General features: G+C 43.2%; 1 protein-coding gene across 2 annotated transcripts; it reads left to right on the forward strand.

The window, feature by feature from the left end:
• The first annotated feature begins 30,227 nt into the window (after positions 1-30,227).
• Positions 30,228-96,160, forward strand: PGBD5 (piggyBac transposable element derived 5). Of its 2 annotated transcripts, none has more exons than XM_057407017.1 (7): positions 30,228-30,964; positions 62,792-63,219; positions 71,705-71,839; positions 82,227-82,407; positions 87,974-88,219; positions 93,648-93,753; positions 95,218-96,160. In XM_057407017.1, the coding sequence occupies exons 1-7, from the start codon at positions 30,286-30,288 to the stop codon at positions 95,411-95,413; spliced, it is 1,971 nt and encodes a 656-aa protein (XP_057263000.1). In that variant the 5' UTR covers positions 30,228-30,285; the 3' UTR covers positions 95,414-96,160. The 2 variants fall into 2 exon arrangements, with proteins under 2 accessions (XP_057263000.1, XP_057263001.1); XM_057407018.1 differs by having other exon boundaries at positions 30,238-30,964; positions 88,022-88,219.
• Positions 96,161-113,339: the final 17,179 nt, after the last annotated feature.

The raw sequence follows: 113,339 nt of genomic DNA on the forward strand, positions 1-113,339 counted from the left end.
GACACCTACAGCCATGAATCTCAGCAGTTGTCTTCGCTGCCTTTGTCTAAATCAGCATATCAATTTGGACAAGTAGTGTGGTTTAAAGAGAATTCCATGACTATCTCCACTTATGATCAGTTTGTTTTGTTCACCGAGCGGCATCCATGCACAGGAAGTGGATTTGCTTCAGAGAAATCTAAGTGAGAAACTCTGCTCCAGCTGTGAACCAAATGCCCTCCCATCCTTACTGGGAAACATAAAGATCTGAAACAGTTACTGATTCATGGGACAGGTTTGAACCACAAACACAATAGGATCATCGAGTCCAAGAGTCCATTGAGTAAAGGCTGGTTGAAAACTGAGTTTCCAGTGAAAAAAAAAATAATTCAGTAATAAGACATACTTTCCGTTGAAGGTGCTGTATTTCTAAGCAAAACTTTTGTCTGGAAGATCTTTGTCCCCAACTCTCCATTTTAGTAAAAAGACCTTCAAAAACATCCTTGGCGTCTTCTGTACTTTTACACCAGCACATTTGCTAACCAGCTTTCATTGGGAACTTGATGGCTGAAGTGAAGACACCCCTCTGGCAATACCCTTTCATTGCCACCCGTTGCCCATTCATTCACGCTTTCTGGGCAAAAAAGGAAAACAGCAGCTATGTGTTTGGGTAGGTGTGGGTGAGTTAGTGGAGTAGGTAGAAATTGAGAGAGACAACTGACAGAGGGAAGAAGGATGTTTGAAATGATAGGCAAACAAGGGACTACTCAAAGGGGAAAAAATAAGCATGAGTTTAAGTGTTTGAAAAAAAAAAAAAGGGGCAGAGAAAAGCAAAAATGCTAGACCTAAGAGAGAAAAGGGGAAAAGGATGTGCAGACAGAAGGAAAAAAATCAATGTGCAGACAGAATGAAGGAATAAAACTGTAGGGGAAAAATAATAAAAGGGATTAAATCTTAGAAGAACAGTATTAAAGAACCCTCAGTATTTTAATGATGAGAAAGCAATTTGGTTTTATGCCCATTCATTAGTGAATGAAGTTGGTTGTGGTGCCAGTTGGTTTCTGAGGGCTTACAACTTGTCCTCATTTTTCATTGCACTTTTTCTTTTGTCTCAGCCACAGTTTCATTTCATGAGCACAGCTGTAAGTCTCTTTTCTCTTACTGGAGTTCTAGGAACCATGACCTGCCATGTCACCAGCATCTCACTGGGCATGCACAGAAAGCCACAGGTTCCGTTGAAAGCAAGACAGACAGCAACTGTCGTTAGTCAGCTTCCTTGGCACCCACACACGTTCCTCAGCATAAAACCCAGACTGGTCAGGGCCCAGAGACTGGTTCTCAAATGTCGTTACTGCAATCCGGGGCTTCAGAAATTATTCATTTGGGGGATTGTTTGTTCTTGCAGTCTGACCCTTCAAGGTGGGTGCTTTCTTTAGCATTTTAAAATTCTGGGTAAAGCATCATTTTTAACTGAAAGTTATGGGCATTTTATGATGAATTTCAGTTGAACTCCATTTAGACACTTGATTACTCTGTTGTTCATAGAGCTCACTCAGAGGAGATGTCTTTCTAAAGCCGCAGGATGTTGTGCAGAAGGACAACAGGCGCAGCAGCTCTGAAATATTGTTTTGCCATAAGGAATAAACATACAGTTTTAACCAAAGAAATGAGAAGCCTCTCAACTTTTCAACTGTACAGAGCATTCCCAGAGCTCCCTAAAAGAAATGGTGAGCTTTATTTTTACTCTGCACATGGCACAGTGCTGCCTTTCAGCCCTCCTGTTTATCTGAAAACAAGATACCCTGTAACTAATTAGTCTATCTGAAAACTCCTCAATTCCTCATGCACTATAAAACATCAAAATCTGTGATAAAATAATTGAATAAAAGTGCAATAGTTTCGTTGTTCATGAATGCTCCAGTAAGGAACTTCATGAAGAGTATTTTTGCTAACAACAAGAAAAATAGTAATAAATAATAATGATTGCAAAAATGAAGGTATTTTGCATTTCTACAAAGGAATAATTTCTCTACAAATCTGCTTCCAAAAGTGATATTCTTCCAATCCAGGCACATGCACTTACTATGTTACGTATATATCCAATTAAATCTAGGCAGCAATGCTCCAATTTCAGTTATCTTATATTTTTAATAAAACGTACAAGGATAAAATCCACCCTTCAACAGCATGAAGATCTTTCAGAGCAGGCTTATTAATCCTTATTCCTGCCTATGAGCACTTAGTCACACAAGGAATCCTGCTTACATGAATGAGAGAATAGTGTGGAACTTCTGCACCTCCACAGACAATTGCGCATAACTGGGAAGAAATCTTATCAATGCTGTCTTTGTCTCTTCTCTAACCACAGCGGACGGCTGACCAAGACATTTGGAAGTCACATACCCAGATTTCTAAATAATGTCTGAAATTAAGACTTTAAAGTTGCCTTCTATTGTTTTTGATCCAATTTTGGGGTGTACATAGTAAACAAGCCTGTTAATTTATCCCTTGTGCTTATTCCAGCTACTAACATAAAATGCATTCTGCTTATCAATAATGAAATGCTTTCCCTTGCGTTAGTGGGAAACTGCCATGTAGTATCAGATTTGCATGGTATAATCCTGAGTCTGTATTTTCCCTCTGACTTTGAGCTCCTCAGAGTTCCCTTAATGACTCAAATGGTCAATATAGTTTGTAGGTTCTGTGCTCCTTCATTTAAATTTATTATTGTGATTGATATTATTGTTTTTGTCATTATTATTACATACTGTGTTTCCATCTTCAGTGTGTTCCCCCGTTGAGAAGAACAATGGATGTGGCAGGTATAACAGAAAATTTCCAGTCCTTGCTTATATAATTATTTACATATCTGTTCACCCTAGTCCCCTTGGGTTTCTTAGATTCAGGGAAGGTAAATACTCAGTCGTTACATACAGTGCTAAAAACAACAGTAAAAACAGCAGTAACATCAAAATGCTTTGATTATTCTTATCATGTAATAGATCTTACAATTTGATAGCTTTTCAGTTAAGTCTAATGCTGTTCAAAACTAACTGCCAATTTCTTTTTAGATAGTAACTGTGTAGGTATTGCACTGGGGATTTTGATTCTCGAGAAATTTATATACCTGCCTTTTCCTTTATTGATTTGCCTCTGGCATTTCAAGTACTTATCTCAGCAGAATTATTGATGCAAGCCAAGTCTACCACAACAAACATATGCAAAGCTACACACCCACACAGCACTTTATGCCTGGCATCGTACAGGAATCACAAATGCTCTTTTACCTATTTATGCCAATCACCTGAATTTTTTTTGTCAATCTGAAGTCTATCATAAGTTTGCCTTTCATCAGGTAACTCTAACAACCTCTCCATTGCTGCAACAACAGCTAAACAAGCCCATTGGTGCTCAGACTCACTTTGAGTAGGCGCTTGTGCTCAGGTGGAGATGTGAGTGGTGTAAGTCTCAAAGAAGACTTTTCTGATAGCAGTTCTTCTACATGAGTCAGATTCCACATAGGCCTTGAGAACATAGATTGAAAGCCATCCATCTAACTTGATTCTGCACAGCTTCTCTACTTTTCCAGCCCACGATTATACGATGTTTTGAAACATCCCTGGAAAAGGAAATCAGTGAGTTTGCCTTCTCATTTGACTAGCCCATTACCTGTGTTCAAACCTGGGGACCTTTCACAATCTGAATTTTGTTGCTCAAAGACACCTTAATTTTGTCTTCAGAAAAAAAAAAAACAAACACTTGCAAAGGGAGTGAAGAAGCACTTCTCCTTCAGTGAACACTCTTCTCTCTGTGCTACTTTCTTGTTTCCTTCACAGTGACTTTTCCTCTTCTGGGGGACAGCCAGCATTTAACACTGAGCATTACCATAACATTTTCTAAAAGCACTTTCCAGGATTGAAGAGACAGCTGCTGGATTCCTCACAGGCCTGCTTGGTAGCCTTGCAACAAGCTAAAAAAAAAATTAATGTAGAGTAATGAGAGAAATTTGCAAACTGACATAATTCCCTACGTTAATAAATATTTCAATGCAGCCCACTAATGCTGTGATTTTCTAAGAATACCCAGAACCTTTCATTAATGACCTCTGCTAATGCCTTTTACTGTCTAGAGTCATTCCTCTCAGTCACACTAATAGCAATATGATAGACAGGCCAGTAATGGCATTCTGGGGGCTGCAGCACCAGCAGCCCAGCCAGGGCCTTGCACTCGGGAAAATGGGCTGGAGGAAGATGTGTCATTCCCCTAGTGATTGCCAAGGGGTTGTCATCAGCTAGGGATGCCTCTGCTGGGGGTGGTCAGTGCAGAAGTGATGCCCATGGGACAACAGGGATGATCCAACAAAGGGGAAAGGCAGGGCAGCCCATGAGCAGATCTGAATTAGGGGAGAGGCTGAGCATGCCCATGGCCTTTTCAGCAACAGGGAAACAGTGGATGAAAGTTTTAAAAGCCCCTTGCTCCTCACCTCAGTTGCTGCACACAGGAATATCATCCAACATTTTAAACTAGTATTTACATTTTGTGTTAGTATTTCTGCAGCTACATCTCCTAAGAGTACAAGGAAGTGGGAGCAAATGTTATATCTATGTAACATAGGTAAAAAACCCATCCAGATTCTTGTAATTATTACTCATTTATAATTTCAGCCTCCATATGCAGGTAAGTATTCTGAATTCTTGTCATGGAAAATTTCTCATGCATTTTTCTGGTACCTGTTGAAAATGTAGGTATGCTCCTACCCACATGGAGGCCACAGAGGGGTGGAAACTGTCATTGTCTGACTCTGGGGAGGTAAACATTGCTGCTCTGTTGGATGCTTGGGGGCACATTCATGTGGAGCAGATAGGGAGAAAAAGCACCCTGAATAGGTCCATGCCTGTCATTGAGGCTGGTAGAGTGCCCTTTGGTAAGGCCTTTGTCCTATTTTCAGCTGGGATAAAGTTAATTTTCTTCCCAGCAGCTGCTGCGGTGCTGTCTTTTGGCTTTAGTCTGAGAACAATGCTGATAACACACCAGTGTTTTAGTTGTTGCTAAGTAATGCTTACTCCGGTCAAGAGCAAGAACAGTTTCCCATGCTCTGTCACTGAGGGGGGGCACAAGGATCCAGGGAGCAGAGACAGGACATCTGACCTGAACTAACCAAAGGGATATTCCATACCATGGACCATCATGCTCAGTATATAAACTGGGGGGAGCTGGCTGGAAGCCACCGATAGCTGCTCAGAGACAGTGGCAAGCAACTGTGTTGTGCATAAATGTTGTTTGTTGGGCTGTTTTTACTTTTATCTGTCTGTTATTTCCATTTTTACTATCAGTATGAGAATTCATATTAGTATTATAATACATTGTTCTTTAATTATTAAAGTGTTCTTATCTCAACCCAAGGTTTTATCTTTTTTTTCAGTTCTGTGAAAGGGCTGTGGAGGGGCAGGGGTGAGTTAGCAGCTATATGGTACTTAGTTGACAACTGGGGTTAAACCATGACAGCCTTTTACTCTTTAGGTGCTCACTCTGCTGCTGGCACAGGACTCACTGCTGGACTCAGCCTTCTCTGTGCGCCTGGAAACACAACTCACCAGCACTGCTTTCGGAAGTGCCTTGTCCAGTTTTCAATAAAAAACTTACCATGGGAGACTTTGAGACCACCACTGACACCAGGAGTAACAGCTCCACCAACAAACACACATACTGACAGCCATTCCCCAAACTTGGTGTCCTGGGTTCAGCAGTAGCAGTCATGTTTCTCCTCCTTGGTAGCTGGTGCAGTGCAGTGTTTTGACTTTCGGCTGGGGAACAGAGCTGATAGAGATGTTTTGGTTTGGCCAAGGACTTTGTGAGCCTCATGCTCTGCCAGGGAGGAGGGGAAGCCGGGAGGAAGCAGAGACAGGACACCTGACCCAAACTGACCAAAGAGGTATTCCATACCACAGCACGTCATGCCCAGGATGTAACTGGGAGTTAGCCGGAAGGGCTGGGAGACTGCAGGGTTGGAGGAGGTATCGGTCGGAGCTTGGTCGGGCTTGGGGGGCGAGTTATCGGTCAGCTGGTGCTGAGGTGTTGTATTCTCTTCCCTTGTTATTTCCTTTATCATTATTATCATTGGTGGTAGCAGTAGTGATTTGTGTTATACCTTAGTTACTAAACTGTTCTTATCTCAACCCGTGGGAGTTGCATTCTTTTGATTCTCCTCTCCGTCCCTCCGAGAGCAGGGGGAGGGCAAGAAAGGGGGGGAAGTGAGCGAACGAATTACCTGACTGGGTTTAAACCACGACACTTGGGGGGAGCCTCCCCCAAGAGGGGTTCTGAGATAGATTGCATGCTGTATTGCCCATGCATTAGAGGAGGGTGCTGGTTTTTTAGTGTGCTTGAGCTGGTCCCAAGCGTAAGTCATAATATGGAGCAACAGTGATCCTCTGAATCCTAACTTGCAGCAGCAATGTCTAAGCTGCCCATGGGTACTGGACACAAGCATGACACTGCTCCTAACATTTTCCATCACTATCTCTGTCATACAGGAAATTATCGACAAACAGCTCAAATTTATGCAACACAAATGCACCTGGTGTGCACTTCATGCTGTAATGCCATTCATCCATTCACCGTATCAGTGTCTTTTCAAACAGATGCCAAACAGTTGATACAGGGGTGTTCTTTCAAAGAGACTTCTGGTGCGAACATCCTTTCTTGGTTTTCCAAATGAAAAACAGATCTATAGCTCAGCAAGATCAGTTTCCTCCCCCAACTTTCAGTCCTCAAAATAGCTTAGAAGCAAAGAATTTGACAGAACTAGTAAACTGAGGTTTTTTCCTCCATGTTCTCCTTAAAAATGCAGAGTTAAGAGATGAGCTGAAGGAACAAAGTTATGCAATACAACAGGTGCTTCTGACAGAGATGTCAGATATGCCCAACATCAAACTGAGGTGAAATCAGCATTGCCTCTGTGTTGCATCTTGTAGAGAGAAAAAGATTTCTAATCTTAAAGTGGCTGAAAGGACATATTTTTTCCTTACTCTATCCTGAACACTTCTTGTGCTTTAACACATATTTTGGGTATAGCAGCAGACTACAGTAAATGGTAAGGAACATTAAGGGTGAGCAGTCAGAAATGCAGAGGTCACTCCCGTTGCTAGCATGTGATTCGAAACAGTGAGCCACATCTGTGGCTGATAAAATTAATCTAACTGTAACTCAAAGACAACACTGGTTCATTTGCTTACAGGTTATGGCCAACACACTTTCCCACACATTCTTGAGCAATGGACTGGGGAGTATCACAGATGATCACTTCCATTGTGGCTATATAGTATGCAACAATTGTACCTCTCAGAGACATCAAAAAAAAAGTCAATACAAGAAAAGTTTGGGTTAGTGAGTTTCAAATGTTCCACTTTCAAATATATAATCTGTAACACACACCCCTGCCCCAAAAGTGCTAAATTAATTTTCTTCTTGATTTTGAGATCAAAAATATTAATGGTTGTTTTTCTTTAAGTACACCTTTGATGAAGATTGTTTTACTTTGCAGCAGCCTTAATCTGGAGTTTTTATAAAACCTTAAGCTATAGTAGACCCTCCACTGGATGAACTCTTAAATGTTTCATATATGTCCAGAAACTAACCTTGGCACTTACCCAAGGAACAGAGAAAACATGCTGCTTTTCCAGTTTTATAAACAAAGAGCGGATCCTGGATGTGACAGAGTCAGTGGAAGAACCAGCTCCTCTTGTGACTCCTGACCGCTAACTCCCCTTCAGAGACTGGGTTCCTCACCATATGTCTTCCTTCATGCTGCTGTGAACCCATAGGCATTTTGCATCAGAAGAGGGAATAACCTTCAAATCTAGCATTTCACAGAGCATCGTGCATGATCAGCCCAAATTTGGATCAACCTAAAACCACAAACAGCTCTTCACAAATAGGGATTGATCCACTGAAAACAACTGGTCTTTTTGAAAAGCTGATCTAATTCCCCTCCAAGTAGATTTAGTGCTTTAGCTCTTGAAAGAGATATTTGGACTCAACCAAATACAAAAAAATAAGGTTTTTTCTATCCACTGCTGAGCAATTCATGCCTCTAATTTCTAAACTGATTTCTCTTGAATTACATAAGCTGAAGTACTCAGATAGCCAAAGAAATCCTGTCTAAGCTTAAAAACAAAAAGTCAAATTGGCCTTAGACTGAGAAATCAGATTTCAAATCCCCCTAAAATTAATTGATCAAAATTGTGCTTGATTAAATTAAATAATAAGAACAGTTTTCTAACATATAGCAGATTTTTTTTACCATAAAAAAATGTTCAAAAGTGTTTTTAAAAAGTTTCGACATAACTGATTTTCTCATTTCAGCACATTTCCATTGTGTTTAGAGGGTTTCCCTATGTTGAAACAGAATCCAGGTTTTGAGTAAGATAATTGTGAAAATCCAGCAGAAATATTTCCAGTTTTGAAACAAAAAAATGACATTAAGCTTCTTTCTTTTTTTCTTTTCTCCCCCTGCCCCTATCTCAGGATTTCACCTTTAGTTCTATAGAAAAATGTGTTTTTTTGTATTTCCTTGGTTTTCCTAAGAAAAGTCTGGGTGAATATACCTACATCTAGTTCATAATTTAGCCAGAAACAATAGTTTCACAACACTAATATATTCATTTGCACCTTTTCTTTTTCCAAAAGAACACGATTAAGTTGTGAAAGAAACTAATGTCTTAAAGTTCAGCACCATAAGGAAATTACAGATGGCGAATCAAGCCCATGAGAGACTCTCTAATAGAAGAGAATGGGCCTGTAGCTTAGAAACACAATAAAGGTCTAAAAATTCCAGTGTGAATTCTATAGGTTGTTCGCAACCCTTCAGCAAAAATTAGCACCAGGGAAATTTCTGCAGTTGAAAGCTTCAAGACCAGACTCAAGTTCTATTATTAAATATTAGCATCTGCAGTCACACTGTATAATATTTGAAAAAGACCTCTCACTTAGTAAACATGACCCATTAATGACATGTTAGTTTTTATGCTGATGCACATCTTTATCTTGGCAATTACAATATCAGTTCGCGCCATTTCTGTTCCAAGGCAGCATCAGGTCACTTCCACCCCCTCATGAACACTGGCACATTAAACCCCCCCAAGTACTGGTTCATCTGTCTTCTAGAAGCCAAAGGTGGCCTGGAGTGTGCTCTTCCATGGTTGTTTATTGGTTTAGCATCTCCTGGTTCTGAGAAAGCTAGCTTTAAAATACAGTCACATATATGATAGGCGTATGTCACAGTCACATATGTATGTTCCTGCTATGGCCCTCGAGGCAGTATTCATTTCTCTTGGCTTGGGAACTAATTTTAGTCACAACTGAGCAACTCCACTAGCATCACAGATGTAAGAAAGGCATAACCAAGACTGAATTAATCTCCATTTGCCATTGCCCTTTTCACCCTGGCACCTCATGCTTCTATATTTCCTGTTGCACGTATATTTATGTGTTTCTGTTCTCAGTATCTTTAACAAACAAGGCTTGCATTCAACTGTTTGACTTGTTAGAAACAGCCAGATGGCAAAGAGGTGCAACACAAGACAATTCCTGGACCAGCATATTCCTGAACCACCTTGCTCCAGTCCCAGTATCCTGTTAAACATACTGATCAGTGAGCTGCTACCAGGGTTTCACTATGATTGGATATGATCCTTCTATGGTGGCCTTGTGCCAAGCCTTGGTTTGCTTTCCTGAGAATATAGGTATTTCCCCACCTCCCTGCACTGTCCTCAGCAAGACAGATGATCAATGCCTGCACACTGACAATGCAGTGACAAAATGGCCTCTCGACTCCCTCACTTTCCTTTCTATAATTTGCTACTGTCCTTGTCTGTTTAACAATGCATTTTATAGTGGAAGCTGATTCATTTGAGCTTAATAGCACAGCCAAGCTGCTTTCTGGCATTATCCCAGCATAATCACTATAATTCCTTCTGCTTTCAATATAGGTCAAGTTATGCCCAATTCAATAAAATATCATTTTTAAATAAGCATCATTCATCTTAGGGTGCATTATTCTGTTTCATTTTGGTACTTGTTCGTTATAATTTTTGTTTGCTTTTCCAGATTTTCCTTGCTCTTTAATTCTCTAATCACACAATGGATTATGAAAAAGCTGAATTCCTGTTAAATAAAGTGACCATATACAGCAATTTCTTTGCATTCAATTTCCATTCTTTCAAGCTTCAGCACTCATGCTCTCTTGGAGAAAAGAAATTAGTTCTGATTTCAGTTAAAGGCGTAGAAAAGAAGAGGAAAGAAAGGGTTTAGTTGTAGTCAAATCTGAAATTGAATAGAAGTAATTTTAAAAATAACTGGACTAACTGAGGTTTGGGAGGTCCAGTGACTGGGAATCTGACATTTTCTTGTGTGATGTATGGCATCTCTTGGATGGAAAACATCACCTATGCTGGAGAAAGAGAGGAAGACAGATGTAGGTTATATGTATGAAGCAATACTGACAGCTTTTGTTACTGTAAGTGGGTTCATGCCTAAAAGGGGCCTCTCTGACACAGAGTCTCCATAGCAGATGAGCATCCTAAATGATTCTAATGGCTTACATTCAGAGGAAGCAGTTTTTCAGAAAGTTCCCAACACCCACTGAAAGGATGCATAACAATAGGCCTGAACTTCAGTTTCTTTTGGCAGGTAATACAAAGCCGCAAAGAGAGGCTGCATTTTGTATCAAATTGAAATTCAATTAAAACAATACAAACTTAAATTCAGAGTTTAGATTAATTTAAATGCGATAGACTTTATTCTGATTCTACTGAAACACTTCAGTAATGTTGAAACAAAATATAAATATAGTTATTACATGTACTGATAGATACAATGTTCTACGTAGCATTTTAATATGAGTGAAAATTAAGTGAATGAGAACAGTGCAATCTGAATGAAATTATCAAAACAAGACAAAATTAAGCTATGAATGACTGTTCCCTATTGAATATGTGAAAGAAGTTGGCATACTTTTGTGATTTTTTTCAGTGGGAAATAACATTTTTAGGGGAAATGAGTATATGAGTGTTTTCCAGCTAGGTGCGTTTCCAGCAGACATTTTTAAGTAACACTCTGCTCGCTGTCTGATGGAGTGTGAGTTTAGTTTAAACTATGAGTTTAGCTTATACCATGAGTTTAGCTTATACCATGCAAACAAATGAATACTGAAAACCATCCCCAGTAATTATTATGTATTATTTATTCTTGTATGCCTGGTGCTCTTGCAGTTCCATAGACCCAGCAGGAGTGGGGCTTTTCCAGGAGAGCATCTGGAAGATTTTGATATACAACAACCTTCCTACTCTTTCCAATAAAACAGAGTGGAGGTGTTCCTCCTTCTTACGTTCTGCAGAGCAATAACAGCACATCCTGCCTGTTTTAAATGTCTCAAGCCAAATTGCCATTGATAAGCATGTGAAAGAAGAACAAAAATAAACACATCACATGCAGTCTGCAGCTAAACCTTCACTCTCTTGAGAAGGCTGGATACACTGCAGCTGTGGGACCAAGGGGACCTGAGTGGCACCAAACCCACCACAAACACAGTTGAAGAACATAGATTAGGCATGAGGTTTTATATCTGTATATGCGTATATAGGACATCAGTATTATGTTTGGTGAAAGCAGACTGATAGCAGATGGGAGAATATTCTCAGCAGGGCACTTGCTCCATAATTAGCTCTTTTACCTGCCTCTCATCCTAGGCACCATCTCTGGTTAGGTAGACCCTCAGTGAGTAGGGAGTATGCATGCATGCTGTCCTCTTCCTTCTCCCTTTATAAGCCAAGGCGGTTCACCAATGTATTATATGAAAAGAACAGCGCCCTTCTCTGAGCCCCAGCAATATCTAGGGCATTAGAAAGCGCTGTCAAGCACAATCACTCTCCTGAGCCACCCCTTCTTCTTGCCTTTGTGTCTCTGTATCTGGAGAACAACTCAGCCTGTCTGCACAGATAGCAAGCCTGAGGACTGGAGCTCTTCCTCCCTTTCTCACCACCCTCACACAATCCTTGCCCACCTGTTCTCCACTTCTATCAATGACTAAGGAGGAAGGGAATGGGGTGGCAGTGAGAGAACAAGAAGTGGGGACAGAGCAAAGAAGTCATGCAAAGAAATGGGAGTGGATATTTCTGAGCATTAATGATTTGACCCAGCTCCTGCAGGAGTATCCTCATGCTATTCTATCTGTATTTACGGGTATTTCTGACAGTTACAAAAGGAAATAAAGGGTAGATGATGATGTAAGACAAGTGTGGGGCTTAAAATTCCTGTATTTCTTTTCAAAGAGCAAGGAGAGTATGCTTTATCCTTGGGATAGCGTATGCAAAATCTCTGGGAGCTGATCTGTTTTGGACTGAAGATGGTGTTGTAAATGCAGGTGGTTGTCTCAGCTCAGCCATCTGTTTGAATCTCTCAGATTCTCTCAGACAGAGACAGTTCTGGCCATTTTTCCTGTAAGACTTAGCAGGTTAAGAAGGTGCAGTCAATTTCCAGAAGGGATCACCTCTTCCTTTCTGGGAAGGGCAAGGAGACTAAGGTAGGACAAGTACTGCATTATGCAGCTGTCTCTGTGCTTGATCCTGTCCCTCTGTGAGCACACAGACACCTGGACAAAGAGTCTGTAGCTTTCCCTTTGAGTTGCAGACCTTGTCCTTTTGGCTTTGTGGTTGGGCAGCAAGCTGCCAGCATCACCGGGCTGGTGCTGGACATGAAGGCAGCCTGGAAGCCTTCAGCACCCCTTCTCCAGGACACCAGATGAGAAAGGACCTTTTAGGTTTAGGTCACAGATTATTTACCCCAGTTTAATTCCATTTACTTCAATGAACTAACATCCATACTTTTCTGATCTGTGAAGTAAATCGCTATTGAAGTCCATGCGTGAAGTCAGAGCTGTCAGTCTGCCAGATGAATTTAATATATCTCTTGTCTGATCTGACACTTTTTCCTAGGTTGGTCTAGAAAAGAGTTTTGTCACACTGAAGAGCAATTCAAGATGATGTGATTTCTTATACTGGTTAAGGAATGATTCAAATAGCAAGTGAAGTGGAAACAGAGTTCTCTTAAGGAAAAGAGAGCCTTGAACTTCAGACATTCTCTAGCTTTTTATTTTATACACTCGAATTCATGGAGGCCCAAGAGATTTCCTAATTTCTCCTGAGTCTCTGCTTGGGTAGTGGAGCTTTTTTAAGTGGCAACAGCTTCTGGTTCTGGGCGCAAAATCTGACCCCTGGCACTGGAGGAGATGGGGACAGATTTTCTTTGGTGGTTCACTGCCATTCATAATAACATGCTTGTGATTAGTGCTTTAAGGTAACAAAACGTTTATCTATGACATCAGTTAAACATGGAGGCTAGCCTGGCTTCCAGATCAAACTCATCCAGCATAGGCAGATACACATATTGGCCTGAACCCCCTCCTCTGGCAGGGTGACAGGGCGCTCTGAATGGGAAACAACCAACCAGGCTTGCTGGGTGCTTTAGCCTGTACCCAGTATCTCTTTGGGTGTTCTGGGTGGCCTCAGCACTATCCAAGCTGAGCATGCGCCAGCCTAGTCCATGTGTCCTGTGTGGAGCTCTGCTGAGGAGAAGCTCCTAGACATGGCCAGCCACACTCAGACATGTGGACTTGGTGCACTGGCGCAGTGCTAGTGTTTATCAATGCATAGGGACAACAAGATCCACTGAGTTGTCTTTGTTGTTCTCACCAGAGGGAAACAGGGAAAATTGTAAGGCATAACAGGTTTTCCTTTTCTAGTATTTTCTGTCTCTGGTGCCCAGGGGACACCACCTGAGGACTGTAGAGCTACTCATTACCCGTGTGTGAGACCTCTAGCAAAGTAGTGGAACAAGTCAGACACTTTCCAAACCCTGGGGAAACCTGCTGTAATTCTGCATCCTTCCCGGATAACAGTGTGGTGTTTGTTTTTGTCTGGAAGAAGCTGTCTCTTTCCACTCTGACCTGTTTATATAGAGGGACAGAATTAACCAGTTTCCAAAGATTCTTTTACTACCTGGATTTCTTCACTGCTGGCATCTTTTCCCCATTGAAGCCTGCTTTTGATATGCTTTTTCAGTATGGTAATGAGTACATTCATCACAATTCCCAGATGTTTTTTGTTCTAATTCACTGCTTTGACTGCTTTAGAAATTGCTACATTACGCTAAACAATTCATTTCAAGCAAGGATGAATGAAAAAAAAACACATTTCTTTCCATAAAACTGTCAATTTCTCTTCGGACTTTCCACATTTCTTTTTCCTTATACTTCAGAGTAACAAAGAGTAACTAACTGAAGCCAAATCAATTAGTCAGTTAAGAATAATAAATGAGGAAAAATCAGATTTATAACTAAACAGGGAGAAACTGTCTGGTCTCCATCCTGTTCCTAACTTTTTTACTAATCAGGAGAAAACCAGGCTAATTTAGATATTTAGAGATTTATGGGTTCAACAGAGGGGTATAAAAATCACTTTGACTGATGGTCATCTCCTTGCAACGGACTGAAACGATTAAACTATTGAGATAATATAAAGCTAACATGTGTGCAGCATAATCCCCTATGTGCAATGAAGAGTAATAGTGCTTGGAGCACATGAATTTTCACATGAAATATCCTAAGACAGAACTGCTGGAAGCCTCTTAAGGCAATAATGGCTATAAATTCATATGTAATTCATTATCAGAGCCAATATATTACATGTAAAGAACCTTGCTGCCACTAAATGTGTGGGAAATAGTGACTAAAATAATTATTTTTATTCACTCATTTCATCTTTTCATGATCTAAAAAAATAACAGAAATGGAACTTGTGAGTAGTCTTCTAGTTCTTCATTTATTGTTATGCACTATGTGCTTACTACAAGTGCAGAGCAATAATCAAGATGATGCTGTTTATCCTACCAGCTGCTGACATTCACCTCTTGCTTCCCCATCTTCCTAGACTGCACCTGGGCCCCTCTGACAAGTGGTCCCTGGTGCGGTTGTGTGCTGAATAGCCACATAATTTCTCCTCTCATTTTTCTATCTCCTGTCTCTGCTGAAATGCTATCATTTTCACAATTGCAGCATCTTTGATTATTTTCTGTCCCTATCAGGAATTACACTAAATTCTGTCCCTATCAGGAATTACACTAAATTCTGTCCTTATCAGGAATTACACTAAATCAATTACACATTGATAAAGTCTCCTTCATCGAAATGTGAAAAGAGAGATTGGATGGTCCACATATCAGTCAACTCTTACTTCTCACATTGCAACTTGCTTCTCTATAGCATCCTCTCATCCAGCTACCTGTTCTTTCTGGAGATGGGCTGACAGGGAAAAAGAAGTCTGTATCATTAACCATATCAGCTTATGAATCCTTTTTTCCTTTTTGACATTTTTGTCTCTATTTTTACATTAAAGCAGTCTGGTTCTGAAGTTCTGCATTTCATTATGTTCTAATCTGCACGATTATTCATGAAAGAGAAATAGTTGGTTTTTTTTTTCTGTGTAACTCCTGAAAACATGAAACCCATAAAAAAGGAAAATAGAAGGCTAAAAACTAGCTAGAAAGGAGTAGGAAATAGAATGGAAAACATCAGTAAGTCATTACTAAAGTCTGCAATGCACTCATGCCTTGAAAACTTTATGCAGTTTTGATTAATTAATGTTTAAAAGGATATGATAAAAGCACAAAATGTACAAAAAAAAGTATAAAATAATGTAAAAATAAAATATGAATTTAAAACATGAACACCACGGGAAAATGAATGAGGAATAATTATTGACTGTTCCTCACAATGCAAGAACTGAGGGACATCAAATGAAATGATCAGGTGGCAGGTTAAAAGGAGATATTTCACAAGCTGTTCTTAAATTGTGGCATTCATTGCCACAGCATGTGCTGAAGGGTGTTGAGAAGGCTGGAAGTACAAGTCTGCTTAAAAAGCAACTAGAAAAATGATTGGAAATAAAGCCTACCAGAACCATGAGACAGATAGATGTAGTTACATCAGTCTCCCAAAGTTCCTAAGCAGAAGAGCGCAAAGCTGCGGGTTAACCATGGTAGCACGACAAGATTGTCCTGCTAGGCTTTTCCTCTATGCTTTTGCTACTAGTGCTTCACAGAGGGAGTATGTAGGCAGGAGAGACCTTCGATCTGCTGCAACATTGCCATTCTTATTTTCTTTCCTTCCCTCTTCTTGGGACCCTCTGTCTTTTGGTCTTCCCCTCCAGCAGGTCACCTTTCCTACTGTAAACACTTCCACATCCTCCACCTCTTTTACAGGAATTCCTGGGTATTGAGTCATCCTGGAAATGCATCGTGATTAGCTTTATACCTTTAGTGTATGTGTCACAATATCAACTGATTTTGGAAAGTGACACTTTTTTTTTTTTAACATTTGCAGATTGCTGAGAATGCCTTCAGGGATGATGAAATGTCACTGTATCTTCCAGCTTTGTAATATCACGCACACATCTCAGACTTTCTTGTGGTAGCAGAGATCAACAGGAAAACAGAAATAGGAGAAAGAATGAAGAGATGGATGGGTGCACTCTGCATTCAGCATTGGTCCAGGAAGTGAATTTTTCTTCTGAGTTAATGCAGAAAAATTTAAGACGGTGTTGGAGATATGTGAAATCCAGCCCAGCAGAGCCTTCATGGAAAGGAAGCTCCAGGTTCATGCCAGAGAGGGATGCTTGCAACGGGGGGCCCACAAGTGTGGCTCATCTCCTTGTCTTGTGACAGGATATTCATGTGGCATCTGAGCATGGCATCTAGCACTCTCTGTCAAGCAACCTGACACATCATACCCATCACCCATTGGTAGCACTGTTCTCTTTATTAATGTGGTGTGCATACACCCAGTCACTTGGAGCTGGCTGTCACTGCTGGAACAACTTGTTCAGCCAGCAGCCAGCTCTCCGCTGCGTCTGAAGAGCCTTTCTGAAAGAACATGGCAGAGCCTCTGTGATGGAAAAAGCAGCACAGATGAGGTGGGTCTTGTCAGGTCACACAGGATCCGGGCTGTGAGCCTGGTGAGCCTGCATTTCTGTGCTGATCCCCATGCTGTGCACGAAGTGGAGGAGGAGAAAAACTGCAAACTCAATCACTGTCAAATAGGAGCTTCCTGAGCATGATCAGCATACATCTTATTGCCAGATAAGTCTAATAAGGCTGAATATTATTGAATCAGACAGTTACAGCCCAAGATGATCTGGCCTAACCTATTGATTAATCTCACTCAATACCTGGAGCAAATGCATATCCTCATGAACTAGCAACCATTCACTGACATGGCAATGATAAATATAGACTGTTTATGTGATGAAGGGGTAGCCAGACTTCCTTTAAAAAATGAGTACATTTTCATCAATTACATAAATGTGCTCTTACTCCTGAAGAAGTGCAGATAGACGGTCAGCTATTTCCTCAGTATCCTTTACTTGTTATTTTCTCTCAGTGGAATCAATGTCTCTTTACTTGAACCACCAAACAAAAGGTGCCCAGTACTGAACAGATCTGTTTAACAAGCTTTGCAAGATAAATCTTGCGGAATATTTATTTGGATATACATTTCAGACAGTTAAATGCTCAGGTTTTACTTTTAACTTTCAATATGTTTTTGTGTATTTTAAGATCAAGGAGATTTATGGGATTTGAGCTCACTGAACTAGGAGAAAAGGGACAACGTTACAGCCAACAGCTGATGATTTGACCTCTACTCATCTTTGTAGAGACTCTGCTTGGAAAAAAAAAGAAATTAAACAAAGCTGACTAAAAAGTATAAATCCAGTTACATTTATCATACAGTACATTTAAGGCTGCAAAATAATTGAACACTCAAAAATAACCCTAAAAAGAGTCCTTGGAAAGTAATTGTATCAAATTATTAATCTACACTAAATAAATTGGCTTGACTTGTACTGCAGCTGCCTGCAGCAAATGTCTATTTTACTAAGAAGTATAAGACTCCAGAGAAATGTAATTTACATACCAATCTTTAAGTACTGCTGAGAATAATTGTCTTTGGGAGGGGGGTACAATTCCGGCACTATGTTCCTGAGGTACCTCCTTGCTAGTAGGTGTTGAAACTGCTGAAGATGTCCAGGATGCAAAAGCACAGTAAAGAATTTTTTTTCTTAATATCTAATCTAAATCTCCCCTCTGTCAATTTAAAAAGTTCCTCTTCAGCTCTCCCGTAGGCCCTCTTTAGGTACTGGAAGGCACATCACTAAGTTAACAGCATAGCCATGACATTTCTTTGTGACTCAGTGGCTATCCAGTCCATATCTGTGAGAAGGGTAAGCTATTATTCAGTCCAGCTTGTGAAGGAAGGCGGTGTCTACAGAGCAGTGTGATTTCCCCTGTTTAACGGGTAAGGAAGGAACTGTAGTCAGAAGGGAATGTTCCCTCTGTAATTGTGACAATCCACTAATAAGGATGACCATGCAACCTTTTTTTAAGAGTAGTGACTATATAAAAACCCAATCAACCAAACAAAACAAAAAAACACCCCCCCCCAAAAAAAAACAAACCCACACAACCCCCCCGCCAAACCCTAAAACCCAACTAAAAACCCCAAACAACCCAAACAAGATCTTTTTATGTCAGTTAAATCAGCTAAAGGTAATATACTGATTCCTCATTGCTTTCCAAATAGATCTCAGCCAGTGATATTAAGCTGTAATTTTTCTGTATTTTGAGCATGGAGGGAAAGAGAATTTGAAGGAAAGCAAAACAAAAGCACCCCCAAAATACCACAAAAAAAAATCCAGTAAGCCACTGTGGGAAAAGACTTTTAAAATCAGAAGTTCAAGCAGGGGAACCTTACAAGGAAGAGAAAGCCCATGAACATATGCTCAGTTAAATCAGTGACAAAAGCCCTATTGGTCCTGATAAGAGGGGTGAGCCAAATGTGATCAGGGAGATTGATTCAGTGCTTTGAGTAAGCAAAAAAGTAGGGAACCAGTGTGTCCTAATCCTATAGACTGTGAAGATGGCTCTTGTCTGTGACTGCAGGCTTCCCAGAGGAGCAAGCAATAGTTGCATGAAGTGGGGATGATAAAGAAAGATACAGCTGTTGTGTAAATCAGGAGAGAAATGTCATATTTCCCTATATTATTTGTGGAATCTCCTCCTGGGACATAAAGAGCTTTGAAAAGGCAGGTGACCCAAGTGAAGAAAAGTAGGCACTGAAGTGAACAAATGAATGGTTTGACAGCAAGCAGCTGGCATATTTTGCATAATATCTATTTCAAACTTCGATAACTAAACTGGCGTTCAGAAGGGTTTCTTTTCTTTTTCCTCCTTTTTTTTACTAGACTCTCTGTGCTACAGAGCAACTTTGAAGGATTCATAATTAAATATCTGACAAACATTAATGTCCCTCCAGAATTTAGTGAAGACCCAGTGCTTTTGCCCACTGTGGTTTCTCATTTACTTCATGGAATTAAGCAGACTAACACATGACACATGAAGCACCGCCAGGTTTACTGCAGTAGCTGAATTTCCATGAATATTCTGCTGCTTTCAGCATAGATAGTTTTGCCAAATAAAAATCTCAGCAAAGTAGTGCTCACCTACCAGGATTTTTTATTATTTTTATTTTTTTTAGAGCATGAAAAAAATTGTGTTTTCTTTGTCCATTTTTTGAGAAAGCAAACAAAAGAGAAGGCTTGCTGTCAGAGAAGGTGCCTGTTCACATCCAGGATGGTGCCTGTTCACATCCAGGCTGGTGCCTGATCCTCATAGAGTTGTGGTAGCTGGTCAATGCTCAGACTGAAATACAATGGTGTTACTCCAAACAAACTATAACTTGATTGTCTGAGCAGTGACAGAATCAGTATGAAGATTGAAGTGATCCATACAACAGTCTCTGATGACTTAAGAGTAAACCCCAAGCAAAGCCGCTAGGAAGTGTTCCAAGGTCTGAGGGCAGGACTGCTCTGCCATGAAGTCCCAGTGGGCACAACTATGGAACAATGCACTGCAATAAACTGAGATACAACAAGAAATAATGGCTTTAAAACTCATATACTGGATTTAAACCATAGGCTGGTATTGTCAGGAAGAAGACAATGCAATAGCTGGGCTTTGCTGGAACTCTTCACAATGGTGATTCATTCAGTAATCCACCATGTAACAATCATAAGGCGTACATAAGAAAATGCTGCTCCAGCTTGAGTTACCTGCAGCTGGCAACCAGCATTGCTTTAATATCTCTCAGACAACATAATCTCCCTGCAAAAGAGGCTCAAAGTAGGATTCCATGACATAAGAATGTTTTCATATGTTTTCTTAAGATAGCAGGAGCATGCTTTTTAAAGAAAATTATAAGTTTCTCTTAAAATGCAACCAACCCAACACAACAAGGTCACCAAACTGTGAAAAAGCAAGGGAGTTTGTTAGGGCATGCCCAACTGAATGGAAGTAACATTACTTAAATAAGTTATACAAATTATCTAAGCTACACAAAAGCAACAAAAACCAAAGGGAGAACATAAAGCTGACATAAGAGCTGCTTTGTGTTATTTTTTAGTTTTTGTACAATTATTTTCAGCATCACGTACAGGCAACTTCTAAAAACACATTTCCATTAATAGTTTGCTCCATCTTGCATTTCCTCAAAGTCTGAATTTTATCTTGCTGCTCTTTGGAAATGTTCCTCTTTCAAATCCTGACAGCATATTTGGAGAAAAACTGGAGTGCAAATAAACCATTTCTGACAGAGGACCACAAACATCTTTCCAGATGTCTTTTAAATATCCCGTTTCTAACATTACAAGCAATTTAGATACTACAGATTCTGAAATTGGTAGCTTCCAGTGGTGCATCTCAGAATAGAAACTCAGAGTGTGCCGAGCCAGCAGTCACTGATATGCCCTGAAAGGACCACTTGATGGGCTGAATTCTGAGAGCTGGAAAGTGTTTGAATGTTTCATTCACTGCTGCAGATGTTCAGTTACCCTTAAGAGCAAAGCCCACGTATTTTTTTGATGGTTGAACTTTTGACCTTTGCTTGGAAAAAGAAATAATCTCCTATGGGATAGCAGATATCAAGCAGAAGATATTTCTGAGATTAACAATTATTTTTGTTAATGAAAATAATCTCTCTGCCTTTCTTCTTCCCATCCCCTCACACATTTTCAATATTGCTCCCTTTTATAATCAGATTTTGACTCCTGAAAGACTTTCTTTTTGCAGGAACTAATTGAGAACTGGTCTTTCTTGTGTTTGTATTGGTTGAATGGCATGGGTAAAGTACCTGAATTTAATGGTGACTAACAGCCATCTGCCATACTCCATGACTAACATTTCATTTTTTGCGGGAAGATGTGATTCTGTTTTATATCCTTAAGCAATTCAAATCACACTACACAGAAGACATTTTGTCTTTTCAGCATCCATTTTTTTTTTTTTTTTTTTTTCCTCTGGAGAGAAGTTGAATCCCCTAAAGAATGTGATCAAGAGGGTTGCTTTTGGCCAAAACATAATCGAATCTGTTTTGGTGGCTGATGAAATGCAATAACGTTAGTCTCAGCTTACTTTCCTAACCTGTACTGCTTTGCAAAGATTATGCATTTCAACAGGATTATAATTGTCTGAGAAGTTACTAGCATAAAAAACGAGGTAATCTCTTATGAGAAAGTTTAGCATTGATTGCTGATGGATTGCAGTCTACTTAGATAACACTAATCAGTGCATCTTGGCAACTGCCAAGTGGGATACTGTGTGGCTTCAAAGGGATTTTTAGAAAAAAATGCTAAAAAAAAAAAAGAATTCATTTCAGCATAGAAAAGGAAAGTAGTGGTAGACGACAAGGATAAATACCTCAAGGAACTGCTTTGGGGCATTGTAGCTCTTCTACCCACTTATGGGCTATGCTTTCTGTCTCCAAGAAAAGGTATCCATAATGATAGTGTACCTTTGGAGCTGCTCTTCAATAGCATCTTATTTTATGATACTATTATTCTAAAGATTAACGGTTTATTAATAATATTCATAATGTCATTATTAGTTAATAATTAATTACTAAATATTTATTATCAATTATTAATGTTTGTAATACATTATTAAATTATCATGTAGAGCAAACAGGGTTGTAGATGGTAGAAATACAGGTATGTTTGAATGTGTTATTTGCCTAACTCCTTATGGAGTGAACATCATCTCACAGGCCTGTCAGTTGTAGGTCTTGGGGAGCAATGTTCCTATTACTAGCTTTGGGCATCATGCACTGCAAACTTAATGATCCAGTAGTGTGTTTTAATAGAATTAACTAGCTAACCAAAAAGCCACCAGATGACACCACACTCCTAATACCCATGACTTCCTAGGTTCCACTGCCATGTTGATCAAAAGCTGAACATGATTTACACTGTGGGGGACACAGGGCATTGGCTTAATAACTGCAGCCTTTAACAGCGATCCCATGAGCCTCTGCCTTACAGAATCAGGTCTTATCGTGAAGTGTGTGCTTGGGGTCAACCCTTCAAAAAGTGCATTTCAAAACTGCATGGTTTTCAATGGAAAAATAAGTGTAGCATTACAGCACACTGATTTTTAAGAGACAGCACTGCTCTGCGCTTCTGGCCTACTGGCTACAGATTCTGCTCCACTAGAGAGCAAGTCAGGGCTTTTGCAGACTGTTGCAGCATACTTTATGGACCATCCATAAATTATTCATGAAACAGCTAATTTTCCATGCATGCATGAGCAGCACACCTCATCCTTCCTTTAGGAGGTTAGGTGAGATTTGTTCATAATACAGCTTTGGCTAAAAATGTACCATGCATACACAAAACGTGTTTTTCAAAGGCTTTTAAGCCACGCAAATAAAAAGTGTTCACCACAGAAACAATCAAATTTCTCTGCTAAATTTTAAATTTCAGCCCACACCTGTTTCAATGTTAGAAGTGTCAAAAATCATCTCTCCCTTTTATATCACGAGATAAACATATTTGTTTCTTTTCTGTCACTTCAAAACAGCAACTTGATTTTTTCCTTGAACTTTGAGTTAACATCATATTTAGGCAACGTAAAAATATCAATCCAAGAATTAGATGGTTCAAACGCTATGAAGAAGTTGAAAATCACAAACCAAAAGACACAAGAAAAGTGTTGCCAACATCCCATATGCTGTATGGAGCAAGTATATTACACAGGAGAGTACAGCGGCAACTCAAGCCCTACAGAGCTGCTTTTCTCTGTGCCATGCAGCCAGGCACACAACAGAAACCTTTAGTGCAGAGCATATGCTCTCACCTTTAGTGAGAGCTATATAACATGACTGGTTGTGGTTGTATAGATTTCTTCCCTGTGAAGTAAGGACATCACACAGTGATGTGCTGAGAAATACATGGATCTGCAATCTTTCCCAGGAACAGGACAGATGCCCTCTGCCTCTTCTCAGAAACCTGGGAGGAAGCTGTACACTGGCTCCAAGTCATTGCTGTTTTCAGTCTTGATGAAACCTTTTTCTCAGGTTTTCCTCTTCACATGGTGCAATGCAATATTGAAAGAGAACTGGAGCCTGCTGACATCACACTGGGGGAACAAATTGACTCTGACTCTACAAGAGTCCTTTTAGGAGGGCATTGAGATAGAAGACAGTTTGAAATTCAAATTCCGGGCTGCACTCACAGAACAGGGCATTAGAAAAGAATAATTTTGTAACTTGATTAAATATTATTCCATCTTGCTGTATTTGTGCTGTGAAAGGACCAGGCACACACCAAAGCTTAGGTTTACAAACTCTGTGAAATAGGTAAGTGAGGAAGCTTAGACAGGAGACAGAAATGTCAATATTCTGGTGGATCTGGGCCAAGCTTTGACAGTGTAAATACTGCACAAAGATGGCAGAAGACCCTTCCTCAAAGAGCGTGATGTCTAACAATGAAGAGTAAGTTACCGAGAAGTGACATACAGAACTTCTTATCCTACTGCATTTAAAACCTCACCATTCTACATGTAGGCTTAGCAGGCCTGCTCAAACTAGCCTACAATCCTTTTCTTATAGCATGTGTGTCTTCAGCAAGAGATTACCATCTCGTGAAACACGTGGGAGAGCAGTGCAAGAAAAACCCTGATACATTTCTAGCTCTGAACATTAAAGCGAAGTAGTTAGAGAAGGAGAGTTAGAGACTTATGATTTGCCACCTTTTAGTGGTTCAGTTTCACAGCTTTCAGGCAGCCTGCAGTCAATCTATGGGAGCTACAGAAGCACCAAAGCAGGAAAATGCAAAATTGAAGTGGTCTTCCTCAGCAGCATAACTGAGAAATAAGACAAGAACCCAATCCCCTGCCCAACAGAGACCACACTGATCCAGGCAATGGAATTACAATACTTCTGGCTGCAGTGGAAGCAGGGTGTCGTGGTTTAAACCCAGTCAGGTAATTCGTTCGCTCACTTCCCCCCCTTTCTTGCCCTCCCCCTGCTCTCGGAGGGACGGAGAGGAGAATCAAAAGAATGCAACTCCCACGGGTTGAGATAAGAACAGTTTAGTAACTAAGGTATAACACAAATCACTACTGCTACCACCAATGATAATAATGATAAAGGAAATAACAAGGGAACAGAATACAACACCTCACCACCCACTGACCGATAACTCGCCCCCCAAGCCCGACCAAGCTCCGACCGATACCTCCTCCAACCCTGCAGTCTCCCAGCCCTTCCGGCTAACTCCCAGTTACATCCTGGGTATGACGTGCTGTGGTATGGAATAGCTCTTTGGTCAGTTTGGGTCAGGTGTCCTGTCTCTGCTTCCTCCCGGCTTCCCCTCCTCCCTGGCAGAGCATGAGACTCACAAAGTCCTTGGCCAAACCAAAACATCTCTATCAGCTCTGTTCCCGAGCCGAAAGTCAAAACACTGCACTGCACCAGCTACCAAGGAGGAGAAACATGACTGCTACTGCTGAACCCAGGACATTATCCACCCCTTATTCCATACCATTCACGTCATGCTCAGATCCCACATTTTCAATATACCATCACTCTTATCTCGGTGCACTCTTATCTTAGTGCATGGACCAGTCCCTATAAAGCTGCTGCGTCCATCTGGTCCATGTCAGGCTCCATCTCTTGTAACAGTCTTCCAGAGCAGGAGAGACTGTGTGCAGTGTTCACACTCGTGAACAACCTGGGCAATAGTGTCCATTGTTAAGTCCACCCTTCGATCATGAGTCCATCTCTGTGTTGCATCTCTGCTCTGATGGCCTGAAGTGCCATGGGCCCACCAGGCTTAAAATAATTCACTGTCCCCTTAAGCAGTTTCTGCAGCTTGTTGCTGGGGACTCCATACAGCTGCCTTCCATCTCCGACGCTTCCAAAGCACTGGAGGGGCCCAGTGGACTAGATACTTGCCCATACTGTCCCACACACCCTGCCACTCCTGACTGTTCAGCCTTGGGGAAAACCTCTTGGTCCCCCTATATTGTTGTCTAACCCCAGACAAGACCCAAACCTGACTCTGCTTAACTTTTGAGATCAGACAAAATGGTTGTGGGTAGAACACAGCCTGTGTGTGTGCCAACATGCTGATCCCCATCACAATCAGCAGGCAGGTCCCAAGGATACCCAAAGGCCATTCAAAACCTTCAGAACTCTCACACGATGCTGCTGTACTTGTCACTGGGGCTGGTGTAGCTGCTGTGCTTGCCGGCTCTCCCACCGCCAGCTTCTCTTTTCCTGAGTCCAGCTCTTCCTCCTCTGTCGCGGAGCTGGGCTCCTCCGCGGGGCTCGGCTCCTCCGCGGGGCTCGGCTCTTCCGCGGGGCTCGGCTCCTCCGCCGCCTTCTCCCTCTGCTCGGCAGCCGCTTCCTTCTGCTCCTCGACCGCCCGGACCTCCTCCACCCGCAGCCGTCCCCTCGCGGCCTCCGGCCCTGCTCCCGCCGCCGCTTGGTCCCCGGGGCCGCTCTCCCGGGCCGCTTCAGCAGTCGCCGGCTCCCGGGGCCGCTCCCCCTCGGCTCCCCGCAGCCTCACGAAGATGGAGAGTAGGGCGAGGGCCAGGACGGTGAAGAGCAGCCGGACGGCCAGGTACAAGTGCACGGCCACGTCCGTCCCGCCCTGCTGCTGGAGCCCGCCCGTATTACAAGCCATTGCCATAAAGCACAGTGAAACGAGAACCTTAGCCCAGGCCCCACACTTGATAAACACTATCACAGCAAATACCGGCTCTAAGTAAGTTACAACATTCTGAAGCTGTGAGATCAACAAGAACAACTCTGATACCAAATAAATCAGCATTGTGACGAATTACTATTAATCCAGTCAGATCTGTCGTTATCTCAACCCCTCGTGCCTCACGTTGGGCGCCAAAAAGAACTGTCGTGGTTTAAACCCAGTCAGGTAATTCGTTCGCTCACTTCCCCCCCTTTCTTGCCCTCCCCCTGCTCTCGGAGGGACGGAGAGGAGAATCAAAAGAATGCAACTCCCACGGGTTGAGATAAGAACAGTTTAGTAACTAAGGTATAACACAAATCACTACTGCTACCACCAATGATAATAATGATAAAGGAAATAACAAGGGAACAGAATACAACACCTCACCACCCACTGACCGATAACTCGCCCCCCAAGCCCGACCAAGCTCCGACCGATACCTCCTCCAACCCTGCAGTCTCCCAGCCCTTCCGGCTAACTCCCAGTTACATCCTGGGCATGACGTGCTGTGGTATGGAATAGCTCTTTGGTCAGTTTGGGTCAGGTGTCCTGTCTCTGCTTCCTCCTGGCTTCCCCTCCTCCCTGGCAGAGCATGAGGCTCACAAAGTCCTTGGCCAAACCAAAACATCTCTATCAGCTCTGTTCCCGAGCCGAAAGTCAAAACACTGCACTGCACCAGCTACCAAGGAGGAGAAACATGACTGCTACTGCTGAACCCAGGACACAGGGCAAAGTTTGAAACTCTGCAAAGAGAATACAAGGCACCATCTGACTTATCTATGATGTGATCCAACATGCGCCTTCCCCAGAATGCTTTATCAGTTACTTGAAAGATTATTCAAGAAATTGACCAGTGACAGTTGGCCTTTGAGGCTGCAAGGGAAGCACTAAACACTTTAACACCCTCTCGCACAGGATGAGAGGTTCAGGCCTGCCATAGTCTTAACCTTGAAGGTTGGAGAGTCAGAAGGAGAGCACAAAAGGCACCTTTGCTATTGCAATAAACCCAAAAAACTTCAGGGAAACAAAACCCAAACATTTTCTCTGTAGGCAAATTAAAAGTAGATCCACAGGTTGCCATGGATACAGAAGTCCATTTACTTTAGTAGTCCTTTCTAGCAGCTAAACACAAGTATAAGTGATTAAGGAGAAAACACAGCTATGTTTGTAATGTTCCATTAAGTTTATATAATTAGTTATTTCAACTGCAAAACACCCCTGGTGACCTTTTTCTCGACTTTTCAGAAAAACCCAGTGGGCTGATGAGACCATTTTTAGAACCACCTGTCCTTCCTCTGCCTCTCCACAGTCATTTGGGATCAAATGACTACTAGAATGGCAATTTTCACAATTCAGAACCATTCTTTGGAGTTATGGTAATCCAACTGGTGTTTATATGCCTGGTCTGAGAGGAATACATCAACAGCTACATCTTAGATCATAAGGCAAACCAAAACCTTAGGCACACAACTCTAGGAGGAGCCTTTATAGTCCTGTCTCAGAAAACTGAAAGTTCCATCAACTCAAGGTGCACATGCATGTACTCCATCTTTATCATGTTGGGGTGGTAAATGCAACTGTCAGTCCTCCCTGAGCTCTTGTGTCCAGCATTCTCTTTAAAAAGGAAAGCTCAGGTTCTGACGTCTGGCATGCTGCCAGGAGGGAAGGTCCTGGCAGTATTCCTCATTCAGCTGTGATGGGAGCCTGTTTTTGGAGTGAAGCATGGTGTGAGTTGGGAGAAATTGCCTTTGCTGCAACCAGCAGCTAGAGAAGGATGGATGGGTTTCTTCAGCCTCTGGACTGTTTCCACTAATACTTTTACTGGGAGCCCATTCTGATAAACCTCTTACTAACATCCTGGACTTCAGAGCAGTCCTTCCCACTGTCGTGTTTTACTGAAAAACAGCAAACTTCTTAAAGACATTTGAGTGTCCATTTACAATTTCATGGAATCTGGATGAGGTGATTTCTACATCACCTGGATGGGCACTTCCATCCATCCACCAATCTAAAGTTTATTTCAATGTCTCTAGTATAAAGAACCTGTTGACACCTTAAAACTGGATTTTTTTCCATCTTAAAAACCATTGTGTGAAAGGTCATCACAGGGAATCACTATCTTTTGTTTCAGGGGAACTGCATATAAATCAGAGGGCATTTGTGAAGAGTAATCTGGTTTTCTACATGCCAACCCAGCAAACCAGATTATGAGGTTCAAGCTGGCTGCTTATCATTAACAGCAATGAAAATTCTGCAAGAGATATGGTGGCATGGATTAAAAGGATAGCTTTGCCTACAAAGGTATGATTTCTGATGAGCAGTGAGATGAAACAAACCTAATGTGACACCCGAGTTACAGGATAAGTTGGCAGAGCTCACAGTAAAAAGTAATTAAAAAATCCATTTGTATATAAACTTAGTATTTTTTTTAAAATACTCAATAAGACACTTCTGTGTCTACTTTTCAAAGTAGAAGTATAGCTTAAATCTCACCCCTGAAAATATACTAGGCTTTCCTGTTTGCTAAAGGGTGCACAGGAGATGGATTCTTTTCTCTGGATTTGGCCGTGTGCCCTACATAGAACTTGAAAGTTTTAATGAAGTTATTGCAATTTAAAAATATCTGAATAGAACATAAGATTGGTCTTTTAAATACCTACACAGCCCAGCTTTCTTCATATTCCAGGTTGTGCTAGAGTCCTTGAGAATCATCAGAAGGACACAGATCTCGTTGTTTTAAAGACAGAAACATTTGGTATTACAAAATTTGTAAAATCTGTAGCAATAACAGATCTTCAGATCAACCTATACTGAAAGTCTGCATCAAAAAATGTAAGTACTATTCCTCCCCCACTTGCATACAACCAATCCACAGGATCCGATTACTGTTTATTTTGAAAGTGCTGCTGTGAAAGGATAGGCTCAATAGCTGCTGTTGCTGCTGGTGAGAAAGGAAGCAGGGACTGTCTTCTGAATGAGTGTTTGTACAGTAACCAGCACAGTGGGATTCCAATAGTAATAATAATAAACCTTGATCGGAGATTTCAAACATTCCTGTAACATCAGACAGACTGTTCTGACTGCTGCACAACCAGTGGCTCCAGCTGCATGAAATCCTCCCATTACTCTGGGGATTATTCTGAATCATGTTTAACTAACCCAGTAAGGGTATAGGTATTTTCACTTCCCTCCTTTTTCTTGTGCCACCATAGTGCTTTTAAATCAGTGGCTATTTTGGAAGAATGATTACTTCACACTATACTTACCTCAGAAGCCAAACCTCACAATGCAGGGGCTCAGCCCCACAACCTACAGTGTGCTCCAGAGCTGATTCCAGCAGTGGCCAGGAGCACCCATGTCACTCCAGGCCCATGCAAAGCCTGCCTGGAGCGTGAGCCAGGTGGCAGGCCCAGCAGCCAAGGTGCCTCACAGTCTTGTGCTCCAGCACCTTCTCTGCTTTGCTTCAAGGGACTTTCCAGTGCTGGAGCTCTGTGCCCTATTTTGGGGCAGCAACGTCAGGGGCCCGACTGTCACGGGTCAACCTTGCAGGCACTATGAGCTGGTGAGGCTCCAGCCACGCTGTCAAGCCCCCGACCCACCCAGGTCCTACCTCAGCGCCTCTCTCGTCCCTGCGGGAGGCCCCCGCTGGTAGCCCCTTTCCCGCGGGAGTCCTTCACCGCGCACCCCGCACATCGGGCGCTACTCACTGGCCCGCCGGCAGCGAGACTAGCGCTCCTGGCGCTGCCCTGTCCGGCTCCAGCACCACAAGCGAGGGGACAGCTCCGGACGGGGCCGCAGCCGTGGCCGGAGACGGAGCCAAGGCAAGGGGCCGGAGCAAGGGACAAGAACTCTGGTCAAAGGGCCCGGGCAAAGGGCAAGGGCCCGGGCAAGGGGCAAGGAGCCGGGGAAGGGGCAAGGACCCGGGGCCAGTCGCGGCGCAGCGGCTCCCCTTCCGGCGGCATCGCGCAGAGGCGGTCTCGCCACAGCCGGCGCTGTGGTTTTAAATGGGCGGAGCGGCGGCGGGCGGCAGGGCGGGCGGTGGGCGGTCGGCGCTGGCCCGCGGCGCCCATATAACCCCACCTCCCGGGCGCGGACTGCCGCGGTAATTGGCTGGATGTGGTACTTGGAGATGTTGAGCTGGCTCCTTCCCCCCATGTCCCTGCACACACACAGGGGCGGGTGGTGCGGGCGGGAGCGGGAGGCAGGGCTCAGCCCCGACGGTGGTGGGGCGCCCCCCACTCCCTGCCTGCCGACCGCCGTGTCCGAGCCGCTTCTGCTGCTGGGCTGCTGCCTGCGACCGCAGGACCCCGCCGAGCCGGGCCAAGGGGAGCGCGGGCGGCTGCTGGCGGCGGCCGAGATGATGGCGGAGGGCGGCGGCGGGCCGGCGCGGAGGAAGGCGCTGTCGCTGTTGGAGGCGGCCCGTTCCCGCTATGAGAGCCTGCAGATCTCCGACGACGTCTTCGGGGAGTCAGGCCAGGACAGCAGCGGGAACCCCTTCTACAGTACCTCGGCCGACTCCCGCTCCGCCGCCTCCTCCCAGGATGAGGACGACGACGAGGAGGACGAGGGGCGCCCGGAGGGGCTGAGCCCGCGGGGCAGGGCGGCCCGGCGCCGAGCGCCCCGGGCCGTGGCCACCCCGGCGGAGCGGCGGCGGCAGCGGCAGGGCGGCGGCTGTAGCAGCGCTGTCCCGGGCGGCCCCGGCCCGATGGAGGAGGAGGAGGAGGAAGCGGAGAAGGGGGGCTGGACCCGGTCGCTGCGAGACGTCCCACCCCCTCACTTCAAGGATGGCAGCGGTACGCGGGGGGCGGGCTGCCGGGGAAGGGGCGTCGGGCCCGGGCGGCTCTAGGGAGCGGGGATGCCTGCGGGGGGGGCTCGGAGCGCGGCGCCAGGCAGGGAAGCCCCTGCGGGCCCGGCTGTCGGCCTAGGCTGGTGCTCGGCCTTGGGGCGGGGGGGCAGGCAGGTGCCTCCCGCCCGGTGCTTCCCGGGAGCGGCCTTACTGTCAGACCGCTGGTGCGCGGAGAGCCTTGCCGAGGCAGTGCGCGGGAGGGCAAGGGGAGGCCGCGTGTGCTTAGTCACAGGCACCCCGGCGCCGTAGAGATGCCCCGAGCGCCAGCAGCGATCGGATCCCCGCGGGATTCGGGCAGGCTCACCCCCGGAGCGCAGGTCCCCAGCTCGGCCGTGGTCTGGGGTAGCCGGTGGCTCCTCTTACCCCCCTTACAGGTGGGGAAAGCCGCTGGTGTGTTGTGTGGGTGACCTGAGCTGCCCTGCGGTGTGCAGAAGGGCTCTGGGAATGGAGCTGGGGTTCCCTCTGGCTGCAAGGCTTTCTGTGCAGCCGTCCTTAACCTTAACCCTTCTTGTGTGTGTTTTGTCCGGAGTGAATACCAGGATAGTGGTGAAATGACATGACGTGACCTACAGCAGCAGTGCACAGCGCCGAGATCTCCTTGGACTGCCTTGTGTGCCAAGTTGCACCACTGGCTTGCCTAGAGATCCTTTATAACCTATCTGTCTGCAGGCCTCAGTATCCAAGCCAACTGTGTAGCAGCAAGGCTTGGCAAAAAGCGATTAATAGTTATGAAGAGCTGGGATGTGAAATAAAACATTTGGACCACAGAACAGGATGTGATGATTGCTGTCATCATCAACTGAGCTGATAGTTTGCCTGTCCTAAGGTCACCTGTCATCATTGTTTTTTTCCATAGTGTTTAATTCCCTCACTTTGCTGCTAAAAGGTAAATGCAGAACAGTGCTGCTACACTTGGAGTGGTGTGCTAAAATTTGTGCAATAGGACAAACCTATCTGAGGAAGCAGCTTGGGATGAGGGAGTAAGGTGGAGCTAGCACTGGAGGCCAGAGAAAGTTCTGTCATGCTTCTGACAAATAGAAGTTACATCTACCTGTAGAAATAGCTAGAGCCTGTAAAATGTTTAAATATAAAGCTGATGTGCTTTCTTAAAGAACTCCCAAGTTTTTTTGATGATAGTTATTCATAAGCATATCTGAGATCATGAGCCGTAGGCTTAATGGTGTGATACTGTTTCAGCATCAATTATCACTTAATTTCTCTGCCTTTGCTGGCTTATTATTTCATGCAGTTACTTTATAGTAATATCCATTTTAACATAGGCAGACCTGGGACTAGGATCTGGTTTGGAAAAAAAATTAAGTTGATGACCTATTAATTCAAGAATTCATATTTCCTTTGAAATAAAGAAGTCTGATTTATGGTTGTCAGAAATAGATGCAGACGTCTCTTGAGGAACGTATATGGATATTGCTGTGAATGTTTCTTCCTAGTAATAGAGAAGAGGTTGCTGCTGCCCTTTCATTCTGTCAATGATGATAGATGCTGCATGCTGTGATTTGATTTGATGGAAGTTTGGTTAGTGTCATTATTTGATACGTGTGAAATGTGTACCTGCTGTATATTTTGACTACTGAAATTCCAAGCAATGGAAACTACTGCATTGTATATAACTAAGCTGTTATAATACTGGTTTTGATTGACCAGTTTTAGACCATACATATGTCGTAATTGGAGTCATGCTAGGCATACTTGTGCTGGCACCATTGTTGCTTCACTGGACGCTGCTCTGACCCAGGAGTTTGGATCCATACCTGCTGAGGAAAAGGTGTCTGCTGAGGTGAAGACAGCTGTCCCTTGCAGTGACAGCACATCTTTTAGTCACTGATGGAGTACAAAGAAGAAATGCAGGATCAGACACAGGGCACTACAAAACTGTGTTCTTGGTTCAAATGTGTTAGATATAAGAATCCTTTATTTCTAGGCTCTGAGCTTAAAGGAAGAGGTTTTCATGAAACTGGGATAAAGCTTATCTTTGGTTAGCACCAAAACTTCAGAGAGAGAAGAATTATAGTGGCAAGTACTTGACATCATCTGATACCAGAAGACAAATGTCCTTGTGAACTGAAGTTCCATGGGACTTCAGCTATGTCAGTGCTGGAAATAAATCCTTGAATTAAACTAGGATCAAGCTTGGTGTCAAGCTTTTGGGTTTGGGAGACTGTCCCTTCATGAAAGGGAAGGCGCGTAGAACGAAGAGGTGCAGGTTAGTTAATGAGAATGAGCTAAAACTCCTAAGGGAAAGAAAAAAAATTGAAGAGCCACTTATGAAACTCTTGTGGCCTTTTAAACTACAAGTAGAAAGTTCTATTCCTTCTTTTTTTTTCCTTGTAAGTTACTTAATACTGTCATTCCCTCCCATGATATTAAATTGATGTCTTGAAAAGTATTGTAGCCATTCCTAGAATTAGTCTTGAGCACAGGCAGGCTAACTGGTACTTCATTTCAAAAAGTATAGTAGAATCCCAGGAGTGCTGGGTATTGCTGGCAGCATTAGATGGTTCAGTATGTCCTCAATCTGAAGTTAGTCACTGCATGTGTTCCTGGTGACACCTGCCTTGGCTGTGTAGCAGGTTCTGATAAACTGGGAAAGGCCCGGAGTAACTTCTGTTTCAGGAGAGGAGCGACTGGATGGTATTGCTACGCAACGCTACTGTGTGTCTTTAATTTTTGTTTTCTGCCTCTTCCTTAGGATTTCCAATACTGTCATTCCTGTTCCATTTAATGAAAATAGTGGGTGCTTAAACTCCCTGGGGAATGGGGACAATGGGATGAGACACAACATGAATAGGTTTAGCTGACTTCCTTTGTGGAAATCCAAAATAGCTGTTAACTTTAACACAGAGGTTGGAACAGATGGCTTGCTGGCACTGTGTGTTACTTCCAGTTGAGCTACTCTGTGAAATTATTCTTTTTAGTTGCTGAGAAAAATCCAAACCATATTGTGATGCCCTGATTTTTAAGCTATAACTAGTGGCACTGTGTAGTTCTGGTTAAAAAAGTTTGAAGAAACAAGTACCTGTTACAAATATGAAAGCAGCAATGCACATTTTGAGGTACTGGGGTATGAATAGTGGATAGGAAGTCTTGGAGACAGTTACTGAAATGCCTTCCCTTCACAAAGAGTGCCTGGCTAAAGCAGGTCTGTGGGTAGGTCAGCATGTATTGAAAAAGATTATAGCGTTAATGATCAAATGTTAGATCCAGGCATGTTTTGGCATCTACCTTCTCATTCTCTCCCACTCTCCCTGTGAAGGGGAAGCGGAATTGATTTGATGGGAAGTGAATCTACATATAGGTAGGCTTCTAGGAAAGGTCTGACCTCTGTCCAAACAGTACTTTAATTGTAAAAGGAGGGATAGCTGGGACTCCTCTGGCTTCCCTTCATCTGAGGGCAGGACAGAGGTAGTTGTGGAAGTGCAGAAAGAATAGGAGAACAAACTGCTGCTAGGAGAAGGAAAGCATAATTGAAATAGAGCAACTATTACCACTTTTAGTGGCAAGCTAGTAAGTGCCAGTGACGTGCTCTTCCTTCCTTCATGAGTGGGGTGGATCTGAGTGATACGTTCCCTTGTTAGCTCAGTAATCTGGCCAGGAAATGTTCTGTAATAGATGAAGGTGCCTTCAGTTGCGGTTGTTCCTTATGCAGGGTCTTAGAAGGTACAAATATCCTGGTATTGCTGTAGTTTCATGTTCCTGAATTGGGGTAGCTGGTGTTCCCTTCCTGGGTCCAATACTTCCTATATCACTATAGTTCAGTGACCAGAAAGTTGGACCTCAAGTGTAAGAGCACTTCTTATTAAGGATAATATTTTAGGGTGGCAGCAATAATGGTGCTCTGAGCAAAAGTTAGTGCTGAAGTCCTCAAAGTTACAGCCAATCAGTGCTATTGTTTTCTTCATTTTCTATGCCATCTGAATCCTGTTCTTGAGTCTCGACCTGAAGACAAAATGGTAAGAATGTTCCGTGCTGAAAGAGTGTAGCAACTGATCTTCAACTTGCATTTGGAGAGTGTAGCTAGCTTTTTATGGATTTCCAGAGTACTTCTCTAAAACACTGTTTGTCCTAAGTTACCATCTTTGAAGAAGATGCTCTCAAGGAGAAGTTGCATAGGCCATGTCTAGCAACCAGGCTCTCCTTGTCACCTTGAAGAGGCTTAAATGAATATATAAAGTAGTTTTTAGTTTTTTAATTTATTTTGGGTTTTTTTTTAGAGGGAATGTTAATTTCCAGAAAGAATAAATGGCTGTTTCCCATATCCTGCTCTATCACTGCTGCCACAGGAGAGATGGTCTTCTGCACAAGTGAGGGTATGCAGTCTGACAGTTGAAATCAACCTGCATGTTCCAGCTAAAGTCAGGGAAGCAAGGCACATTAAATGCTAGGTTGTGACTACCATCACAGTAGAAAGGGTTTTTTTTGTGTTTAATCACAAATGTCTGTTTGCATGTCAGCTGATAAGACATCACTCTTGATTGTATTTTTCAGTTGTGTTGTTATTTTATGAATGCTAAATAAGCAAAATGAGTTTAGTTCCTTCAAGTTAGTCACCAGTGAATCATAGCATGGAGTTGTTAATTTGACCTGTGTTTCAGTACTTTTACTAGAGGTAAACAATTCAGTTAAAGTTAAAGAATCAAAGGAGAAGAAAGTGGTACAGGTAAGGGGAGAAAAACTTTTAGCTGTTACCTGCATGGCTATAATTGTAACTGATCAGAGAGTTGTGGCAAGTTTTAGCAGGATGCAGTGGGAGATCCAGTGTGTGTGTTCTCCCCAGGAGTATGGACAGGTGGATGGGAAGGTGGCATTCCAGCAGCAAGGAGCCTGGAGGCAAAGCTCTTGGATCAGGCTGGGCCATAAAAGAGGGCATATACATATCACCATCTGACAGTACTGATGATCTCAGCTCAATGGAATCTGCAGGCTTTAGTCCTATTAGATTGAGGTCAATATTTAAATATTCTGGAGGTGGAGGAAAAGCTATAAAAACTACTTAGTTGCTTATGGCAGATCCTGCTTCAGAAATATCTGGGCCACATTCTCTGACTGTGATCAGTGGATGAAGTGCCACTGACGTGACTTGCTTTTGCTTATTTATGTAATCAGAGACTTTAGCTGCTTGTTACTTGCATAACCACAGAAAATACTGGGAAAAAAAAGTGTATCTACATAATCTATTCTTGCATTCTGAGTAGAAATTACTTACAATGACAGCATCACAGCACTTCCAGGAAGATACTATAAATACCTGTCACAAAGGTGTGCATTACTACTTTGCAGAGTCTTTATAGGATTTTAAGGCTTGAAGTTTTGCTAAATAAATGAATTATGAAAAGGCTTAATATTTTATTCGCCTTACGAAAGCTAAATGTGCTTTTCAGGTGGTTTCACTGGGTTTAGAGCACATTTTCCTGCTTCCGTCATCACTGAAGTGAATCAAGTGTGTGACATGACAGCCTTACTGATTCTAAAATTTAGTGCAACTTGGCTATCTGTGTTCCCTTCCTTCTTTTGCCCATATCTCTGCTATTAAATATGCATTTGGGGAATAACCTAGTGTTGACAACTTCGCTACATGGGGGAAGGTTGTTCTCTGCTTTTATACAGAAAACCAGTTTTGGTCGATACTTGAGACATGAAAGTCTATAAGCACTGCAGATCAAGGTCTTCTCCGAAGACACTGTCTAGTCTTTTACAGGGAAAAAAGCATATTTACTCCTATATCTGTTGCTGCATAAAATGAGTCTTTTCCCCTTACATCTATTGATAAGGTCATTTAAAGTAAGTAAAGTAGCTCCTACAGCTACTCATGTCCTTTTGTGAACATCACAGAAACAGCATAGCAAACAATTTCCTTGTCTGCGTACTTTAAAGTCAACCTGGAAAGGAAATAAGCCTCTCTACTGGGTTTAATGAGAATGCTAATAGTGGAGTTGACTTGTTAATTCTGTATAGACTGCTAGGTCCCAGGAAGCTGTCCTAGATGCCATAGACTTAAAAAGAAGTTGGAAATTTCTCTTAGGTGTGCTTGTTCGTGTAGGTGTTTTGTTTCCCTCCTATGCTCAAGCTTCCAAAATTTTGGAGTAGATGGATTTAGCAGCTTGGAAATACAAGGCGTGTCTCAAATGGAAGTACTAATGGATACAGCTACACATTTTACCTAAAGGTTAGTGGGATATAATCCCAAAAGTACCTCATCCTTCCAAATACTGCCAAAAATTGGACATGTTATTAGAAAACAGAACAGATGGATTTAAGAATGCGTGGCTGAGACAAATGCATGAGGTTGCTATCATCTGACATCTTGCTTCCTTGTGGCAAAGCGTCCTTTCTAGGAGCTTATTGAAGCTCCCACTTCATATTCCTTAAAGAACAGGATGTTAATCAGTCACTAGTGCTATTTGAAAAGGAACAGACATAACTGAGTGGGTCTTGTAAAAATGAAGCAAGAGCTCCTTGACTGTGGGACTGCAGGGAGATAGGCTTGGGAGGCTCCTTAGCTTATTCTGTATCTATAAATTACTCCTGGATTATCTCCTGGTTTTCTGTGAAGACAACTGGTATTAAGGGTACATGATAGAAAACATGCTTTTGATCCTGCTTGCTCGGACAGCATGAGGGGTTCTCGTGACCTGTACTGACAAGGTGTATTTGCCATTAAGGACAAAGAACAAACCCAAGCAACTTCTATTCAGCAAGCAATACAAAGCTGTAACTGCAGTTGAAAACTGGGCAAACTTTGAAGTGTGGTCCATCAGGCACACTGTAAGGATGCAAAAATCATGCCAGAGAAGGATATGCAGAAGACACGGAAGCGAAGAATATTGTGTGTGTCTGGATGGATGGGTGGAATTAGCTGTGTTTTGGACAGGAAGATTACTGGGCTGAGATAAAAGAGACAGCAAGCCCGTCAGTGGGCACAAATGGAAATGTTATTTCTAGTGAAGAAAAAAAAGCAGAAAAAAGACTTAAAGCAGCTGCTGTTATAACTGTGATTCATTTCTGATTGCATATGGCAGAGAGGTGGGTGTGTATGAATGATTAAATTGAAGCAAAAAAATGAGAATATCTTTTTTAAAAAAAGTTGCTTACAAAATTCACAGTTGTGGAAAGTCTGACTCCAGTGCATACAGTCATTTGTGCTTTTTTTGAAAGGTAGATGCTGGCTAACTTCCCGGTGGGGTAGCACTTGTAGGTATGCAGACTGGGGTCGGCGTGTAGCTGTGGGCGTGCGGCTATTCCCATTGATGTCACAGTGCTGTCTGCTGATGGATGCACCCTGCTGATACAGAGCTTGGGCAATGGTAATCTTGTCAATTCAAGCACAGAAAAATTACTTTGAAGAGGTTATATGCATTGAAACTCATACATGTATGCACTTATGCGTGCAGGTTATGGCATTTAGGGTGGGAATGTAGTCTTACTTATTCTGCCCCAGTGCAGGGATAACAGTGGAACCTGGAACTGGACTGCAAGGCAAGAGGTGGCAGGGTGGTGGTTTGTAGACCTTCTCTTGCTGCACTGGTATAGAGAAAATGAGCCACCTTTGGTTTGGGGTAATGGATTCCCAAGATCTTCAAAAATATAAGATACTCTTATATCTGTCATGCTGGATCTATTGTATTATGGATACAAATACATACGTGGATATAAATTTATGTAGCCTTTCAAAGGGCTTCCAGCTCGCTGGACTGTATTCCTGAATGGCATCACTAAACAAGACCTCTGTAAATTGAAGATTTTTCCTCATTTGTCATCATAGTTATTCCTTACTTACAGACTTGTACTGTTATGTAGTTGGTTGGTTTGAGATGAAGTAAAATACAGGTTCTGAATACTTACAGTTGATCTGCACTAACTCCCCTTTGTCACTGGCTTTGAGATTAAAAGAAATTAAGCACTAAGACATTAACTGCATTTGAGTGATCTGTAGCTATTTTCATGGTGCTAACATTGCTGCAAATATGTCTCAATCCTTTAATGGTAAAGAAAGGAGGCACCTTTAAGCGTATCACGAATCTCTCTCACTGAGGAAAATGTGATGGGTTTTGGAGTAAATGACATCCTGTTCTTTCCACTTGACAGGGTTACACTTGATAAATAAGGAATGACCCCCTCCTGAAAGGCCTTTCTTCATTTGCTTCCGTACTACTGGGTAATGACTCACACTTAAACTGACATCAGAGATGGTATAAACCAGCTTGTCAAACCTCTATAGCCATCCCCTGTCTGTGCCCCATGGGGGCCTCCCATGGGGTCCATCAAAGCAGGGCTTGTCCTACTACCACAGCCAGTACAGTTGCAGCCAAGGGTGATGAGGCAGCCCCTGGTATAGCCCACCTCCCTGGAGACGGGCTGAGGTCATGTCAGGATGTGTGCCTGTGGCTGGGCTGAGCAGGACAAGCTGCAGCCTGGCCCAGCACAGTCACAGTGTTCCCCATCAGACTTGCATCTGTGTTTTCTATGCTTTCCTTGTTTTTGGAGGCAAATTTGTGAGGCAGGCAACCATCTCTGCATTACTAGCTCTGAGTTTCATGTTGTTCCTTGCATTATGCTACATCTGTTGCAACAAAGTTTGTGGATATTAAAATACATAGGTGGGAGAAGCAGGTAGATGTAGAAATATCTGACAATAAATACCATCTAGTCCCTGTCAGGTGTTCTCAGTAAAATTGTCATTACTACAAATGTCTGTCTGTCTCCGCTGGATTTTGATAAGGTCTGGCTCAGGATCTCCTAAAATGCGGTGCATGACAATCTAGCACGAGATAAATGTTCTGATGGAAGAATTTTACATTTTTATATATATATAAAATTTAATGCAAATTTGAAACCACCTTCCTGAGTGGAGGTGCATTTACTGAATTTGTTTATAAACTTTTAGATAACATGAAGTCGGGAGCCACTCTATGTACACTGGAGGACAGGCTGAGAATTTGCAAGGTTACTGACAGCCTGAAATAGCCAGGGGGGAGGGTGGACAGCATAGTGCGAGAGAGAAATGCCTAGTGTGAAGACAACAGTGAATAACAGAAGAAGTGCAAAATAGAGGGGAAGTGGAAGAACTGTTTAGGTGGAAAAGGAACTGGAGATTGAAGCTGAACAGCAGACAATTGTGACTCAGTGTCATGTTGTTGTGAAAAGGAAAACATCCTCCCCAGATATTTAAACAGAGTGTACAAGACTTGGCAATGAGACTGGCTTGCCATTTAGGAGAGAGAGTCTGGGTCACCAATCCACGTGAGAAGCAAATAAATCAAATGTGAAAAGGCTGATAAGCAGAAAATCTACTAACCAGACATCTTTCAGTATTCTGTTTTTAAGCCATGCAGATAAGTAAGGCATACTATAGGAAAGGGAATTATCTGCCTTGTATGCTCTGAAAACTGAATATAAGGAATAACAGATATAAATTGACTTGATGGATAATTAAATCAGACATGATAGAAACCCTCAGGCAGACAGTGCAGTACTGTGGAAGACATGAGGTGTGTCACTGGAAACCTAAAAATAAGTGGTGCTAACCTGTTGTAGCAGACCGATGCTCAGTATGTGTGCTAAATGAGGGTAGTGGCCCATTGCTACATTTTGAAGGCACCCAGCAGTGCCTAGGTTTGTACTTGCATTTGCCCATGTCTCTCTTTGAGGTAGGAGGAGCCCCCTTGCAGCTGAATCCAATCACAAAACAAATCTCTGTAGATCATGAGGGTGGATATACGAAGGAAGACAAGCACAGGTCTGGAACAGGCCAGATGCCTGCAATAACTGATGGCCATACACCAAGGTACAAGAAAGGACAGCAGAATGTCTACTCCATGTTTCTCCAATTTATGGACTGGGTGTCAGAAGGCTGTTTCTTCACTTCCTTGTGAGCATTGCAAAATTGGCACTTGGGTCATTTTCTGATAATGAAGTATTTGAGATTCTTCTTCCTAGGCTAAATATTAGAAAGTAGCAGGTTTCTTCACAATCTTCCCTTGAAAGAATACACCCCTGCTTCTTCTAGTAGTAGTTCTCTGTCTTTCCCAGCTTTGGATCAACTCTTTGTTGGCAAACTGCACCAGGTTCCAAATGAGGTCTTACAGTTCCTTGATCAAAGGTACTAATATGTCACTATCTCCATGGAAGATTACTAAAAACCTACCTAATGCTGCCTAGAAAATCACTGGTCAGGAGTCAGCAGCGCATCACATCACTTCTCTGCAGAATAAGAGACTCTTTCTGACTTGAGCAGATAATTAGAGAAAAAACTTTCATTATTGGTCTGTAATGTTTATTTTGGCCAACAAATCTAGCTACTATCTATCAGGATGGTTAGTTCAGCATTGCCTGTTAGTGTCTTAATCATATAATCAGTTGCAGTTGCATGTTCTAGTAAAAAAATGAAACTATCTCTTTCCCATAGTCACCTGCCTTCATCCAGCCAACTCCTCTCTCAGTCAAAGATGTGGGTAAAGAGAAGACAGTAATACTCTTACTCATCCCTGTTGATGCCAATTAACCAATTAATTGGCTAGAAACAGAACAGATAAATTCAACTATCCTGTAATATCTTAGAAGCTTACTTACTAAAAATGATTCTAAGGTGACCTATGATACAAATGCATATGTCTTGATGTCCTTGGTTAGTCTTTCCTCCAAAATCTGTTCAGTCTTTGAGGAGTATTGAGACCACAGTAACGAGTTTAAAGTCACCAGGTCTCATTTCTCTTTGAAAGTCTTTATTTTCTCAGCTTGATGTATTACCTTGAACTTGGATTCACTTAGGTTCTTGTTATGGGGCTCCTAGTATTTGAGGATTAGGAACAAAAATATATACTAAACTGCAAGAATTGATCTTTATTTTTTTTTCTTAATGTCTTTGTCTCTGCCACAGGTATTGCAGCCTTTGGTGTCCTGACCTCGGACTCATGAAATGCATTCTCTTATGAACCTCATTTGTGGCCTTGAAAATGAAAACAAAATCCTTGCCCCGACAGCTGAAGCGCACCTAGGTTGTCATGAAGCTCTTTCCCCTGAAAACTGCACTGGCTTCACTTTTTCCTTCTTTCCCTTCATCCCCATTTTATGTTATAGAGCATTTTGGATTTTTCTGTATGAGGCACAGTTTTGTGTTAAGAGGTTAACACAAAGCTAAAGGATGAGGGTATAGCCAGAAGTACCTAATCCTACAATCCCACTAAATTGAGATAGATACACTTGAGTTCTGTTAAGTGCAAATTATAGTGCAAGCACCTACTTGCTTTCTGGGACAGATGGTGGGTGTAAAATAGTCAGCGATGGATATTTTTGAATTGGTACTGTCAGATTGGGTACCGAATATGAAATTGTTGTAGGAATGTGAAATGGGCTTGACACTGTTAATGTTGTTGATATCGTACCAGGTTTTAACTCTTTTTCTTCCTGGCTGTTGGCTATCACTCCCTGAACCAATGGAAAGAAACTAAGTGAGCATTAGTTTCTTTCTAAAAGCAGCTATTTGTTGGCATTTTATGGGCAGATACAGCAGTTGGGTGAGTGAAGTGTTAAAATACAAACTGTGCCTTTTCTTCAGGTCTTTTGCTGAAAGGTTGACTCGAAAGGGGTCTGACATTGAGCAGTGCACTACCAATTGTTCTAACATCCGCTTTCTTCCTAAGATAAAAGGGAGATGGGATTCTTTCTTTTTTAAGCTGAAATGGGCAGCTAAAGGGAAAATGCTTCAGCACAATATTTTAATCAGAAAAGAAGTGAGAAACAAGTATAACAAAAGCTGTTCAAAACTTTACTGTCAAGCTTTTAGTTTCTGTTGAATCCTTTTAATCTACCCTGTAACCTTTTCCTAACCTCCTCTTCTCTGCTACAGCATTTAGTTTCTCTAATTGTATTCTGCCTCCTAGAATCCTTTGCTGTCACAGAAATGAACATTTCTCTTACATCTTAATATAGATCCTACTGATACCTCACATTTTAACATCATGTCCTTAGTCATCATTATGAAGCTTCCTCTTTTTTTATTCTTTTGGGCTCTGCTGGGCAGCATGTCTTCATTTTCCTGTTAAATGTGCAGGTAGGCTGGGGCAGGGGTTCATTGTTCAAATTTTGCTGCTTAGTAAGCCATGCTTTTTGCAATTTTGCTCTGCCCTTTGTGCACAGATCCATTCCTGTGGGAGGAGAAGGTAAAGGTCTTCAGGTACCGAGTTCTCACCTATCTTATGGAAAAATAGCTGATGGGGGTGACAGCCTTTTGAATTGCCCTTGCTGAAAGACTGCTTGTTTGAGTTCAGTCCTTACTAGACTGCACGTTTGTAGTGAGAAGAGCCTGTAGGCTTTAGCAGCATCTCCTGCCACCAAAGCTAGTTGATGTTGAGAGGCAAGGCCATGTGAAACCAGACTCTTGCCTGTTTTTGCATTCATAGTGTCACATAAAGATGACAGCTGGTACTTCTAACATACCAGAGTGATGGCCAGATGCCCCTGACTGTGCTGCTCACCCACACCCGCTGCAGCTGATGTTCCAGATCTGCTTGTGTGGGAGATGCAATATGCGAACAACTGTCACACCCACCACAACATCAAACTTAGCTTGAAAAAGCTGGAAGGAATGCAGCTCAACAAAATCTGAGGTTTGGATCTAATAGGAATAGTGCTTATTTATGCATTTATTTGTCCCCTGATTAATCAACCACCTTCTTCATTGTGTTTAGATGAAGGTTGCACTTTCAGGCTGTCAGTGCTGCCCCGGCATGGAGTTTTGAGTAATCATTTTCTTGGGACTGAGGTGTGAATGCATCTGTGCTCCTGCTGCCTAGCAGAAGAGACCAGTGGAAGTTTAGAGGCTAATGCACAATTCTTTTGGCTAATGGGCCCCATTCGTTGTGGCAAGCATTAAAGGATTATCCCTTATACTCCCTTATCAATATTGCCAGGGGAAGGTGGGTCATATGTGTCTGGCTCTTCCCTCACTCCAGGGAGGCTCCCTCCCTGGAACCCCTTACTACCCAGACACTGGTTCTAGAGGCAGGGGAATGTGGCCAAACCCAAGTGATAATATCTATAAAGAAAACAAAACGTAATGTTTAAGCAGTTTTGGTGTGTCTGTTGCTTTTCTTTTCTTCTTTGAGACTTGCTGAACTTGCTGTTCTGCATACAAGTGGAGCTTGAATGCTTCTAAAGAAAGGAGACACACAGATATATTTTAAGTTTTGCTTTCTGTGACCACTGCTTCAGACAGCTGATGTAAGTTGCTTTGTCTTGCTTGTAAGCAAGCCTGTAAACTCAAGTTAAGAAACTTAGGGTGATTTTTTTCCTAAGGAGAGTCTTTAAGCACCTCTTCTGTTGTGTCTTCAAGGACTCTGTATTGTATTTCTCATTACTCATTCATTTGTAGTTATTCCTGGATTTTGTTTTCAGAGTGCATCACTTGATATTCTAATACATCTCCATGTCATTTGCTTGGAGCAATCCTTATGCACGTTTCTTATGCATGATAAGAAACATGCATAATCTCACTTTCAGAAACATAGGCTATGGCGTAGCTCTGCACTGGTGCATAAGAATAATTTGATAACTTATCTCAAGGCTAAGTATCTGCCTCAAAAGCATTCTGCTGGACTGGAGCCTAAGAGACCTGAGGCTAAATTATTGTGTCAGTTACCTCCCAAACTGTAGCTTTGAAAACTTCTAAAGAGATCCCTGTTGATGTTGATCCCTTATTGATAGCACAACCTGTTTGCTTTGACTGTAAGACATTGTTACATGGTGACTTTGTGTGACTGGATTTCTCCCTAAACGTAGCATTTAATTGTGTTTTAATGAACATTTTTATATACTCGGATCTGATACCAAAGTTACTACTGTTGTAAGTGGTAGAAACTAGCATGAAGACCCATGATCAAAAGGAACAACCCATGTTCATCACTTTCAATTTGCTTGCCAGTGTTTGAGAAGAGCAACCAGAATCTACTGAGCGGTAGTTGCCAGGCCCTGAAGGGCAGACAGCAGGGCTGCAGGACAGACTACAGAGCATTTTTATAATGAAAAGATACTTCCCTCCCTTCCTACCAGTACGCATATTGCAGCCTCAGTCTTGCTTACAGGATTAATAATTTGCATGGCTGACTGCACCATGAGTGTGCTCAGGGAAACTTCCTTCCACTAGAGAAAAACACAATGCAATTAAACATCCTTTTGATTTGAGAGTTATGCAAATTTAAACTCCAAAGTGAGTGTTAAAGGATGCTAATATAGTACATTATCCTTTGAATCCAGAGAAGTGTATAAGCACATGGTGCTACTTTAATGATATAAGCACACAGTAGAGCAAGATAAAAACTATTATACCGATCCAAAAGTACCACTGATACCACCACTCCCTTGTTCTTACAAGAGCTTTTTTTCTGGGGGGACAAAGGGACCAATACCAGTATAGGTGTATATACCAGTATAGGTGTATATACCAGTACAGGTAGATCAGCTGAAGCTGAAAGGATTTGAATGGAAACTCGGTGCTCTGCCAAAGTGAGGGTGAACTGTGTCTGCTCAGCTGTTTTAGTCCTCAACACTCAAGGGCGGTGTTCTCCTAACATGCTTGATCATGCACCCCTGTCAAGTAGAATTTTTTTGAGCAGGTGCCCCCAATCTGTGTATTTGTAAGTTATGTACATGCAGCACTGTAGTAGTATATTATGTAAGTTATAAAACATACATGAAAAAATAGAGGATGAGAAAAATGAAATAAATTCTATTTATTAGTTTAATATTTGTTAACAGTATGAGAAAAAAATTTCCTCCAGCATATTTTCTTGTGCAGTCCCTGGCACCCCACCTGGAAACCATTGTGCTAGGGCCTATGAAAGGATCTTTATATTAAATTTGCATATGGGCAAGCAGGACTGTGGCCATTTGTGTCCAGATTTGCCAGATTTCAGTCCAGAGCCAAAAAGGGAATTTCTGTAAAGTGGCTGGGTGCTCCCTGACAAGAGTACTGCCAGACCCAGATTTAGCTGTGATGAAAAGCAGTATGTTCACCTGCTTTCTGTCTTCTCTCTCCTCCCCAAATAAATAACACTCTAGTTTGCCTAGCAGGTTTGAGGTTTTGATCACACAAGGTTACAAAAATTCCAGGCTCAGCCTTGCTAATAATTCGAAGGTGTTGTTTTTTCTTTCTTTTTCTTTCTTTTTTTTTCTTTTTTTTCTCTCCGTACTAAAAAAACAATGGGGGTTATAGCCCTTAGGACCTAGTAGAATCTGGCTCTAAGGAAGGAATGTAATCGATTCTTGATGTGCAAGGGAGAATGCTATCTCTTCCCACTTAGTGGGGAAGAAAGGAGCTATATCAGAGATGATGGAAAAAGCTGATGGCATTGAATGAGATTTGCTTAATTTTATTTTATGAGGTGGTCAACATAAATAAGAAATGAATGGAGGGAAGTGTTGCTTAAATGAGAGGCCTTTGTGAACACAGCAGCAGGTGGCTGAGGAAGTGGAAGGGCAATACAAAGGAGCAAATCCGTCTATAATACAAAACCAGCATTAGCAGTTAAGTCTGGAAGGCTTAGGAAGCAAGAGACTCCCAATGGAGATACATATTCTTGTTCTGTATTTGCCTTGCTATTCCTGCACACAGAACCCAGAGAGCGGGGAGCAACTTAGAGTATCCAGGAACCTCAAGTTTTGATTGCTTTTTCCTGGGGGATTCTGCTTTCAAAGAGCACTTAAAAAAAACCAAATCAGAAAACAGAAGCGGGCTTGGAAACAGATGTGCGTTCTTGATGCCGGAGCTGCAGTGCTGTTACCCTGACTGGAGCAGCAGCATAGGCTGATCTCTCCTAGAGAGCAGGTTGACACTGGGGTTTCTGATGAACGAACATTGACTGAGGCAGTGTCTCAGTGAGGGCAGGAAGGGAAGTCCCAGCTTGCTTGTATGTCAGGAGCAATACTAGGAAGAAGCTTTGCCATGTGAGAGCAGTGACCTGCCTAAGTAACCCTCAGTGATTTGTTATTTAAGTGGAGGCTGTGAGGCATCTAGAGAATAGCTTCCCTTTTAGAAGATGTTGTGGTGCTGGATAAACACCAATATGCTCCACACAGATGTTGGCCAATTCCTTGCAGGGATTGGCCAGCATAAGAAAGGGATTTGCAAAAGCAGCTCTGTGTGTGTTGTTTCACATCTGCTATGAAAATAAATTGATTTTGGTGGGCTGGCTGGGCTGTACAGAAGAGTTCATTTCTGTCTTTGCTCACTTGCAGAAATATGTACGTCATCTTTTTGGTGTTTTGTTTTTAAGCCCACAGAATTTGGATCCATGCTTTTAAGATTTTGAATGCTTCTTCCATTATGTTGAGAACGATTGAAGGTTTATGTGTGGCATGCTCATAACTGTGGGTTGTAGGAGAAGGGACAGGGACAACTTGGAACATTTTCATTTAACATTACGATGTCTTTAAAACTAAGAAGAAAAGTCTCCAGTGGCTTACTTCCTTCACCAGTAGTTATGGCATTTGATCTGCGCTCACTTTCTAATTAGGTATTCCTTGCCAGAAAGGATTTAATGGAAAAATAGTGTATGAAAGTATGACTATAGATGTCAGCACAGTGTTAATTCACATCCGCCAGTGCTTGGGAGCAAGGGAGATGAAGTGGAACAGGAGCCAGAGGGGGTTGGGACATAGGACTTTTTGCCAGGAAAAAGCGGCGGGTCACAGTAGTAGGGGACTCTACTTTGAAAGAGACAGAAGCACTTGTCCGTCAGCCTGACCCAGTCTCAAGGGAGGTGTGTTGCCTACCAGGGGCGTGGATCAGGGATGTTGCAGAGAGGCTGCCTGCTCTAGTAAGTCCCACAGACTATTACCCACTTCTAGTGATACATGTGGGTGCTAGGGGTATAGATAGTAGTAGCCTGGGGAACATAAGGAAAGACTACAGAGCCCTGGGAGAGGTGGTTAGGGGCTCTGGAGCTCAGATTGTCTTTTCATCAATTCTCCAGGATACTGGGGAGGACCTAAAAAAAGCTAGGAGGATTTGCCAGGTTAATAAATGGTTAAAAGGGTGGTGTCATAGTCAGGGGTTTGGGTGTCTTGGACACGGGACCCAAGTCTGTAGGCCTGGTCTAGTGGGGGCTGGTGGAGCTGGTCTAAGGGGAAGAGCAGTTTTGGTAGGAGGCTTGTCAGACTGGTCAAGGAGGCTTTAAACTAGATGTGTTGGGGGAGGGGGGCATCATTCCATCCCAACACATGCAGTCAGATGCCAGCACCTATAATAAATGCTCGGAGCAATGCAGAGATATTCCAGGCGCTCCAGCCAACGAGCCAGCTTCAGTTGGAGCTGGGCTCAGATGCCTCTATACAAACGCCCGTAGCATGGGGAACAAATAAGAGGAATTAGAGATGTGTGCACATCTACGGGGGTATGATATAATAGGCATTGCAGAAACATGGTGGGATGGCTTCTGTGACTGGAGTGTTGGAATGGAAGGTTACAGGCTCTTTAGGAAAGACAGGCCTGGCAGGCGGGGAGGAGTTGTTGCCCTTTATGTTAGGGATAGGCTGGAGAGTATGGAACTCTGTCTGGGGACAGGTGAGCAGTCAACAGAGAGCTTGTGGGTCAGGGTTAAAGGGAAAACAGCTATGGGAGACATTACTGTGGGGTTCTGTTACAGACTGCCTGATCAAGGAGAACCTGCGGATGAAGTGCTCTATAGACAGATAGGAAAAGCCTCTTGCTCACAGGCCCTTGTCCCTAAAGCTTTGCTGTTTTCAATGACGATTAACAAAACATATGCAACGTAACATGATGAGAATTTGATGGGAAACTTGACATGAGCCGGCAGTGTGCGCTTGCAGCCCAGAAAGCCAACCGTATCCTGGGCTGCATCAAAAGGAGCGTGACCAGCAGGTCGAAGGAGGTGATCCTGCCCCTCTACTCTGCTCTCGTGAGACCTCACTTGGAGTATTGTGTGCAGTTCTGGTGTCCTCAACATAAAAAGGACATGGAACTGTTGGAGCAAGTCCAGAGAAGGGCCACGAGGATGATCAGGGGACTGGAGCACCTCCTGTATGAAGAGAGGCTGAGAAAGTTGGGGCTGTTCCGCCTGGAGAAGAGAAGGCTGCGTGGAGACCTCATAGCAGCCTTCCAGTATCTGAAGGGCGTCTATAGGGATGCTGGAGAGGGACTCTTCATTAGGGACTGTAGTGACAGGACAAGGGGTAATGGGTTAAAACTTAAACAGGGGAAGTTTGGATTGGATATGAGGAGGAAGTTCTTTCCTGTGAGGGTGGTGAAGCACTGGAATGGGTTGCCCAGGGCAGTTGTGAATGCTCCATCCCTGGCGGTGTTCAAGGCCAGGTTGGACGAGGCCTTGGCTGGTATGATTTAGTGTGAGGTGTCCCTGCCCATGGCAGGGGGTTTGTAACTAGATGATCTTAAGGTCCTTTCCAACCCTAACGATTCTATGATTCTATGATTCTAGGATTAGAGGCCAAAGGGAGAGTCAATAGAATGCTTAAGGTAATGTTTTACTAACATAGTAATAAAGAAGTTTGAGTATGTTTTTTCGTCTGTAAACTCTAGCCCTATCCTGCATGCTCTTACCTACTTACAGATTGATTTTCTTAGAGGGGAAAGGTGTAAATTACTGTTTTCATATCAGGCTGGTTTATAATTTCATGATATGATGATAGAGTATATTTAGTCCATAATAAGTAACTGGAAAAGTTCCCATTTAAATAAGGCTGTGAATTTTGACTGCTGCTCAAAGACAGAAGTAGTGCTTCCCTTCCAAACTGGCTGCCCACCAAGCCAGAGCAAGTATTTCCTGAGTGCAGGAACTGGGAGTCAGCTTTCCTGAGTATTTTACTCTGTGACTGATAACGCTCTGCTATCTTAGGTTAATCATATATATCATCTGTGCTTTTGGCTTATCCATGTCTCAGGCTGGCACTGGAACCTATGTCCTGTTTCCCTTTGCTGCATCCTACACATTCCCAGACTTCCCTGACTCCTTGCTGTTATCTGACCCTGACCTACCCTAAGCTCCACTGCTCCCCACCCTTCTTCCTACAGTTTTGAGACACTGCCACACCTCAGAGGTTAGTGTTCTCTTGGCGTTTCACTGAAGTGACAAGATGAGGCTTGTATTAGTATGAATTCTTCAAGTCTACAACTGCTGTTTCTAAGGATATGTGCTTGGAGACAAGGATTAGCTGCCAGATAAAACTGGAGCTCGGCTGGGTCAGTGTTGGTTAGGAGTGTGTCCAACTGTATGCTATTCAGTTGATAGTCACAGAATAAAGATCTGCACCTGTACCTGGAAACACTGTGGCTGCTTTCAAAAGAATCATAGAATCACAGAATAGTTAGGGTTGGAAAGGACCTTAAGATCATCTAGTTCCAAGCCCCCTGCCATGGGAAGGGACACCTCACACTAAACCATGTCACCCAAGGCTTTGCCCAACCTGGCCTTGAACACTGCCAGGGATGGAGCATTCACAACTTCCCTGGGCAACCCATTTCAGTGCTTCACCACCCTCACAGGAAAGAACTTCCTCCTCATATCCAATCCAAACTTGCCCTGTTTAAGTTTTAACCCATTACCCCTTGTCCTATCACTACAGTCCCTAATGAAGAGTCCCTCTCCAGCATCCCTATAGACCCCCTTCAGATACTGGAAGGCTGCTATGAGGTCTCCACGCAGCCTTCTCTTCTCCAGGCTGAACAGCCCCAACTTTCTCAGCCTATCTTCATACGGGAGGTGCTCCAGTCCCCTGATCATCCTCATGGCCCTCCTCTGGACTTGCTCCAACAGTTCCATGTCCTTTTTATGTTGAGGACACCAGAACTGCACACAATACTCCAGGTGAGGTCTCACAAGAGCAGAGTAGAGGGGCAGGATCACCTCCTTCGCCCTGCTGGTCACGCTCCTTTTGATGCAGCCCAGGATACGGTTGGCTTTCTGGGCTGCAAGCACACACTGAAGCCGGCTCATGTTCATTTTCTCATAGACGAACACCCCCAAGTCCTTCTCCACAGGGCTGCTCTGAATCTCTTCTCTGCCCAGCCTGTAGCTGTGCCTGGGATTGCTCCGACCCAGGTGTAGGGCCTTGCACTTGGCATGGTTAAACTTCATGAGGTTGGCATCAGCCCACCTCACAAGCGTGTCGAGGTCCCTCTGGATGGCATTCCTTCCCTCCAGCGTATCAGCTGAACCACACAGCTTGGTGTCATTGGCAAACTTGCTGAGGGTGCACTCAATCCCACTGTCCATGTCAGCGACAAAGATGTTAAACAAGACCGGTCCCAATCAGGCATAGGCTTTTATTCCAGACAGGTTTTCCAAATCATGGAAGATTTAACTCTGGTGTAATAATAAAAAGATCTGTTCTGAACCCTACTGTGAAGTCTGTGCACTTCTATAAGAGAAAGAATATAGCTAGGAAATATGAAGCTTCAGTCAGTGAGGTCTCAAGCTATAAATGTCCCAGTCTGTGGTTACAGAATGGGAGGCTATTGTTTCTGTTGTCACAATGCCCAGAAGCCTCTGTAGCAATCCTTAATGTGAAGTGCTCGGCGCTTTGCAAATGGAAGGACATGCTTTGCAGTGGTTGTTCCCATGTCACTAATTTAAGTTTACCTTGCAGGTGCATTCTGTATAATTATACCTGCAGACTCAAGGAACTGATGTTTGGGCCTGTTTTTTTGTATAGCAGAAATATCTATTGTCTTTGTCTTCCACTCCACTACTTAATATGACCCAGATTTTTATCACCAACAACCATTTTTAATTTTTTTTTAATGTGATCCCACTGTGTAGTTGTTTAAAAATCTTTGTTATATGACATCTCTGCTGCTAGGTCCAAAATGAGAAATACAAGCTACCTTCTCCTTTTATAAGCTGAGTTATGTTCTTACAGTGATTAAATCTTCCAAGGTCTTTCAGCTTTTATTGGTTCATGTGTTGGCAGCCTGCAAGAAGCATGGGGAAGATGACCTGCAGGTTGTGTAGCAGTGGTGTGATGGATAGCTACCAGTCAGCAGTGCCTGTCTAGTGATCCTTGCCTGATCTCAGAGTACAGCATACTAAGGGTATGTTTGAGGAGATGGACAAAGCATCTCTCCTGAAAGGCTGTGAGAGAAGACACATGATGCTCCTGTTTGCAAACCTATTTCCATGGCCTGTTTCCTGTTCCTCTCGCACCCCAGCAGCTGTGCAGCATGGTGTAGGCCATGAGGGGTGCTGAGCAATTACGCTTGGCTGCACAAGTAGTTGGGCAGAGGTTGCAGTAGTGTTTCTGTGTTGCTGAGGATCACGCTCTGACTTTGTGCACTGTTTAGCTCGGAGTTGTGTTTCTGGCTTGCTCTGCACATACAACTCCCTGGAAGCTTTCCCTGGGGGTACAGTGGTTTGTAAACACTTCTTCGTCACCCTGGAGTTAATACAGGCAACACAGGTAATAAATCCACCTTTTTGCACAGATGACTGTTTTGGTTTTTACACTTATTTGTTGATGAAATGCTCTGTTTTCTTAAAACTGGGAAGTTGTGGGTTTGTAAGAGTTGTTAGGAAGTTTAAGCAGTTGGAGAGTGCCATGGAGTGCATAATGTATCCTGCATGTGGTAAGAGGATTAGGGATGTTGATATTCACAGTATAAAGAATTTATTGAGTTTTCCAGCCATGGGGCTATTTTGAGTTCAGACAGCCTGTGGCGCTGGTCATTTCTAAGGGCAGGCAGAGCAAGGGTGGAAAAAGGCAGTCTAACAACAGGGGCAGGAGAAAAAGAGCAAAAAGAAAACAGAGTACAGAGTGATACTGTGCATGTGTAAAGGAGCCCTGGCCCTAGCATGGACTGCAAATACATGACCTCTGCTTGTATCTTAGGTGTCCTAGGAAAGTATGTAGGCTTTCATCAGCCCCTAAGCCTAATGCACCAGTGAAGAACATGTGGCTTGTAACTGCTTGTCCCAAGGTTTCTGAGGGTGTTGGAGAATAACATGGAAAATATAAAGTGAGTAAATGGTAAGTTTAAAAGCAGCTGTGAAAATGCAGATGTGTTACAATCTTCGCTGATAAAGGTGGTGTAGCCTTCAAGTGATGGTGCCTGTGACTGAAGTGTTGATTATTATGATCTGTAAAATGATGAGATGCCCTTTGCCTCTTAGTCTGGGGCGATGGCAGCAGAGAAACCTTGTTTTACTGGGCAGTTTCTGAAGCTCACCTGGAAATCCATGTGCATGCTTTCTTACAGAAACCTCCCATGGAGCTCGTGGCACCAGCCTCCTTGGGTAGATTCTGGGTTTTGAGCTCTTCTAGCTGGGCTGCAGCAGGAGCACCCTGCTTATCATCCTCTGCCAAGTGGATGCAGCAGTAGGTGCTTAGTTCTGTTCATGGGAAGTAGAACTGAATGGGGACTTTGGTGACTATGTGCTTACCCTAACAACTGTTCTGTGTTCTCCAGGAAGAGGCTGTAGCTGTTGGGAAGCAATTGCAGAGACCGCTACTGTAGCTACATGTTAGCACGTGTAGGATGGAGATGAAACATTAGGAGGTTCTGTACTGAAATGAATGTTCTGGCATGAAAAGGTTGTCTGTAATGCTTTACTGAATTGTCTGGATTTCCAATTAATATATTCTTTCTTTTGATTATTTAAAAAAATAATTTTGAACAAAGCAGAAAACCATTTCCTCAGAGACTTGCTCAAAAATAAGAGGTTCAGTTTTCAGTGGCGTATGCGTGTGTGCTGCATGTAAATGCAGGAGTTGATGTGGAGGCTTTCAGGATCTCATTAGTTGGGTCACTTGCATATTGACTTTTATCTACAAAAGACAAATTAGATGTCCTGATGATTTGCCTGGGAAATATACTAGACTGTTTTCCCTTCTTCAAATGCAAAAGCATAGAATCATAGAATGAATTGGGCTGGAAGGGACCAGGGTCCTGACATCAAATATTGCTAATGCTTGTACAGGAAGATATTTATTTTAAATTGCTGGAAAGAAGTAAATTGCATGCAGGTAATTGTGTTTGTGAATAGTGTGCACTAGAACAGACCAGGAGCCTGGGAGAGAGAAAGATGTGATGGTGGATCGTATATGCAAGTTTCCACTGCAGAGTGTATCTGTCTCCCCATGGGGCCATCCCAAAGCAGCCCTCTGGGATTTAGTTACAAAGGTCACCCTGCTGGAATGGAAGTTGCACCGACATGAAACTATGCAGGCTGCTTTGTAGATTTATTTCATTAATGCGCACAGCTGTAACTGCTCCTACCCAGAACTGTATTACAGATGATATATAGAATCACAGAATAGTTAGGGTTGGAAAGGACCTTAAGATCATCTAGTTCCAAGCCCCCTGCCATGGGAAGGGACACCTCACACTAAACCATGTCACCCAAGGCTTCGTCCAACCTGGCCTTGAACACCACCAGGGATGGAGCATTTACCACTTCTTTGGGCAACCCATTCCAGTGCCTCCCCACCCTCACAGGAAAGAACTTCTTCCTTATGTCTAACCTGAACTTCCCCTGTTTAAGTTTTAACCCGTTACCTCTTGTCCTGTCACTACAGTCCCTAATGAAGAGTCCCTCCCCAGCATCCCTATAGGCCCCCTTCAGATACTGGAAGGCTGCTATGAGGTCTCCACTCAGCCTTCTCTTCTCCAGGCTGAACAGCCCCGACTTTCTCAGCCTCTCTTCATACGGGAGGTGCTCCAGTTCCCTGAACATCCTCGTGGCCCTCCTCTGGACTTGTTCCAACAGTTCCATGTCCTTTTTATGTTGAGGACACCGGAACTGTGCATGAAAAAGACATATGAAGCCAGCATGTTGATGATTGTCTCTAACCTGCTAGTATACTCAGTGTCAGCTGGATGGCCAGCAGCAGCCAGTTAGCTTTGATGGCTGAGCATAATAGAATGTTAATAGAAAACTGCAGTGGCAGAAGCAAGTGCAATGAACTGCTGCAGCAGGAGTTCCCCTGATTAGGGACAAGCATGTTCAATCCCACAGTCAAATGAATAATGTGCAAAGCATTATGTAAGCTGACATGGTACAGTTTCAGCATTGACTGCTGATTTAAGGTGTTTGGATTTTTTAAATTATTTTGACCGTAAGACCTTGCATTTGGGAAGGTTCTGATTGATGTTGATAATGCTGATTGATAGGCTGTAAGATCTCACCATAGCAATGAAGGAAGTGTACAATGAAAGGTGTAAGCCTTACCTGCAGTGGGATTTTTACTTTTTCTCCTTCAGTTGCCACAGCTTGAAGACTTTGTAGCTTTTAAACATGATGGTAGACATAAGGAAATAATCTCTTAAGCGGGTTTTGACTGTAGCTTTAAGCTACAACAAACCACACTTCCTTGGAAGACCGGCACAACATCTATCGCATTCTCATTCTTAGACCTGTGCTGTCGGTGGTACAGCATGCAGTTGGTTAATGAGAATGGTGTGAAATCTGCCTGGTTCATCCCCTGAAAATGTCCAGAAATGTTAACTATTTTCTTACACTGTTACCATATATGGTAACTGGGTGAGTGATAGCCAAAATTCTCTACCCTTGGCATTCCAGTCTTGGTGTCCTGCTGAAGTTCTTCACCTTTTCCAGGCTGAACTGCCAGCCTGGCGCACAGCAGCATGAGGCAGGAGGAATGAGCAGGGTGCCTTGGCTATCACCCTGGGCCTTGGGAGGCCGCTGTTGCATTGAGTGGGAAGGCTGTCTTGTGTTGTGTAGGAACCAGGTGCGTTACTTGTCCCTGACCTATGCCAGGTGGGCATGCTAGACTTGTCTCACACGGGTTTTACTGTAATGCTGAAGAAAGTTAGATGAGTATCTGGACCCAGTACACAGCAGGGAAAACAGCTGAATTGCAGGAAGTTCCTTAGTTTACTAAACACTGTGCTTAATTTTACCATTTAGTTTAAATTTTACTGTTTAGTTTACTAAATAAGTTCTTTATTTAACTTGTCATAGCTCAGCACTATCCGGTGTAGAGACCAGGGGTTCTTTTGACCAGGGTCAACACAGAGCAGCTGTGTGCTGGTTTTCAGTCCTTTACCATTTGTCCTTGGGTTGCTTTTGGACGCAGCTGTTAATTCTCTCTGTGGATAGAAGTCAGACTGCAAATGTGTGGATCACTATTGTTGAGGCTGTGAGGAGAATAATCCTTTTTAATGCTGGTGAGGGAAGAGAAAGTGCCATTTCATGGAAGTTGTCTGCAACAATTTTTGTGACTACAGTTATTATGTGCAGATGTTGGAGGCATTGTCAAAGGCTTACTTATAGAGGTTGGAAAAGTGCAGTCAGATCACACTTTGCTAAACAGCTTGGAATAAACTTCAGTGAAACCAACTGCAGAGCAAGAGTGTGTGCTGCTGAGTGCCCCGGCAAGGGTGCAAAGTAAACTTCTGGGGAAAGTGACCTAGTAGGAACTTACCCAGAAGTATGGGCTGCTGAGAGAGCCCTTAACAGTCTGAGAACCATCTTTAGAAGGACCGTGTCCGATTTCTTCTTTCTTGCATAAGAAACTTAATATCGTGTCTGTTTGGGAGTTGTTGCTTTTTTTTATTGTATCCTCTTAGTTTAGCTCTGAGCTCCAAGTAACTCCACACTATGGATCATGTTTTGATCATCTATATAGAATTCTTGTATGAAGCAGTCCAAAAGGAAGATATGATTCATCTACCAAAATAAGAAATGCGAACATCTACTTGCCTGAAATATTGGCAACAATATTACCACAGCTGGTACCTTTGACTTAACAAACGAGACTTGTCCCTAAAGCTTTGCTGTTTTCAATGAAGATTAACAAAACATATGCAACATAGCATGATGAGAATTTGATGGGAAACTTCACATGAGCCAGCAGTGCGTGGTCACAGCCCAGAAAGCCAACCGTATCCTGGGCTGCATCAAAAGGAGTGTGACCAGCAGGTCGAAGGAGGTGATCCTGCCCCTCTACTCTGCACTCATGAGACCTCACCTGGAGTATTGTGTGCAGTTCTGGTGTCCTCAACATAAAAAAGACATGGAACTGTTGGAACAAGTCCAGAGAAGGGCCACGAGGATGATCAGGGGACTGGAGCACCTCCTGTATGAAGAGAGGCTGAGAAAGTTGGGGCTGTTCAGCCTGGAGAAGAGAAGGCTGCATGGAGACCTCATAGCAGCCTTCCAGTGTCTGAAGGAGGGCTATAGGAATGCTGGGGATGGACTCTTCATTAGGGACTGTAGTGATAGGACAAGGGGTAACGGGTTAAAACTTAAACAGGGGAAGTTCAGGTTAGACATAAGGAAGAAGTTCTTTCCTGTGAGGGTGGGGAGGCACTGGAATGGGTTGCCCAAAGAAGTGGTAAATGCTCCATCCCTGGCAGTGTTCAAGGCCAGGTTGGACGAGGCCTTGGGTGACATGGTTTAGTGTGAGGTGTCCCTTCCCATATCAGGGGGGCTGGAACTTAAGGTCCTTTCCACCCCTAATTATTCTATGATTCTATAATTCTATAATATCGTACATTAAAGACTTGGGTATTTGCTTGCCAGTTCCTACAGGAGAGTAATATCTGAAACAAACCGGAATAAAACACAGAAGAGAACAATTATGTGCACTTGATTCAGGCTGTCAAGGCTTGTCATAAGGCCGTCAAACTGACTATGGTTTGAGAATAGTCTGATGTACATTTCTTCCAGGTCATCACAAATACAGCTGATTTTCTGGCAAGCTAGATAGGCTCCAGTGCTTCTAAAGCTTACGTGAGAGAACCTGGTGTGAAACAGAATTCTGAAAAATCTCACTTGGGAAATATTAAAACATTGGGTTTTGATTTTGTTGCTATTTTTTGAGGTGTTTGTGTTGGTCTCTGTTCATTGAGAAAGATGAAAATGATTTAAACTTCCTGTCATTTTTCATCAGTTGACACTTTTCCATCATGATTTTTTTGATGAGTGTGTATTTTCTGACAGAAATCTTCCATTAGCATTTTTTTATGTTCTCTAAATAAGACCCCGAAATCATACCTGTCAGAAAGGTAACTTCTCAGGAATATAAACCAGCCTCTAATTGCTTGGATTTTGGAAGAAGGAATTAATTGGTTTTTCAGACTGTGGTCATTGACAGCTGTGTCATATGTCAGAGTAGAAAATACTTCCCAATTGCCAAAAACCCAACAGGCTCTGGATAGATTTTTCTTGGGTGTCAGTATTTAACACACATAAATGTGCTATCCTCGTGCATGACTACAGATTGTACAAAGAGGACAATAAAATGACTTCTGAATCCTTAAACTGATGCTTCTACCATTCCTGTGCCTGATTGAGGAATACTGGGTTCTGCCCAGTTGCTGATGAAGTTAAATTAATTTCAAAATCAACCATCGTTTAGCTTTGTAAAAGGTTTCCTTCCAAACCATGCAATTTGGTAATAACTGGGCCTACCAACATAACATGATGTTTTATGTCAAGAACCTTGGTTACACTTTGAATGAGAGCACTAAGTCTTTTGCACAGCAGAGCCAAAGGAGAACTTTCTTCCACTGCATTTTGTTCTTACAAATCTGATTTATCCTGCCCAAATGACAATGCTTCTGACCTCCTTAAGATTTGTATGTTATGTTGGAAACACCAAGATTACAGTAGGTTTTGAAACTTTCCATCTTTATTCTGAGTCTGTAAACTCTGAGCTACTAAGAAATGGCTTGGTAATCAGAACAGGAGAAATGGAAAAGGATAAATTAACTTACTGAAAATGTGCTCAAATTAATTAGTCCTGCAGAATCAGTTAAGTAAGGAAAAAGCAGTTAATTCACTCGGAGTTCTTATTTTTTTTTCCTTATGTGCTGTTCAGTAAGGAAGGCTAGAAACAGTGGTGGGATTGGAGCAGGGGGAAGAACATGGCTGGTGGGAACACATCCGAGAAAGAAGACCAGAGATTTTAGGAGGACATGCGGGGGCTGGTTGAAGGATGGTCACAGGGAAGTTTCATGTGAATTTTTTCTTAATCTTTCTGTTTTTTCTGCAATGTGGATGTTTGCTGAGACATTGAATGTGCAGCTTGCTCTCTCACTAGGCATTGGACCCAGCAAGGCTGCTGCAGTTTGCTGAGCTGAGTTGAGCCAAAATGGGCTCTGCAATGCGCTCAGTCTGAGGGCGAGGTGCCAGCCTCCTTTCCACAATCCTGTCTCCAGTATGGAAGCACAAATGGCTTTCTCTGCTTAGCTTCTTCATTTATTTTGAGTCTATTATTACAGTTTAAATAGCTGTGGCACTTGGGGAGATGTTTCTTCTGAGTGCAAAGCAGAAAATGGAACCAACCTGGTCAAAACAGGATCTAGTAGCAGTAGCGACTTGCAAGATAATTGCTGCTGGGTGCCTGTGTAAGTTTTTTGCTGGTGAGAAGGAAGGAGCATTTGTATGTGCCTGTTTTATCATAATCGAGGAAGTTTATGTATTTTCCATGTTCTGCAAGGTCACTTAAAACAAGTTCAAAGTGCTAGTGCTGGTTTGTGTGAAGCCCAGGCATTCAACAGAGCTCTGTCCTTGCCTGGGTATGCACAGAACCTTGGCTCTAGCTACATGTTTGGAAACTCCAAGATTGCTTTCGTGCTCTGATGCTGTAACTTATACTGGGAGGCTAATTGATTTTTAAAGTAAAAAAAGAAAACTCCCTATATAAATAAATATATTCTCCATGCACACACTTTAGACCAGAGGAGAGAGAAACATATGAATTTTACGCGCACTCACGGTTGTATTCAGCAGAAGGCTAGTCAAAGCCACTATTCTATTTGACTGAGTAAAGCTTTGACAGGTAAGCAGCGCATGTATGGAACAATGAACCCTTTGCATATCAGTATTTTCTGAGTAAGTGCCATTTAAGTCCTTAAAAAGTACAAATTCACTATTTAAGTTTCTTATGCGGTTGTCTCTATATATGGGATATATCTGTATACTTAGTTATATTTAAATAATTTATTTTAGGCTAGTCATTATGCAAAACCCAATTCATGCAAAAATTAGTTCTCTTCCTACAGAAATTCAGTGTCACTCTTGTTTTATTGTGCATTAGTAAATTATGAATCAGTTATGCTCACTTTGCCAATTGAGGCTGGTTTTTAAGACATTGAGATTATACAGGGGCTTTCAGAATTATATTTAGTCAACAATTAAGTTGACGTTTGAGTCAGAAAGTGATTCAGCTCACTTTTTAAGAGCTGTGTGGGCTCTGCATGGCCGATGGGATACAAATCTTACATTTATTTCAGGAAGGAGAGCAGATAAGGGGATTCTGTGTGGCTGGAGCAGGACTGCTGGGTAAGTAAGGATTGTCCTATCCAGTATACCTGACAGTTTTCCATAATCACTTTTCAAGGTAAACTTGTGCAGCTACTGAAAATCGAATTACATCAAAGGTTCCTTTTTGTGCCTCTGACTGCTCTTGACTTCCTAAAGATGGAGTCCAGCACAGTCCACCACTATCTATTGTCCATATCCGCCTGTCTCAAAACCAGCATATTCCGTTTCGTAAGTCTTAATGCTTTATGAATGCATCTTGTTTGCTGTAGGCAAGATTTAAAATCTTATCCCTACTCCCAGCTTCTGCTTCTAAAGGCAAGAATTTGAGAACTACCTCTACGCTCTACCTGGAAGGTTGCCTGGGCACTGGAGTTGAATTAAACATCTACTCAAGATTTCATGTATAACTAGGAATATATACAGTCTGTGCTGTGTGTTATGAGAAAGCTGTCTCTACTGTAGAATGTCAGAACTTGCAGGGAAGAAGGAAATGATGTACTGTAAGGTATTCATACAGGATCTTTCATAGAGCATTTTATAACAGTCTGGTGGGTGCTAGCAGAATATAAATCTTCTGATCAAAAGAAGAGAACTCTTTGTTAAGGTGCTTTATTATTGCAATAGCAGTTAAGTTTAAGTAATGATATCTATTCTAGCCCCATAGTTTTCACTCGATAATGAAATTGTTTTCTCATTTAAGATGACATTTTCTGCTCTGTCCTTACCGGAAAATGGTTTGTGATCTCAACTCTGGTCTTGTTATATAGAGCAGTGTGCTTTCAATTGAACTGTTTCACTCTCAGTTTTTTTATCTCTCAAGTTAAAATTAGGAAGTAACCTTTAAATATATGTTTCTTTCCCCACTGAACTGTTTGCTTTTTTGGCATTCTTTGCAGTCTGAAGGTTCACTGTTTCAATATCTTGGTGCTATTTGAGCTTTCCTTCTAATAGTTGAGTCCACCAGAGCTCACCCAAAACATTAAGGTTTAAAAGCGAGTCCAACCACAGTGTTAGTGTAGTTTCATGCAAAATTTCTGTATGCTATAGTTGCTGCTGCAAGTAAGGTTGTGAACTGAGCTACAGGGGTCCTGGGGAATGTGACCTGACCAACACGGTAGTGGATTTTTGCAGAGCCAGATTGTAGAATGGCAAATCTCATGCTCTGATTCAGGTGGGAGAGCTGACACTGAGATCCTGGCAGCCACATAGTGCAAGGAAGATTCACTCTTCTTAGGCAAAACTTCAAGTGAGAAGCTGTGTGCTTGCCTGCATTTGATCAGGAAGAGTGTTTTTCAGACAGTCCCAAGGCTGAAGGCACAGTGGTTTTTGGATCCAACTTTTCATGTGGAGTTATAATCATGACACTATCTTTTGCACATGGGTATAGAATTGCTGTTTAGCACTGCCCTGTCCATTGGGCTTGTCCATGCTGCCCTTCTCAGGTATATTGATTTTCACTGCTTCTGTGGGAGAACAGAGGATACGTCTCCCACCCCCTTTCCCATGGAATAGTTGAAACTGGCAGAGAAGGTGCAAGATCAGTGAAAAGCTAGGGTAATGACAGCACGGGACTGCAAGGTTTGTTACATTATGGGAGGAAGAGGACCAGTGTATGCATCGTAATGCTAAAATTATTCCCTGTGATGTGGGACAGTGATACGAGCCACATGGTGTCTGACTTGTTCTGGGACTATGCTCTCTTTGGGATGTCAGAGTGCAGACACAAAGAACTCAAAAGCACATAGGCATGATCTGCATGGTTCTGTGAGTGAAGAGAAGCAGATTGAAAGTCACAGGATTAATGACAATGAACTGGTCAGGAATTAGAGGTGCAAAAGAAAATGTGGGATGAGGTTCTAGTGCCCAGGAATCATGTCAGCTGGGATGGGGGCAGTAATCTCTCTCTGGAGGGCTCAGACACCTTTCTTCTGGGCCGTTTTGAGGAAGGCACTGTTCTGACATGCATATGTACAAATAAAAAAGTATCCCCCCAAAAGGCCAGAACAGCTGCTGAGTGTCCAGATGGTGTGTAAGTGGTAAAATTAAATGCATGCTACCTCACGGACCTGCGTGCTACAGAGTGAGCAGAGGAACAAACTGTTCAGTGTGTTGTATTTCTATCATTTAGGAGGAAGACAGAGAAGGGGGGGGGGGGGGGGATTTCTTGATGAGACCTGTCAGCCGGTGGGTACACTTTCAAAGGAGTTAGCTGACATTCCATCACTTTGGCCTTGTTTTCTGGAATGGGTTGCCCAGGGAGGTTGTGAGTGCTCCATCCCTGGCGGTGTTCAAGGCCAGGTTGGATGAAGCCTTGAGTGTCATGGTTTAGTGTGAGGTGTCCCTGCCCGTGGCAGGGGGTTGGAACTAGATGATCTTAAGGTATGTTCCAACCCTAACTATTCTATGATTCTATAATCTTGCTTTAAATTGCTGATGTTAGACATGATGTTGGTGATGATCAGGAGTGAGCTTACCTTCCCTTCTTGCTTTTGTCCTAGGTCCAACCCGAAAAATGCCCTTAACAGCCAGTGCCATGGACTTTTTTCAACTCTTTGTCCCTGACAATGTACTAAAGAATATGGTGGTCCAAACCAACATGTATGCTAAGAAGTACCAGGAGAGGTTCGGTAGTGACGATGCCTGGATTGATGTCACCTTGACGGAAATGAAAGCCTTCTTAGGCTACATGATATCAACCAGCATCCACCACTGTGAGTCTGTTCTCAGCATCTGGAGCAGCGGCTTCTACAGCAACAAGAGCATTGCACTTATCATGACACAAACACGGTTTGAGAAGATCCTGAAGTACTTCCACATTGTGGCCTTCCGTTCGAGCCAGACAACACATGGCCTCTACAAAATCCAGCCTTTTCTGGACTCTCTGCAGAGTGGCTTTGACTCTGCTTTTAGGCCTTCGCAAGCCCAGGTGAGAGTTAACCCATTGGCAAGGAATATCTAACCTATGTGCTTTAGGTTGTCTTGCTAAGACTGAAAGTTCAGAGCTCGCCTACCCGAAGAAAGAGGTGAGGCTTCAACAATGTGAAGCTATGCTGTAGTGCCTCCATGAAACATGAGAAAAAGCAGCACTGTCCTATGCGAGTATTCAGGTACCTGGCATGTTTTGGTAAGAATGATGAACTCTCAGCTGGGGCTGTTTGCTTTGGTGGTCTCAACAAGCCTGGACACTTCTTGGTGAGGTTGGCACCACTAGGTTTTGCTATCCTGAGGACGGGAAGTTGCAGGCTGCTCCTCTGAGGGAGAATGGAAAGGGCAGAGCTGGTACAAATGGGCTGGAAGGAAAGCCTGTCACTGCTCCTGATGCAGGCTGAGGGTTGGATGCAGGAGCTGAGTTTGCTAGGAGTGATCATCCCTGACCTTAGCAGTCAATGCCTGTGGTATGGTCCAGCACCATAGCCTTCCCCTCACGGTAGGGAAAAGGGAAAATAAGCAGCAGGGCAGGTGCCTTTGCTTGCTGCAGTTGGCAGCTGCCCTCAGCAGCACTGCCTGTGCCTTGTATCAGTCCTGGTTTTTCATGATGGGTAATGCTCCTATGGAAAAACTTACTGAGGTATGGCCTTGCAACCAGAGTGCCAGGGAACTGGAAATACTTCTAGATTACCAAGAATAAACGCAAACATTGACTCCAAGGAATTTTCATTTCCAAGTACAATTAGGGGTCAGAAGGATGCCATTCTCTAGGGAGACTGTTCCTTAGACTGGGCAGATAATGTAAGGAACTAAATATAGAAACTTATGTAGGCGGTGATTGTCTGACTACAGGTGTACAGTTGATCAATTTTTTATTTTTAAAGTGCAAAGAAATCTTTTCTTAATATTCTCAGGCACAATTTAAACTTTGTTCCAGTATAAATGATCTCCTTTTGGAGCTGTTGCTGCTGGTCACGTTCAGAAGTCTGGAATGAAAAAAGGAATAAGCGTGAAATACATTACTGCTTGAAATAATTTTTCCATCGACTCCATTACCAGAATATAAAGATTTCACTTAGACATTTGGAAAGGGTGTTGTGTCCATCATCCTCTTTTTATTTCTACTTCCCCTCTGAGGCATCATATTTTTGCCCACTGCACAAAATTAATGAAGATGCATCACATCCATTGAAGTGTGCCTAGAATAAATTGGGAATGATTACAGTTTTTTTCTGTTTCATAGACAATAGCAATCATATCTGTGTAATTGAGGACAACACAGTTGTCTAAGAAGCTGTTATGGTAGAGAAGGAGGGAGGGAGGAATGTTCTCACTAAGCCATGCCAGCAAGGTGCATTTCTATCAAGACAAAACAATATTGTGAGAGGCACAATATTGTTGGGACTGAGCTCTCATAAAGATGTGAAATCTAATCCTTATGGCCACTGTCTTCAATCGGCAGAAGATAAAGGCTTCAGAAATGTGATCGTTGTGTCTAATGTAAATGCTTATAATGGTGTGCTGTGGGACCTGCTGTGAGTGCAAATCCATTAAAGGATAAAATTTGATTTGCATGTATATCCTTTCTCCCTTCCTCCCTCCCGAGCAAGGTTTGAGAACTGAATTGACAAAATCGTAGCATCCTTTTGCAATGGCCAAACATCTAAATCTCCACAAGCAAAATGTATGCTTGTGCTGGGCTTGGTAAGGTGATGCTACTTTAAATTAAAAAAAAATAAAAGGAGGGGAAAGAGGTAGTGACAGCCCAGTTCTCTTCCTCCCCTCTACTTCTCTGCTTCCTTGTCAGTGTTTACATCAGTGATTCCTATACAGCACATTTCAGTGGTACTGAGAGGAGCAAAAGCACTAAAATGCAGCTTCAAAAATAACTGTGAGAAAGAAAGAGGTTTTGAATCTGTCGTTAATAATACTCTAGTGTAGCATCATCCCCAGCACTACTGGGGGATGATCCAGGCCTAATGTCCTCCTGGGTGCCATCAGGCAGGGCTGCATACTTCCTCTCGCAAGAGGCATGGACCCCGTCTGGTCAAAACAGCAGGAAAGGTTTCTCCCTGGAAATTGTCTTGAGTACAGATTAGTGGACTGCAGTAAACATCAGACCTGGAAGGTCAGGCCCAGTGAGAAATAGTTAAAAAATAATAACCCAGTTGCACAGAAACAAGGGGAAAAGACAAGGGAAAGACCCATTCAGAGGAGCCCTCGGTTGTGCAGCCTCTGAAAGCATTTTGGGAAGAGGGGCCCAGGTTTCTGTAATCAGTGATACCTAGAATCCCACGTTCAAAATGGATTTGTTCCTTAAGGTACATCTGTGTCTGAAACATGAGACTTGTGGTATCCGGGTGGCTTGTGCCTGAGCCGAAATCTATGCTTAAGCTTTAGGTTAACATCTTGTAAGTGGCATCAAGCAGAGGAATAACTGGGCTCTTTGCTGTTGAATGCAACAAAGTGGCTAGGGCTTGTAGATAGACTTGTTACTGACTATCCTCCGCTGGCAGTGTGGGTTTACAGAGCATGGGTTAGTAAGATGCCATGTTTAACTGGCCTTTATGGACAGAGCAGAAAGTCTGCATCCAGCAGATAATGCAACATCTGCCTTCACATTTATTTCTTCTGCAGAGTGGATCTTTTCTTTCTGGAGAACTAGAAAAGATTCAAGTGGAAAGAAACCATTTAGGGTTCTTTTCTCATGTGTAACCCTCCCCCCCCCTCCCCCGCGAAAAAAAATGACATGCAGAAATGACACCATAGCTTCTATGAAAGGAAACAGAGGGAGAGAGAGAACTATGCCAATATACCAAAACAGAGAAAACGGTCTAGTGAATTGTAATTATTTTGCTAAATATACTGAGCAAACAAAAGGAAATAATTACTCTCCAGCTTGTGAAGGTATTGAAAGCTCAGAACATTATAATTGTATATCAGAGCACTCGCTTCAATTTGCAAAGTAAAAATGTCCTGACCTGGATTGGGTAGGAATGACAGGAATATTCTCTGCATCCTATCCCTTCATGACATCTTCTGTATAAATTACTGCTGCTTCTGCCTGAGCAACAAGATGTGGGGTTTTGGGTCTGTACCTGGAACTGGTGTTGTCTCTTTGCTGCTTAGCTTTGTAGACGTGTTGTTGTCTTACAAGTGGAAGCCTGGAGACAGGGAGGAGGCCCTGCCTGAGCTCAGGAGTTGTGCTGCAACAGATTCAAGGGTACTCACCTGCCAAGGGTATACGCTCAATTCCAGAAACCAGAGGAGCTCAGGAAAATAACATCAGTGCTCAAATATCCTTCTGTGCCTGCTGAGTAGTTATATGCTTGTCAGCAGGATGCGACTAGGCAGGACTGCTGTCTTTGGCTCTCCCTGACTTGCGTGGGAGAGGTCAGGAGCACAACTCCGGGAACTTTCCTCTTCATTCTCCTTCCAAAGTACCTTCTCTTTGGCATCTTAGAACCAAACAGTTCTGCATCTGCCCAGTGAAATATCATGTGGGAACAGCTGGCTTAAGTCCTTACCTCAGGCAGGAGTGAACTCCCTGGCAAAAAGAGAGACATAACTCCAACCTCTTGATCTAAGCGCATGATGCTAAAGTTCAGCCATTTAATAGGGGGCTGATTTGTGACTTACTCTCAGTGGTACCAGAGTATAGCTCAGCAGTTTCATCATCGTTCTTCCAAATCAACTCACATCATTAGGCAACAGCTTCTCTGAAAACATACAGGTGCAGAACCAGGCTGATCAACTCATAGGTCTTTTGTGTCCTCATGATTAGATGTAGTTTGGTATTGGGCATTTCTGAATTAGAAGACTGGTTCAAGTCTACATCTCAGTTTTCTTGTTGTCAAAATGATTCTTTGTGAGTAAGGGTGTTGAGCCAAATCAGGACTGTTCCGTCTTAGGGATTCTGAGAGTGTAATACAAATACGTAAGTATTCAGAGGATATCAGCCAAGTAAAAGACATGGAGCAAGCTGAAGAGCAATAAGAATATTGTATAGCCAGGTAAATTGCTGATGTCCCACAGCTGTTGGCCAGTTGATCCTCTGGTGAAGCCAGTTTTTAGGGAGAGTTTGACAGCAAAAAATGATGAACCTTTATGGCTATTTTTAAATTGCCTAATGGTAATGGAGTGCTGTAAAAAACGTTTTTTTTTTTTCTTGTTTTTTCTTTAAAGGAAGTTGATTAAAGACTGAACAAATGGGCAGAGGAGCATGAAATCATGGCTCCATCAGAATTGAGAGTTAACTTTTGAATTATGGGAAAGAGGATCAGTGATATGTGGATAGGCCAAACAGGACTTTGAAAGTGAAGAGAAAGAGTATGTCTGACATATTTGAGAAGCTCTATCAGAGAAATCAAGAAAAGTGGTGTGGCCAGTGTGATGGACAAGGAGAATAGCTTTCCAGCTATTTTATCTGTAGAGCAAGGTTGCCTTATGTTGAAGCCAGAAGGAAAACTGCTGTGGGAATGCTGTGGGCTTGGATGAAAACATGACTGGGTGAGTGGGTTGTTACTCTAAAATGAGTAACATTGTGGAGCTGTTACTCAGAAAGCATGAAAAATACAGGCACTGACTGGCTCAGAAGACCTTGCGAGGAGTTGAAGGTAAAGGCTAACATGCAGATTCACTGGCCAGTGAGATCTGCAGCAGGAGAGGGATGTCTGCAGTGACCAAAAAAGGAGTTAAGGGGTTACCTTAAGGAGAGGAAGATGCTCTCAAGCACAGCATAGTAGAGTCAGAACTGACAGCTAGATATGCAAGTTGAGATGTCAGATACTAGCAGAGAATTCAGTTTAGACAGGAGGAGCATTGGAGCAAAGAGGCAGAAGGACAAGCTACTGTTGCAGAAGCAATGGCTGAATCTGTGCATAGAGGTGCAGATACCCAGGGGATTCTGTTTGCAACTGGATGGTGCCCACCAAAAGCCAGAGACAAAGCAAGCTGAGGCAGTTTCTCCAGGAGACAGGCTGAACAGACAGCCTCTATTGGGGATGACAATGGAGCTAAGAGAAGATGAGATATCTCAAACACATCTTGGTGCATTATCTGAGTAAAGGGAGTCTAGGAAGTCCAAGTACAAAAGAGTTACTGGCTCTGGACTTTGTCTACAAGCTTATTTGGGCTGTGGTGAGACCAGGATGGGTAGAATTGTGGAGTGGAAGGAGCTTTGGAGATGATCTAAAATGGAGAAAGGCAGTCCTGACAGTGGCTAGCTGTTTCGTTCAGTGAATGAAAGATGTTGTGGGATGGAGCAATTGCTGGAGTCCTATCTTGGAGTCTTGCTCTCCAACACTTAGAATGCATGTACATATTGAGGGGAAAACAAAGAGTGAAAGCTTGGCAAGAATATCTAGCAGAGATGAGGATGGCTATAAAGAAGAGAGGGAAAGAAAACGAGCCATAAAACCAGTGGCATAGCTGTGGGGGAGTGAAGCAGCTAGATGAGGAGCTGCTTAGATCTGAACAAAACTGGGGACTTTAGAAAAGAAAATGGGGATAATTCTATGTAGAAATCTGCAAGATATCTTGCATCAAAGGAAGTGAAAATAAGAGGGGAGGGCTTGGGAAGTGAGTCAAGATGGTGAAGAGGCAGCAAGGAATACGTGTAGGAGTCAATTAAGCGTGAAAGTAGATTTCTATCAAAGAAGATGAGAAGCAGGAAAGAATATGCCATGGGGATAGTATGCTCACTACTGGAAAAGCAGGTATTGCAGCAACAGCAAGAATGGGAAATGGGGAAGGAGCAAATAACCACTCTGCATGGTAATTTGGCGAAGAGGTGGATTTGAGGTTACAGGAAGAGCAAGGACACTGAGAATAGAGGAAGGTGAACAAGCTAATAGGAACAGCCAGTGGCAACAAGGCTAACTCTTGCCATAAGAAAACCATGTCGATGCCAGAAGCAACAAATTGCCCCCTTTGAAAATGAGTTGGGGATCAGCTCTTCTAGCAGGAGGCACAACCCATGCAGTACCTTGCTTGCAAAGTCCTTTACAGTTGTTGAAGCAGTGATTGCACATGAAGGGGGTGATAACACTTCTCTCTACCCTCTTGGGAGAAAACAAGGGCAAGCTCTAGTGTTTTCATTTCGGTTTCCCTGCCTGTCCGCATTTCCCCTTAGCAGCAACAGCAAATCTTGTCCTGCTCTGTTTCCATTTTTGTTCCCTCTTCCCAGCAGTTCAGTAGGGACTTCAGTGGAGCATTAGTCATCTTACAGAGAAATGGGAATGACTTAAACATTTGGGATAGTGTAAAGGTGGGGAAGCTCTGGGTTCTTGAGGAAGGCAGTGCTGAGCATGTGCAGGGAGAAGAGGAAGATAGGGAGATGTTTTCAAAATTCAGATTTGCCTTTTCTAAATTTAAGGCTGACAGGCCTTACTGTGTCCTGAAAGACAGAAAGAGTGTGAAGGGTAAGCAGGATGCAGTAGAGCTGCTGTGGGGAAAGCTGATGCTGTGGTGCAGAGGAGGGAGCTAACTAATGACAGAGAGTAAAAAAATGTCCTCAAATGATGCTTGTATGCCCTTTTCTTTCTGTTGCTTTCCATCCTATAGCAGGGGAGTTTATAACAGTTGAACCACATCACTCAGAGGGATTTGGCAGGTAGGAGGGCCTTTCCAGAAGCTGAGGAATTCTTACTGGTGTGTCCAACCCCCTCCCAAGGTCCTCCCCTTTGCACAGAAGAGACTGAAGGGCAAAAGTGAATGAGGGCATGTTTAATATTTGCAAAACACTGTCAGAATTCCCTGAGGTGAAAGTATGAAATGCCCCAGGTGGTCTTCAGAAAAAAAGAGTGGTGTTTTTGTGTGGACCTTGAGAAAGAGGGTTTGGCTCCAGTGGCGAAACAGGGCAGCTGCAGCCTTAAGAGCAAATAGCTTTGTGTGCAGTTCTCCTTGCTTGCATCTGCATTTTGGTGCATAATTTGAACATTTCACAAGAGTGCTTTCAGATGGTCTTGTGAATGTTTTATGAGTTGTTAAGAACTGGAGTGCATATAAATGAAAGTGTGCAGCCGCTACTGCATGGGGAGGGCACGGGTGCCTATTTTGGGCTGACAGAGTGATGTTCAACCAAACATCTTATATTCAGGAGGCCAGCAGCTGCTCATCACTGGTGCTTAACTGCTTACCCACCACATCTCTCCTATAAGCATCACTCCCAGGCTTAATGCAGCTTTGTTCTTATTTCCGCCATGGGCTGCATGCAGATCTACACAAAAGTAGCACACATGCAGGAGTGGAAAGGCTTCGTTTGAGAGTGTGAGCCTCTGCATTTTGGATACCTGTATCTGAGTCTAGATTCTGGGGTTATGTCACTGGAAAAGAATGGGCTCCTTTAGATCATGACCTGTCTGACTTACATTTCTTTAAAAGAGCATGAGTTCTGGCCTGCTGGCGCTTCTTTCCCCTCGGCTAATAGGGCAGGAGCCTGCAGTGGCTTGCTCTGATGTAGATGTAGGTGTCTGAATTCTGTCAGCATTCATTAGCTGAGACCTTTCAACAGTTCCCAAGCATTTTTACGCTTACAAGTGTCTTGCTGAACAACTCGCAGGGATGTATGTGTCATGCATAGCTACCTAAGAGCTGCAAGGAGGTAATAGTGTTTTCCTATAGGTGTGTTCTGTCGTATAAAACTTGAATGACTTTGCTACAGAATTAATGGAGAGAAATGTAACAAAACAGCTGTAAGGAACAGGGAACCACTTATAACATCTGGATGGAGAATGCAGAAATTGCTTCACTTTCACAGATTTTCATTACTTGGTCCAGCCTGCCTTGTCTTTTTCTATTACTGCCTCTGGTCCTTTATCTTTCTGCCTCCTTTTGTCAAATTTTTCAGCTCCTGAGGCAAGAGAGGCTTTCCTGAAGCTGCTGCCACCAGGAAAAAATGTTTTCTGTCTCTTCAACACTTCCTTAAGTGGCAGCAGAAAATATCCTTTTTCTTCCTTAACTTCTCTCTCTCTTTGCTGTGTGATTTCCTTTTCTGTAACCGAGGAGCATACCTCACAAAGTATTATGGGGGGCATTTGGGTGGAAGATGTTCTGCCAAACAAAATGAAGCTGATGCTGAAGCTTGGAGAAGGATGCTCCTAACAATCTCCACATCCCATCCTATCCCCTGCCTCATTTTGGAGGGATATTGAACTGTAGCTGATAGTGGCAGGTAGAGGCCACATTTTGGAGGGATGTTAAACAGTAGCTGCCGGTGAGAAGTGAGCGCCATGCCTTGCAGTGTTTGCAAACCACATGTAGAGCAGCCATCCACCATGGACTGTGCTTGGCCAGGCTTTGGTTTTTGTTGGATAGCATTGAAAGAAAGTGGGTTTGCTCCTTCATATGAAGTGATGCACACAAACACAATGCAAGGATTGTGTTTCCTTGGAAGAATTTGAAGCTCCATTTTTACTTTTTCTGCAATCATACACCATTCTGTTTCTCCCTCCCTCCCCCTCTTCCCTTCTTGCCAATTTCAGGTACTACATGAACCCCTGATTGATGAAGATCCTGTCTTCATTGCCACTTGCACAGAGAGGGAGCTGCGCAAGAGGAAAAAGAGGAAATTTAGTCTCTGGGTTCGGCAATGCTCATCCACTGGTTTCATCTGCCAGGTGAGTTTTACCTCTTCGGATATCTTGATACAGTTCCATCAGGCCCTTAAATATATTGCAGGACCAAAGGGAACAGTCACTTCTCTTCATTGTGTCGTGGGGGGCTACAATCTGAATGCAGCAGGCCTCTGTCTCCCACAAATACTGGATGTGACGGATGGTGACAACAAGTTCCTGATGCTCTGCTGTATGATTTAACTCAGGGTGCCTGTCTCTAATACTGTCCATCTGGCTGCCAGCCCTAGCTAATTAAATTGAAATAGAGTAAAAAGGTCTGTCTGTTTGTACATCCTAAGTTTATTTAAGTGTCTAGGTACTGTGACTTCTGTCATTTTTAATGAGTCAGCTTCTCTAAGGCTGTGTCTGTGATAGCCAGCGGTATCCAATAGTTTGAATCACTGTTGTATCATGATGTCCCTTTTTCTGTGAGAAACCTATTAGTGGGATTTCCTGTTACATCTCTTTTCACATCTCTACTTCTCTACCAAAGAAATAAAATCCGATGTGGCTTCAAGGTGAGATGAGCTTGAGTGGGAGACATGTTTAGTGTTATAAAGCACTGGGGACGCTTTTTCAAATTGTCAGATTCCCCAGTTGCTGATGTGTTTTGAGAGATCTTGAAAAATCTGACCATTTATTTTGATGCCTGGAGGTGAGGGTGGAGATGTTTTTCTGTATTTCTTTTTCCCAAGAGCTTCTGTGAAAACATGGTGTCCTGCATGTTCCAGAGCAGCAGTTCGAAGGTGCAGGCAGGACATGCACATTGCCTGCTCAGGCTGAATGCATGTAAAAACTGCAGGGCCTGTGGATTTGCTGCTGTTGAACATTTATTCACAGTAAAATTTGATCTGTGAATCACTATGACTGTTTGAGTAGCTATGTGAGAAAAGAGGCTTGCTGGGAAGAGGGGTTTCCATTTTCAGCAATGCTGTTCATTCCAAGAAGAAAATTAGGATCATGCGTCTTCCATCCCAGTTTTAAAGCAGTTGTTATGTCCGATACAAAAGAGATTCATCTTGTGAAACATCCTTGGAAGTTCCTACTCTGAAGCCTTTTGGAAAGTCATTCGCTACACAGAGGCAGTGTCCTTAGCCTCCAAGGTGAACTCCACCATTCCCACGTGCATCTTATTACTGAAGTGTAATATGTGTAGTGAGCACAAAGTTTGCTGATCTCTTTTGCTATCTTCCCCCAGCCAACTGCCACCAAACTAAGTCTTCAAACATGCCAGAGTTTTCAGATTCTGAGCTATAATTACGTTGCACCCCCTGTCCTGTCTGTTGAGAGAGTAAATTAATGGAATGTCAAATTAAATAGAATAGATGCTCGGCACCATCCTAATCCTCCTGCTCCCTTAATGAATTAGATACTCATGCTTCACTTGCACCCAGATGACGTCCAGGACCATCTTACTATCCGCCTTCTATTTTCATTCCATGACTTGGCTGTAATTATCATCATTATGCTAAAATGATTGGATAAGGAGGACCTTAGGGAAGGGTGAAAAAGAATATACAGGAGCATGAATGTTCATGCTAAAATGGAAAAAGACTAGTCTGAGGAGGATGGGGACCTTCAACTCTGGTATGCTTAAAATGCTACGTTCATTTATGCATCACATTTACAAAGGATCTTGCAGAATCCAAAGCACTTATTTGTTGGTTGGTTTATTTACTGTATTAAAACGGAGGTTATTTCTTCTCCCTTTGTTTAACATATGGAGAGAATTGATCTAACAAAGAAGAAAATCCAGTGTTTTCACCCTTTGCATGCACACCTTCTTCTCCATCTCTTGTGAAACTGCCATCATGAAGGAAAGACTTGTTGCCTAATAGTTAAGGACTGACTAGTCTATCACCTGTCTGCTGTCAGAAAAGAATTTACAACACCCACTTGGAAATATGTAGAAATTCTGTAATACTGTCTGGATAATTTCCCTCCCTCATTGTGCCACATGGTGACATAAAGATCATTTTATTCTGGATAAAATAGGACTATAAGCATGTCATAAACCAGACTAATTTAGTTTCACCCATCCTTGATGCTGGACATCAAGTGGCAGCACCTGCTGCTGTAGAAGAGAGCTTAAGAAGTTCAGATTGCATGACCACAGATGTCCCTCTCTGCTCCATCTTCTCTTTGCTTCCCTCATTTCCTTCCAATATATTTCCCTACATGTTTGTTACCACTAAGATTCTTTTCAAGCCATATTTTAGTATCTTAATTATAGTTTAAATTATCACAGTAGCTTAGAAGTGTTTCTTTCTTAGAGTATTTGCTAAGTCATCCTATTTAAATCAAAACTCTATTTGTGTCAGTTTTTATTTCTCTCAAAAAGTCTGGAACACTTGCAAGACATATTAATAAATATGATTGGTAGGACTTTTTCATTTTAGATATAGCAATAGGACCCATTAAAACTCTACTGAGAGTTCTCAACTATCTGATCAGGACTAGTTATTTTGTCCTGGTAAGGACACATTATGCTCTCTTTCCTAGTCTTGTGTGGCTCATGGGGAATGAACATGGTCATGAGTAACTTACTACTACTGATGCCTAGTCCTTGCATAACTCTTTCTGCACAAGAAGGTTTTCTGGTCATTTTGCAGAAGGAGAAGGAAGACAAGGAAGCACAGGAAGCTGGTGCTATGTGCTGAACCCCGCAGAGAGTCAGGCAGGATGAGCTATTCCCATAGGGCTTCATCCTTGAACCACAGGCTCATGGCACAGACATAACCCTGAAGACAGTCCTTGATCCAAAAAGCCATCAATCAACAAAGTGGAAGGCAGTAAGTGGGTGGTAGAGAGCACTGGAAAAGGGGCAGTCTGGCAATATGAATCATTGTGATAGTTGGTAATAGAATTATGTCATCAACTTAATTATTCACTTATAAAACTGTGATGATGAGGTGGAGAAGAGATAACTTTATGGATGTGTGTATCCTTTTCTATTCTTTGGGATGAAATTTGTTCTCTGAGGCTATTCTGGACATTCTTCCTTCCCACACCCAGTCCCTGCCCCCAGCTGTATGGGCTCTGAACTTGCAGAGCATTCACTGGAAGAAAGTTCTTGCAATAATACATTTCATTTTCACTAATAACCCTTTGAAATGTGTTGCTCAGATTTATGAGGTCCTTTAGATCCTTATGCTGGGACTGAATTTCAGTTCCCACTTTCCACTGCTTACCCTTAAAAAGTGATGAGTCAGAACAGATTAAGAAGAGAACTGTGTGCCTCTGCAGCTTGAATCTCCACGCATTACTGAATGATTTAAAGAGTGCAACCTGGATCAGGGTGGCTCCTGCATAAGAAGGTAAGAAATGGCTCTCCCTGACAAGCAGCAGACTCAGTGAAGGCAGATGTCTGAGGTTGCTCCACAGATCAGTGGCAGAGGTCTCAGTTGCATAAAAATGACCCCAGACAATGTAAATGTCATGCTTTTATAGTGAATGCTATAGCTCATTTTTGATTTCAGAGTGCAGTCAGCTCAAATACTTCTTGACTCTGTTGATTTTCACAGAGTAAGAACTTAATTCCAAAATTAAAGGAAGCTTAGAGAGTTCCCCAAAGAATTTATGATTTCACAACACACCACGTAAGTGCATTAAGTCACTGGGAAAGGGATGGGTAAATAAGCCTGGAATTAGTTTTGTTTTCAAGGTCAGAGTTGCAGGAGAGTTAGCCATCTGCACTTTTGTTTAATAAAGCAGCTCAGAAATGTTGGTGTTTCAGCTTGTTTAAGTTCAGTTTAGATATTAGTCTGAGCCCTTGGACTTCTTTGAACAGTGCCCTGATAATTTCTGTTGATGGAACAGTTGCATCTGGAATGCACAGATGTACTGGCTATGTTGAGTAGGTTCTCAAGGTCAGGCTTTGGCTGGGAGGGGATCCCAGGAAATCTGATCGTCTCTTTTTATCAGTCACTGGTAGCTGGAAAATCCTACCTCCTTTCTTACTCTGGTTCCCATCAGGCTCTGCCTTTCTAGTTCATGTAGTTATGTACTGTCAGCATCTGAGAATCTCAGATCTCAATTAAAAGTCATTATCCTCTTGCTCACTGGTATTAAGTGGGAAGGTAGTTTTGCAGATGTGTGATGGGCCAGCCCCATTAATTTCTATAGAGTTTACAATCTTACCATGTTTCTAGACAAATGAGAAACCCAAACATCTAAATGTAACCTAATGCAAAGATCTCTCTCAGAGTTTATACACAGTCCTAGTGTCTTATTTTCAGGTAGGAATGAAGGTTATTTTTTAATTCCTGTCTGAGGTGCTTCGAGTTTCTGATGATAAAGCTACTTATGTAGCTGTGTCCTTTCTGCAGCTGTTCTCACTCAGTGCAATTCTGCTGGGGAAAGGAGGCTAAAAGCACCAAAGCCTCCTCTCTTCATCACCTAATAGTTTTGCTGTAGGAATGCCTCTCACAGATCCCATCTTTTTGTGCTGGGTACTGTGGGTGGAACAAAAAGGCAATCCTTGCCCTAGCAAAGCAGCATTAAGAGGCAGCAGCACCAATGCATGGATTAGCGACTGTGTTCTGTGGGTTGAATCCTTTCTAAGAAAGGTATTGAAGAGCAAAAAGAAAGAGCCTTGCAGAGGTTAATGATGATTTCCAACCAGGAAGGAGAAGGGCAGAATGGAAAGAAGAAAATGTGGCCTTGTTTGGCATCAGTGGTTGGATGCCTGACTTCACAGGGCAATTGCTGGCAGGAATCAGTATACTGAACATGTATAGGAAGAACTCAGTAGGTGATGCTAAACTTCAAAGGCCTGTCTCTGTTTTCCATTCCCACTTCCATTTGATGCTTCAAGAGGGAACTGGCAAAAGACTGACGTGGTCATAGCAAAGGGTTAGGCAAGTGATATCTGGGCAGACCAGTGTCTGAATGTTAAGATATGTTTAAGCAAGCCAGAGGAAAGAAGGATGATTGTAGTAATTGAGAGGCAGGCCAGGCAGCTCTTAGAAATATAGGAAATGCTTTATCACTGAGGAACTGCAGATAATGAATCTCCGTGACACAGATGTGGCTGGCTTGGGAGAAGCTACAGAGAGAAATCTGTGTTGTTGGTTGTTGGTCCACCATGCCAGTAGGATGTTGAAGTGCCCTCAGTGATAATCACATGGAAGAGGAATATCATGGGAAGGAAAATGAAGAGCTTTATTTTAAGCCATACTAGGTTTGCATTGTTAACTCTACCAGCATCTTTCTGTCAGTATCCTAAAGATCTGGTTAGAAACTTTGAAGAAAACGTGCAGACAAAACGAACATTTACCAGTCCTCAGCACAAAGATGTTAGCTGGATCTACATGTTAATGCAGATTGAAATAATTTAAAATAGGAGGCAGAGGGAGAAGAGAGGGGGGACCAAAGAAAGACCTTTGTAGGGAACCCCAGGAGCTAGCTGGGAACAGATGGGGAAAGCTGCCTGTTCTTTGTATGCTATTTTCACAGTAGCCTTCAGTAGGAAGAGAATGAAGAGAGGCTCAAACAAATGGAAAGTTCTGGTCTCAGCAAGAGCACCATCAATGGTGCCAGCAGCTGCTGAGGAAGAGGTAGAACTAAGAGCTGACTTGGGAAGAGGGTATTAAAGAAGGTGGGAATATAAGCTGCAGCAGCTTTGGGGTGAGACTGGGGAGAGAAGGATCTCCTAACAGTGTTGGCAATGGCAACAATTAAAGATGATGTTTAGGATGAGAGGGGAAGACAAGAGTGATGCAGGATCTAGAGAGCACTGTTAGCAAAGAGCAGTTGAGTATTTGGCTGTGAAGTCTATAGAAAAAGGAAGCTTTTTTTTTTTTTTTACAGCTATTTAGGATCCAAAAAGTACGGCAGTATTTCTTTGTTCTCTTGCTTTTCTAATTGTGTCACCGAAAAGCTTGGTTTTTGTTTTGTGGTTGTCTAGAGTCTGCCCTTTGTGAGATATTTTGGACAATGTAGCTTTCAAGAATCTTCCTCCTGTTTATTACTACTCCCGCCCTTTTTTTTCCTCCAAATGTCATCTGTTTCATCTGAGAATTGTACCCTGGGGTGCTTCAATTATGTATGAATGTAGAGTATTTGGGATGTTCTATTCACAAATGCTTTCAATTTGCCATCTGAGCTTTGAATATGAGCAGAAACGCCAATATTTTAGCTTCTAGGTCACTCTTAAATGTGCAGTCAAGATGCAGCTTTTGTTCCTAAGTGCTCAGTTTTTTGCTCAGTTTTTTACTCAGTTTCTCACAAGACCTTCTGAACCTTCCACATAAATTTTCCATAGACTAAATTGCAGCACAGAGCAAGGAAGTTCCTGCTGGGTTGTAGCATGGGTGTCTGCTCTGAGACCTTCCTTTCTCTGGTAGCACTCTCTCCAGCAGTCTGCGTCTGTAGCCAGACATACATGGTTTGAGATTCTGAGTGGTGAGTGATTGATTTACCTCTGATCTGTCAACATGTGAAATACACTACTCTGAAATGTGATCTCTTTTCTGACTGCCTCCTTCCAGAAGAGTTTGCCCTCTTTTCCTTGGTTTGGAATCGCTCAGCACAGTCTTCACCCATATTCTGTCACTTGGCCATTCAAGTATATTGATTCAAACCTACTTTTGATTTTATGATAGGAGGGGGCAGAAGCATCTGTAGGTGGAAGGAGGGATGAACCAGAGACTGTGAAGGTCTTTTACTGTCAGGCTTTTAAAGGGAAGAGACTGTTGGGATGCTGCAATGGAGACTGAAGGCAGAAGAGAAGAGGGTTTGAGCACAACTTAAATGATGTGAGAAGAGAGAGCTGCACCAGGATGAAAACATATTGTATTGAAAGTATCTGGTGCAGTGGGGCTGCTGTAAAAGGGAATTGCAGAATTCAGTGTGTAGCTGTTCTGGTAAGAAACAAATAATTGAGGGATGACTAGAAAAAACTCCCTTTGTGTACCAGTACTGCAGGATAAAGAGCTTCAGCCTGTAGCTGCCTCCGAAGACAGATGAGGTCACATCTGTAGAAGTTACCCATTTGGTGCTGTAGATCAAATGAGCCAGTCGCCACTAGAAAAGGACGCACGATAAAAATGATCTCTCCTGATGCTCAAGAAGCATTGCTTTGACTGTCACCCACAGAAGCAGAGGATGTTCCTGCCAACATCTCCCTCTGTTGTCCAGCAGCAGTTGTCAAGCCTGTACTCCTGGCGTGGTTTTGCTGTTGGAGCACATGGAAAGGGCACAAAGCTGTAACGCTGTCACAGGGCAAACCAGAAGCTCTGGTGAATGGTTTAACAATTAATTTCGGGGAGCAGCTTCTGACTGTGCCTGTGAAGGTCTTGCAGCCAGTTTCTGGCAGTTCTGTGCTTTTTCTGCAGATTGCTAACTGTTAAATACCACTTCTAATGCATTGCAGAGTGGGTGGGGAATGCTGTGGGCTTCAGTAGGCAGGATCCTATTCATTTAAGGTAGAACGAAATAAGCTGAATAAGAGGATGGGGAGAGGGAAGATGAAGACCATATGGGATCCTAGGCACTTGCAAGAGTATTTGAAGCTATGCCTTTGCCAGTTCTCTGTACCCAGCCAGTGTTTCACAGCAGTCTTTATGCCTTCCAACATTATGCTGCTGTCACCCATCTTCCCAATAGAGCTGAGCATGATAAAGCTTTGAATGATGCTTCTGCAAAACAAGAAAAATTGTGTGAAGAACAAAGGCAGTGCTTGGATAGGCAAAGAAATGGCCAAGGAGAAGAAAGTGAGATATATTTAACATTAGAGGAGGAAGGGAGGTTCAGCAGTGGGTATGGCTGTTTGAGTGAAGGGCACTGGGGAGGTGAGCAAAGCAAAGGGAAATGTGAATCACAAGGCGACCATTGCAAAGGGCCCTTGAAATAGAGAGGAGCGCAAAGGAAGGGTGCCAGGTGCACAGGGAACTCTGCGAACAAAACCTATGGAGTATGTAGCATACTAATATGAAAACAGTGGTACCTCAGTGGACAGTTGCATGGTAGGCATGCTCTTTAAACTAGCTGCTTGCAGACTCAAACCAGCCCACGGTGTGGAACCAGTTGGCAGACCAGCAGTGCCAGCAGACTGTCTCATCCCTTGGAGCGCTGGTAGCTCCACAAGGAACATGAAGTAAGCATGAAGCAGGAGAGACTGTCAGTTGGCCAAGACTTACTGCAATAAGGGAGGGAAGATGTAGGACACTTTTTTATAGACTTAGAGATTTCTACTTTGTTTTTAGCCTAGCTGCTGTCCAAGGTTGAAACTCATCTGTCTGCATCTTCTGCCTTGTCTGTAGATTTTAAAGGTTTTGATGTTGTCTCTGTACTGCAATACCAGTAACCTAATCTAAATTTTGATGCCAGTAATCATGAAATACATCTCTGGAGTTCTGATTAATAACCTAAATGACTATCATAATTAGCTAGCCCTCAGCCTTAGCGCTGGGGAAAGCACAAATCTGACAGCTTTCTGAAGTGAATGGAGCATGATCTGGGTGTCTGCAAACATTCCTGCCTTTGTCTTCATCTGGAAACTGTTTCTACCAAAAAAAGAGTTGGGTTTGGTTTTTTGGTTTTGCTTTTTTTTTATATTTAATTTTTTTATATTTAATACTTTCATTTATGCTGTACTTCTTTTTGGAATTAGTGTGTGTTCGTCCTTGCACACCAACTTTGTTCTTTATCGTGTCAGTTACTTCAAAATGCAAATTGTGTCTCATTCCTCAGAGTTTTTATACATGAAACACTCCTCTGGGGTCTGTTCCATGAGGCGTGAATCGCTAGAGAGTATTGCATTAATATGTCTAGAATACCAGTGCTGGGGATACATCATGTGAAAAAGGGAGAAGCTGTTCAATTGAATTTTGTTCCTCTCCAAGATCATTGAGTTATATCATTGGGAGCACTACTGCAAATGTATGAACGTTTTTGTTCTCTGAGCATTTGTAATAAACTTTTCTGTAGGAAGGAGTGTGTTGGTAAGAGAAACAGATGCATGTAGAAGAAAGCAGTGCTGCATGTTCTGGATGGTTGAGGGCTCAAGCAAGTTCAGCAAAAGCTTGTCATGGATATATCACTCTAACAAACAGGGCAAAATTCCTTTTTGCTGCCCCTAAATACTGAGCAAATTTCAGCTCTTTCTCTGATGGTGAAATTTTCTGAAATTCCTGAAAGATTTGGGTATTTCAGAGTCAAAATCACAAAGGGAGGCCTGGGCAAATTTTCCAGAAAATTTGCATTTGTGTATGCTTTTAAATCTTTGCAAGTTCCATGGTTACAGCACTGTTTGAGTGACAGCACACTGTCTGCTGCTTCTTGTTTCTCTTTCCAGCAGGCTATTTCTGCTGACTTTCAGAACAAGTTGAAGGTCAGATGCCTAGTTGATTTTAATAAGTGTTCAACATTGGTGGAAGTTAGGCTTTTAAAATACTGTCACTGAAATCAAATCAAAGGCTTGTGTACAAAGGAAGGGTTATGTGTTTTCTGCCTCTGCATGACAGTGCAGAAGACTCCTCTTCTAGAGGGATCACTCATAAGAATGATTCAATAGCTTTACTTCAAATGCTGTTTCAGTTGGTGGATTGTGTTCTGTTAATTATAGTCATGTTACTAAGGCATAAATGTTCTTGCACTCTAAGCCAAACATGTATGTCCACCTATAGGTGATGGTGACAGCTCTCAGGAAATGCATTGTGATGTGGTCTGCACTATAGCAGGATACAAAGTAAAGCTCCTGCAATGTGATGCATTTTTCTATTAACAGCAGCATATTGCTCTGTACCCTGCTTCCTGGTTCAGTGTGTTTCTGTGGGTTGTCTTCAAATCATGATCCGAGAATCAGCATTGTGCCTGGAGAGTTTGATGAGGATGTTCTGGCTGGTTGGGTATGTGTATTGCTGGCTCCTCTCTTTTATGGGGTCGCATACACACTTTTGTCGCAGCCTAATGGTTCCTGCCAACAGAAATAGATCTGAACATTACTGCAGTGAAGCTAATGGGCCATTTCTTCTGGTCAACTTTAGTGGCTTTTCTTGAAACTGAAGTTCCCATGCTCTCCTTTTGCTGGCAGCATTGAAGTCTATGCAGATTCCGTACAACATATAATTTCAGTTACGGCTGGAGTCTTTTCTTGCTAAGCAAACAATCTTCAAACTGCACAACAATGACAAGAGCATCAAAAAGCCTTTAAGCTGAGGAGAAGGACACTGTATTTATCGGTAGCTGTGCCAGCTAACCTGAAATGGTTTTAAAGCAGCAGCCCCTTGAAAGGGACTTTCGATTAATTAGCAGTATATAAAAAGTATCTGCTGCCTTGATTCTCAGCTTGTCTCCAGTTGAGCTGAGCAGGTATGTTAGCAATTGCATCCTCTCCCTCTGGATTCCTTATAACCTTCTGACTTCTCTTCCCATTTCTCATTTTAAGATTTATGTCCATCTCAAAGAAGGGAGTGGTGCTGACGGGCTGGATGCTTTGAAGAACAAACCACAGCTTCACAGTATGGTGGCCAAAAACCTTTGTCAGAATGCCTCTGGGAAGAACTACATCATCTTCACAGGCCCAAGCATTACCAGCCTGAATCTCTTTGAAGAATTTGAGAAGCAAGGTATGCATCAGGTGACTCACTGGGTTTAAATGATGACAGACCTAGGGGCCTCCTGCCACTGGGTTTACAAAAACTCCCAAAAGGCTTCACTGATATTTCAATCCCTTGTATAGATAAGCTGGTCATCTCTAAAAAAAGTTGTCATTCATGAAAAGGCACTATACAGAGGACTTTCCAAGTTGCTCTTCAAATCTTCTTTAAATTTTCATGAAGTTCAAAATGAGGATGGAAATACTTCTTAAATAAGATTATTTTAAAGGCAACTCTTGTTCCTTGCCTCACAAATGTGAGGTCTAATCTAGCAGGTAACAAATTCAGTAATATCTTTCTAAAGCATCTATATTTGTCTTTCTATCTGATTAAATATGCTAATACTATACTGAGATTTTAGTTTAGTTCAGGATTTGTTATATGAGTTCATAAGACTTTTTATGATATTTAACAGCTGCTTCCAAAATTCAATTTCAGATCTGGTACACTCACCTTCCTAGGGGTGACAGTGTGGGGTGGCTGGACACTAAGATAGAAAGTCTATTGGTTTTCCAAAATATTGTGGCACTGCTATATAAAGAAAATCATGGGGAGAACATGGAAGTCTTTGTTTAAGAAGGCCATGGAATTATCTGTGTCTGCCATGAGTTACTAGGGGCTAGCTTGGAGGTTTCACAGGGTGATGTTGAACTGGAAGGACCAGGAGGCACTGGCAGAGGTAAGGTGCTAGAGATGTCAAGCAGTGAAGTCAGAAAAAGCCCTGGAAGAGATGAGTGTTTACTGACTCTGCTGCAGTAGTATCCCAGTACCTGCTGAGATACTACTGCACTGGCAGTAGGTTTGGGTAGAGGCAGGCGGAGAAGCCTGGACTCAACAGAGATCTCTCCTAATATATCACACAGCCACCCTCAGCAGTGACCTTAATGCTTTTTTTCTGGTACGTGGCTTAGCCAGCAAAATCTGAACAGGGACGCATCATGACCAAGAAGTGTCATGAGAGCCTATTGAAAAGCATCTATGCTCGGGTGCTCATGACAGTTCAAGACACATTCTTAAACTGATCAATTTGCTTTTATTGTTTAAGAAAATTTGGGTTTTGGGCTAGAGCATGGTCAGCAGTAGAATGATCCCATTGAGAACTGAAAACAAAAATAAACTGGTATTGATCTTAACTACTTTACGTTGTTTGGGTTTTTGGGGGGAAATAGGGAGAGATGCAAATAAGCCTATAATATAGTTAATAATTTAAATAAGCTAATAACAAACTTTAGGGGAACTTAGGCTGACATTTAAGGGAACTAAAGGGAATTCTGGGAAATACAGAAAGAAGCACCCTCTAAAAATGTATTAGTTTGTCTCAAAATTCTTGATGAAAAGGACCTGGGGTCTTGGTAGCCACCGAGTTGAACATGAGCAGCCCTGGCGACAAAGATGGTCAACACCCTCCTGGGCTGCGTTAACAGGTCTGTAGCCTGTAGAGGCTACATAGAGGAGGTGATAATTGCCTCCTACTCAGCACGCTTCTGGACAACATGTCCCCCAGTACAAGAAAGTAATTGATAAACTGAAGTAAGTTCAGTGGAGAACCACCAGCCTGACCAGAGGCAGTACCACATGCTCTGCTGTGGGGAGGGAAATGTGCTTGTTCAGCCTGAGAAGAGTAGGCTTCAAGAGGACCCAACAGCAGCCTTATGCTACCCTAGGGAGGTTACCGAGAGTTATAGCAGCCTTCCAGTACCTAAAGGGGGCCTACAAGAAAGCTGGAGAGGTACTTTTTACAAGGGCATGTAGTAAGGGGGAAAGGGAGAATGGCTTTAAACTGGAAGAGTGTAGATTTAGATGAGATATTAGGAAGAACTTTACTGTGAGGGTGGTGAGACACTGGCACGGGTTGCCCAGAGACACTGTGGCTGCCCCATCCCTGGAAGTGGGAAATGTTCAAGGCCAGTTTGGACGGGGCTTTGCGCAACATGGTCTAGTGGAAGGTGTCCCTGACCATGGCAGGGGGCTTGTAACTAGATGATTAAGGACTCTTCCAACCCAAACTGTTCTATGACTCTCTGAATGGAGCTTTTTGCGGTGGTGCATCATGGAAGGACAAAAACAACAGACAAACTGAAACAAAAAAAAAAGCAGTTCAGACTAGACGTAAAGTTTGTCCTGTGGGCGGTGCAGCAGGATTCCCAGAGTGGTTGTGCAGTCTCTGTCCTTGGGTGGTTTTAAGCCCAGACAAGATAAAGCCCTGAGCAGTGCCATCTGACCTCAGAGCTGACCCTACTCTGAGCAGGGGATGGGACTAGAGACCTCCTACGTTCCCTTCTAACCTGAAATACCCTTTAATCCATAGGATCCTGTGATTCAATGAAGACCTTTTTGGAACCTTAACTGTCATTTGCTTTTCTTAACCCTAACCCACACATGCGTTACTGCAAAATCCACAGCTCTTCATTTGAAAGCCTGCTGTGTAGCACCTTCACTGTACCACAGTAGAGAATATGCACCTAGTAGTATAAGGTGATGTTGGTGAACGTAATTCTAAGACCTATGAAGATACCAAGAGCTGAGAAAACTTCAGAAAATAAGACAGGGCTTTTTGATCTTTTTCAAAATAAAAAGCCTGAATAGACCTCTTTTTTTCAGGGGACATACAAAGCATTTCTTTCTCTGGCCTCTTAATAGAACTGGAAACCTGCACTGAAATGCCCCGAATTCTCTGCTCTGTGAGCAGTCAGCTGTCATTGTTACTTGCTGTGACATTCATTCATAGTTCAGATTCTGTTTTCATTATTTCTAAGCATTAGTGTTGTCCATTACAGAGAACAGCCCCTCCTAAAGCCCTGTGTCCCATGCTTCTCTTTAACGTAGGGTTCCCTGAAGTCCCTTTTGCGCTTTCTGAACCAGCAGAAGCAGCTGGCTCTGTCCTGCAAAGTAGCTGGGGTTGGCAAAGCTGCAGGAGCTGCCAGCCTGGTTGACCATGGCACTCCCACAAGCTTTGCAGGATGCTGCAACTCCAGCGTACTGACTAAAGCAAGCTCTCGCCTGCTTCCCACATAGCCCCCCCCAGTTGCCCTAGCTCTGACATGACCCAGCATTGCATGCAGGATGAGTGCAGAATTTGTGGTTTTGCCTGAACTTGTTCAGGCAAACTTTGCATATAGTACTAATGAAGATGTGGTGAAACAGGCTTCAGCACAAGCTCTCCAGGGTCTGGAGACCCCAGCGTGAATCTTGGGTGACTACACCACATTTCCTCATCTTTGCTAAGCTAGTTTAGGTGTATGCGTTTATACTGCAGTTAGTTTTAAAAGACCAGACCAGGACAGCCTGTCTCCGATGTTTCCTGTGTATGTGGCAAACACCTGTTGTGATTCTGATTTAATTACACACAAAAACTTCATTGAGCCAGATGGGCATAATTTTTATTGCTTCTATTGCTATAGTAACTGAGTGGTTTTAAAAAACTCAGCAGATTAAGGGTGTCATCCATGGTGAGAGATGCTAGTAAATGTGCAGAAGTGCTGCACTTTTCTAGGCTACGCAGCAGGAAAGTTACATAGTATGTACCTGAGACTGGAAATAGTTCCCAGGAGTGAGAGGAACCTTTATTCTGCATGAGGAGTGAAACATCTGCTGGAAGCTTTCTGCAGGCTTATTGCTCGAGCTAAAGAAAAGGCTACCATTATTATGTGATCTCAGAGATGGGTGTTGCTGTTTTGAAGCTCTAGCAGAATAATGTACTTACTAGCTTGGTTTTATACCTTTGCAGTTGCCTGGAGAGTTCAGCGAGTCCTAAATTTTAGGCAGCTAAGGAAATTCTTCTCATGCTTGCCACTATCAGAGCGGGAAGATTTTAATACTGACTAGAAGAAAGCTTTCTAGAAGTTTGCTATGTTGATGCCAAAGTTTGCAAGTTTGCAGGCTTTTCTCATTGTCTTTTGTGGAAGGAACTTAGAAATTTTGAGGGATTGATTCATTCATTAGAAAAAACTGATGGAGTACAGATTTCCTCGTTCAGAATGAAGATTCCCCATTGTTGTGTTGGTTGATCTTCTGAAATGAGCATGTTAAATTTCTGATGGAGGAGCTCTGTGTAGATCTGCTCACAGCAACTGGACCAATTGATGAATATTAGCAATTTTTATATTAGTATTCCTGTAGCATCTGTGAGCTGTTGAGGGGATGCTTGGCATGCCTGGCACTACATGAACTGAGTACAAAGTCACTCAAGCACTCAGGTCATTCCAGAAAGACAAAGGCAGAAAAGCCACATAAATGGAAACCCAAGAACAGAGGCAACATGCTCAGGGGAAACCAGACATGGTAGTCTGACTTGGCATGTCCCCTGTAAGTATATCCCATTGTCCAGTGTGCAGAATTCAGCACAATGAAAAATCTGATCAAACAGACTTAGCTGACAGATGAGCTTTAAATTGCCAAAAGCCTCTGCTGCCATATGAAGGATGTGCACAGATGTCAGCATTATCCATGGCCTTTGTTTGTTGGGGTTTTCCTCCCACTTTTGTGGATTAGCAGAAAGCCTAGGGAAACGGAGGAAATTCCCATCCAAGATTTCCTGGAGTTCAGTTAATTTGATCAAAAAGATCTGTTTCTCTTGGGCTAACAGAAACAGGCTGTTATTTCACCACCTAATGACAAATTCAACCATTGTCATTATTAATGTTGTTTCCAAAACTTGTTTGTGCCTACCTAGTTGTGCTGACATGTGTTTTGTGGTGTTAGATTTCATTAATTGCTTCATTCACATATTCACCTCACAAAAGACCAAGAAGCTTTTGTGAGCAGCAGAACGTGTCACCTGTGCAACCTCTGATGGCTGTACTAGTCAAGATCAGTGCTCATTCACCTAGGGCACCTTGGTTTATCTCCTTTCCCTAAAATCTCTTTTCATTGAACTTGTATTTCCACCTTCTCTATCCTTCTGGCACATGCACTTTTTAAATCAACCAGCAGTTTCAGTGGTTCTTCATTGCTAAAGCAGCATTTCCTTAGCAAACCAGATGATGCAGGTGCAAGGAGTAGTGAGCTGAAAATCAACAACTGGGCAGCACAATAAAGCAATAGATTAAACTGGACTTTGTCAGCTATGTATGCTGTGATCAAAAGCATTATGGGAGTCATGCAGGACAATTTATTTCAGTTAACATCTAAGCTGCTATATGTTTCCCTACCTCCCTGCTCTCTCCACATTTTATTTTATTTATGCATCAGAGACTCTTGGATCATAAATTCTGATTTGTTTCATAATGCATATCATTGTTGGGGTTATTTTCAGTCCAATTTCAAACATGTTGTGAAGACTATTACACAGGTTATAGATGTTATTGTTGAGAAGGTACCCTGAATTTTTCTCCATCATAAATGTTTAATAGGTGTCAATACATTTTATCAAGACAGCAGGCTTTCTGCACTTGGTTCTGTTTCCAGAGTCATTACTGTAGGACACAAATCTTTGATATTACAGAGGAAGGCCAGTGGAACTGCAAAGTTGTAGGACAAGCTCTTTCTCTTGGCATTTCTCAAGTCATTAAAGTCGTTCCACTGCTCTTCCTTTCAGGGTCCATGCAATGGCTTGCTGATAGAGAGTATTTTTGTTCACATGCAGAGATTTACTGCTGTGGGTTGCTGAGCACCAGGAAGAGTGACTGCACAGGCCTACCTCCATCCATGCTGAACAACCCTGAAACTCCCCAGTCCAGAGGACAGTACAGAATAAGAATGAAGGGAAACATGTCCTTGATCTGCTGGTATAATAAAGGGCACTTTCGTTTTCTGACCAATGCCTATTCACCAGTTCAACAAGGTAAGCAACGTTCCTACTGCTCGTCTCAAAAGTGCACATGCTTTATGTGACAAGGCAAAATGGGTCACTCAGTTTTAAAATCAGCCTGACCAAAGAACTTGATCGTCATATCCTAGGTAAACAGTAGCAGTAGTGATTACTTCCCTTTTGTGTTTTCCTAAGCTATTCTCTTTTCCCATACAAAGGTTAAAAGCCTACTATGATGCAACCTCCTTTCCTGAGCTGGTGGAAGCAGTGTCCTTTTAGGTATAAAGATTGTATCTTTGCTGATGGTCAGAGAAGGGAAGATGGTTGCTGTATTACACTGTACTAGCCCCATTTGCAAAGCATCTTACAGAATTGCTGCTACAGAAAAATTAATAAATGTCATGATGTACTTAGGGCTCTGAGCAGATCCTAAAATTAATTTATCCTATCCAGTAAAAACTTAGTCACAAACAAACATCTTTTTCCAGAAGTAAATGTGATTAAGGCTTCCTGTTGTATGTTAAATTGATTCTAGCAGTTGATGAAAAGAAACCAAAGCAGATAACTTGGATAGTTCAAAAAATTGCAAAGAGCTTCTTGACACTGAAATCTTTGTGAAAGTATACAGATGCTTTTAAGAAGGTTTGGAAACTTCTGTAAGATGCAGTATGATTAGCTAACTCTTTGAAATTAATCTTTCAGTGAAAATCTTTATTCAGATTCCTTTCAGTTTTATTATTCATATTTATGTATAACTGTGTGAGAGAGGTGAGAATAACCTAAATCTTTAACTGTAAAGCCACCAATTCAAAGGGATCTCGTACGCTCATGTTCTGAATCCTGAGTGACTCTCACATGTGTTTACAGACTGCAGAAGCAAAGTTAAGGCCTTGAATTACTGTATGGTAAACTGAGAGGTTCACTTAGCGTATTGTTCAGTGCCTTGCCAGAAGGCTCATTACCTTAGCAAAGTGTGGCTGATCCTGAGGAGTTCTGCTGGGCAGTCCAGCACAGCAAGGACTTGGTGACTCACATGGACCAGTGTCTGAGCACAAATGCTGAAAACACATATATGAAAGAAATCTGACACTTTGGGGACCCTGCTGAAGCCAGTCCCCAGAGTAGTATTGCTCCCCACAGGGGGCGTGGAATTAGATTATTCAGCTGCACTAACTGGACAAGAGTTATCACTACATGTCACTTGTTTTTTATAAGATAGCACAGAACATTTGGTTCTAATTCATAAATATTACTAGAAAAATACTCTGTTTTCAAGTTAACAGTGTTAACTGTTAAAAAAGGAAACAAAAGCAGACTCTGCACTGGCAGCATCCTTTACAAGAAGCACACAGAGGTGAGGGCTGTTATTCTTGTGCTTGACCTTGGGTCTGTTTTGGCAAACCTGGGACTGTGTGAGGTAGTTTGTGAGGGACAAGACCTGTCCAACACATTGCTCACCAAATGCTGGCTGGGACAGTTGACATAGTTCACAGTGAATCAGAGCAGAAAACAGGGACTGCCTTTTTAAAGAGTGGTGCTGGGGAGAAGAGAGTCTCCAGTGGAGAGCTGGGAACAGATGGAGACTCGGTAGGAAGGCAGGAGAGCAGATTGCCTGCCTCTAATTTGGCATCTCCGTAGTCAGTGCAGCAAAGCTAGTTTAAACCACCTTAAAGCTGGACTGCCAAAGTGTCCTCTAAGGCATGTAAATATAGAGGAGGAATCTACTGTCCATGAGGAAAGCCTGTAGCACAAACGTGCTGGTGCACGTGCATTGGATGGAGAGGAGGCAGGGACAAAGGGGAATAAAACCGACACAGGGTAGGACAGAAACTGGCATCCATGGGATTGCTTGACAATGTATGGTGTGTGTTTGCACTGGGTAGATGTTGGCAGGGGTGGAGGAGGCCATGGAGAGAAAACCTTAAAAAATGTAAGGCAAGACATGGTCAAAACAAAACAGAATGACAAAAGGGATGAATGTAGCTAATAATGAGCTATTTATTGCAATCCAAAGGAAAGTCAAGAGGGTAAATCTTGCCTGTACTTGGAGTGCAAATCCCACCCAAGACAGAGGCACCAGGAGGGCAGTACACTTGTCAGAGCTGATCTATGAATACTATTCTTAGATGCAGCAGGTTATTTATTATAGATGTTTTGAACCAATGTGTCATAATACATCATCTCAGATGCTAAAGGATGAGTTTTATCTTTAGTCTTGCAAAAATGTCCTGCTTACTCTGCTATCAAGCATGAAGTTTCTGCCTAGAACAAAATTCAGTGGGGTTTTTAATTTCCCTTAAGCCTTAACTTGAGTTAATTTTCCCTTGTGTCTGTATTACAGAAGAACTGAAAAACCAAAAGTGATTGGGATTGGGACCCACAAAGAGTAAAAAAGTTACCCTTATTCTAAAGCAGGTCAGGTATGTGCTGACCCAAATGTCCCCATCTGTGGGAAAAGGCTGCATTTTTGTTTTTCCACTCCAGATCTGGTGTTCACTTTCCCAGCATCTCCATTACTATATTCTAGAAATAGCTACAATCTTTTCTATTCCTCAGATGAAGCAGGATGGAGCAGGCAGTAACCTCACTTGCTGCACAGAGTGACAAGAATGACAGAATGCACAGGATGATATCTTTAGCAAAAACTTGTTGAACCCAAGATATTTTTAAGTAGCTTCTTTCTGAGAAGAGCTTTCATACCCACTCTTCACCGACCAGCTCTACTTAAAAGCTAAGTAGACAATAGCTAAAGGTAGAAAACAAAGCTTGGGACACACATGCAATGACTAAATTGCTGAAAATTTTCAGCGAAGCATGAAAGTGCCTTGTGAGAAGATGGGAGATGTGGAGACATCACAATTGCATGAAGCTGTTATATAAGTAAGTCCTTGTGCAGTTATTAGCTCAGGAGAAGCTGGAGTGAGGAGTGTCCAGTGACAATCTAGTTTCCTGAAAAAATCAGCCTGTGGGATTAGCCAGGAAGTAGAAGGTCTGAGGATATAAGCATTATGTTAAAAAGTATGGTTTAGGATGGGGAAGCTTATGGTTTTAACTGGAAATTTCCATAACATCCTTTGTGAGACTACATTTCAAACCCAAAAGCTGATGGCTGTCCGTGGTGGCAGCATGGCAGCCAGCACTCCTTCCAGCACACAGGCAAAGACAGCGCAGGCGGTGCGTTCCCTGGAGTGCTGCCAGGGATAGGAACACAGCGATGCTCGGGGAGAACCGGGAGGGGAAATAGCTCATCGGATGTGCTGGTGAGTCATCTGGCTTGGGACTGCTTGCCATAGAGACCTGCAGCTAGGGATGACCCAGCTCTGGCATTTGTCTTCCCTGGAGAGGTGGCCTATGCCTACAAAACAAGCATAGGGAAGGCTATAAAGAGAATGTGCCTGTAAAGCTATTTGTATTCTCAAAACAGGGGAATGTTACATGGAATACAATAGAAAGTGAGAGGGAGTATATGGTACCAGCTTAGCTGCCGCTGCATTTTTTTTAAAGGGTTGCGAATACAAAGCAAATTGCAAAGGAAATATAAATCCTCCAAGAAGTAGAGAGGGAGAGGAAAGAGAAGAAAGCAAGAGGAAAAAGGAAGGGATTTTTCTGTAAAACACTGGCACCAGGAACATACACACCCTTTCCTGACCTGCCCAGCCAGGTTGGGATGGCAAGTGATGTTGCAACACTGGTGCAGACTGGTGATATATCAGCCCATTTTACCTCATGCTGGACAGATTTTTGTAGGACTCATTAAAAGGGTAAAAAAAATAAAGCACTGTGATAAGTATGTGAATGTAATGAAAGATGTGTTTATTTGTTTGATTGGTTTTTTTCCCAGCCCTTGCGGTACATTTAAACCCAGTTTGGGGAGGCAGAGGTGAGAGTATATTGAACAATTTAGAGGTGGTATCATTTTGGCCTCTTGTAAAATCAGACTATTAAAGACCGCAGATAAATTGCTGCTTGGCTCAGCTGTAACATGACATTTAGTATGTGTCATATATCTTGCTTCAGAATAGAGCCTGCCAGCTAGGACAGCACAGGGGGCTTGACAGAGATAATGGATGGAGTGAGACTTCCAGATGAAGGAATAAAATGGTAAAGTCTGTAATCAAAACGTGAGGAGCATTTTGGGGATGATTGTAAAATGAGTTGGCAAAAGAAGGGCAATGAGAGTTTGAAGACTTGAGAAATGAGAAAGCCCAGGATTGTACCCATATTGAAAGAATGCTGAGGAAGGATGCAACCAAGTCTGTGCTTCGTTAGACCTGGAGAAAAATAGTGTTGTACCTGGAAGCAAATAGGGATCCTCACTAGACAGTGTGCCATAGACACTGAGCAAGAGGCAGTCCCACACCCTGGAGAGCTGACCATCAAACCCTGGAGGGACATAAAGTCAAAAGTTAGGTAATAGACTCCCATACTGTAAGTTTTTATTCAACCTTCCCTCCTACAAGGAGCTTTCCCTGGATAGGGAAAACATGGAGGACAGAAATAGTAAATCAGAGAAGAGCTAGGGGGGTTCTTGGGAGAGTGTTGAACTCAGAAATACTGCTGTAGTACTGGAGAAGGCCAGGTCAGAGGGAACGGGGCCCATTCTTGGAGTAACCTGCTCTAGGCATCACATCTTTGCCTATGCAAAGAGGGATTGGTAGGCAGGTTCAGGGGACTTGTTGCCTTACCACAGATTTCTGCAGTAAGCAAGGTAGTCTTCCCCCATGATGAGCTGAAATATCAAGCCAACTGACCAGGGAGGGCAGGAAGCATCATTCACAGGGGGAGAAATGTATGCTTAGTGCCACTGAGCAACCTAACCGTACATCTGAACTCTGGCTCCCTATAGCAGCAAATGAGGCTGCTTCTCATTTCAAAGATACTGTGGTTGTGGCTCCTTCAATTCACCCACCAGCATCACCTCTGTCTTGACTGGGTTGAGCCAGTTGCCTCCTGCTTAGTGTATTTTCCTTTCTTTATCAGTTAACACCCAGTGGCATGAAGGCAGTGTTGCTCTTGCCTTCCATGGGTGGAGATAAGGGATTTAATTTCAAAGGACCTTCATTTGGGACCTTCAGAACTCAAAGCATAAATTGGCAAGTCACAGCTCTAGACATGACTACAGCACATTGGGAACTAACAGAGGAAAGACTAATACTGCCTGTAGGGGGCTGCTGTGGGTCCACGGCCATGTGTGTTTTTTTCTGAACCTATGGTAAAAGCGTTTGTGTCTAATGCCTCTCCATTTCCAGCTGACAAATGACCCCTCTTCTTACCCTTCCACTTGCTCAGTGTACTACCAAGAAAAAAAAAATCAAATTAGTGTCTCTGTTACAGAGAACTTCCCAGTTTTAGATCAGAAACTGTCAATAAGATTTATTTTATAATAGGCTGTATATAGAAACCGTATGTTTTAATTGCTAGACCTATGGATTTCAAACTGTTATGTTTCTATTTGATGCAGGAGTTATAATTAAGAGAAAAAGTGGAGAAATTCCATGCCCATTGGCAGTTGAAGCCTTTGCTGCTCACCTCAGCTATATCTGCAAATACGATGACAAATACAGCAAGTAAGTAAGAATATGTGTGTGTGTATATTTCTCTGTTGCTGAATTGTTTGAGTACTCCATGTTGAGATGCAACTGAGGGCCCAATCCTGCTTTCAGGATATTAATATCTAACAAAATTCCTGTTTCAAGTCAAAGATCAGAAGCTGAGTCTGCACGAGCAAGAGCTGCATTGCTAGTGTTGTTTCTGGCTCTATCTATATATCCACCTGTCAACAAAACTTGAGACTTATGTTCATCTTGACTTTTAAGAAGCGTTGGGAAGATTAGCCTGCAGACTGATGTTCTCAGCCACATCAAATTAAAGGCTTAAACAGAGATTTCAGCAAGGGTCTACCAGCTTTACAACTCTCTGAGGCTAGCTCAGCTCTCCTCCCCTATCAGCAGGTGGTGTTTCAGTGATTATCTGTCCCAACTAGAGCCAGCAGAAAAAGATGTTTAGTTACGGATGTAAAGCTGATCTAGATGACCCGGGACAGCAGAATTATGTTGGTCTTTTAGCCTCTGAATTCCAGTTGTGGTCCTTCATATTAGCTCTTAATGTAGCAGGGAGAAACAGAAATGAGCAAGAATAGCAGTGGTGAAGCTTGGCTGTGGGAATAGTGAAAAAGTGCAGAAGGTTTCAGGAACTAAAAATTGAAAAGAGAGAAAAAGCAGCAGGGATTTTTCTAAGCCAGTTCTGGGCAAGGCAGCAAGAATTCAGTAGAAGAGATGAAAGAGGAGGTGGTTGTTGCTGGAGACTGATGCTGGGATTTTATCTGAGGAAATCAATATGAAAAAGAGGTAAAGTAGTAGATTTAAATGGTTACTAAAAAGATGAAAGTAGGAAAGTTGAAAATTTTATAACCAAAGAATGGTCCTAGATTTAGTCACAATCTAAATACAAGGATGTCAATCCTTTCTAGTTCTGCCTTATGGATTATTGCTCCACATACCAGCACTGCACGCTCTAGCTCTACCCCCACATCCTCCCACCTGCTGTTGACAGCAGCAGAAATCATTCTTTGCTTGCAACAGAGATAAACAAGAGGAGAAGCATCAGCAATCTTCCCTAAGCTGTAACATAATGTGCCTGAGGCATTTATTTTAGTTAGAAATTGAAGGGATTCAGACCCACAGCTCCCATCACGTGGATGTTTGTCATGGATAAGCTCAAGGAGTCTGTATCGGTGCTCTTACATGGAATTCTGTAGAGGAGAGTGTTGCTGAGGCTTTGCTTCTGAGAGCAAGGAAGTTTCTTCTTCTAGACACTACTATACATTCCTAAAATTGCACAACTTAACTGTAAATGGCTGTCAAATACATTGTACAAAAACTCTTAAGATGATACTTGCATTAGGTATTAAGTCCTGGGCCTGCTTCCCCTTTGAGACTGCAGAATCTCTGCCTGTGGTGATTTCTTTCATCCCAGCTGCAAGTGTTTGGCTGAACAGTGCTTTTCCCTCCCCTTCTCTCTTGGCTTTTTAGGTATTTCATTTCTCACAAACCAAACAAGACCTGGCAGCAAGTATTCTGGTTTGCCATCAGCATCGCTATAAACAATGCCTACATCCTCTACAAAATGTCAGAGGCCTACCATGTGACGAGGTATAGCCGCGCACAGTTTGGGGAAAGACTTGTAAAGGAGCTTCTGGGCTTGGACGACACCTCACCCTCCCATTGATGCATTGCTTTTGGTGGCATAGACAGGGGCTGGAGGGTAAGCAGAAGAAGGTACTGCACCTGGAATGACAAAGCAAGGAACTTGTGACACCACCAGTGCTGTCGTCCAAAAATGCCAAGTGATGCCACTATAGAGGTGGAAACTGTTCTAGTAGGAGCCGGATGTGAACATGTCCTGCAGAAAGTGCCACTGAAAAGCTGACACAAAATTGCATATATGAATGCCCTGTGGTAACCTGTACGCCAGAAACAGACTTGTATGAGTTGTCATCTCAATACTATGTGTTGAACAGAGTCATCTTGTAAAGTTCCTCTTGGGCTAAGAGCTTGTCATAACCTCATGTAGCTCAGCAGTCCTAGGAGGGCGTTACGGAAGACTCTGTACCTTGCTTGGAGTTATTAAATTCTGGGAAAAGGAATGTAAGTCTGCGCCATGGGCTGGGGTGGGTAGTGTCTGCCATCCTGTAAGGCATGCTGCTGTCCTCCCAGTGTGCTAAATGAAGCAGTTCAGATACATGAAGACGGAAGCAAGCATATTGACAAACACAACCTTCACAGGCAGGCAGCCAGGAAGTGAGGACCAGTTAAGACTTTTTCTTTCCTTTTATGTTTTTTTCTAATTAATGTAATGTATGGCAATTTGATCCCAGTTAGAACGCAGCAAAATTAGAAGAAACCAAATATCTTAATGAAACTAAAATGGAAATACATTTCATTGATTTTCTTTTTTAACCAGGATGAGACATTTTATACAGTATTACTCACTGTTTGTTTGTGTAAGTATTAAACAGTGAGTAAACCAGTAATACTGCCTCACATCTTAACTGCCACAGTCTGTGTACAGGTGAGAAATCAGAGTATATCTTGATTTCAACTCTATCTTAAATGTTGCTTAAAAATCTAATGTAATGGACTGTTAAGTTTTTAGGAACAACAATTTCTTTCTTTTCCTTGTGTAACTGTCAAGACTCTTTTTGGTCCATTTTAGGACTTCATTTGGCACAGAGTTGGCAGGAAAAAATAAGTCACTAATAGCAGTGTGTTTCCCATTATCACAGTGGGGTGGACTGTAGGAATTCTTACTAGAATTCAGGGCTTGTCACAGTAGTTGTGATTAAGCAAATTACATGTTTAGCAAAATAACATGGCGTTGTGTTTTACAAAAAGGAAGTAGTCCAATCGCAACCAGACCTTAAACCTTCCCAAAACAGAGCAAGCCCAAACAGTTCTCCTTTTCTGAGTAACACTGTAGAGGACAAGCATAGTCATAAGCTGGTGCCCAGGGTTGAAACACCACGTTTTGGTGCTTGTGGAATCTGAAGGCTGCTGAAGCTTTGAAAAATAATGCTGAGAGACATATGATTGAAACTGGGGAGAGTTAATACTGAGGTGAAATACTACCCTGCCACCCTCCACATGTTACTGATTTCAGTCCACAACTCAATCAGCAAAAAGCCCTGTATTCCAAAGGTTATCAGTAATGGACACAAAAAAGAATTGCATTAACTTACAGGGTAAAAACATGTTGCTTAGAGGATCAGTTGGTTTTAGGTGCCCAAACCTGAAAAGTTTTACCAAAGAATGACTTGGGTTGATTCAGAGGAATGGAGTGATTGATTGGTTTCATCAGTGTAATCCTCACCAGGGTATATGTATCTATCTGGCAGGAGCCAATAGAGGGTAACCAGCATGAATTTGACAACTCTTTGGGTTTCCTCATTATGTGATGTTCAAATGCATAGCATATAGATCATAATGGGAAAAATCCAGCACGGGTTAGTGAATTGCTGACTAGCCCAAAGCACATCTTTGCACTGACATCTTTCCACCAAAGTCTTATTTGTTTGGAGTAGGTTTAGAGGCAGATCTCACCTGGTTGCAGGGAGATCAAGGGGACAACAAACTGGTGGTTCTGCTTGCAATGCAGCCTGGAGACTGTCTCACATGTCCTGCTGTGCCTGCCAGCTTCATGATGTACGGAAGTGGGTTTCCTAAACATCCCATTCTACTTCTCAGTCTGCAGGGTCTCCAACAAGGAAACATGGAAGAAAGGACAAAGCCTTGTGCACTGAGGCCTCCAAGCCTCAAAAGGAAGGAGAGGGTTTGTACCACTCTAGTCCTTGGCAATGTCAAGTTGCATAGGAGCCCAAGGATGAGTTCAAGATTTCTTGGCCTTGCAGAGAACTAAGACCACCCCTCTTCAGACTGAGTGAGTGTGGTAGCTGGTTCTTGTCAAGTATTCAAAGGGAGAGAGGAGCTAGCGTGAGGAATGAAAAGCAATGTTCAGCAACATAAGCCTTCAGTTTCCTTTTTCTAGGGAATTCCACAGAGGTACCTAAAGGCAAATAGTGTTCTTACTGCACCCTGCTTCAGGCAATACCAGCCTATATTGAAACAGGAAGAGTAGCTGCACGTTCATTATGTTCTATAGATGTATATGGTAGTCAAAACTGGGGCGGTAAGGAAAGGTCTGGCTTGAGCTTTGCTAATAAGATAGCTTGAATGAACAATGCAAATGCTTCCTTGCAGTTACCCACAATGCCAGAGCATTTGCAAGGTGCACATTCCCCCAGCAGATACGTCAAGGTTTGCAGGACCTCCTTGGAGCCACGTGCCGCTTGTGAGGAGTCAGCATAGCATGTTCCAGCTGTCATAGCTTCGCAAGAGAGATCTGCAGCCCTTGGCCAATAGCTACATTGCTATATATGCTTAAAGGCTTGGATCTCAACCATCCCATACAGAAAATGCCTTTTCTTTTTCAGGTGGCAATCAGTCCAAGTCCTTGGAATGTTTAATTTCCCACTAATGTATGCTGTTACTTATGTGCATTACTTGAGCTAAAACCATGAATTCCTAGTTTTTTGCCTCAGGGACTGGGTCCTGAGTAGTTTTCCCTAGAATTGGTGTTGACGGGGGATTACACAGTGGCTGACTATTACAGGGAAGATGCTTTAGTCTCCTTTGTAAAGGAGAAAAAAGAAGACAAAACTATAGCTTTGCAATGAATTTAATTTTCTTAGCCTTAACCATCCCTCATCATTTTGAACTGGTGCTCTAAATATGCACTGACATTCCATAAGTAAGCAAAAATATTTATATATATTTATATGTGCAAACTGCCTGAATTTTGGCTCTCAAGGCCAACAGGAAAAGCCACCAAAGTATAGTCTATATCTACAGATGACTATTCCCACCTCATCTTCTCCATTTATTGGCTGAGAGTGGATAGGGTTAGGGAAAGTTATGATTTCTCCTTGTTGAAAAAGCATCTTGCACTTATTCTGTGTTACTACAAACAAGGCAAAGTAGTTAAGGAAGAAACTGAATCACTTTTAAAAGGCAAAAGCTTTTTAGCTGCAGCTCAGCTTCTGTTCTATTTCCTTTAGTGCAAACTGGCTTGCTCAGATTTGTTTCCCCACCTGCTTGTAACATTAAAGCTTCTCCCTAGTTAGAGGGGAAAAAAATGAGGGGTTAGTCTCAAAGTAGTGCAAGGATGCTAGTTATAGTGTGCACGCACATGTGTTAGTTGTGCAATGGCTTGTGAAATGATAGCAAGTTTGGGTTGTTTGGGGGATGTTTTCTGTATAGACTCGAGATAATCTGGGCAAGAGATCTTAAAGCTCAGCAGTAGCTAAAACGCAATGGAAATGCCAACCAGGTCAAAGAGGAATATCTCTAAATTGGGGGGGGGGGGAGGAAGAAATAGGTTGAAACTGAAGTAGACCAGGGAGCAGCAAGGCTCGCTTCTCTCCTGTTGACCTGAATTTTCAGTCATACGTACTTCTGAAAACTGAAAATTACTTGTGGCACACAAACTTTCTCTCATAGAACCAAGACCATGAGTAAGACATACTGACCTCCTTCTATGCTCGGTATTCCTTTCAAGAAGTGTCTGTTGTGCCCCAATCCGTTCTTGGAAAACATTTCTTCTCCTGGTGTGTAATATAATACTCGCTAGAGCTTAGAAGCCACTGTGAAATGGTTTACACGGCTGTTGTCTCAGTTGAAAAATGCTTCAAGGGCTTGCAGAAACTCTGCCACTTCCTTCTTCAGCCCATTTGTGCACTTGACACTAGTGCGCAATTTACAGTAATCTCATCTCCATTTTCCACTTCTATTCTCTAACCCCAACCCTTCTACATTTACAAGGTAGTCAGAGAGTCCCAATTTGTAGAAATCTCACTGTTGCTAATGGGTACAACTTTATTTTCCTCAGACAATTCCTAGAGAAAAATGAATTTAGTCAGTTTCCAGATGACATTAAGGATGGCAATTCAAAACAGTGTTTCACTTCTTTACCTCCAGCTACACTTTGGCTGAAGAGTGTTTTTTCCTTCTTTAGCAGTCTGCCTTGAGCTGGTGAGTAGTGAAAGAAGCCTCCAGTATTTCAGTCTTAGGTGTCTTAGTGCCCTAGTCCTGGAGCTGATTTTAGTGATGAGTGGGGAATTCTGTTGCACTGATAATACTGTACATCAGTGCCACCTTCAGCACAAGGATTGCAAAGTGCTATATCAACCTCAGCACTCATGAGATTTCATTAGCTCCTTTCCCTTCCCTAATCAGAGACTGAGGCACAGCACTGGTAAGGGAGCTATGAAACTGTAAAGTGGAGTTTGCACTCTTGCTGGTTAAGTCCATGCTCTGCATTATCAGTGACTTGGTTCTTGTTCACATGCACTTTTCCAAACTAGAAATGAGAGCATGTTGACCATCCTTCCACTGCGAAGGTGGCAGGGCTTTGTCAGCACAAGCTCCATACTCCATATACGTGCGAGTCAAAACCAAGTGGCACTGAAGGCGAGAGAAAACTGGGAAAAACGTAGCAGTCCAGCCTGTGTGAGGAGCTTAAAAGAGATAAATGGAGACTCTGAAGCTCTGCCATAGTCCAGTAATCAATGTGAAATTCAGACAAATAATTACTAAGACTGACCCGAGAAAACTCCCCTAGGCTTAGCTGGAATATGAAGTCTTCCATCCATCTCTGTTGTGGAGTTTGCCATGGCACTTTCTTGTTGCTAGGACAAGACCTCGTCTCAGTCTGGTTGAGAAAAACGTTGAAGTGACAAAGCACTGTTTTAGCAACATTTCACAAAGGCGACGAACTTTAAGCTCAAAACATGCATATATTTGGCCTATCATTATTAGGATGTTTTGCACAGACATATCACATCATCATCTGCTCAAATGCAAGCCTATCCCAGTGCTACTTGATAAATATTCCTTCTTGTTCTTCCCAAACTTACCTTTGTTTCCAGAGGCATTATGAACTGGAGCAGCCCTTTTATTGTCATCTCACTGCTGGGGAGTAGGTATAGGGTTCTGTGCTTTGTACAGGAATGATCTCTTCTCTTCCCTCTTCTTTTGAGAGACAGCTCTGTGTCTTCAGAAATCTAGTTCTGGAGAAGTTTCCTTCCCAATGGCTTTCCTTTGCTTCCCACCATCCAAATTATCCCACCAGTTCTAAGTCAGTCTGGAAGAGGTGACCACAGCGAGTTGGCTTTTCAGTTTACTGCCGTAGTATTACTTTGCTGGCCCTTTCTGCTATTTTGCAAATCTCAGATGAAACAGGGTATTGGTTCTGAAGCCTATACTAATTGTAATCACTGTGAAGGTGTTGCTTTGCCCCATTAGTGCTGCCTCATCAGGTTTGTATGGACCCGAAACAGGTAACAGCATCACCACACCCACCGTCCCCATGGGAATGGCTGTAACATTCCTCAGCTCTAGATCCTCTTGATGGCTGTCAAAGAGGGGGCTTTGACATGTCTGAGCAGGTTTTTGATGTTTTTGTTTTGTTTCTTAAACCCTTCCACTCTGATGGGTCTGGTGAACAGCTGTGAGGTATCACAGAAAGGCCTTAAGTGGTAAATCCCTTTTGTATCACTCTTCAGAAGTAATTAGAAGCTTGTATTAGATGTGTAGTGCAAAAATCTTGTCTATGGAAACACCACTCTGCAAAAGTTCTCATTTGATGTCACTGCAACAACCCCTGAATGCAATGTCAGCGGGGTACCTGGATGAAGAACCTAGTGGGAAAGAGCCCTGCAGGGACCTGATTGGATAAATATAGAGGGGAGAGAGGAGTGTGATTTGGGATCCAAGCTCCTTGGACAAACAGACTTCATAGACAAGCTACTGTCAGAAGTTTTACTAGGGAAGGGAAGAGGCCAGGCCCATACAGTTCGCTCCCAGCCCTGGCAACTCTGTCTCTAAAAATAAAACTGGCAAATGCTATCACTGCTCATGTACTTACGGTGTGACCTGGACTTTGCAAAACAGAGCATTTTTGCTTATTTTCACTAGTTACCAAAAAAAGAAGGACCCCAAAACCTCCACAAACCAAAAAGCAAAGCCCTGTACACTAGGTTCATCTGTCCAGAAACCCCGACCCACTTGGTGTCAGAGTAACATTGTGGTCTTGTTCTCCAATTAATGTGTCAAGGTGTATACCAAACGTGACTGCTGAACAACTCACACCTCTCTGTGAGACAGAGTTACTCGTTTGATGGAAACCAACCTGCAGGTCTCTTCGTGACTTACTTTTGCAACCTGGATTTTTCTTCTAGATACAAACCAAATCTTTCAGTACCGACACTAAAAATAGCTTGACCCCATGGTCTGGGGTGAAATTGGAGATGACAAAACTCAGATTTATGCTAGAGATTAATCTGATCCCACATAGGTGAGGCTAATCCACACAGTCTGACACAAGGAGGAGTTTAAGGGGAGCAGTGGGTTTGGGAGGCAGGAGAAAGTTCAGAGTTTGGGCATGCAGAGGGAGAGGAGCCAGGTGATCCCTTCTAACTCCCATCTTTCCAGCATGGGTACCCCCCCATCCCCTGCTGCTTTTGAATTAAAAAGGAAAGGCTGATGTTTAGCACGAGTCTGCACAGCTGCTTTAGCAACATGAACCCTGCTTTAGCTACATCCCTGGCCTCCCTCCCTGCCTTTTCCCTGTACTATACATGTTCAGTAGTCATAAACCCTGGAGTCAAAGCACCGCTGCGTGTCAGCACAGCGTGGAAGCCACAGGCTGAGGAAGCGCCACAGTAGAAACAGAAACAATGGGGATTCTGGATAAAAGGACGTTTCATAGGCTTGATTTTCAATACGTGCGACTTAACATTCCACCAAAAGCAGTGACGGCACCAGACGCAAAGACAAGCCCTAGCTGGCTGAGAGCTTCACAGGTGACTCCATTGGGCTGTGCTCAACATCAGCGGCTGCAGTTCTGTTGCAAAGTTCCATATTCTCTATAATTCTAGATTTCTGTTGGCAGTGTAAATCCCAGAGGTAAAGCATTCACTGCAATGGCTTTTTTTTTCCCTTTTTTTTTTTTTTCCCCTTGGGTTTTTGTTTCTTTTAAAGACTTTTCAGAGCAAATTCGTAACAGCCAAGTCTTTTCAGGAAATGCAGGTGCGTGACCTCTTCACAGTAAGAGATACACAGCTGCGTTTCTGCACGGGACAGGGAACTACTTTTGTGACACCAGTTTTGTTCTACACAAAGGCACGCTTGCAATAAATTTTTACAAGTTTTGTACACCATGAGCTAAATTCTGAGTTCCAAAAATGTGAAGTGTGGCGACAATAACAGAATGGATTTATAGTTATCACTCTGATCTCTTGTCATGTGATTTTATTTCTTCAACACAGTTTGTTTACGATCAACAACTTTGAAATACAGTCAGATATATATTACCGGGTGCTCTTCTGTCTCGTTCTTTTCTGGCATAGATGGGGAAGATGTGTGCTCATCCTGTGGGTGTGTAGGTGAAAGGATAGGGAGAAAATACTGCTAGCTATCTAAATTACAGGTTCTCGCTCTAAGCCCGTTAGAAGCAAAAGCCTGACATCTTTATCCAGCCACCGAGTTCAAGGTCATTTTCTTTAGCAAGAACTGAGTTTAAAAAGCCTTTTAACATGGTCTGCACACAGGCATTGAAAGGGGTAGTTGCCCGCACATGCATCCCGACACCCAGCTGGGATGCGCCCCAGCCACCTCAGGGCAGGGATGGGTGGACACAAGGACACTGGCAGCTGTCCCAAGTCTTAGAGATATCTTTGTCTGTGCTGCTCTGACTCTTCCTGGCAAGGTTTGTCTGTACCACCAATGGCACCCACTCAAAACCACAACTGACCTGCTTAAATTGGTGTCATTTGCAGGCAAAACCAGACATACATCATCTGGAGTGACCCATTTCTCAGCTCCAAGCTGGCAATTGCTATGACCTGGTTTACACCTTAATCCACAGAGGGAGCAGAAACCTTGCAGGGGAATGCGTAAGTGGGGTTCCAGTGGGTCTTTGCCAACAGCCACAGTAGAGATGCCCCCACTCTTTGGGCCTGCCTCCGTCCTTCCCCTGTGGCCACAGAGCCATCCACCGGGGACCAGGCTGCAGAGCATCCTTCAGGTCCGTGCGAGTGCGGCTCAACACTGACCTCTTGCTGTGATCTGTCTGGTGTCCGGGGTGTCTGGTTCGCTCAGTCTTTCTTGGTAGTAACTCCAGTTTTCCACAGAAATAAATTCAGTTTACATCTAGGTTGTCCAAAGAAAATTCTTGCAGACTTTCAGGGAAAATAAAACATTAACAGAAGCAAGCAGCAGCGAGCCCCTTGACCTGTTTAATATCTCTGTAGACCCAATCCCTAGGGAGGTGACTGTTTTATTTAAGTCGCTTAGCTAACAACAAAAAAAGGGTGAGGGGAAGAGATTCTGGCATGTCCTGCAAAGCCAAGCTCTCAGAAACCTTTTCAACCTGCAGGTATCTGAACTGACAACCCAGAATATGCTGGTCTGAAAGACACGCTGGTCCCTTCACACAGTCAGCCTCTCCAAGGAATGGGCTCCTTTTCTGCTTCTGAGACATCACACCCATGATCAAGCAGCAAGGAAACCACAGTGCTTACCGGAAGCACACTGTGGAGGCTGGCACATCCCAAATGGGTGCTGAGGCTGGAAATGTGTAGGTGCATCATCAGGGTGGTGGATTGGCAGGAACACACCCTGGCAGGTGGCAGGGCTCCCTGAGATGTGAACAGCCACACACAGCATGGCACTGGCATCCGCGGGTGGCTCTGTACATCACTGCATCAGCACACGGAGGCAGGAGAGGCCTAAGGAGATGATAACAAGCCCCTGCAGCGAGACCAGCCACACAGCAGCCAAGATGTCCCACTGTGTCATAAACCAAAGCAGAACGGCTTTGAGTTCACTGTCATGGGTGGAGAGCCACCCCCAGCAGCACATCGCTTTGCTCCCTGGTCCCTGGATGTGCCGCGACCAGAGCTAATGCTGTGTGTAATTGGGGTACAGGACCTGAGCTGTCAGAAAGCAATGCAGATCAGTTTTACACACTAACTGAATAAAACAAGGAATTTATTTTGTGGAATTATGAAATCTAGGATCTGATTAACACTGAAACACACACGCACATAACCTCAGCGCTGTCATTTAGATCAATGCCATCCATTCAGATCACGCCAGGGCCTGCAGTAACTCAATCTCCTGTGAAATTATCCTCAAGAGAATTTGCAATTAATAATTCCAGCAACATAGTCTTTCTTAATTAAGCCAAACTCAATGCTCCATTTTGTGGTGTTTCTGATATCCTGTTCCACTTGCCCCTCTGTCCCTGGAGAGGGGCACAGGGAAAAATTTGCCAAGTCACAGCCGCTGCAGAGAAGAATGCCCCCAGCCACCATTAAGTCAAAGCACTGGCACTCCCTAAAGCACTCTCCTCCGATACTTAAACAAGCACTTTACACGCAGTAATGAAAGGCATCTCATCAGACCCCTGCAAAGCGAAGCCATCTCGACTCTCTTCAGAGACCATCTCTGCGCTCCAGTTTCCTTAGATTACAGCGCAGGTCCGATGCTCTGCCAGCCACAGTTTGGTCTCTGGGAATGAGAGCTTAAGAAAAGCAAAAGAGGATGAGAACCAAGGAGCCAGAGAGCTCCCATCCACCCTTTCACTGTTCTCAGTTCCCCAGGTGAGGGCTTGGATGGGACTCCCCAGGAGCACTTGCATTAGAGAAGTGGCACGGGATTCAGGTATTCTACCAGCTTCAGCTCTATTGCTTTTCAGAATCTGTTCCCTGTTACAGGTTTTGCCCGGGAACCCGCAGTCCTTCCTTCCTCCAAGGAAAAGCAGCAGCAAAGCAGGTTCTCAGGCTTCTGGGGAATTCACGATCCACAAAACTGGATGAGAATAAGCTCCCCTGAGCAGCCAGGCTCACCCAATGCAGCGCAGCCCTTGCCCCACACGGTCCCTCGGGCAGCTGGTACCAACTGCGACATAAACACGCTGAGGTGCAATGCTCCTTTTCATACTTCCATGACTGAGGGGTGGGTCTCAGCCTTACAGGAAGTGTTAGATGTTCCTTCTGCCAGATTAGGACTCCCCAAGAACAAGGCAGGATTTTCCTGGTGGTGATAAAGGCAAACACATGCATTACTGTGCATACTCTTGAACATCTGGGCTGAAAACCTGGTCTCCAAACATAAGCAACTGCATCCCCACCCAGCCACAGAAGAAATTCCCCATCAGACAGCTGCAGAGAAGAACACTGTTCTGTACCTGCCAGCTTTCCTCCAGTCTGTGCACACTGCTCCTCTTCTCATTCTGCCTCTGATCCACCTTTTTTCAGTCCTCTCCATTACCATTCCCAACAACCCACTCCCAGTACAGACCTACTTCTGAGACTGTACGGAAGACAGTCATCCCAACAACTAGCTTTGTACAGCACTAGTACAGCATAACATCTTTGTGTTCACAAAATCACCTTCGTTTTGCTCCTATCCCACGAGAGCAGGTAGAGCTCTGCTCCGCTCTGAAAAGCGGTTTCAAAAGTACCACTGCAGCATCCCACAGTTTCTGTCTTTTCAGGCACCAGATAATGTCAAGTGTTTACTAAACTGAACATGGAGACAAGCCACACTCTGCAGCCAGACTGAGCAATCAGTGTGACCGAATACTGCAGGTCAGGTTTAATAACCTGTGTGAAATCAGAGCTATACTAGCACTTCTAATGGAGATTTGTCACTGCAGCTGGGAGCTTGGCGCCTGTGACCCTGGAGAAGCTCCGACGTACCTGCAAGGTTGTTCAGTAGGATTCAAACCAGCTGCTAAACATCTGCATTCCTTATGGGGGTCTTGGTCAGCACAACCAACAGACACCAGATTAAAATCATCCATATCCAGCAGCACTCTCTTACCTGGGGTGGCAGCAGCCAATTTCAAGGCATTGTGCACTACAATGGTTTCAGAAGCTGCTTTTACATTGCATAAAATGCACTTGTCTTCTGCCTGGGCTGGGGCAAGTATGTGCGCACCAAATGTTGACACTCAAGAGGACTTAGTGAGTGCCAGCATCAGCTTTCTATTGCTCCTGCAGTGAAAGAGATTCATGAACTTTTGTTCCCACAGGCCACCATGAAGGATCTGTTTCTCAGGGCTTCTCCGATCACAGCACCACCAAATGTCAATGGAAACATCTATAGAGGCAGGGTGGTTCTGCAGGCCAGCTGTACATCACCTATCATGAATGGTTTGCAAGGCACTGGCATGAACGTTTCTCTGAATACGTCCCTGAAAAGCAGCCTGCAGGAGTGATGAGGAGGCACCTTCTGAGCAAGGGAGAGCAGGGGCCTGACAAAACTGGGCTCTGAGGGAGCTTCCCTGCTACAGCCCAAACCTCAGCGGTGCTGGAAATCCTGCCCTGCAGCTATAGGTGGAGAAACAACCTCATGCCTGTGCATCAGGTTTAACCTCCAGATATGCCAGACCCCGCTCTTCTCCCCATGTGCTTGTCCTACCTGTTGTCTCCTTGGTTTTATGGCTGCTGCTCCCAGCCAGCTCTGATTTTGTGCTGCAGAAACCACGTCCCTTTGATGCTGTCCAAAAGGGAGAAAGCTGGAACAGAAAGGGAGAAAGTAAATACTTCTTCCTACTGTTTATTTTTGAACAATGAGGAGTTATTTATAACTGTCATGGCTTAAGCCCAGCTGGCAAATAAGTACCACACAGCCGCTCGCTTGCTCACTCCCCTCCCCAGTTCCCAATGGGATAAGGAGGAGAATTGGAAAAAATGCAAGAAATGCGTAGGTTGAGATAAGAATATAATTGAAAGTAAAATATGATGATAAAATGATAATAACAGAACTAAGAATTTGACAGGCTAAGAGAGCTGGGCTTGTTCAGCGTGGAGAGAAGGCTCCAGGGATACCAGTACATAAAGGCGTTTACAAGAGCTGGAGAGGGACTTTTTACAGGGGTATGTAGGGATAGGACAAGGGGGAATAGCTTTAAGCTGAAAGAGGGCAGATTTAGATTAGATATAAGGAAGAAATTCTTCACTATGAGGGTGGTGAGGCCCTGGCACAGGTTGCCCAGAGCAGCTGTGGCTGCCCCATCCCTGGCAGTGCTCAAGGCCAGGTTGGATGGGGTTTTGAGCAACCTGGTCTAGTGGAAGGTGTCCCTGCCCATGGCAGGGGGTTGGAATTGGATGAGCTTTAAGGTCCTTCCCAACCCAAACCAATCTGTGGTTCTGTGAATAAGAAACAGAGAGAGGAAAGAATAAACCCTGCCCCACAAGAAAACCCACAAATGATGCAATACAACCACTCACCACTCGCTGACTGATATCCAGTCTGACCCAAGCAGCGATCTGGGCCTTTCGAGTAACTCCCCCAAGTTTCTATACTGGGCATGATGTGCTGTGATATGGAACACCCCTTTGTCTAGTTGGGGTCAGGTGTCCTGTCTCTTCTTCCTCCTGGCTTGTGCCCCTCCTCACTGGCACAGCATGGGACTGAAAAGTGCTACTGAGCAACAGCTAAAACATTGGTGTGTTATCAGCACTGTTCTCAAATTAAAGCAAAACACAGCACTGCACCAGCTACTTGAAAATTAACTCCATTCCAAACAAAACCAGGGCAGTAACACGCTTAGGTTCATTGTTGCAGGACAGCAGTGCCCTTTCCTAGCTGACAGAACCTCTCCAGCAATGACAGCCTCACAGCAGCCAGCAGGGATTCAGTGCCTGAGGTAGCTTAACCCAGTTTCTCATGTGGTTAATGAAAATCAGCAGTGGGTGAGATCTGCTGTTCAATGCAATAGCTGAAGCACTTAGGAATGTATGAGCAGCTCTGTCTTCTTAAGACAGATTTATTTAAAAATGGGGGGTTGCAAAGTTATCTTCCCCCGTTGAAAACAAAGCACAACGTCTCACCTGGACTGTGGGGATTTACAACCTGGTTCACAAGTTCCCCTTCCCTCCTGTCGTCACCTCAGGGCTGCATGACTGAGGCGCTCAGTGGAGAGCACACCACTCCCTAGGCGGGTGACCTAAATCCTGCTTTTCCTGTCAATGCTGAGAGGCACTGAGGGGTTTGTGTGCTGCCCTGCCTCCCTCCCCGTCAGTTAGATGCTCCAGGATGCTTTCACCCCCAGCAGGCACCAGGGGACAACCCAGGGGCATCCTCTCAGACTGGAGCAACCCAACTGGTCCACAATCCCCAGGGATGAGGAGAATTCCACCCTGCAGAAGGACAGCCTTCAGAGGCACCAGTAGCAGCACCAGCATCACACATGCTTACTCACATGGGTGCACACAAGCACAGTACAGGTGAAAGAACTCTGCCCTTCTCAGCTCCTTCCACAGCACTCTCCAAGTGCTCACTTCAGTGCATGTCCAGCAAGAGCATCGCTGACCAAACAGCACACAAGTGTCCCAAAGAAGTTGCAAGAACAGCAGATCTGTAGGTCTCCGAGCTGCTCAAAGCAGTGGGAAGAAGATAGAGCAGGAGTGTTTCAGGGAAGAGTGACAAAGGGTCACTGTGGTGGGATATTTTGTACCTTTGGCACCTTCATACGGGCCTCGAGTTTCACGGGATGCTCCCTGGGTGGATGTGATCCTCCCAGGTCAAGCTATGGTCAAAGTGCTTCGCTGTAACTTTGCATCCGCGGTTGAGAAAAGACACAGGACTTGTGCTTGGTGTGGCTGCCAAAAGTTAATTAAAACAACAAGAACAAACTAAGGAGAGGGCTGTGCGTATGACAGGGTTCATCAGTCGCACCAGGTACAGCCTATGCTTATCACGTGTCAGACCAAGCTCCCTACAGTGAACTTTCTCTACCTTTCCACCTCCTCAGGGCTAATTTAAGAGCTGTTCTTTGTAGCCCGTAACAGCCATGAGAAAAAATCAGGTCCTGTCCTGCCAAAAGGAGGACACTGAGCAAGGGAACCTGCAGGAAACTTGTCCTGCTGCCATCGCCAGCTTTCCTCGGGAAACCTGTGCTCCAGGGCTCTCGCCAAAGAGCTGCCAGCAGGGCCTATGGCCTGAGCCCTCCCACGAGGGCATCCAGGCAAATAGAAGCTCACCTCCTGGGAAAGGGAAGGCCGCTTCCCACAGATAAAGAGGCAGGGTGCTGGTGTGTTTAGGTGAACGCAGAAATAGCCATACCATACAGAGAAGCACACAGACAAGCATGTTCTCTGTGGATACCTTATACCCACCCAGCCTCTTTTGTACATGCAATCCCCCCAAACCCAAGAGTGGTAACCTCGCCTACCCTGAAGCGCAGCCCCTGACAGAACAGAAAGCACCAGCTCACTAACAGAGCTCTTCACACATTACAACCCATGTTGTAATTATTTGTTCCATTAGAAGAGTTGACAGGAAGAGAATTACACCAGCTGAAGAATGAGATCTCCCAATTCTCAAATTCATGGGTTTCCCAAGATGTGTTAAACACCTTATTAATGTGTCTTCAGACCTTCTGAAAATTGTATCCGATCTTCTACATCCAGGCTGAATGCTCTTGCTGGAGGTCACATCCAAACAGAAGCAGAGAACTTGGAACAGATGCCACTGTTGAAGATGGTACAGCTGATGCTGTAGGGCACAGGACACGTACATCTCATTTTTACCTTAAACTATGAATTTACTGACTTTGAAATACACTGTAAGATGCAGCTCTGCTGCTGCTTCTCTCACTTTGCACCTCTTTCTCTTCCCCTTCTCTTTTTTTCCTTATCTTGTCACCTAGACATCAAGATACCAGTAAGCACGTCATCTCTTGTAGCTCCTTCTACAGCAGAAGCCCTGACCCTTACCCAGTGACCTAAAGGTGTCACCCTCTCTTGAATAACTCATTCAGTAGGAAAAATAAAAGCAATATCATTATACAAACCCAAAACCAGCAGGTGAGTGGTTCACACCATACCCCACAGAGCACACACTGCAGATAAGACAGAGCGTTTGCTTTCTCAGGGTTGTCTAAGCCAAAGTGTTATGTTAAAAACTTTTTATCTCCCTTGCTCCCTCTTCCTCCTCTGTTGCCACTACAGGCGTTGCTGTCTTAAGACTCAGATACCATCAGTAAGGCTGCTTTGGTATAAGTAATAAAAAATGTTATCATCATTAAAGGTATCTCAACTGGGAAGCAAAACAGAGCATCCCTCTGCTCTCTAGAGCCTTCAAAAGGCCAACTCGACTCTCTAAGATGGAGAGACAACAATAAAGTTAATCTCATCCTGCTGCTTTATTCACTTAATTGTCTCAATGGAACAGGCACCAATGCTAGCCCAGGGGAGGAGGCAGGATCAGCATTAACAAATAGGCTGGCTCAGCTGAGCACGGAGCTGCCACCTATGAACCCACCTCACATCCACTTCAAAAACAACTTGCTGGGCAGGAAGAAAGGGGGGCACAGAGGTTAACAAAGTCAGAAGTGTTTTGCAGAAGCTGTGCTCACAACAACCACACCACGACAGGCTCTTGGTAGTCTTTTTCTAACCCTCTTTTTGCCACAACGCCCAGATTAACCAAAGGTGAGGTTTAATTAATACAGGTATGGCAGAAAGCAGCCATTTGCTACTTCACATCCTTTTCATTAATAATAATAATAAAAAAAAACCTTGGATTAAAAACATCTGCTGGGTAGAAACAGGAACTTGAAATCAAACAAGTCCCTCTTCCTGCATATGGAGCAACAACATGCAGCTGTGCAGCCAGAAATCAAATCGAATGAAATCAGATCAAAAGAGTATTTTGCACTCATTCAGACAACCTCTTGGAGGGCTGTGCAGAGAGAACATCTGTGGACTGACTTTATTCCCAGTTTTTAAGCTTGATTACTAGGAGATCTTAAAATAGCTACTGGATGTTAAGCTGTAAATAAAATGTGCAGTCTAACAAAAGATGCAGCCCTGACAGTTGTGCTCATTCCGTAATCACGGCTCATTATCCCAGACTATTTTTTCTCAGTGGTTTCTATTCATTTGAAATCATTCTGTGCAGGAACCAGCCTCTTCCCAGAGTGTTCGATAACAAGTTATTGCTATGAAGTTATTCACTGTATTTCAGTCTGAATTAGGACACAGATGATGCACACATGCAACTCAGGACCATACAAATTTTATAGTCACTATATTTAATATACATTTGAGTAAGGCAAAGGGGGGGATCATGGTAATTTCATGCAAAAAAATATAGCAATTTAAAATAATTAAGGTTATGGCAGTAGCACCCCAGCCAGGAACTGGACAATGCTCTGCAGGAACCATTTGAAACAAGACAATGGTCCTTACCTCAACCTCAAGTACATCATAGTCCTTTAATCTCTCCCAATACCTGTCTTCCTTTCCAAATGCACTCAGGCATCCTCTGGAAAACTGAGGATTTTAAATACATTTTTGTTTATCCACAAACAGGAACTATTAGATGTTCCCTTATAAAAGAGGCATAAACACCCCTGGTTTTATGCAGTCAAGCAGAGTAAACCCATGAATCAAAACTGGCTAAAAAGTATGACCTGGAATTCCAGAAAATGAATTACACTGAATGAGAAACTTTTTTTTTTCCCCAAATATATACTTGAATATAAGGCAAAGGAAACAATGGAGTTCTGGTGAGTAGCAATGCAAGATCTGCTGAAGTTCATTGCTGGACAGCCCATTCAGTCCTGACACTTATATTGAGAAGTTTACTGAGAACAGTGTGTACAGAAAATGTGTAAGACCCTAGGCAGATACATAAGGGACAGACTGCTACAGTCAGCATTGGATTAGATGAAAAGCTTCTACTGCCAAAAGCCTGTTGTAATTATCTTTTAGTATTACCTGTCACCTCACAGGTGTCAAAGGGCATTTCAGATGGAGAATCCTCATTTGAGTTCCCAAGACACAATCTTCAAAAAGCTGTTTCTCCAGTTTACTGCAGTTTGACAGAGCCATCCTGGTTTTGCCAGCCATAAATATTAAAGAGTGATTTACTTGATTTAATTTAGGCTTTTTGAAAGGTGCCAAAGCACCGACTTCTGGCACACGGGGACAGCAAGTTTGCACCTAGAGCCTGATGGGTAACAATCTTCAGCTTCCTCAAAGAGCAGAAGTGTTTAAATCTCTCCTATAACTGCTTCTGCAGGTTATGGGAGCTGATCATGTCCTTGGTGCTTACTGTAAAGCTGTTTCACAGGCCAGGTGCAAAGGTTCTTGTCCTGCATGCCACAAACCAGGAAGGAAGGATGTATCCCAAGAGCTGACTGACCTGAGGCGTCTCTGAAGCTGGACAAAACATCACAGATGAGATTTTTTACTTATTCTTCTGCTTGCATCTACCCTCCCAAAGAACGCTGCTTGCCTTGCTGCTCACCCCTACCAACCAAGGTGTTGCTGTAACTGTGCACCGTGCCCTCCTACATCAATAGGAGAATCTCACACTTTCACAGCTGTTCATCACCTACCATGGAGGATTTGCTTCCTCCCCAGCTGTGCCAGTGCAAGTTCATTTGCAAGCTCTCCGAACTAGACATGTGAAGTGTTTGCCTCACAAAACAAGTTTCTTAAAAAGAGTGGGTTTGGGTGTTTTTGTTTTTTTTTTGATTTTGAGTATTTCAGATCTAGCTTCAAGTGCACCACAGC

This window comes from Pezoporus wallicus, unplaced genomic scaffold (genome assembly GCF_028554395.1).
Source record: "Pezoporus wallicus isolate ANWC-B61680 ecotype Strahan unplaced genomic scaffold, APGP_CSIRO_Pwel_v1 scaffold_6362, whole genome shotgun sequence".
Lineage (NCBI taxonomy): Eukaryota > Metazoa > Chordata > Aves > Psittaciformes > Psittacidae > Pezoporus > Pezoporus wallicus.

Coding starts and splice junctions, on each gene's coding strand:
- PGBD5 (XM_057407017.1), top strand. CDS start 30,286: ATGTGGTACTTGGAGATGTTGAGCTGGCTCCTTCCCCCCATGTCCCTG. Junction 71,840..82,226: donor CCACTGGTTTCATCTGCCAG/GTGAGTTTTACC, acceptor TCTCATTTTAAG/ATTTATGTCCATCTCAAAGA. Junction 88,220..93,647: donor CTATTCACCAGTTCAACAAG/GTAAGCAACGTT, acceptor TATTTGATGCAG/GAGTTATAATTAAGAGAAAA.